At 41.2% G+C, this 144,179-nt stretch overlaps 2 protein-coding genes across 2 annotated transcripts; both read right to left on the bottom strand.

Annotated features, from left to right (window-relative positions):
* Window positions 1-27,547: 27,547 nt before the first annotated feature.
* Window positions 27,548-110,275, bottom strand: nectin3a (nectin cell adhesion molecule 3a). The gene is made up of 6 exons (XM_055225914.1): window positions 110,098-110,275; window positions 76,561-76,908; window positions 52,551-52,850; window positions 47,560-47,677; window positions 44,924-45,075; window positions 27,548-34,978 (listed from the first exon to the last, which is right to left on the bottom strand). Exons 1-6 carry the CDS (start codon window positions 110,180-110,182, stop codon window positions 34,350-34,352), a joined length of 1,632 nt encoding a protein of 543 aa, XP_055081889.1. The 5' UTR covers window positions 110,183-110,275; the 3' UTR covers window positions 27,548-34,349.
* An 18,106-nt stretch (window positions 110,276-128,381) lies between these two features.
* LOC117380336 (diablo IAP-binding mitochondrial protein-like) lies at window positions 128,382-136,803 on the bottom strand. Its single transcript, XM_033977128.2, has 6 exons — window positions 136,755-136,803; window positions 135,298-135,427; window positions 134,822-134,944; window positions 132,974-133,084; window positions 132,311-132,407; window positions 128,382-130,819 (listed from the first exon to the last, which is right to left on the bottom strand). Exons 1-6 carry the CDS (start codon window positions 136,796-136,798, stop codon window positions 130,626-130,628), a joined length of 699 nt encoding a protein of 232 aa, XP_033833019.2. The 5' UTR covers window positions 136,799-136,803; the 3' UTR covers window positions 128,382-130,625.
* Between the last annotated feature and the right edge of the window lie 7,376 nt (window positions 136,804-144,179).

Below are 144,179 nucleotides of genomic sequence, written 5' to 3'. Positions count from 1 at the left end.
GATATCTGCAAAGGGAAGTTTTGAGGTTTTACTGTGTAGCCTGTAGCCTGTGTTCTTAGTTTTTTAAAAAAAGGTACAAATCCCATCTGAGCCTGTGTCCAGAGGCTTAACCTGCAGATAGAGACACATACAAGGGTGTTTCATTCTCAGTATATGGACAGGCCTCATGAGAAATAACCTCCAGAATTCACTCACTGAGCTGCAGAGGCTGCACAAGCACTGATTCATGACTGGCTGCAGGTGGGTTTAGGCAGTGACTATTTAAAGAGTCTTTTTGTAGCCATCAAGATGAAGTATTGTGATTTTGGTGAGGTCACAAACTCTTCAGAATTTGTCTTGTTTGGCTCCGTCTGAAGCGTTTGATTGTGATAAGTCTGAGACTGGCCAATTACAGAGCAGCACTGTGGTTTGGGCAGAAGCCAGCGCCAAACAAACCAAAACAAACATGGCCACGCTGACAGATGTACTTGAGCCTGTTTTAGTAGAAACACAGACTGTTGTGTTTGTGAGAAATGTGGAGAGGAAGAAAAGCTTTGTGCATGTGGGGATAGGGAAAATATATGTGCTTTTCTCTCAACTGGATTTAACTAATGGTTGATTTTTCAGCTCTGTTTTTGTGATGCTTCAACCAAACTCTCTGATCACTGTTTCTGAAAGCTTTCAGTGAGGCCCATTCCAGACTGATGTAGAACTCTATTTAGAGGGCTGCACATATTAGTCTGGAGAGAGATTAGTCCTTTTAGGTGTAGGTAGTTTATGTAAAGTAGTTTATGTTTACAATGTTGATTTTCAAGCAAGTTATCCAATCAGAAAGCAGAATGAGCTCCTCACTTTGGGTTACCAGATGCAGATCTGACAAAAACCAGTTTGCAACATACTTGGCATAATGGCATCTCAGGTTCAGTAGATTGCATTGTAAACCACTGTAATAGATAGGAACGAGGAGTTACTGAGGACTGTGTACATGTATGCACATGTATAAGTATGTACATAAGTATATATATATATATATATATATAGAGAGAGAGAGAGAGAGAGAGAGAGAGACCCTATATATACCAGAGAGAGACAGAGAGAGACAGAGAGAGAGAGAGAGAGAAGGAGAAGGAGCAGGAGCAGGAGCCAGACAGACTCAGACTCTTATTGCAGGGAGGATTATATGGGGGCTGCATTGTTGACCAAAGGCTTGGGGGTCATGTGGCTTGTGAGGCGGGGGGAAACACACAGGTCAAAAAGGTTTGATTCAGCTGGACTGTGGACAGCAGGTGGTACTCATGCTGTAACAAAGATATTGGTTATATTTCTGACACAGCATAGTACATGTTATGAATGTAAAACCATCTATGGTTTACTCTATGGAAAAGTAGGTTGGCCATCACTATCTGTCAGAAGAGAACACTGTATGAATGTATTTATAAAATGTATTTATGAGGGAGTCAGACGACAGACACACTCAGTATCTCAGTTGTTTGTTGAAATTTTAATCCAAGATCTCTTGATTGTCACTGTCTGAACACTGTGCACACTAGAACTGAAATAGGGAAAAAAACCCACTTTGGTTATTTTGCTTCCCAAAAATGCAATGCATTTCAAGAACATGTAAAACTAGATAGGTTGGTGCCACAGCACTACTTTAATAATCTGGAGATAAACATTTATAATCACACCTGCTCCTGTGTTTAACGTTTTAAATGGACCTATGCAGTGTGTTTTGTTTTTGTTTGTATTGTTCTGTATTTAAAGTGCTCATGAAAAACAGTCTGGTCTCTCATTGGCCTCTCCCTGTGAAAATAAAGAGACATGAAAATGAAAAATACTGGGTTTGAAGTAACATTCAGGTCATTTGCTGTTTTTCACAAAAGACACTGAACTCTCTCAAACATATAGTATATAAACAACACACACACAAACATGTCCTAATACTCAAATACTATGAAAATAAGACAATAGCGTATCCATGGAGACCAGCAGGCCACACCAAGTTATGACTCAGGTCTGTGGAAATATGAAAACCTGAAGTAAGGATATGATGTGTTTCAATATGTTTTGTATAACATAATGACGTGTCAGAGATTATAACTATAGAGCAACACAAGCACAATAGGGCTGATTTGAAGGTTATTTATCTTGATGCATGTTTCCTGTTTTCCTTCCATTTCTTTAACTTTACAACACTGGAATTTACCTTTTGTGTGAAAAATTAAGCTTCTCTCATTTTTTTCACACAATCTATTAAAAAGATAGGTAATTGGTTGATTTGAACTTGTTCATTTCTATGGTAACAGTCCTCACTTTTAACCATAGGCTTTTAAAGAAATTGACTAAATGACGTCACCCACAGGGTTCAGCTCCAGTCAAATGAAACTCATCGAGGCTAGCAGTTATAGGCGCCAGTTCCCATATTTGGAATTCCGACCACGAGTATCATAGCAACCAAAGAGCCAATCCAGAGAAAGACTTTTGAAGATAATGCCCCTACCTTCCCACACTGTTGGTTTAGCATGGAGCGGGCGCTTAGCAATCAATTAAACCTGTTGCTAATGTTAGCAGGAGCAACCTCAAGGAAAGAAAGCGCCTGATTTGTCTGTTCCTAATGTTCATATCAGTATCATGTAGAGCGGGTTAATACAAAAATTTTAAGACCAAAATAATGAGTCTGACAGCAGCAGTTAGAGAGAGGGGCCACAGTTTTTCAATGTAAAATGAATTGGAGTCAGAGTCGATGCAGCCAAAACGCACCCAGGATCACTTCCTACTTGGAATGTGGCAGCTAGCAAGTTAGCTATGTCCATTAATGTATACAGTTTTCACTTTTATCCAATGGATAAATGTGTCGTAACGGCAGGTACAGGAGCGGACCAAGGAATGCAGACTTGGGGCAATTTTACAGTGTTTATTAACAGTTTTTGGAATAATAAGAGTCAATAGTTCATTAAACATACGGGAGGCAAACCAAGTGTGCGGAGTGGTGAGCAGGAACGGGGAAAACCAGGACCAGACGAGGACAGGATCAGGCACGGGAACAGAGCAAGCCAAGCGGGGGTAGTCCAGAGCAGACACGGAGACAGCCAGGGCCGGAGCGGGACAGGACCGGAGACGAGACCAGGGAGGGCTGAGCAGGAGTAATCAGGAGAGCGAGAGCCAGGGCAGGAGACGGGAAGCAGGCCGGAGACCAAGACAGGACAGGAGGCGAAGACGAGGGGTGGACTGTACCGGAGCTGGAGCGCAGGGTCAGGAGCAGGAACGAGCGAGGGAGCAGGAATCTGGGAAACAGCAAAATCCGGTAAGACACGAGTAGGCAGGTAACAGGATACAAACTTTAGCTGGAACATTCACGTTTACACGCGGACGGTCTGGCTCCGAGTGTCTTCTGCCGAGCCCTCATATACTCGACAGCAGGTGGTGATGATTGCGCTAATGCGCTCCAGGTGCGCACGGGAGGAGTAGGAACTCCGCCCAGCTCCGGATTCAGACAGGTAGGGGAGGGGGAGAGCACAAAGGGAGACAGAAAATGCAGGCATCATGACAAAAAGGCTAAAATAAAACTCAATTGTAAAGGCACGTGAGGACCAGGGTCAAAGGTCGCGGGATCATGTACCTCCATGTTGTTTTTTCTGACTGTCACCTCTCTGTCAAATCCCCGGCCCCTCAGGTCCTCACGTGTGATAGGTCACTGGGGGGTGACCTGACTTCATTACGTCCAATCAGAGCTGCTGTGCTTCAAAGTGTCTGACAGAACAACACTGGCTCAGTGAGAAAGTACAGTTTAGAATGCATAATGGAGTCTTATTAGGATTAACCAACATCTCTGAAGTTCACTGTGTGCTGCGTGTGTGGAGCTACAACATGGGCCCTAATGTCCCCCAGGGTCAAATGTTGTGTCCACATAAACAACAAACCGGTGGAATAAGTACATGACAATAACACTACTCTCACCAATAGTCCCTGGCATAGACCTGGATTAGTCCTGGTTTAGTGAGGTGAAACGTGAACATCTCCATGGAAACAGGTGAAGGAACCACCACCAGAAAAGTTACACTGTGCATCTTTAAACTGCTCACACCTTCAGCCATCGCTGGACTCATCTGATCATTTCAGTGTCTTCAGTACAAACATGTGTTTGTGTGCAGTCCACACTGTTGCCTCATTTACATGTTTAAATGGAAAGTGAAAAAGAGAAAAGAAGAAAACATCATTTTTTTGTCAGTCCGATCTTGTGTCCAGTGAAGCGGAGCATTTCCAAAACAGCTCCTGTGTGCCCCCCCCCCCTGCACCGCCCCTCCTCCCCCTGCACCCCTCCTGCCCTCACATGCCTCCCTCTCTGACCCTCGCACCAGGACCCACTCTAAGTCGCTATAATGAGGGCTTCAAACTGTGAGACTATAAAGACTGCTAAACAGCGCCCCCTACCCCCAGCCCCTTAACCTTAGCCCTATCTAACACTAACTAACCCCACCCACTAAACCAAAGCCCTGTCGCAAACCCTAGCCCTAAAACAAGCCCTAAGGCCTAAGCCTACACCTAAACCCTAACTAAGACTAACCCTAACCCTCTAACCTTAACTGGGCTGTATATGGTGGGTAGGTTTCTAACTGTACACTCGGCTGTATATGGTGAGTGGGTTTCGCGACATGTAGGGTGACTGCTACACTGAGATGAGTGTGTGTCAGGAGGCAGGGAGGAGATGGAGACAGAACAAAGTATCTACACTCACCTGAAGGATTATTAGGAACACCATACTAATATGGTGTTTGACCCCCTTTTGCCTTCAGAACTGCCTTAATTCTACGTGGCATTGATTCAACAAGGTGCTGAAAGCATTCTTTAGAAATGTTGGCCCATATTGATAGGATAGCATCTTGCAGTTAATGGAGATTTGTGGGATGCACATCCAAGGCTTCCGTTCCACCACATCCCAAAGATGCTCTATCGGGTTGAGATCTGGTGACTGTGGGGGCCATTGTAGTACAGTGAACTCATTGTCATGTTCAAGAAACCAATTTGAAATGATTCGAGCTTTATGACATGGTGCATTATCCTGCTGGAAGTAGCCATCAGAGGATGGGTACATGGTGGTCATGAAGGGATGGACATGGTCAGAAACAATGTTCAGGTAGCCCGTGGCATTTAAACGATGCCCAATTGGCACTAAGGGACCTGAAGTGTGCCAAGAAAACATCCCCCACACCATTACACCACCACCAGCCTGCACAGTGGTAACAAGGCATGATGGATCCGTGTTCTCATTCTGTTTATGCCAAATTCTGACTCTACCATTTGAATGTCTCAACAGAAATCGAGACTCATCAGACCAGGCAACATTTTTCCAGTCTTCAACTGTCCAATTTCGGTGAGCTTGTGCAAATTGTAGCCTCTTTTTCCTATTTGTAGTGGAGATGAGTGGTACCCGGTGGGGTCTTTTGCTGTTGTAGCCCATCCGCCTCAAGGTTGTGCGTGTTGTGGCTTCACAAATGCTTTGCTGCATTCCTCGGTTGTAATGAGTGGTTATTTCAATCAATGTTGCTCTTCTATCAGCTTGAATCACTCGGCCCATTCTCCTCTGACCTCTAGCATCAACAAGGCATTTTCACCCACAGGACTGCCGCATACTGGATGTTTTTCCCTTTTCACACCATTCTTTGTAAACCCTAGAAATGGTTGTGCATGAAAATCCCAGTAACTGAGCAGATTGTGAAATACTCAGACCGGCCGTCTCGCACCAACAACCATGCCACGCTCAAAATTGCTTTCTTTCCCATTCTGACATTCAGTTTGGAGTTCAGGAGATTGTCTTGACCAGGACCACACTCCTAAATGCATTGAAGCAACTGCCATGTGATTGGTTGATTAGATAATTGCATTAAGGAGAAACTGAACAGGTGTTCCTAATAATCCTTTAGGTGAGTGTATGTGTATCTATGTGTGTTGGTTTGGAGGAGAAGGGTGGATGGCTGGAGTTGTGTTTTGTTTCAGACACACGTTTAACACATATATTTAGGCTTCTTCTCTCAAACTGAAAACATTCTGTTCCACCTTATGATGTCATATGGTAATACACAGCTCTACTTTTTTTTAAACACAATACTCCTTCACTAGAAACATTTGGATGGTTTCAGCCCTGGAATTGCCCATCTCTAGTTACCTTTTACCCGAACTAAAGGTAAAAGGTAGATGTTAACTTAAAAACTACCACTTCATGACATCACACGCTGGAACAGAGCACTTTAACCTTTGGAGATGTAGACAGACTAATAATAAAGGGTTACTCAAACATGTGTAAATGAAACAAAGCACAGCTCAAGGTATATTTTTGAAGAATTAACAGCACTCTATGACTTAAAGCGCGTTTATGTAATAGAGGACCTTTAAAAAGGTTCATACCTGAGCTTGTGTCCAAAGCCTTAACCTGCAGATAGAGCCACATAGAGGTGTCTCATTCTCAGTATATGGACAGGCCTCATGTGAAAGAACCTCCAGAATTCACTCACTGAGCCTCAGAGGCTGCACTAGCACTGGTTCATGATTGGCTGCGGGTGTTGGGGTTTAGGTCAGATTAGAGAAAGATTCTTTTTGAATTCTTCTATATCAGACGTATGGTTTCTGCTCTTGTGTCTGCCATTCTAATGATACAGGTGGTCCAGTCCCGTTGCTGCTGTTTGATGGGGGGCTGTGAGGATAAGGGGAAAAGAGAGGGGAGAGAGGGGTGTGTGTGTGTGTGTTTGTGTGAGAAGGGGGGCTGAGGAGTGGGGGGTGAGGTGATGTATGATGAGTACTGGGCCAATGCTCACAACCAGGACACGTGCATTTGTGTTCTCTGTCAGAGTGTATCATCCTCTGACTTATGGTCTCGAGTCTCCACTGGACACACACACGGACACACACACACGTGACGCACGTACACCCACACACACCCTCACACATATTTGCTGCAGAGAGGGCAAGGAGCGATATTTAGTCTTCATCACGGTGATGTTTTCTTAAAGACTCCAAATACAGTGACTTTTAGAGTTTGAGTTTTAAACTCAAAATTTTCATGTGGAGCTGGAATTTTTGGAATCCCGACTGCAAGTATTATAGCAACCAAAGAGCCAATCCGGAGTGAGGCTATTGAGGGTAACGCTCTTTCCCTTAGCTTAGCGAAGTTGTTGTACAAACCAGTTATAAAAGCTAGCGGGCGCAACCTCAGTGAGGGCAGCTCATTTGTCTATTATTAATGTTTATATCTTGATTTACTGACAAAATAACTAAAAGAAATACAAGGACCATGTAGAGCGGGTTAATACACACATTTTAAGACCAAAATGATTAACCTGACAGCAGCAGAGAGAGGGGCCACAGTTTTTCAGTGTTAAGTGAATTGGAGCTTGAGTTGATGGAGCTGGAAGTGTGCCTATGAAGACTTCCTATTTGGAACGCAGCAGCTAGCGTGTTAGTTTTGTCCATTTATATATGCTACAACCACTACCACTACTACTACTACTACTACTACTACTACTGCTTGCTCTCTCTCTCCCACACACACTCCCTCATTCTTCTCTCTCTTTCTCTGGAGGTGGTCTTCAGTCACACTGTCTACTGCACTCACATGACGACCACACTCCCTCGTGCACACTTGCACACAAACACACACCCTCTCCTGCGCGCTCCCTTGTGCACGCTCCCCCAGCTGGTGCACTGACAGGAGCAGAGCGTGTGTGAGAGCAGCTGTTCACAGAGCTGCCAAAGTCCACAGGTCTCTGTCTGGAGTCTACTACTACAACTACTACTACTACTATCACTACTACTACTACTACTACTACTACTACTACTACTACCACTACTACTATTACTACAAATACTACTACTATTACAAATACTACTATTGTAAATACAAGTTCTAACATTAGTCCATCTGAATCTGAACTGTCCTGAATCCCCCCCTCCCCCCAGGCAGCTGCCATCCTGGTCATGTGATACAGGTCAGAGGTTAGAGATCAGATAGTGTGGAGCTGACACAAACACAACAGTGGCTCTAATAAAGTCTTTACCCTGGACATAAGGCCCCATAAGGCTGTGTCCCTGTGCACAGTGCTACTACTACTACTACTACTATTATTATTACTACATAGTAGTCTGAGTTCTGAGTGTATTCTGAGAGGAGCCTGTCCTCAGTGTGTATCTGTTTATTACTGAGTAATATTCAAAAAAGAAAGTGAATTATAAAAGTTAATAAATAAAAGCTCTGTTTCAGTTTCTGATCATATTTAAACTGTTAATCATTTTAAAATCTGAGGAATTACATTTGAAACATGACGCATCACAATGACCTGTTTGACTGTGTTTTATCCAAGATTGCTCCAGTTCCTGAACTACGTTTTCCATTCATTTTTCCCATAGACAAGAGTTCAAAGGCATCGTGTAGGCTAACCAGCTACGTGCTAACCAGCTACGTGCTAACCATCTATGTGCTAACTAGCTGATGTCCATAATGATGATGTCCATAGATTAAAGACTAGTCAAACATGAATCACTCCAAATACAACTTCAGAGGCTCAATGAGAATAACTAACTAAAAACTGCTTAAAAGATAAAAGTTAAAAGTCCAGTTTGTAGAATAGGTCTGATTTAAAGTAACAGTATTCCTACTTGAGTAATATTTGTATTGAAGTAACAGTACTCTTACTTGAGTAAAAGTTGTGGTTCCTCTTCCCACGATGTCTAAAGTCTAAAGTGACTTGAGCTTTATGTTGATAGTATGAAGTGATTGGGACATTTGTGTGTTTCTTGCAGCTCCTTCAGATATTAGTTTGATTTAGTTTGGCTCATTTTTGTGTCTCTTTGAAAATACCACATTTTGTGACTCATTTCATGTTTTGTCAGATTCACTAAAATTATAAATCAGATATTACATCCCGACAGGTCCTTGAAGTACTTTTTCCAAATATTTTTTACTCTTGAGTAATTTCTTCGACCACTACCTTGTACTTCTACTTAAGTACAAATAATATTATTTTTAAGTAATGTTACTTTTAGTTGAGTAAAGTTTTTAATAATAATGGCTTACACTTGTAATGCGCTTTTTCAAAGCCTCTCAAAGCGCTACACTATAGTCATTATTTATTCATTTCCACACTTTTTGACTACTCTACCACCTCCATCAAAACAGCGCATATAAACAGGAAACTGAAACTTTGGGATAGTGTTCACTTCCAAACAGTAAATCCAGCCCATTATTGTGGTTTGTCCTGACACCAGTCCCATATGTGGCGTACGTGTTCCTGTAGTAAAAGTCCACTTCCCTCCATTCTCTGGCTGTTTTCCTCCTTTCTGGGCCGTACTTTTCCCAGGCCTCAGCATTGTTTGGAGAGGATTACACTTCAACTCAGATTATGTGTGCTCCGGCTCTGAGCAGCAATGAGGGAGCATGTGTGAGCCAGGGCCACCCATACTGATCAGGGGGTCACCTGCCCAAGTGCAGGAGCAAGGAGCAGGGAGGAGGGAGGAGGGAGCAGGGAGAAGATAGGAGGGAGGAGGGAGGAGGGACAAGGGAGGATAGAGAAGCGATGAGGGAGCAGGGAGTAGAGAGGAGGGAAATAGAAGCAGGAAGCAGGGAGGAGGGAGCAGGGAACAGTGGCCATGTCTCAATTCGCCAAATGCACCTTTGAAGGGACCCTTCGAGGTACTCCTCAAAGTGTGGTTTCAAGCTTCCGGTCGAGAGTGTGTCCTCCTTAGTGTAGCCGCCATCTTGCTGAAGTGGGACAGGCCTAAACCAGGGACCACACTTCCACCGCTGTCTTTGAATGCACGATACGTACATTACGTGCGTTATTTTTAATGATTTATTATTTAATAGAAGAAAAGTCAGGATGTCGTCGTCACAGCCGTTTCTTTTTGTTTAAATTGAATATCAATAGGCAAATATAAGTTTCAAGGTGATTTTTTTTCCTCAATTGTAGCTACTTCATAACTTTAACAAAATATACCTTGTGAAAACATAACAGAGACAGAGGTAACAATATAATTTTTACATTCATTGTCTATAAACTAGAGAACACCGATTAGTTGTACATATAGTGGGATATTGCAGTTTAACATTCAGTATTTTGGCCAGTTGCTACACCACTTTAATAATAGTAGAGGGCACTGTTTCCCTTCTATGCCATGTCAGTTCTTTTCATATTATTATTGTAAAGTATTTTCTAGCAGTGCAGCGCTACATCAAACTAGTATCTTGACTTACTAACACTAAGGTAAATGACACGTGCCCACGAGGGGCGCAGACGTATGGAATGTACCGGAACACACGAAGATTTTGTGCACGTCTCAGGACTCTCTTCTATCCTTTCTGGAGAGTCCGTTGCTTCATTGTTCACCTGTGTGGAACTCATTAAACCTTCTGACTTTATGTTTCAGTCTCTTGGTCTTTGACGCTTACAATAGAAACGAACATTCTTACATTATTTTTATTGCAATAATAATTTCTAATGATAATAATGTCTTCTTATTGTCTAGCAATAACTGCACATTCCTTTATTCCATGTAACTCCCCTCCTTTTTAATCATCAAACACACGGCCTGTACTTGTCTTTATTCAGATTTAACAGTTTCATGTCACACTGTTGTAGATGAGGTAAACCAGTACGAACATTTGAATGTGTATTGCGCAGCGGACTCCATTTTCTTCTCTTTTTTGCGTAGTTGCGGTGCATGATGGGATATAGAAGTGCGTGAAGTGTGCACGGATGCACGCTTCGGCCACGTCCGATCTCCATGTAAATGGTGGAAAGGGGAGGGCAGGTTTGTGGGCGCATTCAGTAGGGTGGGTTGAAATGGGACAGCCCTTGTCGCGCCGGAAATTACGTAACTGCCCTTCAATGCACACTTCCAATCGTGATCCTAAGGCCAGTTTGGCAAATTGGGACATGGTCAGTGTGCAGGGACCAGGAAGCAGAGACCAAGGACCAGGGAGCAGAGACCAGAGACCAGGGACCAGGGACCAGGGACCAGAGACCAGAGACCAGAGACCAGAGACCAGAGACCAGAGACCAGAGACCAGAGACCAGAGACCTGAGACAAGGGAGCAGAGACCAGGGAGCAGAGACAGAGACCAGAGTCTAGGAACCAGGGACCAGAGAGCAAAGACCAGTGACAAGAGACCAGGGAGCAGAGACCAGGGATCAGAGACCAGAGGAGCCAAGGGGTAGTGGAGTAGGGCTGTGGAAGTCACCAGACTTGTACTACCTGAGTTACAGTATATATGTGACATTGTAACTATATTCTTACTAGAGTAATATATGGTACAGTGTAACAGTTTTGGTTACTCTTCCTCAGTATGCACCAGGCTGCCACCACTCTCCTCCAGAGCATGAACAGTCTCCCTGACCACAACGAGCCTCAACATCCAGTCTGCACATGACACACTATTACATCATCAACATGGGCAAAGCAAACGTGGAATTATGTTTTACCAAATGGAGCTCCACAGCCCCGCTCACTTCCAAGATTTCTCCGGTTACAGAAATACATTTTCCATTCTTTTTTTCCATAGACAAGAGTTCAAAGGCATTGTGTAGGCTAACCAGCTACGTGCTAACTGATATCCATTGCTTTAAATCCAAAAACCACATTTAAAACATAAGATTCTGTGAAATGTTTAAATAAGTTGATAGTTTATAAAGTTTCAGAAATAGATTTTAAATAAAAGTACAGGTCTTGTGCCATTATCTCCTCAGAGCTAATGAGCTTTCACACTTTAGATATACAGTACGTTTTACATAGAAAAGTCTATGGGAAAAATTTATGCAAAATGTACTTCTGTCACTGTTGAGCTCCACACAAAAACATGGACGAGATGACTGGCAGGGGACCAAAGATTCAGAACTTGGTTGAAAAATTTAACAATGTTTATTTACAGATAAAGTTGTGCAAATGAAGGTTGACGGAGCCGACAGTTGAGAGTGGGGTCGTGTGCAGCAGTCTTCAGTCAGAGAGGTTTGTACCGGTCGTGAAGAGCAGGTTTGGAGACAGAGGTGCGGTGCAGGTTCAGGGAGCCGGATCACTGAGGATACGCGGACGATCTGGCACTGAGTGTCAGGTCCTTGGTCCCTTTGTCCTCCCCAGCTGCAGCATGATTATGGATTAGTTGCAGGTGTGCATGGGAGGAGCCTGAATCTCCGCCCAGTTCTGGGCTCTGACTCAGAAGGGAGGGGGGAAAACAGCACAGAACACAGGACAGACTGGGATCTTAACACTCCTGACCAATCAGAGCACTCCCTTGAGAAAGATGTCTACAGCAGATCACACATTCTGAGACTCAAACATACACACAGCCCACAGCGCCATTACAGAGAGGGCAGATGGGTGAGTACTGGGTTTAAAGAGGAGGTATTAAGCAAATTTGATTTATTTTGAGCTTTCTCCCATGTTATAACATTGTTCCCTCATCAAAAACATGTCTCAAGAGGTTTTAGATGTCAATCATACATGTTTGAGTAATTTAACCATCTGTCCACGGCCCGAACTCGAACCCTCCTGACAGTTAGCAGTACAAGCCTGTAGGCTCTGCCCACAAGCCTAAGTCACCCATTCTCCCACATGACAATTCCCCATAAATATACAAAAACATGAAATAAAACTGTACACAGCAACTTGAGAAACCTGATATGATGTGTAGTAGTTTCATTAGTGGAATGAATCTAAACATGTTAATATGTTGTTTTGGGTAAATATAGCATTTTCAAAACAATAAAAGGCAACATGGTGACCTAAATATGTTACGTGTTATAGCGAATACCCCATAGAAGCAAAATACCTCCACTTTAATAACAAATGGAAGTAAAATACCCACTCTTTAATACCCCATAGAAGTAAAATACCCCCCTCTTTAAGTCAACAAATGAAAAAAAGCTTTATATTGACAATATGAAATGATTTGAACATTTGTGTTTCTTTCAGCTCCTTCAGATATGATTTGGCTCAGTTTTGTGTATTATTTATTTGAGTATTCGTCTTTCAGTGTATTCATTCACTACACTCATCCCCTCCCTCACTCCTTCCCTCTCTCCTGTGTCATGTTTATTCCAGCAGTTCTTGTCGTATCTGGTGTTTGATAATCTCACAGTGAATGTAAAACAGAGCAAAGGCCCATGGTCCATCAGCTCTGCATCACATGTGCTGCTTTCAGGGAAATGGACCTCTGGGGGCTGAGTCAGCAAAGGAGACAGGAGCATGCAGGAACAGACAGGAGCATGCTGGAGGAGACAGGAGCAGACAGCAGCAGGCAGGTGCAGACAGGAGGAGAAAGGAGGAGATAAGAGGGGACATGAGCAGGTAGGAGCAGGCAGGAGCAGACAGGAGCATGCAGGAGCAGGAGAGAGCACACAGAGGCAGACAAGAGCAGACAGGAGCAGGCAGGAAGAGACAGGAGCAGGCAGGAAGAGAGAGGAGCAAACAGGAGCAAGACCTGAAAAGAATCCAGTCACATCACAGTGGAAGACATCCAGGAAAGAGTCTCAGGTATGAAAAACTGGACTGCACCAGGCCCTGACATGATCCACGCCTACTGGCTAAAGAAGCTCACTGCTCTCCATGAGCGCCTGGCAGCACAAATGAACCAGTTGCTAAAGGATGAGACTCACCTTGAATGGCTAACCGAAGGGCATACAATCCTGATCCGGAAGCATACGGTACCATCCAACTATCAACCAATAACCTCTCTCCACAACATGGAAGCTCATGTTAGGCATCATCGCGGCTAAGATAAGTGTGCACATGGATTAATACATGAGCACAGCGAAGAAGGGCATCGGCAAAGATAACAGGGGAGCCAAACACCAGCTCCTGGTAAACTGAACAGTCGCCCCAAGACTGCAAAACCTGTAAGACCAACCTGTGCACTGCCTGGATTGACTACAAGAAAGCCTACCACTCAATGCTACACACATGGACCAGTGAATGCCTGGAGCTGTACAACATGAACAGGACTCTCAGAGCCTTCATTGCAAACTCGATGAGGTTCTGGAAAACCACCCTTAAGGCCAATGGCAAGCCACTTGCACAAGTGACCATCAAATGTGGCATATACCAAGGAGATGCACTGTCCCCACTGCTGTTCTGCATAGGTCTGAACCCTCTCAGCCAAATTATCAACAACACTGGCTATGTATACTGTCGTGGAAATAAGACTCCTTTTGCAGGCTCTGGTGAATGTTGAAGCATAGACAAGCATTTATTTCTTGCAAGAAATAGGTCCGACAGCATCTCCCCCTTATGTCAGACCCCGAATGCTGGAAAGCACCCAGTTTATATAGGTTGAGATGACCAGAGGACATACATTTCAAAGTAAGCATGTGACACTTCCATTGAGGGGTGGTCAGACCGACTCCTGGAGACATTCAGGAGCCGGTTCTCCTCAGGAGGTAACATTTGGAGTAGAGACAATACAAGGTGTGAAGTAGCATGTGGAGTAGAAACAATACTAGATGTGGAACACTTCAGGGGAGAGAGTGTGGTACTTCTGCTGAGGTGTGATCAGACTGGCTCCTGGACATATTCATGAGCTGGGTCCCCTCAGGGGGTCAATAGGGAGGGATTGAAGGCCGACTGTATGGTCTGGTTGCATCTACTTTCACTTGCATTACAACACATCTTAACAAGCCTAGCCACCAAGAGGGAACAAAAGGGTTGACATGAAAGGTTTTTCTAACACTGTCTTTGACGACCAAACCAAATTAGTTTTAGTTACGAGACCATGTGATTTCTAAAAGGTAAAATAATGACACAATATTTAAATTTCCATTACACATCCCTCCTTTTGATTATTCATTAATCATGTCACATGTTTACTTCAACATTACTGTATTGGGAACATAATCAACAAAAATACAAAAATTAATAATAATACCAAGACCTATAAGAATGCTAAACACAAAAATTAAAATAACGCAAAGATATTAACGCAAAAGATAAAAGTGAGCTAAAATGTATATAAAATCAAAGTAATTTTTGGATAAAACAGCTTGTTATCAAACACATCATTTCCGAATGGATTAACATGCATCATCATTGTTGTTTCACAGTGTTGCAAGTTCAGTCCGTACTACGACACACATGTGACTAGTTCAATACAAATAATTCATCATCTGAGTCAGAGTCCGTTTGATAGGCTTTTTGATTTTCGGTTTCCTCTGGGACTTGGGAAGATGCTTCCCATGCAACATTGTGTTCAGTGTCCTCTTGCAGGAAAGTTGGAGAGGTTGTCATGTTCTTGACCACGCCATTAACCATGCACTTCAGTATACATGGGGTTAGAGTGCATACAAGGAAAAATATCATTAGAATGGGCATGATCGTTGTTAAGATCCAAGACAGCCAGTCTTGGCTCCAGGACTGAAGCCACGAGAGCCATGAGTTGTCTGTCAGTCTGGGGGGCTGAATGGAGTCTTGCATGTGTTTAATAATGTCTGTGATATTGTTGAATTCATCTGGGATGTGGAAGCAGCAGCATCATTCCATGGGGAATAGGGCAAGATGACTGGGACTGCTGTATTGTTTGAGTTTGTAGCACTGACTTTGCTGTCAATGGCTCTGCTTGCCATCTGTTTGACAGTGCATGACAAATCCAACAGTTCCCATCACTCTGTAAATCCTGTTTGTTCAATAGTGCCAGAGCGCATGCAGTGTTTTGATTGCATTTAGTAAGAGCTTGTTTGGCATGATAGTTTCCCAGAAAACTCTCATCCATCTCTGTTGCACTCTCACGGCTGGCGGGTGTTTGTAGGTTTGACAGTGTTCGTGTATCCAAGGGCAAAGGTAAAATGACCAATATGATCCATACTGTGTTGTACAGCTGTGTGCCGGTTGAGACGTGAAGATGGGTAGATAGATCTGCATTTGCAGTAGATGTAGTCGTTAGATGGCTGTGCCTTGGGGAGCTGGTTCTGCGGCTGGTGCTTGGAGGTTCTCTGTAGATGTTGGGTCGTCTCTGGGATGTGGGACCTTCCTGCAGTGGCTGCTGTGTATCCACGTTGCTCTTTCAGCAATCTTGACGGCCGTGTGTGTTGTCAGGAGAACCTGGAAAGGACCTTGCCAGCGTCGGGAACACCAATGCTTCTTCCACAGGTCCTTTACCATCACCCAGTCACCAGGTTGGAAGTTGTGGAGGTGTTTGGATGCGGGAGTTGGAAGGGCTGTTTTCATCTGTTGAGAAATGAGAGAGTGGGAGATAAGTTTTTGCAATATTGTAACATATCATCTTCGCATAATCCAGTGGAGGGGAGCGGTCTAACACTAGGACCCAGTCCTAGAGATGGTGGTCTGCCAAATAGGATTTCAAAAGGGCTCATATTTACTCTAGACCTCTTTTGCCTTCTCATGTGAGTTAAAACAATAGGTAAGGCTTGTATCCATGATAGTCCTGTTTCTTCACAACATTTGGCTAATTTACTTTTTAGAGTGCCGTTTTCTCTTTCGATAGCCCCTCCACTGGCTGGATGATAAGCACAATGTTTTCTTAAATCAATGCCAAGGAAGTTGCTTATTTGTGTAATTGCTGTGTTAACAAAATGTTTTCCATTATCACTGATGATTTTGGTTGGTGTTCCCCATTGTGGAACAACTTCAGTTAATAAAGCTTTTGCTACTGCTTGACTGCTTGGATGTTTAGCTGGGAAGGCTTCAACCCACTTTGACCACATGTCTACCATTACTAAACAATATTTCTTACCTTGTGCCGGTGTCAACCCTCACTCAGTCCATCATTAGATGTTCAAATGGATGTTCTGGTGGAGGATGAGCAGCCTATGTCATTGAAATTGTCTTACCTACATTATGCGCAGCACAGATAATGCACGTTTGGCAGTATTTCTGCGCATATGTTGAGAAACCTTTAGTGAACCAATGTTCCACCGCCGCTATTACATCTAACATCCCTCCTTTTGACACATTTATATATATGTATATATACATGTGTCAGTTTTGGCGTAGTTATCTTCTGCTGCAAGAGAACACTTAAATTGCTGTTCTGAAAGGAACATTTTGTGAAGCCCAAAACTGTTATTAGTTAGTTGTTAGTGTTGTTAGTGTGTGATTATGTCATATGAACATGAAAAAGACACACAAAAAAAAGAAATTATGCAGCATCCACATCTCCTGTAACAAATAAAACACATTACATTGTTTCACTGTGATGATAGGCATGTCTAAAAGCACAGTGTTTAACGTAGCCATCGAGCGGTTGAGAGATGAGATGTTTTCTGTTCAAATAAAATCATTGATACAGCGTGGGGAAGAAGGAAGAGTTAAATCAGAATAACCAACACTGTCCCTAGATGCCATTATGGCTTTTTCAGCAGCAGCTACTGCTCTAAGGCATCTTGGCATGCCAGCAGCAGCAGGATCCAGTTTGGCTGAAAAGTAAGCAACAGGTTGCATTTTTCCCCCGTGATCCTGTAACAAAACAGATGTCATGCAAGCATTACGTTCATCAACCATTTGTGTGAATGTTCGGTTTGGGTCTGGTAACCCAAGAGTGGGAGTGGTTTGGAGAGCTATTTTCAATGTGGTAAATGAATGATCAGCATCAGGTGTCCATGTGAGTTTGTCATGCAATTGCAAATTTTTACCGTGAATTAGGGAGCTGAGCGGGGCTTCTAAAATTGCATAATTTGGAATGAATGAATGTGAAAGAGCACATTCCCAGGAAAGACATGATTTGTTTTTTTGTAATTGGTTTTGGAAGATTTTGAATGGCTTCAACGCGTTTTGGAGACAGACTTTTACCTTTTGATGTAATGATGTGACCCAGGAATGTGACTTTTTCTTGAACAAATTGTAATTTTGAAGGACTAGCTTTGTGGCCCTCTTCAGCAAGGTGTTGCAGGAGTTTGATTGTGTCCCTTTCACATTGTTGTTTAGTTGGAGTGCAAATCATTATGTCATCTACATACTGAAGTAGGACTGTCCCTGGAGTGAGGACTAGGGATTCAAGACTTTTCCTGAGCGCATCATTGTAAATGGTCGGGCTTTCACAATACCCTTGACACAAATGAGTAAATGTGTAAGCTCGGCCATTGAAGTTGAATGCAAACCAATATTGACTGTCAGGGTGAACTGGTACACTACAGAAGGCATTTGACAGGTCTACAACAGAAAAGTAATTTGAATCAGGAGGAACTTGGGACAGAATAGTGTACGGGTTAGGAACGTTCGGAGCTCAAGGCTGAACTGCAGCGTTTACTGCTTGTAAGTCTTGAATAAAACGCCATTCGGTAGGCTGTTCTTTTTCTCTAATCTTTTTAATTGGGAATAGAGGTGTTCGCACAGGGGAGTCATCGCACGGAACAATTACTCCTGATGCTTTTAGAGATTCAAAAATAGGTGTTATTCCCTCAATTGCTTCACGCTTGAGGGGATATTGTGGCTTACATGGTCTGAAGTCAGATTTTGGTGTGATCACAACAGGTTCACAATTTTTCATGAGGCCAACATCATATTTGCTGACAGCCCACAGAGTTTTAGGAACTTCTTGTAGGGCTGGAACAACTGCAGCTTGTTCTTCCGTTAGGAAACAGCTTGATTCATAAGCGCTTTCAGGTGCCAGCTGGACTGTTCTCAATGCATGCACAATAGCTTGTACTTTTTTACAAAAACATTGCAATGATGGAGAAAAAAAAATTAACAGATCAGACGTTTGTGTCCAATCAGTTGCTTGTTGACACCTTTTAACAAAAGGGCCCAAATCATACCAATTATCAGAGGTGCGTTTAGACATAGGAATATGTGGCACAGAGCTAGTAATAGAAAAGAAAGTGAGTTGGGTTGGTGTGAGAGATACAGACACAGCACATTTGTTTTGGTTCCAGTAGACATGATCAAGTGAAAGTGTGTCAGTCGTTTCTCTCCACCAACCTTTCTCATATGGCTCATCAGGTCTGGCTGATACATGGGAGATACATTGCAGGTTCTCCGGTGTTTGAAATTCTGTTGCCACTGGGCAAATTTTGTTTTGAATATCTTTAAAAGGTGTGGAAAAAAACTGTACATTTTGCATTTGCCAATAGTATGTATAGTTGAGGTTTTCAGTGGCACATTGTACAAAAGAGTTGGAGAATTTAGAAGCCAAATCAGACATTTTGCATACTTTAATGCCTTCATGTGTAGAGATTAAGCACAGATTTAATTTACACATGAGGTCTCTTCCCATGAGGTTGATGGGACATAGTTGTGAGAGTAAGAATGAGTGTGTGAATTTTGAATTTGGCCCATCCTCACATTGTAGCGGAATGGTGATGTTTTCTTTGATTGTTTGACCTGATGACCCAATTGAATACACATGTTTTCCACTTAATGGAGGTTTAGGATTAAATTGTATGGCTTTTAGGACAGAATGTGTTGCTCCTGAATCTACTAAAAACGATACAATTTGATCTGTGATTGTTAAACAGTATTGTGGGAATTTTTTAAAGTTTGGAGATGTATATTGAACATACATTTGACCACATGTCTACCATTACTAAACAATATTTCTTACCTTGTGCCGGTGTAAATCCTCACTCAGTCCATCATTAGATGTTCAAATGGATGTTCTGGTGGAGGATGAGCAGCCTGTGTCATTGAAATTGTCTTACCTACATTATGCGCAGCACAGATAATGCACGTTTGGCAGTATTTCTGCACATATGTTGAGAAACCTTTAGTGAACCAATGTTCCACCGCCGTTAGATTTTGTGCCAGTCAGTTGGTTTCATCCTCATGAGTAATACTCTTTTGAGTTCACTCATAGTGGGTTTAAAATCTTGACAAAATGTAAGAAGTTCTTTAGCAAAATTTTCACCAGAGTGGGTGAGGTTTGGCAAATGTTGTGAAGCAGCTGCAATTTCTGATGTGATCCAAGGGCGAAAAACTAGCGTTGGGCCTTCTGGTCCTGAGACCTCAACCATGGGCATGTTAAATGTTGTCTCTTCCTGTCGTTGGCGTAATCTGTGAGCAATGGGAGGTGACTCCTGCAGTGCAACAGCAAGGGGTGCATTTGGTGAGATTGTCCGTTGTGAGTGCACTTCATTTTGCTGAGGAAGGTCACTTCTGTTCGGTTGGGGTTGTAATTGTCCATTTGGCTGTGGTGTTGTGTACGGTGGAGGATCGGTGTGACAAGTCGGATGGGTACCGTCCAGATCAGGATCCAGCTTCAGTGCTGTCAACTGTGGAGACAAAGAAATCTTTTGCGAGTGGGGTGCAGTCACATCACACATTTGATTGTTGTCTTTTGAGAAAGGTAGTTGATTTTGCAAAGTTTTTCTGTTTCTATTCTCAGCTTCAGTTTTCCACATTTCTAAACATTCTCGGTAACTTTCAATTTTTTCAAATTTTTTCACAGACATTTTCCTCTTTTTCCTCATTTCAGACTCGGTGTCACGTAATTTGCTTTCAAATGCTTGCAGATTCTTTAACTTCAAAGTACCCCCTATGGGAAAACCATATTCTGCAGCCCATACATGCAAATATTTAACACTTTTATCCCCATATTTTGCTTTCATGATATCTATAATTGGACTTTCTGGAGGTGCACTCTCCTTTGACTTTGTGCTTCCCATTTTATAGATGTATTTCACAGGACGTCTGTGGCTGCCTTAATTCGTTCAGCTCCTGTTTTCTTGTCTCAGGACTTTCACCTGGATACTGCTAGCCCCCTTATTTATTTATTTATTTTTTTTTTTGTTTTTATGCTAGACAGTAGTATTGCTAGTCGCCGGCTTATATGGGACTCAAACCCACAAAGTTCCTTTCTTTATTTTTTGTCTTTTTTACTCTATTATGAGAAGCAAAAAGCCATGCAAGCCCAAATGCTAGATATTCACAATTTTAAAATTTTTCAATTTTTCAATTTTTTTTTTTTTTTTTTTTTTCAATTTTTTTTTTGTACCCCAAAAGATAATTATGTCAATGTTTCAAACTCACCAGGCCTTTGTCCAATTACAATTTGAGTTCGTTGTTCCAGCAACGATGATCTGGGACATTGGGTGCAGTCCTCCCGTCTCGAAATGTGAGGTTAGAGGATAGGAAAAAAAGGTAAAATATCATCCTAGGATGGCCAGTCCCTGTACCACTTTGTCCCAGACGACCGATTGAGGAAAGACACTTCTGACACCATTAAATTGTCGTGGAAATAAGACTCCTTTTGCAGGCTCTGGTGAATGTTGAAGCATAGACAAGCGTTTATTTCTTGCAAGAAATAGGTCCGACAGCATCTCCCCCTTATGTCAGACCCCGAATGCTGGAAAGCACCCAGTTTATATAGGTTGAGATGACCAGAGGACATACATTTCAAAGTAAGCATGTGACACTTCCATTGAGGGGTGGTCAGACCGACTCCTGGAGACATTCAGGAGCCGGTTCTCCTCAGGAGGTAACATTTGGAGTAGAGACAATACAAGGTGTGAAGTAGCATGTGGAGTAGAAACAATACTAGATGTGGAACACTTCAGGGGAGAGAGTGTGGTACTTCTGCTGAGGTGTGATCAGACTGGCTCCTGGACATATTCATGAGCTGGGTCCCCTCAGGGGGTCAATAGGGAGGGATTGAAGGCCGACTGTATGGTCTGGTTGCATCTACTTTCACTTGCATTACAACACATCTTAACAAGCCTAGCCACCAAGAGGGAACAAAAGGGTTGACATGAAAGGTTTTTCTAACACTGTCTTTGACGACCAAACCAAATTAGTTTTAGTTACGAGACCATGTGATTTCTAAAAGGTAAAATAATGACACAATATTTAAATTTCCATTACATATACCAACTCAGGAATGGGGCCATCTGCTCTACATGGATGACATCAAGCTGTACGCTAAGAATGAGCGAGACATCGACTCACTGATCCACACCACCAGGATCTACAGCACAGACTTTGGAATGTCATTTGGGCTTGAGAAGTGTAGCCAGATGGTGACAAAGAGAGGGAAGGTAGTCCACACAGAAGGGGTCTCCCTCCCAGAAGGAACAATAGCAGACATTGAGGACAGTTACAAGTACCTTGGTATCCCACAAGCAAATGGCAACCTTGAAGAGGAAACAAGGAAAACAGTCATGGCCAAATACCTCAGCCGAGTAAGGCAAGTCCTAAGGAGTCAGCTCAATGATGAGAACAAGACCCAGGCAATAAACAGCTACATCCTGCCAGTAGTCAGATACCCAGCAGGAATCATAAGCTGGCCAAAGGAGGAAATACAGACCACAGATGTTAAGACCTGAAAGCTCCTGACCATGCATGGCGGGTTCCATCACAAATCCAGTGCCCTGAGACTGTACGCAAGCCGTAAGGTTCCTACCTTATGGCTCGCGTACAGTCTCAGAGCCAAGGACTAGTAAGTGTGAGAGCCACAGTCCAGGATGAAACATCCAAGATCCATAAGTACATCAAGGACAAGGCCCCAACAGATGACGTGCTCAGCAAATGTCTCAGACAGTGGAGTGCAGAAAAAGAGGTGCTGGAGAAACCATTATGGAAGGACAAGCCCCTGCATGGTATGTACCACCAGAACATCACTGATGTGGCAGATATCAAGAAATCCTACCAATGGCTTGAGAAAACTGGACTGAAGGACAGCACAGAGGCACTCATCCTGAGTGCACAGGAGCAGGCTTTGAGCACCAGAGCCATAGAGGCCCAGATCTACCACACCAGAAAAGACCTGGGGTGTAGGCTGTGCAAAGAGGCCCCTGAGACAATCCAGCACATAACTGCAGGGTGTAAGATGCTGGCAGGGAAAGCATATATGGAGCAACATAACCATAGTATACAGAAACATCTGTGCAGAATACAGACTAGAAACCCCAAAATCAAGATGGGAAACACATCCAAAGGTAGTGGAGAATGATTGAACCAAGATCCGGTGGGACTTCCAGATACAGACTGACAGAATGGTGATGGCGAACCAACCTGACATTGTGGTGGTGGATAAACAACAGAGCAAAGTCGTTGTGGTGGACATCGCGGTACCGAGTGATGGGAGCATCAGGAAAAAAGAACATGAGAAACTAGACAAATACCAGGGGTTCAAAGAAGAGCTGGAGAAGGCCTGGAAGGTGAAGACATCAGTGGTGCGCATGGTCATCGGAGCACTTGGGGCAGTCACCCTCAAACTGGAGGAGTGGTTACAGCAGATCCCAGAAATAATAAAAGACATCTCAGTCCAGAAAAGCTCCCAGGCCTCCCAGGTCCCGAGAGTGGAAAAGGTGAGATGAGACCACCCGCGGAGAGTGAGGAGATTTATATACATACATACATATATATATATATATATATATATATATATATATATATATATATATATATATATATATATATATATATATATATATATATATATATATATATATATATATATGTGTGTATGTGGGGGGGCAGTCAGAGCCACTGGGAACAAAGCTGCTGCTCTTCAGATGATTCAACTCACAACTGTAACTTTTACTGGAATTCTTCTCAAAGGTTAGAGCTGGAAGCATGAGCCCACCTCCCATCAGCCTCCACAGAGGAGTCTGCTGAAAGAACCACTGCTCTCTTTATGAGCTAACACACACTAACAGAATGCTAACAAAACGATAATCACCCGCTAACAGAATGGTAACAATGTTAACAAATCACTAAGCAAACACACATATTTGCTGAGTGATTCATTATGTGTGAAGGAGTGATCTGCCGAAGCTTTGAGGGAGAGGAGCCCGAAGCCCACCAACAGTGAACAGGCCTGGGCACGAGAGGACCCTAAACCAGGACTGAACCAGGACTACACCAGGACTAAACCAGGACTATACCAAGACAAACCTAGTACAAAATCATTAATTAACCATGCACCAAGACTACACCACAGCTAAACCAGGTCTAAACCTAAACCAGGTCCTCATCTAATAGGCCTGAGGAGAGTGGACACAGGCATGTGCTTGGACTGTAGGATTTTCATTAATCATATAAACACACTTGAAAAATATTAGAGACAATACTAAACCAGGACTAAACCAGGACTAAACCAGGACTAAACTAGGACTAAACCAGAACTGGTTAAACTTTAGATCTGAAGTTTAATTAATTATTATCATTAACGTACTGTAATATTGTTCAGTCTTATTTTTCTGCACTACTGGAATTAGCATAGCGTATATGCTAGCTCACTGACTCAGACTCACTTTTGACCAGGTCACAAATGTGACCAACATCCTCTTCCTCCTTAATCTGGACCTGTTTAGACCTGTCTAACTGCATATTGAGCTAGCATCCTCACTTAGCTAAAACACCTACTCAAAATGTCCAGAATCCGGGTCAACACGCTGGATTAGCCGTAGCCACTTAGCACACACCTTTAAAAGACCTCCCCTTAAAAATAAATATCTCCCAGGATCAATTCTCACCATGACCATCCACAAACGGGTGCAGGTTTTGGGGCTAAGGTGACTGGAGGTGCAGGGGCTTGCCTGGAAAGGGGTGGGAAGGGAACAGGAGGGGTTGGGTGGCCTTAGGGTGCTGCAGGTGTGAGGGTGATGGAGTGGGTGCTGAGTGGACACTGAGATAAAAGGAGGGGAGGGGGATGGGTGTCCTGGGTCATTTAGAGATAGTCAAAAGTGAGGACAGAGAAGACAGAGATGGATGGGACAAACACAGAAGGTCAACCACCTCCTCTACTTAAAGAGGGGGTATTACAGAAACTAGCTTTCTCTCATGCTATAATGTGGGTCCCTCATCAAAAACACGCCTGAAGAGGTTTTAGATGTCATATGTTCATGTTTGAGTAATTTAGCAATTGCCCTATTCAAACTCTCCTGTGTAATTTATTTATTTATTTGGTTTATTTAACAGGGACAGTGCACATTAATCAACATTTCTGTAAGTGTACCAGATTTAGCCAGAAAGGCTAAGCCTATGTTACCCATGCCCCACATATACAAAAACATGTTACAAAACTGTACACAGCAACTTGACAGACCTGATGTGATGTGCAATAGCTTCATTAGTGGGACGCACGCTGATTGTGTTGTGATAGTGCTCTGAAGGGGGAATGACTTAGTGCGGAGAGCAAAGAGAAAGGAGACTGAGAAGTAAAACTTAATCATGTTAATACGTTGTTTTAGGGAAATATAGCTTTTTCAAAACAATCGAAAGGTAACATGGTGATCTAAATATGTTATGTGTTACCGTTGTGTGAAGTAAAATTCTCTCTGTTTAATACCCCATAGAAGTAAAATATATCCTCTGTAATACCTCATAGAAGTAAAATATCTCCTCTTAAAAGGTGTACCACACCCATCATGTCTGTGGAATATTCCAGGCAAAGAAATAACACCTCCATGGAGACAGGCAGGTGGCAGGGAAATAAATACGTTAACGTTAAGTTTTAATGTGACCTAATAAAGAACAAAGAACAGATCTTTACATTACATAAAGCATGTAATACCAAATATGCAATTTAAGAAAACATTTGTCTTGTTACAACACAGATATATTGTATAATCAGGAAGTACACATTAGCATGCTAGTTGTTATGAGCTTTATTGTCATGGCAAAACTCCACTCTGGTCTCTGAAAGTTGTGAAAAGTTCTTATAAACTCATCATGTTGAATAATTAGGATGGTCACAATGAATACGGTGAGGGATAACTTTGGACCATGGTAAACTGTTTAAAATGAATGAGTTCTGTTTTTCACGGCAGTAAAAATCCAGTACAGAGCGTGCGATAAAACAGAAAGTCCAGATTTGATCCGGAATGCTAACCACTCTGCCACAAAGCACACACCCACCTGTAATAAACATAATAAGGGAGAGAACAAAGCACGGCTGAGTTTCCCACCTCTGATAAAAATAGTAACTGTAGCCCCACACAAAGTGTTTAGTGTTTGATGTAGTTTAGGCTCATAAAGTCTTTTATAGCAGAGGCCTGGCTGTGCGTCTGCAGGAGTTTGACTACAGCTGTATACTGTCTTTACTTTAACATTTAACTGGAAACGCTCCTGTCATCATTACTGTGGATTCTCACCTGCCTCTGGTTTGACTGTTCCCTCCACCCCACACGAACAGCTCAAAACATTATCAAAGTACAACTGACAGAACAAACTATCGCCCTCATTTACCAAACGTCACGAACTACTTGCAATTGCAGAGACCACTTTGATTGAGGTGTTTTTGACCAGAAAGCTGAAAATTTACTTAAAAAAAAAATACATGTACTGTACACAGTTTTGTAACAGATAAAGTGAAATTAGTGTTAATCATCAGACCTGAGACCCGAAGTTAACAGATGCACTTTACATTAGTGGGTAATGAGTTTCACTGTTTTACTTATGTGTTAGCATTGGCAAAGAAACACACTTAGCATTAGCAAAGAAGCTTCATATTTTAGGGGTAAGGTCCACTTTGTCCTTGTAAAGAAATGAGTCCTCTGCATTTGACCCATTCTGGGGTCAGCCTCTCAGGAGCAGTGGGACCCATCTCTGGACCTCTTACCTGACTACTCCAGAATATCTCCAGATATCAGTCTGGTCCCCACTTCCTCCGTCGTGTCTCAAGCCAGAACCAAACGTCATCATCCAATCAGATTAGTTAATTTCAGTGACAAATGTGAAACGAAGGAGCTCATTGGTCACCTTCATTTACAAACATTACATTTATGTCACCTCAGATGAACAGTTTAGCTCTTCTCTCTTTGATTCTACAGAAGTCTACTATGTTTTTCAGTGCTGAGATATTTCTGTCCTTTCTTTTTGCCTCGTCGGCAGCCATATTTGTTTTGATACAGATGAAGCATGTGTGTCCGAGGGATCAGCTGTATTTGTTGGGTTCTAGTTTTTTTTTTGCTGGGTTATAGGGTTAATGTTCAGGTTAGGGCCTGGTTTTGAGCGTCTGCTTAAGGTTAGGACCATGGTGAGGGTGGGGTTTATAGATTTACTTTCAGAAATATATTTTAAATGTGAGAAAACAAGGCTGTGGGAACACGAGTACTCTCCGTCCTTGATTGGCCAATCCACCTGCCAGTCACACCCATCTGAACTCAGATTGATCAGTGACCAGACTCACATGTTCGTATTGGAGAAGTATGTGTTCTGTATCACAGGCAAACAGACCAGACTCGGTTTGGACTAACACCGACTGGACCTGAGTGTCCCCAAAGCTGCTTATTTTATGTTTATGAAATAAGCAACTACAACATGACTTCTGTTGTAGTTCAAATATAGAGGCTTCTTCTGATATCAACAGTTTTCAGAAAATATTAGTGTCTAAATGTTTTGGAAAAGGCTCTGATTTGATGGTGCAAAACTCTACAGAAAATAACACATTTCAAAAGAGAATGCACATTCAAAAGGCTTCTTTGTCACATTCGCTTGTGTCAAAATAAATACTCTTTCTTCATCACAAAACATACCACATGTGTGTTACTACATTAATTGAGTAATCCTGCATATTTGGTCTATCTTCTTCTCCAGTGTTCAAACTGCTCACCTCACTTCGCGATGTCATTAAGTGGTACTCCAGAATGTATCCTGTGTAAGTAAAAACTAATAAAATTAATTCCAGGAAACTTTTCATTATAATAATCATCTTTTTATTGCAAACCAGGAACAAAACCAACCTCACATTCAGTCAGAAACCCCAAACAGCACTCCTCAACAAACAAACCAAACAGCTACAAAAAATAAGATTCTTTTCCTCATAATAATAAAAAATGCCAGCATATGTACAGGGCCATCACGTATTTCCTCGTCTGGCTTTTCCTCTCTTCTAAGTGGTCGGTCTTCTGTAACTCGGGCGTTACGTGTCAAAGCGAAGGCCGTCCACTGGTCTAGTCCATGTTTGGAGAAAGATCATTTTAAATATGACAGTGGAAGACACATAGCAGATAGCCTCGTGTCCAGATTTTGAAAGTCTCTGTGTGCATTGTTGAGGCCGTATAAGGCACCAGCTCGTCAGAAGGCTTCACAAAGTCCACATACAAAATAATAAGATACAAACGTTCTATGTACAGACATATAAACAACTTATAACTTAATTTACACATGCATCAGCTAAACATTCCTCACTGTGACAGGGCCGGGGTCGTTTTCACAAGTCGCTATTAAAGCTGCACTGTGTGCTGTGGAGGTGTAATCATTTAACCTGGAGGAAAAGACTAAATTCTTTATACCGATACTAGTTTTAGTATCGATTAGTATCTGAGTTTCAATTCAATTGACAACCCTAACGACATTAAAGTTACATATGTCCATGGAGAGAAGCAGGTGAGAAGTGTTCCCATAGCAATGACTTAAGACAGCTTTAATGCCATATTGTGGAACATTCTAGGTAAATCAATAATATCTTCATCGAGACAAGCAGGAGGCAGACTCCAACAGAAAAGCTATACAGTGCAGTTTTAACTGTTTATCTGGTGCCATGATCTGTTTGTTATGCACTGCAAAAATGAATCTCTTCAATTGTGAAAATGTCTTAAATTCAGACATTTTTTTTACATCCACAACATTTTGTTTTGAAGTTTTGCAATAGAGATTAATTTAGTCAAGTAGGATTTTCCAGAGTTATTTTTAAATGTGAGAAAATTGCTCCTAATTACGATAATTTGACTTGAAAATATTGTTTAAAATGGGAAATATTTAGAATTCAAGTCATTCTGATAACATTTTTATTTTGTCTTTTCTGTGTCATCCCAAACCTGAGTCATTCCATGTCTGTTCTGAGATTGAATTTGTCTAAATATAAGTTCTGAAATTTGAGGGGAAAAAAAGGCTGCACATCCAAATTATAAACAGATTATTATTTTTTTCTTGACAAATATTTGTGACCACTGTAGACAAAGCAAAACTTTAGAATCTAGTTTTAGACTTGACTTGTAAATTGAAAACACACAGTTAGCATCTGCCTTGAATTTCACTGATTTGCTAAAGAACAAGCTAATACTGACTTTAGCGCTGTATTTTCATCATCAAGTAATTGGTCGATTTGTTTTTTTGGTGTTACGTTGGTGTTACTCGCCTGGACCTCGCTCTAAATGTGCCCAGCCTTATGTCGTCTAAACCCGGCAGGTTATTTATTCCAAATGACTCTTGTGGTTAAATTATGCCGGTGCAGCTGAGATGAGTCAGCAGTTCTTTAGGTGGACTGCAGTGTGTTTTGCCTGGATGGAGATGCACAGCCTTGAAAAGAATAGAAGCTCCTCCAAAGACAAAATGTGCAATAAGTGACCTTTAAGAGTACAGAGGCCGTTCAGTGACTTATAAACAGATGTGGGTAACTTTTTAAAGCATACTTTTACTCCTACTTGAGTAATATTTGTATTGAAGTAACAGGACTCTTATTTGAGTAAAAGTTGTGGTTCCTCTTCCCACTGTGAGTAAGTCTAAAGTGACTTGAACTTTATGTTGACAATATGAAATTATTTGAACATTTTTGTTTCTTGCAGGTCCTTCAGATATGATTTAGTTTAGTAGTTGGGGGGTACAGGGCGGAACACCAAAACCCCAAAAAGATGAAGGGCAGTGGGCATTCAGGCTCGTGGTGGGTCCACATTTTTCACAGCTGGAATAACAGCCAAAGATATTTCCAGTGACAAGTTTCAGTTTTGTGGAGCTGTTTTAAGTGAAGATTTGAATGTTGTTGTTTTGGGGTTTTTTTGTATTAATGTAACTGTTGTATGAGTTACAAACAAAATTAGTGTACTGTTTTATAGGATATTTAAATAAAAAATCCTGAATATACTGACATTTTATACTCAAAATGATAATTATTTTTAAATTTCATAATTCAGCTGAAGAGGATCACACAATTCACAACTGGTCCCAAAACAGGTCAGATGGAGCTGATTCAACATTAAAGACTAAATCCTAAAGGAACGCTATGGCTTTGGCTTTTCTGTTGGGGGATCCGTCCTCATAGAGATGTTATTAGTTTGAAATGTTCCACAGTGTTGAATTTTACTTATCAATGTGGCCTTCATTCCACTACAGGATTGTGCATTTTTTTACTGTGAATAGGCTCACCTCTTCACAGATCTGACCAATAACTTGGCCTGATGGCATCACCTGCTTCTCTCCATACTGCAGTGACATCACCCTGGAGACAAGCAGGCAGTACACACCACCAGAAAGGTTACATAGGGCACCTTTAAATGTTGTTTCCAATGGCAACAAGTCAACTTTTAAACTGCTCGTTCCTATTTTAATGAACAGAACTTTCTAGTGTCTTTGTCTGTCTGATCTCCTCTTTTAGTTTTCCTTTAGCGTTTCTTTCTAAAATGGGATTGTTCCAAAACTAGCGTTCCTGTTTTCCCTGTTGAACTTTGATCCATGCATCTTTCTGATCCTGAGGAGACGTGGCCTAAGAACACAGAAGATGATGTCATTGTGAAGTCACTGCTCTGTCTGAATGCGCTCTTGTCTGGATGTGCTGTTTGCTGTTCCTCCACTGGGAGCCTGTGATTTCTTTAAGTCTAGTATTATATTTCCTCTTTCCATGATCTGTGGAGGAACAGTGAAGCAGCCAAACCCAACCGTAGCATTAGCCTAGCCATTAGCCTAGCCTGTGATCTGAGGTGACGTCATCCCAACTTCACAAAATGGCAGCGAGATAAAGTGAAGGCCAAACATCTGCACTGCAAAATATTATGTGATGAATTCAAATGACTTAAAGATACAGTATGTAACTTCCTGCTTAATTCCATGCAAATAAAATGTTAAAAGTGTACTTTGGAACAGTCGCCATGGAGATAGATCACTTTTATGCCATACTGTGGAACGTTATAGCCAAAGGGACAACATTTCTATGGAAAGTCCTCCAGGCCAAATAAGAGTCAGGTTTGTAGAGATGCAAGCCTGCTCACAGTAAGGATGTTTTTCATTACAATAAATACAACCAAACTGAAAACCCTATTTGCTAAAAAATTGCATACTGTAGTTTTAACTTTACAGGGTTACTCTTAATTTAAGAATAACATTAACAAAAATAGGTTGAACATTAGATCAACCTATTTTAGTTTTTAAATTGTTATGAATCGCTTGAGTAGATATGTAATTTAAGAATGAACTCACTTAGGTCTGCTTGGGTGACATTTAAAGATTCTTGTTCTTTTTCTCACAAAGTTGGAATTTTGTATTTTTAGCCAGTTATAATTTAAATCACACATATAATCTCCGTGATTAAACCAGTTCAAATCCTCTTTCTCATTGGTGTCTGTAGGATCATTTTAAACATAAATCCACCAGTTATGTTCAACTCAATCTACTGAAAAATCATAACTATCTAAGCTTAATAAGGATTGTTTATCTTTTATTATTAATATTGGGGATATCATGAGATTTCACCAGATATCGGCCCGATATAGACAATTAAGCTGATATTTGGCACTGATATCTTTATCTGTCCCAGTCTTTGCGTGTGCTTGTGTCAGTCACCGTTTGTCCTCAGTAATGACTAAACTTCACTATAACTTCACATACATTTGGTCTGTACTATGGATTTTAAAGGCTCCATATTGTTATCAGCCACAACAGCAAACCAAATATCTGAGATCAGTGTGGGCTATTAGTTCACACAACTCAAATTAAAATATCAACAAAACATTTTGAATTCAAGAGCTTTAAACAAATCTACTTGTGCTATTTTGATATAGTTAAAGACAGGTCAAAAACCCAATGAGTAAATATTCAGAACTGAAGTCATTTAAGTAACTGTATTTTTTATTTGCTGCTGCTTAGCCAGGACTCCCTTGAAAAAGAGGTTTTTAATCTCAATGGGACCTTCCTGGTTAAATAAAGGTTAAATAAAATAAAAAAAAGTCCCTAGATTAGCTTTTTGGAGTGTACGTGTGAGACGAGGTGTGAGACTATTGACTTTGGAGGGCTGATCGGGAGCAGTGAAAATGGCAGCGGTTTATGGAGCCACAAGACAGCTGTGCTCCTCACATCTGGGATTAATAAGTATGTGCTTCAAATCACAAATAGAAGCACTGGGACGGGTGGGAGCCTGTTATCACGAGGGAGAGGAGACGACGCAGCACCCGGCTAGGAACTTTCATGTTCGGGTAACTGTCAAAACACCGTCCCTGTCCAAGAGCAGGCTGGAGGGGGGGAGGATAGAGCAGGAGGGAGCACGTTTAAAATGGAGTTTAGTTTGTGTGTATAGGACAGGGTGAGAATAAGTCATTTAGACGAGTCAACATTTGAGCTACTATGGCAACTAGGACTGCACTGCAAAACAGAACATTCAACATGAGTGCAGATAACGTCATATTTTTGATTAGTCTGGAAGAGTTTTGATGTGTTTATGTTGTAGGTGTAGTATTCATAACTGATTTCAATGCATTTTTAAATGATAATTATGATAGTATTTACTATACTACTACTCTATGATTGGTCCACCAGTCAGCCTCACTGCACCAGGACTGTTTGACACAAGACATAAAAACAAAATCAATCTGAATTAAGGCAAATATTTAAATATTCTGAGTTCAAGTTGTAACTCCGATATTCTTATTTTTGCAGTGTACAAACACACATGGAGTTTACAGGATTTTCTTCAGTTAAAGGTTGGAAAGTGTTTGTGGAGAAACATTTATTACAACATTTGAACCAGGTGAAGCTTAGTCTCTGCTACTACTTCAAAAACTACACATGTACTGAAGAATACTCTATGTTGTCGATAATAACCCAACGTAACAAATACTTTCACACAAAACTGCTCCAATGAGTGTATTTCAAGTTGTTCCAGCTCATGTGACTGCGAGGGCTTCCTTTCTCTATGTGACTGAGAACAACGAGACACTGTTTTAATATCTGCTCAAGTATACTCGAGATTTACTAAATATGATTTAAAGCAGCTCTGTCTTCTATAAAGTGTTGTTGAATGAATGCAGAAGGAGCCTGAGCGCCAAAAGGACTCACGCCAAATGCTCGGCTCTGAAACCCAAGTGAAATTAGGTGTTTTGGGAGATGATTTTATATATTATATTATAGATTATACACACACAGTTTTAGACTAGCTGTTCACTGTTCAGATGCAATGTGCTTCTTAAAGGGAGGCCAATAAGAAGTAGAATCAGAAATATTTTAAGGTCCTACATGTTTTAAGGTCCAAAATAGACTCTTGTGAGCTTTAAACCGTGTTATAATGTTACCTCCTCAAAAACATACCTGTAGGTGTGTTTTGGTTCATTCACACATGTTTGAGTGATATTTGTCTAGAACTCAAACAAACAAAATGTTCTGTGTAAAAGCTGCTAACCCCATAGTTTAGACTCTACAAACATGTTCTGAAATGGGGGATTCTTGGATTAGTTTAAAGTTCAGATTTCAGTCTTCATGGTTTTTGAATATGTAACACTGCAAATCCCAAATTTAACCACAAATGAAATAGAATTCTTTACTAGCTTACCTACTTCAGATAATTACTATCAAGGATCATTGCTCAATTTCACAACAGAGACTTGTCCAGACGTTTCATGCTCTATTCCTCAGGACACAGCAAACACAGTATATCACCATCTGCAGTCTTAGCCCTCTACTGTCAGTGGTGGAACTACTCCATTTTGTTACTTAAGTAAAAGTACAGATATTGGAGTAAAAAATACTCAAGTAAAAGTATCTCATGAAAAAAACTGACTTAAGTAAAAGTATTAAAGTACCCATTTAAAAATGTACTTAAAGAGGAAAAAGTAAAAAAAAAAAAGTAACTGTAAAAAGTATTTTGCACAGATTCTGAGACACATCTAGTTGGGCTTCAAATGTAGTAATTTTGATAAAGATTTGAGCTGAATTTTGTTGAACTGAATCAATCGTTTTTTTTTTTCTATCTTGTTTTTATTTGTATATTTTTGTTTGTTCAAATTATGAATGTGTTAAAAAAAAAAACAATTCAGCAGATCTCAGACAATAATAAAAAATACTTTTACTTTTCAGTCCTGTTCAAAAATGTAGTAGAGTAGAAAGTACAGATACCTGCTCTCAAATGTAGTGAAGTAAAAGTAAAAAGTATCCACTTTAAAATGTACTTAAGTAAAGTACGTTACTACTTTTACTTGATTACTTTCCACCACTGCCTACTGCCTATACCTCCAGTTGGCTCTTAACACGATTTGCAGCCCTGATAGTGATTTCAGCTGAGATTGGTAGTTTGCTTAAGTATTTACGAGAAGCGGGACAGACTTTGGGGGGGGGCACCAAGAAGGCTCTGGACAGGCCCCAAACAGCGACAGGTGCGAAGTGTCCAGTACAACAAAAACCTCTCTTACAAGCCCACATAGGCACTCCGCTCTTAGTCCAACCCCTTTAAGGTCCAGTGGTTACGATCAAGGCAGCACGTGTCAATGCTATTAGCGTTTTTGTCCTGTTTTTGTTTTATTTTCAGTTTAAACGTACCACTCTCGACGTGAAATCACAGAGCCATCCATGTGAGACACGTAGTCGCTGTCTGTGGCATTGTCATAGCAGTCCTCCGGCACGTAGGGGGAGCCGTTGTTCATGTTGCTGTGTACCGGGGGACCACACGGGTGCATGTTGAGGTTGTTGTAATGGTTGGGATAGTAGTTTGGATCTTTAAGGCTCCTCTGCTTAACGTCTCCTCTGTCCACCCACTCGTCTCGCTCTTTATATTCGGGGTAAATAATCTCTCCGCTCAGTTTCGGTTTCAAATCCTGGCTGCCTTTGCTAGTTTTGTCCCCGTAGACTTCCTGTAGCTCGTGGCGTTGGAGCACATCTAGTTGGGCTTCTTTTTGCATATCAGAGGGACCCAGGTACTGCTTGGTGTAGTAGTCGCCCCTAAATGTACGTCGTTGGCGCATGTAGCAGACCACGCCCAGAATGAGGAGGAGGACGAGGAGCAGAACTCCGCCCACGGCCCCACCCACGATAGTGCCCAGGGTGGAATTTGGGACAGGGGCCAAGGTTGGGGAGGAAAACTGGGCGCGTGGCTGGTCGGTGCCTGCTCTCGAGGTCAGGAGGGATGGGGTGGTGGGGGCGGCGGTGGTGGGAGGAGGGTCTGTCGAGATGAAACACAAAAAGAAATATTTAAGTACAGAACAGAAAGTTTTACAGGTCCAAAAGTGACAAAATGTCTCATTCAATTCAAAAGGACTCATCCAATTACAGAAATGGACACAAATTGGTATAATTAACCGCTGATGCTTCAATTAATTTTATATTTTGAGATTTAGTAACAATTTTATTTGACAATTTAGAAATTTGATTTAAATAATATCTGATAAATGAAATATACAATGAAAATGGGTTGAGGCATTCTAGGGATTTTCAAAAATGTTGAAGGACTATTATTTCATGGCAATAAATTAAAAAAAACATCAACGTGAGCATGCATCTACCACCTCAAAGCATACAAAAACATCTTGCTCACATTGAACTTTTTAAATTTATTTACAGGTCCTACAGTTGAGGTGGTCTTGACCAAGACCAGGTCAACATCTGGAGAGGGGTCCCACTGCTCCTGACAGGTTTAACCCAGAGACACTGAAGGATGGGTCAAATGCAGCTTTAAGATAGAGACACTGAAAGGTCGATCAAATGCAGGCTTAACCCACAGACACTGAAGGATGTGTAAAATGCAGGTTTAAAACAGAGACACTGAAAGGATGGGTCAAATGGTGAGGATGAATTTCCCTACGAGGAAGAAAGTAAAATACCTTAATCTTAACATCATTATGCTAGGATGACATAGCAAAATTAACACCAAGACGCCTAGTGACAGTTGGCTCCATTTTAAATAAGAAAACCAAAACAGTAAAAATCACAACGGCAGAATGAACTTGGGCTGTCAAAACTATCGAAAACCAGATACAAATCGATTATTGAAACTAGCTACTCATTTGAGCAGGTATCGATAGTAAAAAAGTCCCATTTACTGGACAGAAATGAACCTTTCCTCAATAGACCACTGAAGGATTACACAGATATAAGGTCACATGGGAATATAAAAGAAAGTACTACCATTTAATGTTGAAAATCATATTCTACTGTCTAATGGAGGAGGGTTTTTGTTATCATTGTGGTCAGTATTAAGTATTGAGTCTATTCCTCAGCATCCAAATAGAGTTTAAGATTTCAGTTTTGTGACGACACTACCTCCCACCCACGTTTTGTATCTTTAATAAAGTAAAAAGTCAAACGTCCGGGAGGAGGAAGCGTGTGCGTTCTATTCGACTGACAAAGTAAGCATGCATGGTTCTTCAATTGATTCAGTCAGACAGGCCTCTCCAGAGAGAGGGCTCAGGGAGCAGAAGAGGAAATGAGAGAGCCAGGAGGAGGTCAAATACAGACTGTGTGGAATGATCTGCCTCTTTCTCTCTACCTCTCTCATCTTTCTGTATGTATGCCACTGCCCTCTCTCTTTTTATCCTCCAGTTTCTTCAATTCTCTTTCAGTCTCCCTCTCTCTCCACTACTTCAATCTCTTTCTCTAACTTTCTCCCTCTCTCATCTTTCTGTTCTCTTTCCCCTCTCCCTTTTCTTCTGTTTCCCTCTGTCTCTCCCTTTCTCTCACTCCACTCCTTCTGTTCTGTCTTTGTCCCTGACTCCCTCCCTCTCTCCTATCTTTCTGTTCTCTCTCTCTTCTCCCTCCTCTTCTGCCTTCTCTTCTCTCTGTCTTCCTCTATGTGTCTCTCTCTCAGACCACTCCTCTGTCTTTCTGTCTCTCTCTCAATTTTCTGTGTGTGCCACTGTTCTCTCTCCCTCATAGCTTTCTCACTCTCACTTTCTTATCATCTCCCTTCCAATCTCTTTGTCACCCATTCTCTCCTACTATTACCTCTATCTCTCACTCTCTCCTCCAATCTCAACTTTGTCTCTCTCCCTGTCTCTCTATTTTATCCTTTAGTCCTGTCTCCCCCTTTTGCTCTCTCGGGTTTGTCTCATCAGGGGCAGAGAGCTGGAGCCAGGGGCAGAGGGTGGTGGGACCCGGGTGTCTGCTTCCTGACACCTGACCTGAGCAGCCTGACACAACACTCCCTCCAAATGGTGTGCCATTGATTAACCACCAGAATGGACTTGGTCGATATATAAAAAAATACTAGTAATGATCAGGTTGTGGAGTAAAGAGGTTTTTGCTGTGAGGGAGAACGAGGACTGCAACGATTCACTGAGTACTGAAAAAAATCATATAATTGTGAACTGTAAATTAAACAGATTCAAAATCAGCAGTCAAAACAGTTATTATCAGTTATTAAATTATGGAAAAGCAGATCCTAATCGATACTAAAACTAGTATCGAAACTAGATACTCATTTGAGCAGCGTCAACACTAAAAAAGTCCCATTGGCAGGACCTTTCCCGATTAGTGTATATTTATGGAGAATTGTCATATGGGAGAATGGGTGAGGTAAGGCTTGTGGGCGCAGCCTTGTACAATTCTTACAGCTAACCATAAAGACAGTTTGAATAGAGCTTGGGAGAGAACGCTAGATTATTCAAACATGTATGGATGACATCTAAAACCTTTTCAGTCATGTTTTTGATGAGGGAACAACATTATAACATGGGAGAAAGCAAAAAAAATACTTCCTCTTTGAAAAATCCTTAATTAATTATTAATCATAAATTGTAAATATTTTCTGTCAGTTTGTCTCCATTTGGCGTATTTTAGCTTTAATTGGTTACAGTTTATATTACCAAAAAAATCCAATTCACATTAGAAAAATAATGAGATGTGATAAATATAATAGTTAGCTACAGCCCTAGAGGACCTACAGATGAAGCACTAACAAACTCTAAACTCTTGTGTCTTGTGTTGGCTGATATGATTACTGCTAAACAAACTTTCATTAAGACTGGCTAGTCCCTTCACCCACACTGTAGCCCTGGTTTCACAGTGTCAGAGAGCACAGGTTATCTACATGGACTGATCCTGTAATCCCACAGTGATTTGTGACAGAAAACATGCCTCACAAGGACCACACAAGTTCCAATCCAGGTTTTTAAAGATTGCACTTTTGCTCTATTGATGAAGTATATTTTATTAAAGAGAGCTTAATAACAGTATACATAGAGTTTACACTGTAGCCTGATACTTTCTAAGGGTGCGTTTACACTTGCACACACACAACAACTAAACCTCTGGACTAAACAAGAAATAGAATAGGACCAATGGTGAAATATAGGAAGCACAAACATAAAAGTACTCCACTTAAGCATCTGTACTTAGGTAAATTTTACAGTAGGTACTTTTTACTTTTGCTTAACAAAATTTGAGAGCAGGTATCTGTACTTTCTACTCCACTACATTTTTGACCAGGGCTGAAAAGTAAAAAGTCCTTTTCTTAACGTTTGAGACCGCTCAGGGGTTATGTGATATTCTGCTTAAGAGGTTTGAGTTGAAGTCTGGGGCCCAACACAAAAACATCTTATAAAAATCACTATAAAATATAATGAAATCAATTGTGTGTAGGCAGCACGGTGGCTGAGTGGCAACACTCATGCCTCACAGCATGAAGGCTTGGTTCGATCCCCGGGTCACCCAGGCCTTTCTGTGCGGAGTTTTGCATGTTTCTCCCCGTGTCATGATGGGTTTCCTCCGGGTACTCCGGTTTCCCCCATCAACCAAAACATGAACGCCCTTCGAGACAACTGTTGTTGAGATTTTGGGCGTTACAAAAATAAAATGAATTGAATTGAAGAAAATTCTGCATAATTCTTTAACCAGATGCTGCAGGTCAAGAAGAAAACAGCTTAAATTTAGGGATATCAATTTGCAATGTCCTCTGCATTTTACTTTTAAAAATGTAAGAAAAAAGGTGCATTGTAAGTTTTTGATCATGTGATGTTTTGACATATAAATGCGGAAATTTACATAAAAACTGAGAGAATTTACCATTTTGGGAATCTCAAAAATATTTGCACCAGGTTCAAATGTCTTGCTTCATTTTTTTTGTCATGTTAGATACAAAAAGAATTACAGAGGGGGCTTTGGATCTTATTTCGTATTTGAATAAATTTAACTTCACTGAAAAACTGCTTAAAAATTTTAAGTTGAAACTTTTATAACCATCCTTTTGTACGTTGTTAAGTGTGTACTTTAAGAGCTGATCCTTCTGTCCCTATGGGGGATATGCACTGTCCCATAAAAATATGGAGACAGGTTGATATAATTAAATATTAATTATTAATGCATCTTTCAGTGCAGAGTGGACACTTTTGTTGTTGAAAGCTTGTATGACCTGACCAAACTGACCAAAAAAAAACAACAATGTTTTTGCCTGTAGTGTCTCCGCTTAACTAGTTCTCAAAATCTGTGTGAGAGACTAAGTTATAGTAGTAGTTTTTTACTCAGTAGTATGGGTACTGTAACGTGACACTTTTGTATCTGTACTTAAGTAAGAAAACTGAGCACTTCTTCCACCACTGCACAGGACTAAATCAAGTCTACTGGTCCACACTGGGCTCAAACCAGGACCAAACTAGGACATAGTTTCAACAAACCCTGTGACTGTATGAATTCTGTTTTACATTTGAAGGTTAAACTGGTTTTGTCATTCTTTAGTCTTTTATGTCATTCCTAATCTATTTATTACTAATAGCTGGTTTATGCTAATGATATTTTCTAACATAGAGTTACATAATCTCTGTTTTACATACAAAGTAATTATAACGGTTGAGATGAATTCCAGATGGGTCGGAAAGATGAAGGAGCCTTCTTGCAATTCCATCAGCTTTTATATTATTTATTTACCCCGGAGAGCTACAACTAAAATATGTGACGATACCAGACACAAATCAAAGTGGGGCCAACATAACTCTCCTGCCTGAGTCCCACCCTGAAGGCACTGTGTATGCTCTGTGTTTATGAGCAGAGTGGGGAGTAGTCAGTTACATTTACTACTTACTTTTTAAAGAAATTGTACTTTTCATTGTATTTTTCTAGCAGCATACTTTTACTCTTACTTTAATAATATTTGTATTGAAGTAACAGTGCTGTTACTTGAGTAAAAGTTGTGGTTCCTCTTCCCACTGTGAGTAAGTCTAAAGTTACTTGAGCTTTATGTTGACAATATAAAATAATTTGAATGTGTGTTTCTTCTCTTCAGCTCCTTCAGATATGATTTAGTTTAACTCATTTTTGTGACTCTTTGAAAATGCATCATTTTTTGAGTTAGGTCGTGTTTTGTCACATTCACCAAAATTATAAATCAGATGTTACATACAGTTATTCTTTAAGTTACTTTTACTTGTGTAGTATTTTTCCCAAAAATATTTTACTCTTACTTGAGTAATTTCTTGGACCACTACTTTGTACTTCTACTTGGGTAATGTTATTTTGTAGTAAAGTTATTCTTACTTGAGTAAACATTTTTGCTACTTAACCACCTACTTATGAGCATCTGTAATTAGAGCTGATTAAAAACATGGCGTGGTAAAAGCTCTTAAAATCTTTCAGTATCTCTGGTTTGATGTATCCGACCCAAACTGCACTCAAAATACTACAGCCGCACAGTACTAGCATCCAAAAACAACTATTTAAACAGAAAAGGAGAAGAAAACTGCGTATTTATGTAAAAAAGGCAGATTAAATTCATGATTCACTACCAGATCTTTAGCTCACTCACGTCTCCTTTCTGCTGTTGTGCAAATAAATCCTTATAATCTACACAAGCAGTCAACGTGTTTTTTTTCCTTTTTTTTCACTACTTTATACAAGAAAAAAGGTAAATAACAACTACTAACAACAATTTTTTCTTATATATATATATTTTATATTCACATCCACAGTGTATCCAACTTTTGCTTTGTCAAAAAATATTAAAAAGAGTTATTTTACCTTTTCCTTCACTACCTTCACTACATAATTCCAAATATCTTGCTCCATATATCTGATGTCTTCTGTCTGTATATAAAATGTAGAAAGTAGTAAAATTAAAGAAAAAACAAAAAACAACATTGAATGAGGAGGTGTGTCCAAACTTTACGTGAGTGCAGAGCTTTCAGACCAATAGCCCAGAGCCAGAAGCAGGCAGCAGCAGAGGAAACGTCACACAGCCCAGAGCGTGTAGCCAGGAGCAGGCAGCAACAGAGGGGAGGAGGAGGAGTGCGCTAGTCTCCACTCTGAAGCAAGGGTGGTATATATTATGCAAAATGGACTTTTATGAGTGTTTAACCATGTGATACTGTTTTCTAATCATCAACATACCAAGAGAAGCCTTGTGTTTCATTCACATGTGCAACTCATTCTGTTTGGTGAGGTCATCTCTGCAGAAACCCAGACGTGCACCTCCATGTTTTTTCCATGTCTCTTCTCACTCTTCACTCCCATTTCATGCTTAAAATATGACCTTAGTTTTATGTTTTAGTTGTGTAGCTACTGGTGGGCACTATACTTGCTTATCTTGATGCAGATGTTATTTCTTTGCCTGTGTTCTACGGTATGGCATTAAACTTATCTCTATGTATGGAGACGTGGTGGTACCACAAGGCCAACTTACATGTCAGATCCATGGAAAGTCAATCTCACTCACAGTAATGTTTTTAAAGGTACTTTTTAGCAATACGCACTTAAATCCATCCTTTTTAACAGACTAAAATAAAAGTTTTATTGCACTGAAAAAAAGAAAACCTGACACCTATTTTGCCTGGAGGAGGTCCTCCTCCAGGCGAAATGAGTGTCTGCTTTTCTCCATGGAAATGTTGTTCCTCTGGCTGTAACATTCCACACTATTTCCATGGGAAATGTTCCAGAGTGTGGTTTTAACTTTACGTTTCCATGGAATCATGCAGATGATGGTCCACTCCCAGAAAAATATGCAATCTTTCATTAATGGGTGATAGATACATACGTTCAAATGTACATACGTTTAATACCATACTGTGTAACATTCCAAGCAAAGCAATAACATTTCCATGGAGACAAGCAGGTGCATACCCTCCACCATCAATTCTGTACCTTTAACAAAAGTAGATGGATAGAAGCTGCACAGTGCGCCTTTAACACCAGTAGATAAAAGTTCTATAGTGCAACTTTAACATCAGTAAATAAAAGTTTCACAGTGCACCTTTAGCTACAGATAAATGGATTAATGGATAAAAGTTCCATTCTCTCGTGGACAGTCAGCTGTGTTCTGGTCTGAAGCGTGACTGTAAACCAGTGAGAGCCCTGACAGAAAGACCTGAGCCAAACCCACGAGGAGCCGAGCCAAACACAGCAGTGGACTCTGTTTGGAGAACCGAGAGACAAGAACCGAGAGAAACAGAGGAGATGCACAGCTCTCCGGATCCACACCCAGGCCAGGAGAGGCACACAGGAAGCACTGCAGACGAATGTGAGATCCAGTCCACTTTTATATTAGCGCTTATGCATAAATCCATCCAGACTAGGCAGGAGCAACACGCAGGCGTCTGAGCATTTCCATATTGTCTGTGTTGTTTTACACTTGTTGGAATGATACAGAGCGTTTCAAGAGCAGATGGTCACATAATACACCTGACTTTTGTGTGATAAAAAGTCTCCATAATAATCTATGGCCAGATGATTCAGAGTCATACAGATGTTGGTTCGGAAACATTAAGGATTTCTGTCAAGATTAATCTATTTCACAAATAACTGCAATTACTTGGTTTCTATTTTGCTATCTTAAAGGTGAACTATGAAACTTTTCTCATGGAGGGTCTGCCACCTTCTTGTCTCCATGGAGATGTTATTGCTTTGCCTGGAAAGTTCACTGAAATAGCATTAAACTTACACAGAGACAAGGAGTTGATCATCATCATGTCAAGTTAAAGGTCAGATCTGTGGAAAGGTGACCTCGCTCACAGTAAGAATGCATGCTTTAGAAAGTTTTTTAAAATGTATTTTGTGAAAGAGAATGAAAGAGATAAATATGTTTCAGGGAACATTCTATGCATGGCAATAACATCTACATGAATATAAGCAGATGTGTACTGGCTCCCATCAGAAAAGTTACATCATGTGTTTTTAAAATTAAGAATAACTTAAAAAATAACAGCACTACCTTTGTTGGTTCTCTCAAACAACAAACCAACCATCAGCATCTTTGACTGTTAAGGTCTATTTTCTCAAACTAAAATGGAAATTGCGACCCCAATAGTCACATTTATGTAGCATTTTTTCACATTCAAGGCTCAAAGCACTTTACATCAAGAAACCATTCACCCACTCACACACACACATATACACCAGTGTACGCAGAGACTGGGGGCGAAGCGGTTGTCTCGTTGTGCCCAAGAACACAACAGCAATATTCATCTATAGGAGGAGGAATCACACCACCGACGATATTTTTGCTGGGAGGGTCTGCATCTAATTATGAACATCTTTGAATGTTTTTGATGTGAAATGTTCTCTTAATTGCAGGTTGCCTTGTTACATCTGGCCTGGGGACAACCGATGAAAACTAGCTCTAGTCAGCTAACTCGGGCACATTTACATTTTTTTTTGTAATGTTGATTAATGTGCATTGTCCCTTTTTTAAAAAAAATAAAAAAAATATATACATAAAAAAAAAAGCACTTTATTGTCCGGTATTCAGGAAATACACGTTAGCATGCTAGTGGTGAATAATTAGGATGTTCTAAATGCATATGGTAAGTGAGGAATAATTATGGACCATTGCAAACTGTTTAAAATGAACTAGTTCTGTTTATCACGTTTTTAACGTGTATGCCTTTAAATGATTGAAATGACAGAGTAGTGAGTGTGGACTTTTGCTCATAAAGTGAAAGATGTAATAGAAGAATGTCCATTATAAGTGGTGTGGCATGTTTTGATTGTTATAACCTGTTCCTGTTTGAAACCCGAGCCTCTCTTTTAGCTGAGTGCCTAAAGCGGGTTATCGTTGGTGGAATCTAATGTTGCCAAAGCACCGGGCTGGAGCGGTCACTGGTGATCCTTTCTATGTGCTCTCAATGAGGAATGCGTAGAAGACACTCATAGTGCGGCTTAGCTCGGCCAGAACCGTGTGGTCGCTAGCTAAGAGGCTAAGCTCACCTCAAATAAACACTAGCCACGCAAGAATGTGGCGGGAATAGTCTACACAAACACAATAGAATGCTCACTTCTGGAAAGCTCACTACATTGTAATGGGACATGGCCTTCTCAGCGAATGAGGGGCAGGTAAAATAACTTTTTAAATATCTAAAATTAGTTTTAAAGGTTCACTATGTAGGTTTTAAACTAATCTCTTGCATTGATTTGATTTCAAGTGTTAAAAGTGACAAAAAATCCCTTGAGAAACATTCCAATCATAGAAAAAAACAGATAATTCATGGGTAATAATCCAGACAAAGGTTTCTTCCTGATTTGAAGGATGTGGCATCATACACATATAATTAGAAGACGCAGCATTCTATGCTAATGATATCATCCACTCTGCAACTTGGCTAGTCCAGAAAGAGTTTGGAACACCGGAGTCAGGCCATAACTGTTAGCATTAGCCGTCAAAAATAGTAAGTTATAAATAACCTAGCCTAATCTTAACTTTCAGTTAAGATTTTCAAAGTTGTGAGGATCTGGTAAACATCTAGTGACACTAAACCTCCTCTGTTTTGTCACTAGTAAAGCAGATGCCAGACCATACAACAAGAAAGTTACATAGTGCCCCTTTAATGTAGCAAGAGCCTAGTCTACGACATAATCGTCAGGCTCAAAGTTTATAGATTTTAATTTTGGATATTTGTCATTCCAATCCCAGCTGGGAGTATGACATCATCACATTCTCCTGTCTGAAAAGGTGAGGAGTCAAAGTTAGAAATTATTGCCCCTGTGAAGAAATTTGTTCTCTGCATTTCACCCACCTGTCAGGAACACCCGCTACGCGACACCTAGGGAGTCTAGTTTATGTTTGGGAGTACTAGCTAGCTGGAGAATTAGCCTACTGCTTTAGATTGATGATGGAGGAAAATAATAAAACCAGACATAGGCAGGCCACACACTTTGCTCCGGGAATCGAACTCTCACCCCTTCCCGAGCATACCTTGCACCCAGAGATTGACGTCTTTGCTTCGTAGGCCGATGTCGTTCATGACCTCACAGCGGTACACTCCAGAGTCATTACGGTCCAGCGCTCGGGTGAAGGCGAATGTGCTGTTGGAGATGTGCACTCCCTCTGGCATCTGCCCATCCAGTCTGAACACAGGGACAGAAGACAGGCATAGTATTAGATTAGATACACTTAAAGAGGGGATATTTTACTCCTATGGGGTATTAAAGGGGGTATTTTACTTCTATGGAGTATTAAAGGTGGTGGTATTTACTTCTATCGGGTATTAAAAAGAGAGTATTTTACTCCTATGGGGTATTAAGGAAAGGATATTACACATCTATGGGGTATTAACTGCTAGCACATAACATATTTAGATCACCATTACCTTTTATTGTTTTCAAAATGCTATATTCGTTGAAAACATATTGCCCTTTGCTCTCTGCGCTCCTCCTTCAGAGCATTACCACAGCACATCAATGTGCACACTGCTAATGAAACTACTGCACATCACATCAGGTTTGTGAAACTGTAGAGTATTGTTTTGTATCCTGTTTTGTATATTTATGGAGAATTGTCGTATGAGAGCATGGACAACGTAGGTTTGTGGGCGGAGCATTGTACAGCCCTGTACTGCTAACTGTAAGGAGGAGTCAAATAGTGTCCAGGAGAGATTGCATGAGGGAATGTTATAACACGGGAGAGAGCTCCAAAAACTCGATTTCGCTGAATACCCCCTCTTTAAGATTTGACAAAAAATTGTCCCTAGTTTTCTCAGGTTTTACAATTTTGGTGAAGTTCATTATTTTACTTCCTGGTTATACATAGATGTGACGTAGGCAGAGGGAATTGAAAAACTAACTGGGCAACCATACTGTAAACAAGGTACAAAGCTGGAATTTGGCATATTGATAACAAAGATAGAGGGATTTGAACTCAACTCTACTTCTGTAATTTGAATGTTTGCTTCTTTTTTTTTTTTTTTTTTTACAACTTTATTCATAAACTGCTGATGAAAAACTATGATAAATATTGACCACAGGTACTACCCACCAAACCAAGTAAAAATTAGAAAAAGCATGAGTGCTCCCAGGCAGCTATGTTCCATTATGTTTTGTAAGCTACGTGAGAACAAATAGCTGCCAATAGGCCTGGTGTTGATGTGATGTATGGCCCATTTGAGCTTCTGTATTTATAGCGTGAGCCCTCCCAGCGGGCGCAGCAGTGCTTTTGACAGCACTAGTGTCTAGGCTCCAAAACAGTGCTAGATTCATTTATAGATGCCCTATTGCATTTCATTTGACTCCATCTAAAATGGCATTAAAGGAGAGAGCACAGTTGTTTTGGACTTTTGCAGATGAGGAAACACATCAAAATGTACTGAGTTGAATGGAGCAATTTTGTTGAATCAGTAAAACATGTGGCTTTGGTTATGATGATTCAGATAATAAAATGGAAGTAATAACAGGTGTTTAGAATTGCACAGTCAACATGTTTATAGACAAACATTTCCAGATTATTTTGAAGTTGTTTTTGTTTTTGCTCTATCATAAAATAAAATTGCATAAATAATGAGTACATTTTAAAGTGGGACTAAACGGGGTTTGGAGGACCAAAGGGGAGAGTGAGGGGGGAGGAGGGGTGAGGTCTAGAGGACTAAAGGGGAGCATGAGGGTGGAGGAGTGGTGGGACCTGGAGGACCAAAGGGGAGAATGAGGAGGGAGAAGGGTTGGGGTCTGGAAGACTAAAGGGGAGAATGAGTGGGGTCTAACAGGTATCCACACTTCAAACCCTGCCCCTGCAGCCAAGTGTTTGTAATCAGGGCAGTGCTGCATGATGTCACCAAGAACTTAAAACTGCACAGCCCAAGGCAGCACACAGGAGGCAGCACAGAGTTTGACTACAGTCCAAATTTTGTATCACTTGGAACCAATCGACAGTCATTTAAAAGTGGACTGCGTAACTTTTCTGATTTCCATGTTGTTATTGTTGTGTCTGGAATCGTGTATATCGACATTACAGGTGCTCCCTTGGAAAACGTATTATTCAGAGTGGAGGTAGATATATTTAATACCATACTGTGGAACATTCCGGGACAAACAATAACATCTCCATGGAAACAAATACGTGACGGAAGGACCATCCACCAGAAAAGTTCCACAGTGCCCATTTAAGTACAACACATTATACAGTGTAGCTGCAGCCACCTTAGGGGACATGGTCAGATTATTGCTGCCAATTTCTGCTTATTACCTCTGTCACAACCAATAAACACTCAGGTTACAATGGAAACTGCCCGAAACAAATTATAAAGAAAATATCTGACTGGCAAAGCTCATGATGTAAAACTAACATATCGGAAATGTTACAGAAAGAAAAAGAAATATGTTCTTAGCAAGTGGTTTGGGTCATCTAATTATTTTTATCATCCGCGAATTAAGCAAGTAAGGCTGATTCACCGTTAGCATGCTATTTTTTGTCAGCAATTTTGTAATGAACATTGTGGAAAACCCTTACAGACTCATCATGGTGAGTAATTAGGATGTTCTGAATGCATTAGGAAAGTGAGGAACAAGTGGGGTACACTGCTTTGAACTGAACTAGTTTGTGAGTTTTTCAAAGCTATTGACCTGATCCAGGTGTAGTAGCGCGCTGGTGGGTTGGCTTTGGCCCCACAGTCAAACTTCACATTCTCCTGGCCCACGTACCAGTTCTGAGCTATGCCCTTGATCGATACCACTGGTGCAACTGCAAACAAGAAAAACATATAGAATTATCTCTACGTAAACACAAGAATAACATTCAAACACTGTCAAAACAGAACAATGTAAAGAGCTGCTTCTACTGCACTGTAAAAATATTTTCGTTTTACTAGTTTTGAAAAACATTTATTTTAGTGGAATTTTTGTGACTATATCCATTGGAAAAAAAAAAAAGCTTACTATAAAAGAAAATAAAAAGTATAATAGACTGAATAAACCAGTCAGTAAAAAGAATGCAGTGCTTCAAACTAAATAATTTTAAACTTAAACGGGCACTATGTAACTTTCTGCTTATCTCCATGACAATGTTATTGCTTGCCTGTTACTCAGTATGACATCTGTCTTGTATTAATAATTAGTATTTTCATTGCTCAAAAAAACGTTGAACAAGCATACATACTTAATGTGAGCAGGTTACCTCTCCACAAATTTGACCTGCAACTCCACCTAATGCCGTCACTTACTTGTTTCAATGGAGATGCAATAGATAAATTGAATGCTATAAAGTGGAATATTCCAGGAGAGACAAGCAAATTGCAGACCCTCAATCAAAAAAGTTACATAGTGCACCTTTAAATCAAGGTAAATATTGTAAATATAATTCTAATTCTAATTCCGTGCACAGCAGCGCCTGGCAACATCACTGTTCGCGCCAGTATTTGTCGTACTTGTTGTACTTAATTGTTTCTCCATGGGATTTTGTCAAGTCATACAACTCAAATAATTAAGTATTTAAACAACACCACAAACTGAAGTCATCTACATAAAACAATCAACTTCATTAAAATTGTATTTTTTATTTTATTTATTTTATATTTTACGCTTTTGACTAAAGTTAGGGTTATCTCACAGTGGGCTAGCTAGCATGCTGCTGTGTACAGAGCCTATTTTATCTTCTGTTGTGCAGTGTGATTGTGCACAAAGCAAACAAACAGAATGACTCTGGCCTGTGGTAAAACAACAGCCTAGCTGTGACATAAATGTTCTGCAGCTAATAATAAACTCCACTGACGAAGCATGACCCAAACAGAAAAGAACAAGATGAGAATGAAGTGCCCCTGTAATAAACCAGAGCTCACACTAAGTCAGTTTTGTCCATCTGAGTCCTTTGGAGGTCAGAAGGATCCCTCGTCCACACTGAAATGGTGCTTTTTTGACATGATTTATGGAGCCACATGCCTCCGCCTTTTGTGCATACTACTCATTTTACTAAAACACTTAAAATAATAGTACTTAAAATTTTACTTAAAATGTTCAGTTTCATCATTTTACTTCCTGGTTGGACAAGTGCAGCAGATATGACATACATAGAGATAATGCCAAAACTAGCAATCATGATGTAAAATAATCATGATGTAAATAATGGCCAGAACTTGTCTAAATTACATAATAATTCTGATTAGATTCAAATCAGAACATTTCTAGTAAAATGAAGATTTAAAGTGCCAGAAAAATGCCTTCCCTGTTTGTATATGATCTCTGTATTTGGAGTTTTGTGTTGGTGACATAGGCGCAGGGATTCTGTTCTTCCTGTATTTTTGTACTTTTCTTCTCAACTTTTTTGCCACTTAACTGATGTAAAACTGTGATAAACATTGATCACAGGGACTATCCACCAAACCAAGTCAAAAGAAGAATATGAAAACCTGTCACATGACCTTTAACATTTTAACCTTGGTTTGCGGCTCCTGTCTCTACTCTGTAGACCACACACCTTGTGTTGCTGCTAAAACCTGATCAATATTTCATAAAGCACCTTCATTAGCCCACAGTGTCCAAACAGACTTCCCCTGAACCACGAGCCAAGTGTTCATCCATTATGATTATTACAACAGAAGCTCAAATGAGTCTTTTATAGCTTCAGAGCATTTTAAAAAGACATTAGAAACTTATGTGATTTAGTTTGATAATCCTGTGCCTTCTGTTTGGTTCTGTGTAGCTTGGTTCCTTTGCCAGAGGCTATGTAGCAAGTAGTGATGAAGGAGGAAAAGGAGAAGGAGGAGGAACAGAAGAAGAAACAGAAGAAGAAGCAGAAGAAGAAGACGAAGACGACAAAGGTCGTTTTTACACTGCCTCTAGTCAGGTAAAAGGGCATTGACTCCAAGAGCAGTGCTTAGGCTGGGGTGAACCCAACAGTCTCACTCTGGACCACACTAAATGGCCTATCCCAGAGCACTTCGAACAGGAGGTCTCAGAGCAGCTCCACTCACACTCTGGAGCGGTACAAGTGTGGTGTGAATGCGGCCAAAATCGGTGTTACCTCCTGTGAATTAAAACTTTTTTCAAATTTTCTTCCTAAAGTGCTGCTTCACTGATTTAAAACTATCATAAATATTTTCCACAGGAAATATCCTGCCAAATCAAGCAATAATTACAAAAACATTGTGGTAACCGGTCAATGCACTTTGACCTTTTATCTGTTCTTGCCACTGGACTAATAATTCTAATCTTTTCACATAAATGCACTCTCTCGCACTTCTTTCTTCTAAGCACAGTTGCAACTCTCTTCAGCCCCATCTCCATCTCCACAGCAGCAGCAGAACATTCAGACTTTGCATCTCCTTCTCTTCACCATGAATGCAAAAGTAAAATCGAACATTTGATAAACCTCTGCTGTCATCTCTGTAATAATGCTGCACTCTGGAATATGCTCTGCTGCCAATGAGGCTGCTCCTGACTCAGCACACTGTGTAATTCTCACAAATGATGTAAATGTTAATTGGGTGATAAATAGTGAAATGAATAGGTGAACAGCTGCAGGCACAGTTCACTTGCTGTAGACCTTATGTGTTTGCTGTGTGTCAGTGTGCACATTTGTGTGTGTGTATGTGTGTGTGAGCATGCAAGTGTGCGTGTTTGTGTGCCTGTGGGTGTGTGTGTCTGTGCGTCTGCATGTGTGCGTGCGTGTGCTTGTGTATGTGCATTTGTGCCTGTGTGTGTTCAAACAGCTGGCTAACCTCTCACTTACATTTACTGCTGTGGCCCAACGAGGCAGGGATTTACATAGAACAGGAGCAATTAACAGAGTGGAGCATTTTTTTTGTTAAGGCAAATTGGCATCTATAGCAGATCTTACAAAAGTAGCTGCATCAATATTCAGGGCCATTTGGGACAGATAAATTCATGTCGCCCATGAATCATTCATGGGCGACAGTAGCTCAGTTGGTAGAGTTGGCAGTTCAGATCCCGCTCTCGACATAAAACATCATTGGTAGAGCGGTCGGATCCACTGATCCATAGGTTGGCGCTGTGATTCTAGCTCACACAGATGATGCTGCCGTTGTGTCCTTGGGCAAGACACTTAACCCACCTTGCCCTCAGTATCTGTGTACACTGGTGTATGAATGTGTGTGTGAATGGGTGAGTGGTTCCTTGTTGTAAAGCGCTTTGAGTGCCTTGAAGGTAGAAAAGCGCTATAGAAAAATGTGACCATTTACCATAATAATTTACCATCATAATGATGCAGTATTCACTTTCACTGAGATGCTTGTCAAAAAGCAAATATCGCAGACAAAATGGCCGCTGACAATTTGTATTCCAAACTTACTTCAAACTGTGACCCCTGACTGTTTAAGTAGCACACACACAAAACTTAAATAAACAGATTCATCACAAATGTGTCACAACATGTGTCATTTTGGCAGATTCAGTATCAAATATTGCATAGTTAGTTATAATTTGCAGACCACCAGAGTATTCCTATTGTATGAGGTTTTTTGCTGAGTCATGCTAAAATGACAGATCAAGTAGTGGACGGAGTTTGGGCGTCACTGACATCATCTTAAAGACTTTATAAATGAGGAGCATACTTCACCACAGGACACTTCTGTAGTTACAAAGGGATATGTTTGTGTCTTAAAGCAAAAACAAAAAACATCAAAGTAAACCTCATAATAAGTAAGATTACCCAGTTGATTTTATGTGTAGATTACATAGACTGTATATATAAATGGACATAGCTAATACTCTAGCCGCCGCATTCTGTCTCCATCGGCTCCAATTCACTTTACGTACACTGTGGCATCTGTCTCTGTAACTGCTACTGTCAGGCTCATCATTTTGGTCTTAAAAATGTTCCTCTCCACTCTACATGATCCTGGGATTTTTATTTCATTATTGTGTCCGTGAATCAATATATGAACATTAAAAGAGAACTCAGTTGCCTTCTTTCCCTGAGGTCGCTCCCGCTAGCATTAGCAACAGGTTTGATTGATAGCGTTGCTAAGCGTCCGCTCTCCGCTAAACCAGCGGTGCCGGTGGGAAGGGGTGTTACCTTCATCAGCCCTGCTCTGGATTGGCGCTTTGGTTGCCATGATACTCGTGGTTGAAATTCGAAATATGGAACTCTGCTCAAAATTTGCTCCCATGACTGCTAACCTCGATGAGCCTCTTTTGGCTGTAGCTGAACATCTATTATTATTATTGCGCTTGTGGCATTATTTTGTTATTTATTAGGCTCTGAAAGAAGCATTAAGATCAAGACAAAAAGGTCAACCTTTCTATTCAATTCAGTTTATTTTCGAAACACATAAATGTCCTCTGGTGGAGTTTTAATATGTTTAACATGTTGTCAGTGACACCCGCAGCTCCCTGTCCACTGTCTGTTGGGATTTTGTGATTTTAGCGCGACTCATCAAAAAGAGATTAAATTGGGGTGGAAATAGCCATGATGACCGTTCTTGTGACTGCATCTAGCTGTGTGCTGTTGTGCATAGATACACATAGCCTACACTAGTTCTTATATGAAAAAGAACAACGCAAACACAGCACAGAACCAGAACCTGCCCCAATCCAACCTGGAACAAGCTCCCTGATGAAAAGGGTTATATATGTTGAAGCTGTTAAAGCAGTCTACTCACAGTGCACATTGAGTGTGAAGGGGATGCGGAAGTCTGTCTGCAGGGCTGGGTGTTTGACCACACAGGTGAGCACGCGGCCCTGGGCGGAGCTCTGGGGATGCCACATATAGTGCACGTGTACAGACGTGGTGCTGTCTGCCTCGTCTTGGCTCTGGCTCTCACTACGCCCCTGCAGATCCGTCTCCCAGAAAGCCTCAGCAGCTGGACGGCCTCTCTCTGCGATGCACGTGGCCACCAGGGACTCATTGGCCCCGTCCATGAGTGCCGTGGGGCCCGCAGACACATACACCTTTGGCTCCACTGTAAAGAGAAAGAAAGAGAGAGTTAGGTTAGGGACAGGGCTGAGTAATACATTTTAATCAGATCATGTGTAATGGTCAGTAGGGTTATCAAAAGTATCAAAAATGAGATACAAACGAATACTCAAACCAGTATCGAAACTAGATTCTCATTTGAACAGGTATCGATACTAAAAAAGTCCCATTGACAGGACATAAATGAATGAAGAATGAAGTATAAGACCACAGACTTTACCATTTAATGTTGAAAATTGCATTCTATTGTCTAAAGAAAGAGCGTTTTTCATCATCGTGATATCGGTATCTGATCAACACTGGTGGTCTTTGATCAGTTTGGGTCTTTTTAATGGAGAGGTCTATAGCCAATCCTCTGTCAGTAAAAGCATGTGGTTTAGAGCAGCGTTCAGACGTTAGAGGAAGACATGGGATTATGTTTTGTGTTAAATGGCTCAAGTCTGATTAAAAGTCTTGTTTGTGTTCATGAAACCATTTTTATTTAGTTTTGGAAAATAAATAATTGAATTGAAATATTGCACCAGGGCAAAAACACATTGTAACTGATAATACTGACTGACTAACTGATAATAATATAATTGCTCCAATACAGATATATTGTATAAGCAGGCAAAATAAGTGAGTACTCTCTCTCTAATTATAAAATGCTTTAGTGTCCGAAAAATAGGAAGTGCTCGGTTAGCATGCTAGTTGATGTTAGCACTGTAGCTAAAAACTCCATTCTGGTTGGTCTCTGAAAGTTGTGAAAAGCTTTTATAAACTCATCGTGGTGAATACTTAGGATGTTCAGGATGCATAATGTGAGGAATAACATAAGTGAGGAATAACTTTGGACCACTGCAAATTGTTTACAATGAACTAGCTCTTTTTTCACATTTTAAAGACAAAAAACAGCTACAGTGTCTTTAAGTAAAATAACTAGATTTAACTTTTTTTTTTTCCATCTGCAGCAACAATATCTCTCTGAAATGTAGTTTATACATCAGAAATGATTAATCTATGTGAGTTACATTTTATAGAAAGTCACAAGGGTTTTAAAACTCGGTCACATTATAGCATAGTTATTTCAACATAACCTCATGAAATTGAAATGCTTTAGCACTTAACCGTAGATTTGACATCTCTGCACATAAATAACATATCTAGTTACATCCACCACATGTCAGAAAAGAGAAAAATTACAAAATGTCTATTGTTTCCATATGAATAAATAATGTCCTTCATAAGACGACATGGGGAAGTGGACTAAGAGCTGCTTTATGTATGAAACATACATGAGCTGTGACACTCATTGTACCAGCGGGTTTGCTCCTGTAATGTGACCCACTATCACTCATGTTCACCAGAAAACCAGTGTCACTACTTCAGCTAGAGTGACATGGTGCCAACATGCAAAAATATATATGCATATATGTAGACACTGTTTATAATTTTCATCACAGTAACTGGAAAATGTGTCTGTAAATGTGAATAAAAATTTTAACCTCTGTAATATGCAGAAGTAGACATGTCACAATGTCTCACAGGCATTTTTGATTACCTTACTGATTCACAAATTGTTTGCTTTTTGTAACATAAATGAAGGTCCTACACCCAAAAGGTAAAATTTGTCCTGCCCCACTACAGATATACTGTAAAAGCTCTTGAGGTGAAAATAAGTCTGCTGTGTATTGTCTGCATCTAATTATGAAGAGTTTTCTTGTTTAAGAATCAGGAAGTGTGTGATTAACATGCTAGTGTTTATCATCTTTACCTTGACAGCAAACTCCACTCTGAGAGCTGCAAAAAAATGCTTATAAACTCATCATGGTGAATAATTAAAATGCCTTGAATGCATAAGGTAAGTGAGGAATAACTTTGAACCATGGCAAACCGTTTAAAATGAACTAGTTCTGTTTTTCATGTTTTAAAATCAGGTACAGAGACTTTAATATATTGTTGTAACTGAACTTCTCACAATTATTCCCATGTGAGATCTAATTTCAGTTCAATCCTGAGATCCTGACAGGCTCAAGATCAACAAAAGAAGTGCAAAAGCTGAACCATGACATGACAACAGCAGATGACATTGGCCTGTGTGATGTGTATCTCTGTAGCCATTGCCCCTAGGAGTACACACACACATGCACACACACACTCTCACTGCTCACGGACACACACACTCACATACAGACACACACATGTGCACACACACACACACACTCTCACTACTCACACACAGACACACAAACACGCACACAGAGTTGGAGAATGCGAGGCCATGGGCTGTCAGCACGGTGCTTGTTGTGAGTCAGATAGTGTCACTGGCCCTGCTCAGAGCTGGATACAGTTACAGTGTTTCCTGAGAAAAACAGCAGGGCTGGACAAACACAAGAGGAGATACACACACTACCTGTGGTACTGTCAGTACTGAGGCCTCAATACAAACTCTCACACAAGCTTTAAGAAGAAGCTGTAAGGATTCACACTTGGGACTGGTATGAGACAGAGGACTTTACACTGAATGCAGAGGGGTCCACAGAGTCCCACTGTGGTCGCCTGTCCCACCAGTGTTTTGTCTGCATCTGCAGATAAACACAGAACAGCTCTGAAACTCGTAAGAGATGGTTTTAAACTACATGATTTTAAAAACATTTTTATCAAAGGAAAATCGCTCTGTTTGTGACACAAGCAGGGCAGAGGTAAAGCAGACTTGATTCATGCTGTATAATCCTTCAAATGAGTCTTAAATGTTCCAAAAAATGCTATTTTCACCTACCCCATATCCCTGCCCACACTGCTGTACTTATTTGTGATTACTCAAAACATTTAGCTACTTACAGTGAAATACCACAATGAAGAGGTGGGCCCTCTCTGTTCTGCAGTTTTGAAGCAGGAAGTCAATGGACCCTCTTCTATAATTATGGCATTTTAAAATCAATATCACAGTTCATCATGAACAATATGTAAAATAATGATTTAAGTTTATATTTTCATAAAAAAAACAACAACACACAATTTCTTCTCTAAAGCTCTTTTAAATTAAATCTAAACTAGACCAAGTTAATGTCTGAAGCATAACTACAAACCAGGGTTAAACTTGGTATAATTCAAGAAGAGATAAGCATCCCAGAAAACGTATCCTGAAGGAGTGCACTATATCACACTAAGGATGTATGCAACAATGAACGCTTAAGCCTGGGTGTGTCCTACAAAATCCCTTCTGCAAATAAAATAAACAAAGTGGCCCTTACAACACAAACACATTGGGCCATGTCAGCTTTACCCGGAGGCACACCGCAAATAAAAATCCAGTAGGCTCAAGTAGATCCATAAACCAGGTTCTTTATTCTGGCACAGGCATCATTCAAACTGATTCGACACAATCTCCTGATTTTACATCTCCAGGGGGGCTCTATATACTAGTAGCACACGTCACATTCTCTTATTAGCTTGGAATATACAGACATGTACATGTTATCTGGGTTCACTGAAGACAAAGTCAGCATGCTGATCTGGTCTTTCTTAAGAAACACATGTCTTGCACGTCTTGGTACAAAATGCACATAGCATAACACTTCCATGTCCATGTATATTCCAAGTACATTATGACATAATCGTGCCACACTGGCACCCACAAAAACATACAGGTCAAAGTATAATATATCATATATCAGGGGTGGCGAACAAGTTAGGTACAAAGAGCTAAAATTTTCAACCGTAAGACTCAAAGAGCCACACGACGCACTGACCTGACAAGACAGACACACACACACACACAATTACAACCATATTATTTCCCTTAAAACACTCCTCTCCTTACAAAACAACAGCAAGCATTGTACTTCTGTTCATTTCAAGATAAGTGTCCACCCTCAACACACACATCAAATGCAGCTTAGCCAGAGTTAACACAGCACCTACCCAGAGGTCAGATACCCCCCCACATACACACACAAACACACACACACACACAGGCATCTCTTCCTCTCTCTCTCTTTCTCTCACTCTGTCAAGCCTACACACACACACACACACACACACACACATTTGCTCTTTATCTTCATCTCTGTCTCTCTCTGACACACACAACTACTGAACACACTTCAGAAACACAGGGCCTGTATAATGTAAACTGATGGAATATTTTTAGTTTATTTTTTAAGTCTATTTTTTAAATTATTTTAAACTATTTACCTATTATCTTGTTTTATTGCATGTACCATTATCCTTCTGTTCTTTAACTGTGCGGTGCAATACTGGAATTTCCCCACTGTGGGACTAATAAAGGCTTATCTTATCTTATCTTATTAAAATATTAACACAAGCATAAGTCAGGTGTTATTTCCAAACTACAGCAAAGATTTTCTTACCTTGTTGGAGTGATGGGATGATAATCTCAGTGGGATTTTTTTATCTGGAGCCAAGGTTTCAATTACATCTACAAAACAGTTTTAAAAACTCTCCTTCGTTGTACTTTTTTTTTAGCACGGGCAATCTTCCACGCCACTTTATAGGATGCAAGTGTCACAGTTTCAGTTTCTCCACGCTTGTTCAGTTGCTGAAACATTTGAATCTTTTTATCGGGCTTTTCAAGGTGCTCAGTTTGTGCTTGCGTAGTTCAGAACCTTTGGGGAATTCCTTGTCCATATTACACTGGAGAGCGCTAAAATGACGCTGAAGATTTGAAGCATTGAAATGTGATATTGTAGTATTGCAGATTAAACAGTGATTTGCCATTCCGTTCAATAAAAAAGTAAGCATCTTCCCATTCTTCCAGAAATGATCTGTGTTCATCCTCATATTTTCGTTTAGTTTTGCATTTTGCCATTTTGACAACGAGGGTAACAGTCTGCACGCGCATGAAATGTTTACTTATTTTCCCAGCATTAGACGTAACCCGCGCAGATGACGAGCGGTCACGTGTCAGACGCAGCGTAAAAAAAAGCTGATAAATCAGTTTGTATATATTGTTTATTATTTGTTTTAATAAGCCCTGGTGGATTTGAATGTGTTTTAAAAGACAAAAAAATAAGTGAAACATGAGACAATGCAAAGAGCTGCAGTATATAGAAAATATTATACGAGGCAAAGAGCCGCATTCCTATTGGCAGAGAGCCACATGTGGCTCGAGAGCCGCGTGTTCGCCACCCCTGTCATATATATTAATCTCACAATTCCCCCTTTTGATCACATATCACATGTGATCACAAAACCAAAATTAAAAACAAAACACTACTTTCACATAATAATGCATTCAATTTAAAGTTCCCCTAATGAGTAAAATATTAGCTTTAGCTTTAATCACTGCATTATAACACATCCCAGCCCTTAGGCTAACATAAAACATAAATTAACACATGACTCTCGGACAGCAAATAAGAAACAAGGAGCACTTACTGGGACTCAGAATTTGGATTTTATATCTTTTAAAACAAATGATCAATCTACATAGTTTTGACCAAACTTAGTCAATTGGTTCGGGACATGAGAATTGAGACCTTATGAAGAATAATGAAATTTGTGACGAGAGAGCTTCTTCATTAGGGCAGTGGCCCTGCCCATGTCTTCGATCTCTACCAGCAATCTAAGACATGGCATGACGCAACATCCAATTATGACTAAGATAACAAACATTTTGTAGAGCCAATTTGACCAAGTGTTTTCAGATGCGCCAGAATTTTTAGCAAATTCCATGGACCAAGACTTAAGGTGGTTCAGAGCCTTAGTAATACTCCCATCAGGAGAGGTATTATTTAGTATATAAGTACAGCATTCTGCTTCAAACTTGATACATATTTATGATTCTTTGGCAAGTAACATATCTAGGGCAATCCTTTGGGTTTGGGTTTAGATTGATAAGACAATGACCTCTTAAATGCATGAATATTTCTTGAGTTAACTCTGTATGACAATTTAATTTGTTTTAAATTTAGTGAATTTGCTACACCTTATAGTGAATAGAATAATTAACATAATTATTGTACAAACACCTGACCATGTTTTTGAGAGTTTAAGTATACAAGTCAGGTCTTTTTCATTAGAATATGGTATTGATGTAGTATTTAATTGTAGTCTAGCTGCAGAACATACAATGCAATCTTCCGTAGTTAAGGTATGAGCAGTATACTGTACCCAGTTTAGCCAAGTATTTTTATTCATTTCATGTTTCAATTTTGTTTGTTTCAATTTGTTTAAATTTTTATTGCTTTGATAAAATCATTTTCTGGAGCAGGTTTATAGGTTTCAAAATTGTTGTTTAGATGTAGCCTTCAAAATGTAACTTTATTTTTCTATTGCAGGGTACAGTATCAATTTATGAACACTGGAATCCTATAGAATAGATTCCAGAGTCATTAAGTGTTGGATTTTTAATAGATAATACTAAAGGATTGCATCGTTGAGTAATTGATTTGCGCCCTCTACAATGTTTTAGGTTCGTTTGATAAGAAGCATAATTTTCCTATTTTTTGTTAAAGTAATTCTATGTTGTAAGTCAATTTCAAAAGTATCTTTCTCTTTATTATATTGTCCATTGGTGCTGGTTATAACTCTGGCGATCTCTATAGCTTTATCATCGTAAACATTATTTTTGGTCAGATATGTGTCCTTACAGACAATTTGTACATTTAATGCATGATCTATAGCAGGTACATCTCGCACACAGTCTAGCACTTCACATACTGTAGACTGAATAGTATGTTGCAAGTTCGTCCCTTATAACAATATTTTTCAAGTTTTGGTGTCCCTCTCTTTACTCTTTTCAGTGCCCATTGTCTCTTACCTGTATTATTGGTTTCCCAACTTGGTTTTATCGAGGCTTGTCGTTTTGATTGTTGGCTGTCCGAGGCCATTCTCAATACTTCCATGGATAAGGGGAATGTACCAACACACTAGAGCAACAGAAATTAGCATAATTAGCATAATCAAGAAAACACATGGAAAATTTTCAAAACATTTTTCAAAAAATATGGCCTATACTCTCCTTTTCCTTCGTCTTCTTCTCTTTTCCTTCGTCTTCTTCTCCCCCTTTTCTCCTCCTTCTCCGGAGCCCCAGTGGTAGCAGGTGGTCGGGGTTGCTCCTCAGGGTCACAGTGTCCAGCGATGTCCGGATTTGATCGACTTTCTTCATCCTTCACAAGTTTTCTCTTGACAGTGGCATTTATTCGTTCACAACTCCTTGACTTATGACTTGTGGAATCCCAAATTGTGGAAAAACATCAGCAGTTAGGTGTTTGACTGCTTTCTTCTTTAAGTTCAGTTTGGTATTTCTGCAATTGCAACTTCACAGTAGCTAGTCCCAACTTTTTTCCTGTTCTTCAGTCTCCTTCTTTGTGTGAGGTGGTGGTAATGTTTGTTTGGGCTCCTCACTGAAGCAAGGGAGAGGCAGCTCAATCTCCAGGTGGCCATTGCTGGTTTTCACATATCTCTGAGCCTCCTCGGACACTTGTTGCACAGTGCTGTGCACGGTCACATTGAACTGGTCGATGACGTAAATAAACATATCTACAACAGACTCAAAGACAGGGTTCAGCTGTTCCATATCCAGGGTGGACACTCGGTCTGCAAGGTCCTTCACAGTGGTCACCATTCATCTGTATGCTGCGTTCACATTGGCCAAAAGACCATCCAGATAGTCAGACTTGATGGAATCAACAAACTCTTGAGTTTTGTCTACAACTGCTTTCAGGGTCTTACTGATCTTGACCAGCATAGTATCCAGGCTCTCCATGTTGTTCACGGCGTCCACCATTGGTCAGAGATGCCTTTGTCAGTTATTTCGACATTGTCGATGATTTGACCAAAGGTCATCACATCTCTGATTGGCATGCGCAGCTCCACGGTGCTAAAGGTGTCCACAAAAGCATTGTAGTAGTACTCCATGCTGTCATAGACAACTTGGATGGTGGTGCGAAGAACATTAGCAATGCTGGTGGTCAGATCCTTCAGAACAACAGGCAGGGTGGTCATCTCCTCAGAGCCAGGAGGACGGAACTGGGTCTCCCTGAGCACTTTGATGGCAACATCCAGGAAAGCTTGGACATTTTTCCACTTCCACATTTTTCTTTGATTGTATTCAAGACGTAGAGTCTATGATTTTTATAGAATAAGTCACTATTTAATAAACAGTTTACTTAGATAGCGTGCGAAATCTATCTAGGAGCCAGCATTGCCTTATTATAGTTCTTAATTGAGATTATTTATTTTATTTGTTTTTGTTTTTTTTTAAATTAACAATCTTAATATTTTCTTAATTTTATTTATTCATTATTATTTATTTTATAAATTTAACAAGCTTAGTATTTTCTTAATAACAGTTTTATTTGACATTTATTAAGCAATTATCTATATCTTCTAATAATATCTAATGATATCAACTGTTTTCTAAATTCTTATTTATTTAGTAAATTTATTTATATGAATAACACTTTATAAGAACTATACCCCATCTGGCCACAACAAGATACAGTCACTAATAAATGCCATCCAATTTTATCCTAATTTAATCATTTCAACTGTCTTCTCTATTTTGTGTTTCAACATCCCAACTTGAGCTAGAAGCTGAAACAGGAGGATTTAAGGTCATGACCTTAGCGTTCCCTGTCAAATGCAAACACAACAATGTAACCATGACCAATACGGATCCTAAAGTTTAAAAGATAGCAATAAATGCAGCCAAAGTGTAAATAACACTTCCCTTCTTCTTTTAGATCTTTTAATATTTTTAGTGATATTTGCTAAATTTGACGGACACTGGTTTTTGCTTATATTTCTGGCTTTTTCAATAATTTCTTTCACCATTTCATTTTTTAGTTTTTTAATTATAGCCTCTAATCTTGTTTCTTGTGTGTATTTTGTTTCGGAAACTGCTCCAATAGTAAGCGTAACTTTTTCCATAAGAGTGCCAATTTTGTTTTTATATCAATTGGATATCAAACAGACTATTTTCACTAGTACTAATTCATGTCATACCGAGGTAAATAGGTTGCGGTTTAGTTAAATCTGTTAAGCCAATTCCATCTATTAATGCTTCTGTGTTACAGGGCTTGTATATAATGCCAATCTGAATTATTGACCCTTGATCAATTTTACAATGGCAAGATAATTCATGTCCATTCTGGGTGTAACTCTTTTGGACAGGTTCGTTTCCTTGAGATCTTATCATGTTGATAAAAATTGCTGCTAGCGTTACATATAGTTTTTTGGGTACCACATTTTATATTAAACTTGATTAAAAGTTTTGTTTTATTTTTAGTGTAAAGTACACTAAACACACAAAAGTACACTAAGTGTATTTTTTATAAAACTAGTTCTCTCTTCGTGCTAAGTCATAAACACGGAAATGATTAACTTTTTTTCTAATCACACTTTACCCGATCAAAGTCTAAACTTGCTACTTATTAATTCCAGTGCTTTTTTCTCTCTTCGTGCTAAGCCATAAACACGGAAATAATTACAAATTTTATATAGTATAAAATTAGAACGCAATTAATTTCACACAACGTCCCAAGAACACATCACATTAATTTAGCATTAAACCAATTGACAGAAATTCTAAGAAAAAGGCCTCTGTCGTACCGACTTTCTGGAGATCTCGTGTTCTTTTGCGATGTCTTTCTTTGGCGTTCTGCGGAGGAGATGATTCGCCTGTGCCTCCAGGATTCACAGTATCACGTCGAGGGTCACCAAACTGTCAGCTTTACCCGGAGGCACACCGCAAATAAAAATCCAGTAGGCTCAAGTAGATCCATAAACCAGGTTCTTTATTCTGGCACAGGCATCATTCAAACTGATTCGACACATCTCCTGATTTTACATCTCCAAAGTGTGCTCTATATACAAGTAGCACACGTCACATTCTCTTAATAATTAGCTTGGAATATATAGACATGTACATGTTATCTGGGTTCACTGAAGACAAAGTCAGCATGCTTGTCTTTCTTAAGAAACACACGTCTTGCACGTCTTGGTACAAAATGCACATAGCGTAACACTCCACGTCCATGTATGTTCCAAGTACATTATGACATAATCGTGCCACATTGGCACCCACAAAAACATACAGGTCATACATAAAGTATAATATATATATATTAATCTCACAGCCACCATTACTATACAATGTTTCCTTAATGACTTCAGCTTCCTATCAGTGTGTATGCAAACGTGTTCTTGTGTCCTAGAGCCCTCCACCTCCTCCACCCTAAAAGCAGCCCACTTAACTGCTCTAGTGACAGTTTTATGTCCCAGAGAGCACCAGACCAGCCCGTAACCCCAGGTCCTCTCCCACCTCTCTGCTCATTGGAGCTCTGGCACTGAAATTAAATGTCTTCTTGGCACAGAGGGTTTTCTATAAATACCCCGGGTTGGTGTCTCTTGTAGCCAGCGCAGGGGTGGGGCCGCTGGGTGCATTCTTCAGCGCTTTTGCCCCTCCTGTCCCGAGAACTATAAACAGTAGTTGGTCTATTTGAGGAGGAGGCAGAGGAGGCAGACTGGCTGGGTATCATGCATGGGTGGGTGGTAATGAGTTATATTTACTCAGTTACAATTATTTTGCTAAGTTTTTTGAGGGAAACTTCCAGGAAAAGTTTGTAGTTCCATATGGGTAACCAGAACTAGTACTACTCTCAGGTTGGTTACTTTTTGCAATTAGTGAACAAGACTATGAAGTACATTTTTATGTAGTATGTCCTATAATATTTATAATATTTCAGACTTAAAGCAAAGGTGAACGCTTGTGGATGAATTTAGATTTAAAAAAAAAAAAAAAAAATCTCATCACGACTGCAATAAATTGACCTTTCTTCCCCAAATCACCTTAAAATCTATTGTTTTCTTATGCAAGCACTAAAAATTGCCCCACTGTGTAACCTTTTAGCCAAAAAATAGGCTAAAATAAAAGCATTATTTACTGTGAGCGGGCTAGCATGTCCACAAACATGACTCTTAAATGGCCTTCTTTATTTTAACAGGACAATGTACAGTCACAAAATGGCAGAGATGCGTGTACCAGATTCTAGTTTAGGAAGGTCATCTCCATCTGCAATACTTTAAAAGGAAAGAGGGGAAAGGTGCACAGGACAGTATTTACAGTGCAATAATACTCAAACATCCATAACATTCATCTGTCTCATACAAACCACATGATCAGTGACGGATGTTCCTTTGCCTATAGTCTTCTGCAGTATGGCTTATATATCTCCAGTGTTCCAAAGTATGGTTTTAACTTTCTGTTTCCATGGTATCATAGGTGATGTGCCACCTCAGCCAGTAAGTCAAAGTAGTTTTTTATCATACACCATCATTTTTGCCTTTTCTTGGGTATTTGAATCCTTTTTAATTTGTACTTGTGTAACATTATTTAAAAGTACCATTACTCTTACAGTCTGCATCTACCCCACCCACGTCTGCTGAGTACACAGTAACTACGGCGATGTGTTGAGTTAGAGCTGCTGTCAGGAACAGGAGGAGGAGGGAGGGGCTGGAGGGCAGGGGGGGTAATGATTTTCCATCAACGAAGTGGCGGCCCTGGTCCTGCACCGCCCGCCTCTGACGTCAGCCTGGGGAACCCCAAAAACAGGGGCCTGGACAAGGCTGAGTGAGAGAGCAGAGCTAGAGCAATGCACCAGAGGAGAAAAGATATTTTTGCAATATACGACAACTTTGGTCTGGTAAAATTACAGGACTAGATGTACAATGTTGTTGGAACTGTTTATGCTCAGATTAGGGACAATCAGACACTAACCAATACTAACACTGGTATCAAAACTAGATACTCATTTGAGCAGATGCCAATGCTAAAAAAAACTCCCATTCACAGGACAGAAATGAACCTTTCCTGAATAGCTTTAGAATGATGTTGTATCAGAGCAAGTAGAAGACCAAATAGACTAGTATACACCCATGGACCACTATGGATCGGAATCGGTATTGAGTGTCAAATCTCTTCCTTAGTATAAAAATCGAGTTTTACATTTTAGTATGGTGAATAGTTCAAATGTCATTAGAAAAAAAAAATGTCAGTAGATGTGTAGTGCATTCCAGTCTGCACAGTACAATGGTATCAGAAAATGTTAATGATTACATGGAGCTATTGGTTTAACTTATCTGCTTGACCAAATATACATGATTAATCCAGTGCTTTGGTTCTCAGCAGTTCTAACGGTGGGAAACTTCATCTGACCATGTTCTAGTAATTTCCTAGATAACTGGCAAATCTATGGCTTTTTTGTTTCATCCTAGCACTGAAAGTGGGCAGTGTTTTCACCTTCACCAGATCATTCCAGTGCTTGAATTGCCTCATTACAGTATCTATCTCTAGCATTCTATTAGCGTTATTTTGAGAATAACAATGCTGCTAATTTGATCTTTCAAAATGCTTCACTACCCACTGTTGCCAGCAGAGGGCAACATTTAATTTTGCTATTGTGACTGTAAATCAAGATATGAACATTAGTAACATACAAATCAGACACCTTCTTTCCCCAAGGTCACTCCTGCTAGCGTTAGCAAAAGGTTTGATTGGCAGCGTTGCTAAGCACCCACTCCCTGCTAAATCAGTGGTTCAGGTGGGAAATGGCATAACCTTCAACAGCCTCGCTCTGGATTGGCTCTTTCGTTGCTATGTTAATCACGGACAGAATTCCAAATATGGAACTGGGCTCCAAATTCTCCCCTGTAACTGCTAGCCTTGATGAGCTTCATTTGACTGGAGCCGAACGCTATGGGTGACGCCACACTCCCTTAGTCCACTTCTTTATACAGGCTATGGTCCAATTATTTGACCGGTAGAGTATGTCATCATCACCACACAAGGAAAGCATTTTTCTGGCCACTGTGCTGTTATTTTTTCTGACCACACATCCAGGTGGAGGAGGAGTTAGAAAAACTGAGCTGATCCAAACCACTGCAGGGTTCTTAAAACAGCAGATGTCCTGAACTCAGACACACACCTGTCACTCAAAGTCAGCTCATGCACATCTCAAAGAGTTAAGGTCCAAAACAGTTGTCCTATAGGAGCTGACACCAAGGCCAGCACACACACACACACACACACACAAACACGTTCTATGGGCATTCTTCACTTGTCAACACACTCATGCATTTATGGGATTTTCCAACCACAGCCAACAGCATAGAAACATGAGTCACAATGGAGGTCAGTGCTGCATTTGAGTGAAAGAGGAAATGAACATTTGCTTACTGGAAACACCACACACTTAACATTGTTTTAAATGTTGGACCAAAATTATTGCAGTAAATTGGGTAGATAGAACAGCTTACGTTTGGTTTTGGCAGTGACATGCTTTTCACTGGCAAAAGATGATGTGGGTTTTAAATGGAAGTTTTGCTTTTTTTTTTTTTCTTTTTTTTATAAATTTTGACTACTTTATATTGATTTACTGTTTGGGAGTTTATTTCTAGAATTTTATAAAATGCACAAAACTTCTTAACTAACATCAGAGGAGGGAGATATTTGCCTGGGATCCAGAACACACACTTCTCCAGTATGACTTCATTAAGACGTGAGTCTGGTCACCCGTGGACCTCCCCCAGTTCAGATGGGTCTCATTGACAGGTGCAGGCGCATGGTCCCTCCGTATCAAACAAAAATGGCTGCTTACGAAGAAAAAAGAAAGAAAGAGGGGACTAAAAAACATGGAGGATTTCTGCAGAATCAATGAGCGAAGCCATGGTTCATTTTGTTCTACACTCACCTAAAGGATCATTAGGAACACCATACTAATACGGTGTTTGACCCCCTTTCGCCTTCAGAACTGCCTTAATTCTACGTGGCATTGATTCAACAAGGTGCTGAAAGCATTCTTTAGAAATGTTGGCCCATATTGATAGGATAGCATCTTGCAGTGGATGGAGATTTGTGGGATGCACATCCAGGGTACGAAGCTCCCGTTCCACCACATCCCAAAGATGCTCTATCGGGTTGAGATCTGGTGACTGTGGGGGCCATTGTAGTACAGTGAACTCATTGTCATGTTCAAGAAACCAATTTGAAATGATTCGAGCTTTATGACATGGTGCATTATCCTGCTGGAAGTAGCCAGAGGATGGGTACATGGTGGTCATGAAGGGATGGACATGGTCAGAAACAATGTTCAGGTAGCCCGTGGCATTTAAACGATGCCCAATTGGCACTAAGGGACCTAAAGTGTGCCAAGACAACATCCCCCACACCATTACACCACCACCAGCCTGCACAGTGGTAACAAGGCATGATGGATCCATGTTCTCATTCTGTTTACGCCAAATTCTGACTCTACCATTTGAATGTCTCAACAGAAATCGAGACTCATCAGACCAGGCAACATTTTTCCAGTCTTCAACTGTCCAATTTTGGTGAGCTCGTGCAAATTGTAGCCTCTTTTTCCTATTTGTAGTGGAGATGAGTGGTACCCGGTAGGGTCTCCTGCTGTTGTAGCCCATCCGCCTCAAGGTTGTGCGTGTTGTGGCTTCACAAATGCTTTGCTGCATTCCTCGGTTGTAACGAGTGGTTATTTCAGTCAACGTTTCTCTTCTATCAGCTTGAATCACTCGGCCCATTCTCCTCTGACCTCATTTTCGCCCACAGGACTGCCGCATAGTGGATGTTTTTCCCTTTTCACACCATTCTTTGTAAACCCTAGAAATGGTTGTGCGTGAAAATCCCAGTAACTGAGCAGATTGTGAACACAATACTCAGACCGGCCCGTCTGGCACCAACAACCATGCCACGCTCAAAATTGCTTAAATCACCTTTCTTTCCCATTCTGGCATTCAGTTTGGAGTTCAGGAGATTGTCTTGACCAGGGCCACACCCCTAAATGCATTGAAGCAACTGCCATGTGATTGGTTGATTAGATAATTGCATTAAGGAGTAACTGAACAGGTGTTCCTAATAATCCTTTAGGTGAGTGTATTTGCGTAATAGAATCACAAGCACATTTCTGAGCAATTACCATGTTTTCGTGTACAATATTGTCAGTAGATTTTCACGTTTGTCACTTTTGGTCACTTCAGGCAGACCTTTCCTCACGTAGTGATGTTTGTGTGTTGCTAACCCAAAGACAAATGTGAAGAGCCTGACCTGACTGATGGATTCCCTTTAATAGACGTATCAATAACATGGATGCTGTCACTAATTGGGTGAAGCCGTAGTGATTTTGAATAGAGTGGATTGTTTTTCAGTAGATTTCTTATTGACCTGTCAGCGCTTTCAAACAAAAGGTCATTGTAAGTGTTCCCAGCTCGAGCGATGCCTTCCTGACGGCTTCCTTCCTGCCGCTGCTGCCCTCTGCTCTACAGCCCCTGGAATAACACACTGGTCTACACCTAGATCTCACAAGGCACAAGGACATGTACAGTGGGGCAATAAAGTATTTAGTCAGCCACCAACTGTGCAAGTTCTCCCACTTAAAAAGATGAGAGAGTCCTGCTATTTTCTTCATAGGTACACTACAACTATGAGAGACAAAATGAGATTTAAAAATCCAGAAAATCATATCATCTGATTTTTAAAGAATTTAGGTCCCCCCATGTGTGTCTGGGATTTCTGCTCACCGTTCTTGTGACCATTTTGACCCCACGGAGTGACATCTTGCGTGGAGCCCCAGATCGAGGGAGATTATCAGTGCTCTTGTATGTCTTCCATTTTCTAATAATTGCTCCCACAGTTGATTTCTTCACACCAAGCTGCTTACCTATTGCAGATTCAGTCTTCCCGGCCTGGTGCAGGTCTACAATTTTGTATTTGGTGTCCTTTGACAGCTCTGGTCTTGGCCATAGTGGAGTTTGGAGACTGTTTGAGTTTGTGGACAGGTGTCTTTTATACTGATAACGAGTTCAAACAGGTGCCATTAATATAGGTAAAGAAAAAGTTACAAGTCTGTAAGAACCATAAATCTTGCTTGTTTGTAGGTGACCAAATACTTATTTTAATGAGGAATTTACCAATAAATTCATAATAAATCCTGCAATGTGATTTCCTGGATTCTTGCCTAGTAGTAGTAGCAGTAGTAGTAGTAGTAGTAGGAGAAGTAATAGTAGTAGTAATAGTAGTACGAGTAGTAGTAGTACGAGGAACAGTAGTAGTAGTAGTAGTAATAGAAAAAGGAGAATTAATAGTAGTAGTAGTAATAGTAGTAGTAGCGGTAGTGAGTTAAAATACCTATGAAATACTTAGATAACACAGCACTATGGTACAGGTGTTGTATTGGTAGTACAGAATGATCTATGCACAATGATTAGGCACATTTTGATTATAGCAGGGATTTATATTTTTGAGTCTTAGAGTTTTACTGTGCAAAAATGGAAAGATGCAAAAATACTGATCGATAAAATAGGTCTGTAGTCTTTATTGTTCAGTGAATTAATTTGGGCGATGATGTTCGTTTACCTCATTTTGGAGGAAGTTGGAGTTTTGTGAGTGACTGAACAGTTTCACCAAAACTTGGTTCCAAGTAGGAACTGACCAAAAAAAGGTTTGGTAAGTACTGGTACTGAAAAAAAAAACACTGTTTTTTGGTACCAGACAACTGGACAATTTTTTAAGCACAGAACCAAGAATTTAGTCAACCAAGAATTTCTTCAGTCGACTCCAGATTTAAGATATACATCATAGCTTTTCGTTTCCATTTATATTACTCCTTGTACCTCCATCTCTCTAACCCCACTACAGATAATATTCCATTGTCGTGCCTAAGATTTAAGTGTTTACTCCTTTACATTGTGTTTATTGAGCTGATTTCAAAGGACACAGAGTGGAGTTGACCTCTTTGGCAGACCTCAGGGTAAACATCAGCTCAGAGTGTAGTCTCCTGTATACGGGACATAGGAGTATTCTAGCTGTATATTGTTTCAGTGATGGCTTGTTTTGTCGCAGAGCCCTTTGTTTCTTTGTGTCTGCGCGCTTGTGTCTTGTGAAATATGTAGTTACAGCTCCGGGGTAGACATAAACAAGCCACTGTGCCTGGGAAACAGCATATAGTAGAATTACCCATAGGTATCACAATGGTGACGTTCCATCTGGCTGTAATACACCTCCAGGAATAACCAGAGGAACATTTACTCACATTTACTCAGCTACATTTACTTGAGTAACTCTGTAAAGAAATAGTAGAGTACTCTTCTAGCAACATACTTTTACTCCTACTTCAGTAGTATGTTTATTGAAGTAACAGTACTCTTACTTGAGTGAAAGTTGTGGTTCTTCTTCCCACTGTGTTTAAATGGTAAAAGGTCACATTTTTATGCAGTGTTTTTCCACCTTCAAGGCTCAAAGCACTGAACATTCATTCACACACACATTCATACACCAGTGTACACAGACACTGGGGACAAGGTGGGTTAAGTGTTTTTCTCAAGGACCGTTTATCTGTGCAAGCTGGAATCACACTGCCAACATGTCGGTCAGTGGATTTGTCTGCTTAACCCAGTGGTTCTCAAATAGTGGGGCAATGCCGGGGGGGTATGACTCCGCGTATGACACTGTAGATACTGTAGACAGCGCGTACGCAGCGCGCACACAGCAAAGAACAGGAGAGAGCGAACATTTGCTAAAGAGACACTATGGAAAACATTTTAACAGGGATGAAAAGAAAGGCGGAGAGAACGGAGGTGATGAGACGCACCCGAAAAGTAAGACGAGGAAGTCTGATAAAGTGTATCGAGCACTTGGCTTCACCGTGACTTCAGTGGGACACGAGGACAGACTGGTGTCTGCTGTGGCAGCGGACAGTATGAAGCCAAATAAGTTAAGACACCTCATTACACCTCAGTCACGCTGATAATACGCTGGAGTTTTTTCAGCGTAAACGTGCCAAATATTGCCAACAAGCATCCTGCTTTGAGAATGTCACTTAAACCAGCGAGCACTGTTAGCATCATAAGGTGGCGTACCAAATTGCTAAACTACTTGTTTTAATTTGATATTTTGGGGGGGGGGGGGGCGCGACATTTTTTCTTCTTTATAGGGGGGGCATGATAGAAAATAATTGAGAAGCACTGGCTTAACCAGTGATGTTTATGTTGATAGTGGGATTTGAACCACCAACCTTCGGATCTGTGGAGAAACACTCTACGCTACTGTCAGCCTGAGTAAGTCTAAAGTGACTTAACAATATGAAATGATTAGGAATATTTGTGTTTCCTGCTCCTTCAGATATGATTTATTTTGGCAAATTTTTGTGGCTCTTTGAAAATACCACATTTTATTATAAAATGATGATAATAATGCTATTGGCTAGTAAAAAGGCAATCACAAGAAGATAGCGAACAGATCTGCTTCCTAGGGTGGAAGAATGGGTAGATGTTATGCTTAACATCTATAATATGGAGAAAGTGACTGCATCGGTTAGGTTGGAAGTGGCTAAACAGTGGCTACAATACATTAGACAAAGCAGACCTTTGTGGACTTTGTGTAGGGCCGACAGAGGATGCCCATGCAGTCTTAAATTTTCTATTTATTTAAATTTTCAGTTCCTTACCTTGTATAAGTGTGCCCCAGTGAGAGACGAAATGACAGGATCTTTTACACCCTGGTTCATGCTACAATGTTATGTTATTGTTCACTAGTTTTGTTTTCTTAAAAAAAAAAAAAAAAAGTTATAATACCTTGTATAAACACAACTGCTGTATTGAAGATGGATATTCTGGAAACAGTGGTGTTATAAATGTTGTGATGTGTGGAGGTGTACTCTTTATAATTTGAATAAAGTACACATTTAAAAAAAGAAAATGCCACATTTTATGATTTATTTCATGTTTTGTCACATTCACCAAAAATCTAAATCAGATGTTACACCCCGACAGTTACTCTTTAAGCTACTCCTACTTGAGTAGTAGTTTTCCCAAACACTTTTTTACTCTTACTTGAGTCATTTCTTGAACCACTACTTTGTACTTCTACTTGAGTTATGTTATTCTGAAGAAACCACCTCTGAGAATAAGCAGGAGGTGGGATGTAGAGGGTGTACAAGGTAATGTTCAAATTAATTATTTTAGAGTTTTAAAATGTGAGCGACTCATTGATTTTAGTAACCATTCAAAAGGCTGCACAAGGTTGATAACAAAATAAAGGGATGTGGTTCATACTAGGGTTGGGCAATATGGCAAACATGCCCCATATTAATCTTTATTTGCAATCCTACTTTATTTCCTTATTAAAAACGAATAAAAATGGCTAAAATTTGACTTTTTTGTTTAGTCAGTGGATTTGAAGTAAAAACAAAAACTAATTTCTTCCTCCAAAGTCGTGTGTCTGCTCCAAACCACATACTTTTACTGACAGAGGACTGGCTGTAGACCTCCCCATTAAAAAGACCTAAACTGAGAATGTGAAACAATTGAATTTTTATTATTTGCACAGCCAAAGTTCATATTATAATTTGTTTTTAAAGGCTCTGTACCTGAACCTGTCTAAAACAATGTTATGCATTCTGGGCATCCTAATTATTCACCATGATGAGTTTATAAGCGCTTTTCATTTTCAGAGACCACAGCAGAGTTTTGCGGTTACGGTACGGTTGGTACGGTTACAACTAGCATGCGAACATGCACTTCCCTGACAATAAAATGCTTTATAATTAGATACAGACAGAATGCAGTGGGCTTAGTTTGACATACACAAACGCACACACACACACACACACACACACACATATATATGAATGCCACTCTCGACATAAACCATCAATGGTAGGTAGAGAGGTCAGATCCACTGACCCACGTGCGAATCCAGGTCCCACAAATGAATGCTGTTATTGTGTCTTTGGGCAAGACACTTAACCCACTTCGCCCCCAGTGTCTGTGAACACTGGTGTAAGAATGGGTGAATGGTTTCTTGATGTAAAGTGCTTTGAGCCTTGAAAGTGGAACAATACTATATCAAAATTTGACAATGACCATCTCCATATTTTTTTTCTATGCACAACTAAGAACAATTTTTCAGACAGAAAAGTACCAATAAAGCTTCTTCAGAAAACAAAAACCCATCTGAGATCCTTTAAATGAAAAACAAATTGATTACTTTTATTTTTGTCAATATTTCTCCACACTTTGCAGCATTTAAGGTAGTTCTCATTAGTTATAGGAGCCCCAGTGTGTCTTTGGGATCCTCAAACTCTACTGCATTCTGCTCTTCTCTCTCCAGTCCACCCACTTAGGGCTTCAGACACATGCTGACCAGTGCAGATCTTCAGATCCCCTGGGCTTTACTCTTCACTCCAGTTGCCAACATCGATCAAAATACAAGTTGTCTATGTAAATTTGTATTACTATTGCATCGTTTGATCAGGCTAAAGATTGTATTTATTATTTCTGGTGCTCCAAAACCCTGAGGAAGTGAGATATATTTCCATTAGTTTTGACTATATTTTAAAGAATGAAAAGCAGCAGTATGAAAAATGGAACCAGGCCATACAGAAGTGGACTGGGCTGGGTAGGACCAAAGCTAGACACAATCTCACGTCGACATTAAGACAGAAGACAAAGTTTCACTAGTGGGGGGAGGGGGTCTGTTAGGGGTCTGGAATTGGAATTCCTGTTCATTTATATTAGAGGCCCCCAAATTTCTGTCGGCAAGCTTGGCTGACAAACAAACAAAAACATCATTGTTTACCGTACTGTGCACTTAAATGAATGAGGCTTAGGTAGAAGTCAGACTCGGCTCCGAGCCGGGCTCCATTCAATCCTTGATGTCTGTCCTAATTTGTATGATCTATTTCCAGCTCATTTTCATTGGTCAGTACGGCACATGTTTAAATGCATAATGCTGTGAGACAATACAACACACACATTAGGGTTCTTCATTAGAACTCTGGAGGATCTGTTCAGACAGACAGGATCTATAAAAGCTCGTCCACCTGCTCTGTTGGGATTATGATGTTAGCTTCACAAGAAATATTTTTCTCCTCTGAAGATGAATGTAAAATATATGCTTTTTACAAGTCACCACAGTCTCCAAACCTAAAGCAATTCCATAGACTGTATACAGGAAGTGAGCATAGGCGCAATTTGATTCCATCAATTTTGTCTCCAATTCACTTTCTATTGAAAAAGCATGGCCCCTCTCTCTGTAACTGCTGCTGTTAGGATAATTATTTTGACCTTAAAATGTTTGTATTAACCCGCTCGACATGATCCTCGAGTTAGTAACAGGTTTGATTAGCAACCTTGCTAACCGTCTTTTCCGTGCCAAACCAGCTGTGTACACAAAGGACCTTCAACACCCCTGCTCCTGATTGGCCCTTCAGTTGCTATGATACAGCACACTCGGTCTACAGTCTATTCCAAATGTGGTACTCGGGCCCATAATTAGTTGCTATAGCTGCTAGCTTTGATTGGCCTCATTTGGTCTACAAGCAATTCCTGTACAGTATTCTCTAAACCAATAGAGCAAAGAGCAAACCATGACTGAACTAGTTTTCAATCCTGAGTACAACTGTAAGGCTGCACACTATTGTTTGAGAACCATAGTTCCATTACCAATGTTGGGAATTAGCTGAATACATAGGCCGGTCATGATAACGACTATATCGCCTTTGCACGAATGGGAAGTGTTTGGTTATTTTTCTGTATTACAATGAGATTTGAGCTGTAGAGGTTTGAATCATGAACTTCTATGACTCATTACAGATGCAAAATAATTCTACTTTATAGTTTGGTCTCAACTTCATATCACACTTCAAAACTTGTTATGGTGACAGGCCTATGAGTACATATACTTTAACTACATATTCAGAATATGTACTGTATGCTGGTACAGTTACTCTTTCATTCTCTTTCAAATTAAAAGGCATAAATGGCGTGACTTCATAATGCAATTTTGGCTTCAAACTGGACAGTATTGGAGAGACTAAAGAAAACACAGCTCTTGTGGTAAGGCATATGTGATTTGTCTTTCTTAAATTAGACATAAATGAATGCTGAACAAACCAAAAATATAGCTGTTTGTAATTATATCTCATGTTTTGACATAGACTGATTGGCCCATGTAACAATACTTTTTCAAATTTCAATACAGGGATTCAGTATTCTGTAACTAAATACATTTTCAAAGTTTTCTTCCCACCAATGTGACCTGTGACCAGGGATGAAAGTGACCTGAAGTTCATTCAGTCAGCTCAGGACACAAGCAGCTCTCCGGGGCCATGTCTAAATGATGTCTTGAATATAACCTCAATAAACATGATTAAAGGAAAGTGATAGAGCACATTTTCCACTGATTTTAACTGGGCTGACATAGCACACATCTCCTTAAAGTGTTTATGGCTTCAGTCCAGGTAGTCATTGGAAAGTCAGGTGCAAGGACATTTATTTACCCAGTGGTTACTCAAATTAAAACCTACTATTTTTCCCGTGTTGGAAAAACATACATTCTAAAAGCAGCGCGACGGCACACCCAAGTCAATATTATTCCAAAGACGCATTCGCTCGGGAGAACGATTTGGGAAAAATATCCAATTGCAATTTTTACGACAAGATTTGCGATTAATGTTTTAATAATAAGATCCTACTAAAAGTTCAAATTTTAAACACAGAAGAATTGACAAAAAGACTAAAACTTGAACTGACAAACTAATACAAGGAACCAATTTGGAACCAATACCAATATCCAAGAATTGTATTTGCTGATATAAAAAATGTTTTACTTCTGTAATAAAAAATATATTTATGTGGAATATAAATTCATATTTTTGCTCACTGATGCACTGAGGACTGACAGATGGGCAGAGAGACTTCAGAAATGCAGAAAAAATATCGTCAAAATTTTCAATATCAGACCAATACGATATCTGTGAAAAATCCTCACATATCACCAATATTGCCGTCCATCCCTAACAAGAGACACATTTCAGACCATGTTTGTACAGATCTAAACTACAGGGTTAGTGTTTTTATGCAGAATAAAACATTTTGGAGATTTTGTTGTTGTAAATTATGGGCTGTCTCAATGTACACACTATTCTCTAGTTAGAACACTGTTCCAGAGTCATGTCATTTTTAGTGCTGTCTGAATGGTGAAAAAGTAGTGCACTCAAAATTTTGCACAATGTACCTTGGAAAGTAAACTCATCAGTCACTAGACTGGTCCATATAGACCACGATGCATTGCGAGAGTCGGAAAAAACAATAGTAAACAAAGACAGGTCTTTAACTGGACACGACTGAATGAAGCAGATAGAAGTACTGGTTTATCGTACTGTTGATCCTGATTATGAATAAAACACTCTTAAATAAACTGCTACTGAGTAAAGTTGCTAGCATTAGCTGCTTACCTTAGCTTGAGCTGTTAAAATATAATAATAAAAGTAATCATTTCCACATGTCAGATAAAAAAAAAAAGTCTGTTTACTTGAGATCCACCTTGACAAAAACTTGTAGGGTTATTAGTAGTTCATAAATACTTGTACAGCAGTCAAATCTCATCATTATTTATGACAGAAATCAAGTTTAGAATTTAGCCTTTGAACTTTTTTCACCCAGAGGCCAGAGTCCTGAGACTCATTCAACTCATCTGTGTCCAAATCGCTCTGTGAATAAGACTCTATAGAGCCCACTAAAGAGTGCAGGACTATGTAGTGAATGAGGGGTTAGGGGCTAGGGTGGACATTTAGACACAGCCAGGGTAGTTCCAATAATAGCAGCCTTTATGATTTGCTAATTACACCCGTTCAAATTCCAAGTTTGATTGTGATTAATCTTGCAACCCCAGTGCTTACCCAATATATTCACATAGGTGGATGCTTGCGTGTTGCCCAGGGGGAAGGTGGCCACTTTGCACGTGTAAGAGCCGATGTCATCGAAGCCTACCCGCTCCAGGACGATGGTTGCGTCACGTACTGAGGGGGACACGAAGGACACGCGGCGCGAATACTCCGGTGACACTGATGTTCCGTACTCAGGGTTGAACACTGCCAGGGTGGCGGTGCCCGTGGGGAGCCGGCGTTCCCATGAGCTCTGGGTCAGACTCAGATTGGAGCCCACCTCAATCCGGCAGCTCAGAGTGATGTTCCTGCCCAGAACCGCGTTGATCTTCTCGGGGACAGTGACCTGGCTGCTGCCCACACCTGCACCAAAAAAAAAGAGGAAAAGTTGTATTATTGTAGATGTTAAAATATCTCATAACTTATAATAGCACATTAGACTTCGTGCTGCTTGTTTGGCACCTTTTTATGCTTTATGTTGTGTACTGATTGATATGTGTTTTTTTTGTTTTTTTTTTAATGGTGTAAATTAAGAGTGTAAGGTGTAGGCAGCACATTTGTTTTCTTACTTCTGCTAACTAACTAAAAACATTTTCCTAACCTTAACTTAAAAAAAATCCCTACTCCTAAACTTCATCACTTCAAATGACCAGTACCTCCTGACCTGACAGTTGAGCATATTATGTCATTTAAATGTACTACTACATTTTACCACTAACCCTTTAAGAGAGGAATGTAGATACATTCTGTGTAGTTCACCTCATACTTAAGTGTTCAAATAATGCTTTTCGTCAGCCAAGATGCCTTCTGCTGGAGATTTAAGGCCAACAGCCAATATGCTAAAAAGTGTACACCTGATATATGGGTCTATCTCCAGTACTGTCTCCTCTACTTTACCTTTGATAGCTTGGAGTCAGCTGCTCTGAAGTATTTTGAAACGCCAAATTAATAGCTGATGTGTTGCATGGCTATAGTTCATGGTGCACTTTCTGGTGAAGGGTCTGTTACTTGCTTGTCTCCACAGAGATGTTATTGCTTTACCTAGACTGTTCCACAGTATGGCATTAAACATATCTATCTCATTGAAGACAAGTCCATTTAAGGCCTGGAATTTGAGTCTGGGGAAGATGTAACACGCAGGAATATATCCTGGTGTCCTTTGGAAATAGGTGCATCAAATGGGATACTGCAGAGCCCAGGACTTCACAAACCTCTAAAAACACATCTACTTTAGGATGTTATATGATTTAGTTGTATTTTATGCAGTAAAGAATATGAAAAAGAGAAAAGGCAGGGGAATATGGTTAATTTATATAAATGTCATAATGAAGTCATAATGAAGAAAACAGAACAGATGAATCATTGGCTTCAAGGTAAGTCTGTCTGAAATGTATAGCAGGAGACACAGCTGGAATACAAATTGTAGTTTGGTACTATTAAAAAAAAATGTAATAAAAAACAACAGGGATGGGACAAGATCTCATGCCTCAAGATCTCGCGTCACAAAAAATCATAAGATAAAACTGCTACAAGATTGAGAATTTTTTCCACGTATTTACACATGGACATAAAAAGATTAAGTGCTGTTGCATCTCTTATAGTTGCAAAAAGAAGTACTATAATGGCAACAAAAATATAAAATAAAATAAATTTAAAACTATAAGGAAAAAAAGGAAATAGAAATGCGCAATTTGTAAGAATTATGCTAAAGCTCCTATATTATATAAAATTGACTCTTGTGAGCTTTAACCCATGTTATGCTGTTACCTCCTCAAAAACATACCTGGAGTTGTGTTTTGTTTCATTCACACATGTTTGAGTTACTCTTAGTAGTTTTCAAGTTAACACCTCCTTTTACCTTTAGTTCGATAGAGATTGGCAACTCCAGAACTCCAGTTCCATGGAGTTTAGTAGGGCACTTCCTGTATTACCACATGATATCACAAGGTGGAACATTGTTTTCCATTTGAGAGAAGAACTCTCTAAATATGTAGGGTTTGTGTATCAAATGTGTGAATGAAACAAAACAGAACTCCAGGCATGTTTTTGACGATTTTTTAAAATTTATTTATTGTTAGGCCAAAACTGAAGACTGAATTGCACAATTTATATACAAGGATTTTTATTTATTATTAAATCTCATCTTTTCTCGTTACCATGGACCCAATCTCGTATCTCATCCTATCCCTAAAAACACTATTGGCATTGATAAATAAATGTTTTGTTTTTTTAAAAAAACATAGCTAACACTTTCCAAAATAACTTCCTATTGCATTTGTAGTTGGCACACAGTTCACTGCTGCGTCTCATCCATCATCTGGCTCTAGTGCTTCACAGCGGCTGCATTAACCGCCATAATCGCTTCAGACCTGTTTTTTCCTGCCTTGTGAAATAGCTGCTTTCTTAATAGGCCCCATGCAGTCAGCACAGGACACTCAGGCTGGGGCACTGGGGCTCGTGCTAATTAGCGTAGCACCCTCTGCGCGGGCGGGCAGAGGAGCTGGAAGCAGATGAAACAAAAGCACCAGTGATGTTTGACTGGCTCTTTTTATAAGCCTCTTAATGTGACTGAAGCACAGCGGCAGGTCTCTGTCTGAGGAGCCTTTAGACCCCATGCAATGTGTTAACCAGAGTTTGAACTTTTAACTATTACAGCCATGGCAACCATTTGGTAAATGATTATTATAAGAGATGAGCTATCCTAGAATAGTACAGTATTTAACTTTTTAGCCAAAAATATACTAGAGTAAAAGCATGTTGTTGTTGTTGTTGTTGTTTTTTTCCATTTTGACTGTTTATTGCACTGAAATGCTTTGCATGGAAATATTGTTCCTTTGGCCTACTGTGGCAGAATGTACTGGAGTATGGCTTTAACTTTTTATGCACTCACACCTGCAATGTGCCACTTCTGTAAGGTTACATACTGTACCTTCTAACTAAATAACATCCTAATCCTAAAAGGTAAACAGAAGCATATATCGGCTCAGCACATTAAGACAAGATACAGAACAACGTGCACATCACAAGAGTTTTGAATTGCCGTGACATCATGCTGAGGGTGTTCTGCATGTATGTGTATGGTAGAATGTTTAGCAGTTATCATGGTGACACAATGATGCACAAATTAGCAAACATTGCCAAAAAGTTGTAAAATCGTCTGAAAACTTAAGAAAAAATGCATTTAAAGAGCACATTTTTTTAAGGAGCCTGTGATCAATCCGAGCATTCATGATCCTGCCGTAGTAGTTTGATTTTCAACAAAAGGTGAGACTGACCAACTGAAAAAAACTGCTGGCTAATGCTAGCTAGCTTGTGACTGTATTGTTATTTGAGAGGGATTTGTTTAACAGCACAAATTAGCTCAACTGTTGGAGTTCCAACTAAGTCAGCTCTTAATGGTCAGATTGTGTTAAAACAAAGCTCCATGCACGCTTGTATTGATTACAGGCTTCTGAAAATGTACTGCTTAAAGCCATTTTCCATTTTTTCGCGAGTGATCTAAAACTTTGCACATAGTAAAGTCTTAAAACTGTACTATGTGCAAAGTTACTTACTTCACAATAAAAGTATCTGAAAAAGGTCAATAGTCAAATACGGTGTTATTTAAAATGAGCATTGTTCTCTCTCTAGCAGATGTTTGGGCAGTTGAACTGAAAAGGCCATACACTACTTAGTTTAGACTTCTGAGACAAGTATGAAGTCTGCTTTAGGTCACTCTCATCCTTCAATCTGCAGATAAGTCTTAATTACAAGTATATAACCACATCTTCATGAGGAAAAAGTAGTAGCTAAACGGAAAGTGATACAATATGTCAGATTACCAACCAGGAATAAAGCCCTAATAACATGTTATACTTGGATCTGTCACACCAAAATGAGTCACTGAAACTGTCACACCAAAATGAGTCACTGAATCAGGCGGGGTCACGTTTAAACACTACATTTAAATTTACAACTCTGGTTAAGAATTAATTGCGAAGTGCGGTCGTTGATGCTCATGCCTGAAAGTCACAGTCCATATGCCAGGGTTTCATGTTCTTCTCATTCTGACTTGGCTTGGTGGATAGTACCTGTGGTCAATATTTATCAAAGTTTGACTTAAGCTAAGTAGCAGTTTGTGGAAAAAAGGTTGAGCAGAACAGCACAAAAATACAGGAAGTTGCGGTGAGTACTAAAACAGAATCCCTCTGCCTATGTTATCAACACAGAAAACTCCATCTAAAATAGAAACAAGGAAAACATTTTAAACATTAAAAAAGTAATGGTGTCGGCATCTATTTGCTTAGTCATAACTACTATGTCATTTAGAAAAGTTTTGACTCTGGTTTGCATTAGGGTTGCTAGGTAAAGATTATGGACTGACCTATACATGTGTCATATCTGCTGTCAGTCTCCAACCAGGAAGTAAAATAAAAAAAACTTCACCAAAATTAAAAAAACAAGACAAAAGTAGATAACATTTTTAGGAAAATGTTGCATATAATGATGTTAACTATGTTTTAGAGAAAAATACTCAAACATCCCATATGCAACTCAACTCTTTGAAGCTACAGTATCTGGAAGTGGCATGGCAGTTGCATGGAAATGGGAAGTTAAAACTATACATCAGAACATTCTCCATGGAGATAAAATACGTTTTATGCCGCATTGTGGAGGGTTATAGCCAGAGGAACAATATTTTCATGGAAAAAGGCCAAATAAGTGTCAGGTGTGTGGAAATGCAAGTCGGATTCAGAGTGTGTGTGTGCAAGTTCATTCATATTCAACATTTTGCTTTGGTTTCTGTTGTGCGGCAGCAGTTATTGCTATATTTGGGTGTCATAAACTTCCACTTTGTACCTCGTCGCGGGTGTACAGAGTGGGGCTTATAAAAGTGTGTCTCTGGCTGGTATTTTCAGCCTCTGGCATGGCAGTGATCGGTAGACCACAGCAATGCTCTCCAGGCCCAGTGAGGAGTGTACAGAGGGAGGCCCGGTCTCCGCTGGGTCCCCTGTAATTTGGGTGATTGCGCACATACACTCACACGCTTTCACTGTCCCAAAATAAGGCGGGTGTGTGACCATGTGTGCGAGTGCGAGACGGGGTTGTTGGGGAAGCGGGCATAAGTGCACGCTGGATTGTGTAGAGTAGTTTCATGCTGTGCAATAATATCCCGGGTTTTCCTGTTTCTCTCGCTCTTTGCACACAACACGACCAAATCTATGACTCGTTTTGTCGCATTGCTCTGGCTGTAAGATGATCTGGCTTTGTGTTACTCCTGGTGTGAATTCAAAACCATTGGAAGAAAAACAATGTGAAAGCTGCATGCTATTATAAGGAGCTAAATAAATAATAAAGATAAACATTACAATGTCATAAAATAACCAGTGTTTTTAAAATTCCCTTTGGCTTTGGGGAAATAAAACTGATATAGTCTATGCAATCTGTGCTGTTAGAGTTTTAAACAGGTACTATAAGGCACTACAGCCTAAACCTGCAGATAGAGACACATACAAGTGTGTCTCATTCTTAAGTGTTACCTCATGTCTGGGGACAGGTCACATTTATGAAATTGAAAATAAAAATTGTTGAACCCTACTAGTCCTACTTAAGGTTTCCACATGTTTTCTAATTATTCATGTACAACTTGGTGCCATTTGAGGGGTGGCAGAGGAAAGGTGACAACAAGCAGCTGTGGTTCCAGATCAGAAAGCAGCAGAGGGGAAAATCAGCCATTTGGCTCTAACCCTGGCTCTCCCCCACTGGGAAGAAGGCTGCTAGGCACAGCTTAAACAGTGCACTGCAAAGCCTGCTGCAATGAGAGCCTATGTTAGAACGACCATGAACTAATAAGGGCTTCCACTTCTGTTTTATTTAGCTTTGTTACTGCAAAGGGAAATGTAAATAGTCACTGAAAGGTCAGAGGTCAACCCATGTAAAGTCATCAGAGCATAGTACATGTGTTTGTGTATCAAATGTGAATAAAGCCTGTGTAACTCGTGTTTTTTCACACATAAGTCATGCACTGTTCTCGGAGTATCATGCACAAGACTCTTACTGAAAAAATATCTTATTGTTTATTATTGGTGCATTTATGTACTTGAGTAAAATGTGTTTTTGCTCAGTACAGATATAATGTTTGAACAGATCTTAAAGTCAAAATAAGATCGAAGATCAAAGATAAGTTTAAGATGCTGTCTGCTGTTATCTGGCTAGTTGTTGATAGCAGTGACGCCCAAAGTTGCAAAATAGGATGCTTGGAAACGATTAAGAGAGCAAGAAATAAGTTTGGACCGCCAAGTTGTTTTTGTTATAATTTGGTGTTTTATCCCATCAGAAAGCACATTGAGCCTCACATGAGTCTCTTCTTTGGGTTGCTAGTTCAGTGCTGCTGGTATAAGCCTAATATGCCTCTGTATGATCTGATTGATCACTACCTAAACCCCAGCACCTGCACCAATCATGACTCAGTGCTAGTGCAGCCTCTGCAGCTCAGTGAGTGAATTCTGGAGGTTCTTTCACATGAGGCCTGTCCATATACTGAGAATAAGACACACTTGTATGGGTCTCTATTTGTTCAGGCTCTGGACACAAACTGAGATGTGACTGTTGTAAGTTATACACTTACTTTAGTGGTTGCATTTAAAAAACTGCATAGGCAGAAAATAAGGATGATCTCACACATGGTTGTGCATGTGCAGTGAGCTCATGAGAGGTTTGAGTGTTTAGATTTGGCTTAGAAAAGGGGGTTAAATGCTGAGTTAAACATTTATAGTTCTACATGGTTGTTGTTTCAAAAAACAGTGCTGCTACACTGGGACATAGTTTAAAAGAAACTCTAAATGCAATTCAATAAAAAAACACAAAAGGAAAAAAATGTTTTTAGGTGAAAGACAAGTAAATGTCTCTTGCTGCCTTCTTTCAACAGCCTTACTATCCTGACAGTCCAGACCTGACCCAATGATACAACAGCATCAACCCAAACATACTTCATTAGTGGAGCGAGTGTAACAGGTGCCTACATGAACCTCTGGTCCAGCATGGCCCAGTTAAACCAACACGTCTGGCATGCGTGACACTGTTTTGATATATGCACACACGTGTCTGCAGCCTGCTGCTCGCTAGCATACTCCACATATCTGCGTTACCTGACGCGACACCGCAACTGCTCCCGTCCTCCGTTTGTCTATCTCAGTGTCTCAGCTATGGCCTTCTGTCAAAGCAGTGAGAGAAACTTTAGCCTGGCCGCAATGCGTTCTGTTTATTTTACAGTAAGCACGCAGGGACCAGGAGGAAGAGAGAAAAGGAGAGAGGGAGGGGAAGCTAAAGTGCACTCCACCCTAAGCATTATGGGAGGGAAGACAGATGGCCTCTGCATGGGATACCTACGCAGCCCCAAAAAAGGGAGGAGGAGAAAGAGGAAGGGAAACTTGGCTCTGAAAGAGAGAGAGCTAAGTGCACGAAGAACCAAAACTAGAGCAGCATGAAATGAGATGTAAAATAGTGCAGATGGATGGAGCAGAGGATGCAGTGTCTTAAACAAAGCTGTTAAGACGCTTCTATGGTCCAAACAGGTGTAGTGCTTAGGCGCAGGGCTGTCACTGCTCTTAAAGCTAGTTATCAATCTTCAAGCAGCAGTAAATGCCATATAGAGTGGGGGAATACGGAAGCAGCTACTTTTTATTTAGCACTCCGCAGGGTTTCTGGAGATCATTTTTCAAAGGTTTCCATGGATATTTATTAGTGACGGTCTATTTGCAGTGACAGCATGCAGGTGTAAGAAAGTGCAGCCAAAAATTAGATGAAATAAAGGTAATTTTAAAGAAAGTCATTTTAAAGAACAAATTTCACCAGGAATGAGGAATGAGTATTTGTATACTAATTGATCCTGAAACTAGTATTGAAACTTGATACTCATTTGAGCAGGCATCGATATTAAAAAAGTCCCATTCACCAGACAGAAATGAACCTTTCCTGAATAACTGTAGAACAGCTGTATCAGAACAAGTATAAGACCACATAAACTAGTATACACCCATGGACCACTATGGAACCTATCTGAATCAATAATGGTGCGTTCACACTGGGGGATCAGGGGCGTCCAGTTTACATTCAAAGTCTATGGTGGACGTGCATCTTGGGCATCCTGCGTTTTTGTGGCGCGTCTTCCAGCGTGAATCTGGCATTGATGAGTTGATGTGTCGGACGCTCAAGACGCGTGTTCAAAAGTTGAAAAAGTTGAACTTTTTGGTGTTCGACGCGCAGTGTCAACCAATCAGAGACCACGCTCCAGTGACAAAGCGACGTCATTATTCGGAAGACCGGGAGCCACAAACACAGAGAATGGAGGGCAGCCTTGTGATTGCCGTTTGCCAGTGCCCACAACTTTATTATGTGATGTTGGCAGATTATAAAGGCCGGGATAAATAGGACCTTACCTGGAGGACGATCAGTGAGGAGCTCGGTGTGTCTGGTAAGTTATCACAACTTTGGAGCAGTAAAATATTTGCCCGCCTATAGGCTAGAGTAATGAAGTTGCTGTTGACGCACGTCATTTGGATGCTCATCCAGAGTGTCAAATACACGTGTCGGAGGTGTCTGCCCTCAAATTCAAAGGCGTCCAACTAGAGGCGTCCAGCGCGTCCTTGATGCCCCGGTGTGATCGCACCATAAGGGATTACACAGATGTAAGGCCAGATGCGAATACAAAAGAAAGTACTACCATTTAATGTTGAAAATCACATTCTTTTTTTGTCTAAAGAAAGAGTGTTTTTTACCATTGTGGTATCAGAATCAGTATCAACTGTATTCCTTAATATCAAAATTCAGTTTGAAATTTTAGCACCGTGACAACAGTACTAATAGTAAATGGGCCTTATATTCCATCTTTGGCTTATATAGAGTTAACTTCGTAGATGACATCTGAACCCTGATCTTTGTTTCGTCAGCACTTAATTTCAAGTCTTTCTAGACCGATAAAAGCTCTACACTTCTGTTATCATTTACATTACATATGTTTATTAGGTTAAGGTTAGGTTTCACTTTATTTTACATGAGTGCTTAGCTATAATCCAGATTTTTTTGACATGTGTGGGAACCACCGATGTCCGCCTCTGCCCCAAACAAACCTTACTGCACTATTGCCTTGTTCCGACTTCCTTGAGAAATACGAGGAAAGAGTGAACTCATGGGATGACTATGCATGCCCTTTGAAACAAACGTAGTTGTTTCTCTCCCTGCTGACATCACTAATTGCGACAAGCTGCTCTGAGACCCGAGCCCAAATCAAAACCTTCCTCTCCGCTTGGCAACCAGCTCAAACATCCAACACACCGAGCCAAAAACCTCTCCACCTACGAAGGTCTAACCAAGCCTCCACAATGGCCTCCCAGGAGCTGTCAACCTCCCCATAGACAAGTTGAAAGCATGTAAGACAATAGCATACAAGGGCAGAAATGCAGCTAAATAAGTTGCGTGTCCATGAATAGTTGATCTGGTCGGCCTTGTGAGGGAAGTATCCGAAGACCTCACAGGAGAAAAATGTAGACACAGGATCTGTGTAGGGGAGAGTGTGATCCAGCCCAAAACCAAAGGGGGAACGTTTATACGAGCTTTAAGATGTCGGTACCAAGGCCGAAACGAAAGACGATGCCGGAGTCAAGTCTGATAAATGAGAAGAAGACTGGAACAATATGCAAACCCAAAATCTTACCTAGTTTTTCCTACTTCTTAAAAATTTGATGATGTTCATAATTTTACTTACTGGTTGGACAGGAGATACTACACGCCTAGAGGCAATTCCAAAAGTGTTCCCTAGCAACCATACTCTAAATGAGGGTAAAAACTTCTTTAAATATAATGATATGTTTTTTTTTGAGCCAATACCAATTTCCGATATTTGACCTGCTGTGCCCAATATTTGCCGACATGATACTATGTAATAGTAAAAAAACGTGGTATCGAATAGCAGTATCAACTAATGCGGATGACTCTGTATTGATATCAGCCAATAAAGATGACTCTGTGTCGATATTAGTCAATACAGATGACTCTGTATCAATACCAATACTGCAACTGATATATAAGCCTGTCACGATAATCACAATATCGACTTATCGTTCAAGACATGAATGCTGGAGCAATATATTTTTGGGTTCAATATTGATTGGGGGGAATTTTCTTTGCAATAATGGGCAGATTATGGGCAGTTTTTTTTTTTTTTTGTAATATGATTTGAACATTGATGAACATTTGAGTTGAAGAGGCTTGAATAAGTCACTTCTATTGCTTTATTCTGATACTTATTTTTAGCAGCTTATGTCTTTTTAAACTGTCTATTTTAAAATTGGTTTACTGGGATTGTCCTGCTATGTATCAGTGGCATAAAATCGTTTCAATATAATTATTTATCATAATATTTCTCTATATCGATATATTGTGCTTCAAAATGTGTTCTCGAGACAGGCCTACAGATATATCCCCCATCTCCAGTCTAAACTATACAAAAGTTATGATTAGACTAATTAAAAAGAATTATGACACCTTTATTTTGTTAAATAAAAGTTTAAACTGACAGAAAAATGTCTTCCTTGTTCATATACAGATAGTCTCATTGCTGATGACAAAGGTAAAGGTATTCAGTTTTAGAGCTCATCTTTACTTCTAAAAAAAAACCCAATATGAGATATGGGTACTCTGTACTCTATTATTGCAGTATTTTGCTCTTACACAAACAGGACTTTGGTTTTCAGTTTAACATTTTTAGTGATATCCTTATGTAGGCTGTGTATTAAAATTGCTGTGTGGTAAAAAGTCCTCTATTATAATTATTATAATTATTTCTTTTTACTGGGGAGAGTATGATCCAGAACAAAACCAAGGAGGAGGAAACTTTTAGACTTTGGTACCAAGTACACCGGAGTGTAGAGTGATACAGGAGACTAAGCCGGGAACAACATGCTCTGAAAATATATGCAGTCTCATGGCATTTACGAAGGACGCTGTTGGCCACACGATGGTTCACTCTCACAAAGACGTAATTATGAGCTCTCCCACTGACAATAAATATCAGGTGTACAAGACTGGAGTCAAAACAATGCTTGAAAATGCATCAGGGACTAGAGAGGGTTTCACAGACAGAAGAATGCGTGGTCAGAAGACATTCAGTTGGTTCCAATTTACAATTTGAAAACAGACAAAGCATCTTTAAATAAGTCTGTGTTTAAGTTTATGCTTGTTTTAGGGATGTCACAATACCACATTTGAGTGTTACCATTACTGCAAAACTTTTGGCTTTACTGCAAAAGCCAAACTTTAAATATGTCAACTGAACAAAAAAGTTGTAGGAGTGAAGATGTTTGCTCATCCAACCTGCTTCTTCAGTTCTGGTCAGATTGCTGGTGGACACTGCCTTATATCTATCTGAAGGGATAGATACTACACTGAAACTGGAAACAGCTGTTGTTTACAGTTTCTGTATGTAGGTTAGATCTATTGAGCTACACTAAGTGTGCACTGTGCCTGAGTCATGATTAGCACATTCATACAACTCTTAATGGGTGCTTACATACCTACTGGCAGCAGCTGTTTCCAGCTTTAGTGTAGTTAGCTCCTCCCTTCAGATCAATATAAGGTAGTGTCCACCAGCAATCTGATCATAACTGAAGAAGCGGCTTGGATGAGCAGTAAAACATCTTCACTCCTACAACTTTTTGTCCAGTTGACAGATTTAATTTTTGGCTTTTACTATGGATCAGACCTGGATGAGGGATTACACAGTTACTGTGAGAAGAAAGATCATTTTCAGATTATTATTATTATTATTTTATTTTATTTTTTTTTACAATTAACACCTGTCACCTGTCACTTTTCTTTCATCAGTGTTTACTAGCTCACCACTCTGTGTATGACTTTATTAGGGTTGCATTTGACTAAAGAAATTGTTATTCGAATTAAGACATGAGCAGGCCATCAATTGGTTGACTAAAAAGGGGGCGTGGCAAAAGCTCTTATCTATTTCTGTGTATCTGACCCAAACTGCACTCACCAGATTACACCTGCAGGGGCAGCTCATGCAAAACTACTTATGCAAAAAAAAAGTACAAAGGAACAATGTATTTATATATTAAGACAGATTAAACTTCAACTAAATCATGAGTTTAATCAGACTTTTTATAGATAAATACCTAAAAATACCAAATCTTCAGCTCACTCTCTCAATTTGCTTTTGTCCCATAGAAAGCCTTATCATCTAAATAAAACAACTGCAAATTTGGTGGACTAAGACTATTGACTGATTAATCAACTAAAGGACTAAAGGCCTAGACATTATGAAATCAAACTTTCTGAATGACATTAACAGCCAGAAAAAAGCACTTTACAAATAGGTTCAGGTTTTGCAGTATTTAATTGAAAATACTTATTACTGCTTCGAAAATCTGCCACAACTTTTTTTTTTATTTTTTTATTATTGCTATTTTTTTGTTTGATCAATAATCAAGGTTATCGAATAACCAAAAAATCTTGAAATCCTCTTTTTTGTTTTGCTCTGACTGCCATATTTACATGTTCACTGCAATAACAAGATGAAGGAAATCTGAACAACACAAAACAGGGCAGTGTCCAAATCTTTATAAAATACTGGCAACTGATGATACAACATACACAATATAATGTCTAGGGGGCAACAGTAGCTTAGTTGGTAGAGTGTGTCTGCTGATCCAAAGGTTGGAAGTTCAAAGTTCCTGCTCTCAACATAAACATCATTGGCAGAGCAAGTGTCTTGGACACTTGGGCTCCACTGTCTGGACACTGTACGCTGGTGAATGAATGTGTGAATGTTACCACTTATGTATTGAGATACTTGCATATCACAAAAAAGGTCTCAAAAGTTCACTAAGTAGTCAGCAGGTAGTTAGCTCAGCAAGTTACAAGCCATTAACATAATTTAAAAGAATCGCAATAAGCCTTCTGTATCGATGTGTATATCATGACCATATATACTGCCACATGCATATTTTTAGTACAGCTCTAATAATGATCAGTTGTAATAGCTAAAAGCTGCATTATGCTCTCTAGTTTAAACATTGCGATACAATCACAGCTATTCTTGAGATGTCGTGTGATAAACTGGGGACGCATTATACCAAATGGTTTTAGTTTTGGGATCTGGCAACCCAAAGTGAGAAGCTCATTCTGCTTTTTATCAGATAATCTGCTTGTGAATCAAAACACAATCACACACTATTTAAACATCTGGTCAAATGTTGTGGCTAAAGCTTAGACATTCCATTCACTTAAATGATGTTACAAATACTTCTCCTTAACTGTTGTAGTAAACAGTCTAAACAGGGTGTGCTCTGTTGGCGTGTTCAGCAGCCAAGCCAGTTTCATACTAAGCCCTGAATGTGATGGAGATAGTGTAATCATTATTGGATTAGGCTGAAATAGCAATACGTAAATTGTTCCTGCCCTTTACGAGGATAAACAGCACCACCAACGCAACATTAGTGGACAGATCTGCACAAATTAACACTAATAGTGTGGAATGTGCCACACAACCTGGGAACGCCAGTATTCCCAGTGGAGCTTACGCATCGCGAGAGTCCTGCCCTGAAACAATGCTGACTCCAAGAAGTCAATAGGCAATGTGGAGCCATTTGTGTTGGTATTGTTGTCATCTGAAGCAGTAGCCAGGGTGAAAACAGGCAGACAATGCATGAATGGGCCACACCAGCGCCTCTTGTTTCATGGCTTTGAGATCAGCCCTCAATCACTCACCACATTTACAGAAAACTCAGAGTGCGCTTAACAACCAAATTCAAATTGTCTTTGTTCCATAAACTGTAAGACCTCTCTGAATAGTTGCAAACAGTAGACCTGTCATAGTAATCACTATATCCACTTATTGTTCAACATATGAAAGCTGGAACTATATGTTTTTGAGGTCAATATTTATTGTGTTACCTCTTCTTTGCACAACTGGGAGACGTTGATGAGGTAATTTTTTGGGTATTTGATAAAATTTAAGATACAAACACATTTGGATTTTTTATTTATTTTTTTGTTATGTAAATGAAATAAATACATTTCAGTCTCTGTCCTGGTATCAGTTGATGTTGGGGATCGTCAGATACTTAAAGCCAAAGTATTGGTATCAGAACAGAAAAGCTCAGTCCGTGCATCTCTAATTGGGATCTTTGAGATTCAATCGACGACGCCTCAGTCACAGTTCTCGGGTTTACATGCATTTTGATAAATTGTTTTGAACTGGACTAGGCCAGTGATTGACAGACAGGGTGAACTGCCACTGGCACAGACAAGTCTTTATCTTGAGAAATATTTGTGAAGAAACATTAGCCCACGGAGGTCTAATCGGGCCCTTTCCTTCCTCTCATTGTGTTATGAGGGTGTGAGTGGGTTAATTCATGGCAAAGGCAAACACCCTCTAACAGCCTTTTAAAGGGGGAGGGGGGTAGGATCTTTAACATGTCACCGGGCTCTTCACAAATGTTTTCTTGGCCCCTGCATAGCTTCAGTGCAGGTGTCTGTCAAGAGGAGAAATATAGATAATTAGTCAAGGCTGATTATATGTGATGTTCTGTAGAGCTGTGGCTCTTTAGATGTTTAGTCAATGGTGTCTTAACCAGACCAAAATGTGTATTCATCAACTAATTATTTTATTTAGATGATGAGGATTTCTATGGAACACTGACAGAAAGGAGAAGTGAGAGAGTGAGCTGAAGATTTAGTATTTTTAGGTATTTATCTGAAAAGGTCAGATTAAACTCATGATTCACAAGTTTATTCTGTCTTTATATAAATACACTGTTTCCTAGTAGTCTTTGCATGAACTCCCCCTGCAGGTGAAGTCTTGTGAGTGCAGTTTAGGTCAGATACACAGAGATATGTAATAGTTTTGAGAGCTTCAACCAATCAGTAATATTTGGCTAATTTCTTTAGCCAAATACAGCCCTAAAGTTTTGGAGTTTTGTTAATTTATCAATTTTAATAGACGTGTGGTTTACTGGTTTGGTTAAAGAAGACAAATTGTGGGGTTTTTTTCAGTTATGTAGTTTTAAACTATACCATATGTAGGTCATAGTTCATCATAAAAACGAAACATTGATCTAAAAGAGTTAAATGATCAATGAAAAAAAACAGGATCAATGACTTCCTGTTGACAACTGTAGAGCTGATAAGCCACGCCTCTTCATAGGGGCATTCCACCATAAGGCCCATTAGATTTTCAATGCCTTTATTTTAAGCGTTGAAAAATGTGTAGGTGACATTTTTGAAACCTACATGTGTGACCAAGTGTGTGAATGTCATTACAGAGAAGTAGGCAGAGATAGAGGGTAGGTGAAAAAAGGATTTTTCTGAGTATTCAAGCCTTAAATGCAGGACAATATAGGATCAGTCAAACATGCAAGAATCAATCAAAATACAACTGAGAGTCCCCTTTCAACAATTTTTTGTTCCACTCTGAAAGCACCATGACAAAAGTAAAACCAGCAGAGGTCAATGTAAAGAGCACAGACAGGAGTGCAGTTGGAGGGCTCAAATGTGCTATAGCAGAGGGAAAGCCTGACTAGTTGAAGGGCTCAAATGTGCTATAGCAGGGGGATAGCCTCACTAAGCTGTGTGAATGCGGGCTCTGTCTTTTCATTCGTGTCACTTTTGATTAGATATTAGCTGTGGGGATAAAAGGATCAATAGTGCTGGCGTGCAAAGTGCCAAAGACGAGCTGCAACCTTTCAGAGCACGGGCTGCGCTGGTAGTGCAGGGCTGCAGAGGACAATGTGTGCCGCTGTGGGCCGAGGCAGTCAAACATTCCCGCAGTGTCCGGAGGAACTGTGTGGGACTTGTTGTTTGTTGTGGGGGTTTGAGGACGCTGAGGTGGCCAGCCCAGCCTTTTGTCTAACAAGAAAACAAAGATGTGGGAGGTAATGATGGCTGCACAAAGGACACTGTGTCACAGGGAGCAGGCCCAGATAACTCAAAGTGAAGGATAACTGGATTGTGTGGGCTTGCTCTTGGAGTGCTCGGGGCATTAGGCCTCTTGTCATTAGAGCCTAAGTGTTTCGCATTAGTAACAGGCTCTTGTTAATAGACTAGTGGTTTGACCACAAGCCCTCACAATGCAGTTTAAATCTCACTAAGGGAAAATATGTCAATCTGTATCAACAGGTCAATCACATCTTCATTAGAGGTGGATGCACATCTCTTTTGCTTTCTGTAAACCTGCATGTTCATTTAGGGAAAGTATAGAAAGCATAAGTTAATCTAGCAAAAGCAAGTTAGAAATGAATTAATTAGTAAAAAAGTTTGAGCGCATCAGTTGTTACTATAGAATCTTAATTCTGTTAATCTGCTACATGAGAGCAGACAGACTGTGGCTGCAGTGAGGTTGCGGAATGAAAGGGTTCTTTAAGTGCTGTGCAGCCTGTGAGATGGCCTGTGTGAGTCTAAATGAGCTACTGTACATTCATTAGGCTGGAAACATAGTTTCCCATACGCTGCTCTGACCCCACAGGGAATTACACTGTTTTTCTTTCAAATGATTCCCATCATTATCTAATTTTAGACTTTTGGTATGTATTTTAACAACATCTGTCGCCTCCAAACCCTAAGTGTGTATTTGACTGAACCTACGGTTTGGGTGTGGGTGGCTGATGCTGATAGCATGCTGCTTAAGAATATTTTTATTTCAGCGAGTCATCTACATACACAGATATACATAGACATCATCTTTACTACAGAAATAGGAAGTTCTATGTTGAATACAAGCAGCATTTAAAAAGCATTTCTTTTATATAAAGTTAACTGTTTACAGTCGGTTTTTCTTCCCCCTTCAGTGGTGTGACACTGCAGGAAGTGGTTCTCACTGTGTGTCCCTGTTTTAGCCGCAGTGACTCAGCCAGAGGTGCCACACTTTAGTGCTGTCCACTTCCACAGCAGAAGGAGCACATCTGATCAGCGCTCTGCAGCAAACAGAAAGACACCAATGTGACTGTGTTGCTGTGACGGTGGTGCTGTGACTGTGCTGCTGTGACTGTGGTGCTGTGACTGTACTGGAGCTCCTCCCAAACTGCCTGAGCTCCCACACCTCTTTCTCTCACTCGGCTCTCACAACATCATAGAGCAGCTCAGATTTTGTGTGCCACCCACTTTGAGCAGTGGGAACTAGAGCTGTTGGCATTTATGTAAATGCCATTACACTGTTCAGGAGTGGCCCCACACAGAGGTAATACAGTATTGCTGACACACCAAAAAGCTAAAACAACCACAAATCTTTCAATACGACTAAAGGAGCAGGACTCTCACAGGGTTTGAAGACAAATCATGACTTTTCTGTGTGCCCATTATTTTTGTATCAAATCAAAACACTCAGCGTCTCAGACAAGCAGAGTGCTTTCAGTTATGTAAATGTGTTTTGTACTGCAGACATCCTCAGAGCATTACACTGGTCCTGGAAACACTACATCCCTATGCAGTCCATAGTCTTTCATAAGCAGTGAATAATACATGATGCCCTGAACACTTCCTGTTCAGGCATCGACCTGTTGCCTCAGCGCAATCACTCAAACAAGAATACTGCCATCAGTTTACAAATCATTTCAGATTCAGTCATTTCTGCCATCATAGCCCAATTTTCCCTTTGTCATATTTCTAAGAAAATGTGACACAAACTCAACATTTGGTTTAAAAATCCCTACACCAAAAGGAAGCTGAGTGACAAACTAGGGCTGTCAAAATCATCAAAAATCAAATCCCGATTGATATTAAAAGTAGTATCAAAACTAAAAAAAGTCCCATTCACAGGACAGAAATTAACCTTTCCTGAATATATTTAGAATGGCATTGAGCTGTATCAGAGCAAGTATCAGACCACATAGACTAGTATATGCCCATGGACCACTATGGAACCTACCTGGACCACTGAGGGATTACACAGATATAAGGCCACATGGGAATAGAAAACAAAGTACTACAATTTAATGTGGAAAATAGCATTCTATTGTCTAAAGAGAGTGTTTTTATTATCATTGTGGTATCGGAATCAGTATCGAGTATTGGGTCTATTCCTTAGTATTGAAATTGAGTTTGAAACACTAGAAGACACCCAAAGGTAATATCATCATTATGAAAGAAGACGAGAACATGTCATAACTGTGGCTTATTTGAACCATGGTCCCATGTTACAAAAGCTTCTATCTAAAGCGCTACATGAAAACAACACTTGAATTCTGAGTGAAGTGAAAGTGATGAATCATGACATTTTAATAGAAACCAAGTCAAGTTTGTTTGCCATAGCAACCGTACTCTGAACCCGCATCTGTATCGTTACTGAGAGCCAAAGCTTTGGGGAAAATGTGGAATCCCTTCATCAGCAGTGGCACATGTTCTGATTGGCTGCAGTCCTTTTGCTCTGTGTTAATAATTTAGAGCTTGGGTGGCAGGCGGTGTGAGGGGGTGGGGAGAGGGGCTGTGTGTCCTCATCCCAAACATCAGAACCACTTGACAGCACCTCGATGCAAACAAATACACAGCCGTGGCCCCACCTGTATCCCATAATGCTGCTGTGCTCTCCCGGGGGTGGTAGTGCTGATGCTGCAGTTCTTTGTAATGCACTCAGAACCGCGTGACCCTCACCTCGGTCACCTACTGCCACCACAGCTCCGCTCTCTCTTCTCTCCTCTGTTCATTCACAGTGGGTAATTCACCGTGTATATCTGGAAGCCATTTTCCCAGCACTTTCCTATGACTCACTGAACAAAGACTAAAACATAAAAATACATTAAAGTCTCTACTAAACATTTGGCCTATTTATTTTATTTGATTTTTTTTTTATGTTGTTGAAGATTATAATTGTACTTCCTGGTTGGACACAAGCAGGATATGACATATGTAGAGGTAAGTCCATTACTGTTACGTACCAACCATAATGTTGACAGGGCAATCAAAAGTATTGAAAATCGAATGCTTATCGATACTAAAACTGGTATCAAAACAAGATACTCATTTGAGCAGGTATCGATACTAAATAAAAAACACAAAACGGACAAAATAAATTAAAATGATTATTAAAAAGATGGTATAATAAACCAATACAATTACTTTGTGTTGAAAAGTACAATATGGTCTATAAAAGAGCTTTTACAATGATCTCTTCTCTGCCTCTGTTCATTCACAGCGGGTAATTCACAGTGGAAATATCTGGAAGCCATTTTCACAGCACTTTTCCTATGACTCAGTGAATAAAGAGCTGAATCCTGTCTTTCCCAGATTTACTCCCAACATGAGGAATGCTAGACTCAATGCACAATAGTCCAAGTTATAGTGTTTTTAAAGAGGGGGTCTTCTACAAAAAAGATTTTTTGGAGCTTTCTCCCATGCTCTAATGCTGTTCCTTCATCAAAAATATGCCTGAAGAGGTTTTAGATGTCATCCATGCATGTTTGAGTAATCTAGAGATCTCTCCTGGGCCCTATTCAACCCCTCCTTATGGTTAGCATTAAGATTTGTCCAAGGCTCCGCCCAAAAATTTACATCTGTCATGCCCCCACATGACAATTCTCCATAAATATATAAAAAACATGATCCAAAATAATACATTACAACTTCACAAACTTGATGTGATGTGCCGTAGTTTCATTAGTGGGATGCACGCTGATTGTGTTGTAATCTGAAGGGGGAGTGTCTTAGTGCAAAGAGTAACGAGGAGCATCAAAAAGTAAAACTTATTAAACATGTTGATACATTGTTTTGGGCGAATATATCATTTTCAAAACAATAAAGGTAACATGGCAATCTAAAAATATACTGTGTTACAGTTAATACCCCCATAGAAGTAAAATACCCTCTCTTTAATACCCCATAGAAGTAAAATACCCTCTCTTTAATACCCCGTAGAAGTAAAATACTCTCTCTTTAATACCCCGTTGAAGTAAAATACCCTCCGTAATACCCCATAGAAGTAAAATAGCTCCTCTATAATACCTCAAAATACCTCCTCTTTAAAGATGAGGTATTTTGTACCAGATTTCGTGGCTAATTTGATCATAGTGCAGTGTGTGGAGGAAGTACTGGCTGATAAATGCTTTGGTTCAGTCAACAGTGATGGATCCATTATCAAAGGGACATATCCATCCATCCATCCATTTTCTTCCACTTATCCGGGGCCGGGTCGCGGGGGCAGCAGTCTAAGCAGGGACTCCCAGACTTCCCTCACCCCGGACACGTCCTCCAGCTCCTCCGGTGGGACCCCAAGGCGTTCCCAGGCCAGCCGAGAGACATAGTCCCTCCAGCGTGTCCTGGGTCTTCCCCGGGGCCTCCTCCCGGTGGGACATGCCCAGAACACCTCCCTAGGGAGGCGTCCAGGAGGCATCCTGAGCAGATGCCCGAGCCACCTCAGCTGGTTCCTCTCAACGTGTAGGAGCAGCGGCTCTACTCCGAGCTCCTCCCGTGTGACCGAGCTCCTCACCCTATCCCTAAGGGTGCGCCCGGCCACTCTGCGGAGGAAGCCCATTTCAGCCGCTTGTATCCGCGATCTTGTCCTTTCGGTCATTACCCAGAGCTCATGACCATAGGTGAGGGTAGGAACGTAGATTGACCGGTAAATCGAGAGCTTCGCCTTCCGGCTCAGCTCCTTCTTTACCACAACGGACCGATACAGCGACCGCATCACTGCAGACGCTGCACCGATCCGCCTGTCAATCTCCCGCTCCATCCTTCCCTCACTCGTGAACAAGACCCCGAGATACTTGAACTCCTCCACTTGGGGCAGAGACTCACCACCCACCCAAAGGGACATAAATATTTACAAAGCATTGTTTGTCGGAAACATTCAAGGAGCTGGTGATTTCAAAGAGAGCATCCTCGGCTCTTAGTGTCAATGAATGTTGAACTACTGCTTATTTCTGTGTAGGCCTGTCATCATAATCACTATATCAACTTATCCATTAATATATGAAAGATGGAGCTATACTGTGTATTCTGGGGCTCAACATTATTGCGTGTACATTTACTTTGCAAAAGTGTGGAGATTTTTGTTATTTTTGTTGTAATATGCAAAGATTTGAGCTGTAGAATGCTGAAAAAGTCACTTCTATGGCTATTATTGGTTCATTCTGCTATTTATTTTCTTTTAGTGAAACAGTTTACTTAAAGATCTTTCATTGGGATTATCTTGTTTTATTTTAACAGTATCAGAGGAATAAAGTAGTTTCCATATTATTGCAATACTTCCCTGTATCAATATATCATGCTTCAAAAAGGCTTATTAATACCAATATGAAGATGCTATGTTGGCTGGTACCAATGCTGGAACGATATATACTGGGCGATATATGGCCCATCCCCATAATAAAAGTGGCATTGCATGATTGTTGGGCAGCTAAACTGTTCAAAGTCGTTCACTAAATGATGGCATGGCACTGACAACAGAGTTCAAAAGGACTAAAAATCTCTGTGATCAGACCAGGCATCTAACCCAAACTGCACTCACAAGATCAAGAGCAATAAAGTACACAACAAGTCAAGTAGTACTAGTAAACAACTTTTTCAAAGTCCTGATTCACTGCCAAAGCTCCAGCTAACTCTCACTATGCCTGCGCTTTCTGCTGAGGTTTAAATCCTTAATAAAATAATTACTTAACTAGATGCTGAAGATTTTTTTACCATCTTAAAAATGTTCATTTTAAACTGTTTGCGGTGGTCCAGAGTTATTCCTCACTTATGCATTCTGAACCTTATGCATTCTGAACATCCTAATTATTCACCATGATGAGTTTATAAATGTATTTCACTACTTTCAGAGACCAGAGTCATGGTGAAGTTAACGGCAAGTAGTGATAACCACAGACTTTCTTATTATCAGACAATAAAACGCTTTCTAATCAGATGCACACAGTACACAGCGAACTTAGTTTAACCTCAAAGAAAAATTAAAGCCGCAAGCGGCGATGATAGCCCTCGCCCCCCGCGCAACCGCCCCCCCGCCCACGCAACCGCCCGGGTCTGGCCACTGGCCCCATGCACCATTCCTCCCGCCCAGCCACCCCCCGGCCGCTATCCACCCCCTTCACACCGTTTCAATAGCACAGTGTGGCCATCGCAATACAATGGCTGTCCACAGCATTGAACCGGCAACCTTGTGCATAATACAGGTATGGTGTAATGGACTTTTTTGCCCCTTTGAGTCCCACAATGATCTCACCAAGTTTCATGCCAATCGGACAAAGTTGTGTATTTTACCAATATTGTAGGGGGCGCTATAGTGTTCATTTAGATAACAATTAATAGTGCATTCTATTAATACCCTGATATCACATGTATGATGAGAATTTCAGCTGTCTAGACCAATGTATGTGTGAGTAAGAACTTTTTTAATGATTTCTTTTGAGTGTTTGCGCCAGTGGTGGCCAACCGTGGAAAATGACTCATGGCCATAATGTAATTTTTTGTTTCTTCTGATGCCAATGATTTATTCCCCGAATTTCGTAGGAATCCGATGATGTTGGCGTTTCACCCCTATGGTAGGGGGCGCTATAGTGTTCATTTTTATTACAATTAATAATCAATTTTATTAATACCCTCATATCACACGTGTGATGTGAATTTGAGCTGTGTAGACCAATGCATGTGCGTGTCAGACATTTTTCAATGATTTTATTTGGAGTCTTTGCGCCCCTGGTGGCCAAGTGTGAAAAATGACCTATGCCCGTAATATTATTTTTTGGTCCACGTCATGCCCCCAATTTATTCCCCAAATTTCGTAGGAATCCGATAATGTTGGCGTTTCACCCCTATGGTAGGGGGCGCTATAGTGTTCATTTTGATTAAAATTAATATTGCATTCCATTCATGCCCCAATCACACATATGTGATGTGAATGTGAGCTCTGTAGGGCAATGCCTGTGGTCGTGAGAAGACATCGAAAAAACAGGAAACGAAGGCGTTTTTCGGCGGCGGCGTACGGGCGAACCGTGTGGAATTCGGAGAAAACGTGGATGTTTTATGAAAACCTATGTGTCTAGATGTGGCATGTGAAATCTGAGCTCATTTGGACCAAAAACCTGAGACTAGTAGCGTTTTGAAAACACGCTGCGAATGAAGCGGCGAATTTTTGATCCAAAATGGCCGACTTCCTGTCTGTCATAGGGCAGCGCTATAATTATATTTTTTGCTTCTCACTATGAGTTCTATCACTGGTACGAATTTCGTCAAAATCTGAGTCAGGCCTCCCTATTAAATTGAAAATCTCAAAATTTCTAGGTGGCGCTGTCGAGCCGGTGTGCTTCGGACATTGTCGCGATGCCAATTTTGTGAAATTTTTCGCCGAGCCGGTCGATCCTATACCTATATGTGGGACTTTTCGTCGACGTTCAGGGGGTGAAAACTGCTATCCTTTTGGCGGAAAAAAAAGAAGAAGAAGAAACCCAGGCAGAACAATGCCCCTCGCCATCACTTCATGAGTGGCGAGGGCCAATAAGAAGAAAAAAACGAGGAAGAACAATGCCCCTCGCCATCACTTCGTGAGTGGTGAGGGCCAAAAATCTGGTACAGGGTCTTTAAAGAGGAGGTATTTTACTTCTACGGGGTATTAAAGAGAAGGTATTTTACTTCTATGGGGTATTAAAGAGGGAGTGTTTTACTTCTATGGGGTATTAACTGTAACACATAACAGATTTAGATTACCATGTTTCTCGTTTTGAAAATGCTATATTCACTTAAAACAGCACATTAACATGTTTAATAAGATGACACCAGATGGGTCTTCATTCTAAGAGAGTTAGCACATTTATTAGCTCTCATTTGGTTTCAGAGAGATACATACGTTCAGTTTTTTTTGCAGTCCTACTGAACGAATGATTCTGGGTCTAGACCTTTGAAACTGAGGGAGAGCTGGTAAATGTGCAAATGTAATTAAACCCAATCGGCCACAAGTGAGTTTGGCTGCAGTCCATTCATCTCTAGCCCTGCCCTGCCCTCTGTGTCACGAACTGCTGTCTCTTTGCACGTCGCTGTTAGCTCGCGGTCTGCGCACATGCTAAAAGTGGCAGCTGTCTAATCCCCAGAGACTTCAACAGGAGCCGGGGACACATGACTGCTCCCTGAACCCCACACATGCTGCACCTACCCCCAAAATAAAGACTTGTACCACGCATTTAGTGTCATTTATTTAAAAGGCATAAGACAGGTTACATTTGTTTAACCTAATTTGACCTAATTAGATTTAAAGAGGGGTATTTTACATCTATGGGGTATTAAAATTGCTGTGTACAGTTTTTGTATATTTATGGAGAATTGTCATGTGGGAGCATAGGCTTGTGGGCGGAGGCTTGTACAGAATCTTACAGCTAACCATAAGGAGGGTTCAAATAGGGCCTTGGAGAGATCACAACAGTGCTACTTCCTGTATTTTTGTACTTTTCCTCTCAGTTTTTCACAAACTGCCACGTAACTGAGGTAAAACTATGATAAATATTAACCACAGTTACTAACCCACCAAACCAAGTCAGAATTAGAGCATGAAAACGTGCCAGATGCACTTTAACAGAAGCTGAGGACCACATGTCAACTCCCTTAACCCCACAGCTCCACCCTCTACCACCCCCACAATAAAGACACTCACGCTGCATGCATTTAATGTCATTAGGCCTCTTTCAGTGCAAGATTTAGGAGCCAATCAAACGGGAGAAAGAGCAGCAGTTGGGAGCCGCAGATGCACAGCAAAGATCTGAACAGGACTTAAAAGCCCCTCGTTGAGTATAATTCTTTCGGCAAACAACCACCGAATAATTGTTCGCAGACAACAGCCACACTCTGACATGGAGAAGATATATGTTCAAGTCAGAGGCTCACAAGTCACTCTAAATTAAGTTAGCGGGCTGGCCCAAACGACAAGACGGGGTTCAGACAACAGGCTCCGGGACTCAAAACAGACTTAGCAACAACTGCAGCAGAGGGTACGCTGATAATGGAATGGTAAATGATCACATTTTTATATAGCACTTTACATCAAGGAACCAGTCACCCACACACACATTCACACGTCAGTATACACACATACACACACACTGGGGGGTGAGGAGGGTTAAGTGTCTTGACCAAGGACATCACAACAGCATTCATCTGTGGCAGCTGGAACTGCACCACCTGTGGGTCAGTGGATATGACCACTCAACCAATGATGTTTATGTCAAGAGTTGTCAATTCAAACCGCTAACCTTCAGATCAGTGGACAAGCGCTCTACCAACTGTGCTACTGTCTGCAGTGAAGCTGGAACCCTAACCCTAACAGTGACAGTCCACTCTGGCTCCGCAAGTAAATTTTACATTAATTTTTCCCATAGACTTTTGCAACAATACAAATGTTAATAGTTCAAAGGCATTGCTATGTGCTAACCCCCTATGTGCTAACCCGCTACATGCACTCTAGTATCTATAACACAGTTGTTTTAAGTTCAATGCAAGATTCTGTGAAATGTTTTAATGACTTTGCAGTTTTGTAAAATTTCAAAAACAGATTCTAAATACAACAATAGATCTTATGGTCATTAGTTCCATGTAGCTTATTGTCCCAGAGTAAGCTTTCCAACTTTTGATATACATTTTTTTTTTTTTCAGAAAGTCTATGACAAAAATGAATGTGAAGTTTAGCTGCAGAGCAACAGGGTGGGCGGTCACTGTAAGGCTCCATTCTGACTGAAAAAGATTACCAATACTTGTTAATCATGGTAAGGTTTTTTTTTTTTTTTTTCTGTTGAATTACTATTTGCTAATGATGAGTTGACATGGTGCATGGTCATTTAGCAAGTTTCTACACCAGATGCTCGTCCAGTCAAAACAAGCCACGTCTGTTATGATGAGAGAGAACTGTCTCTGGAACAAAACAACATATGATTGTGCGGGTTTGAACAAGCTACCCTCCCGTTGTTGGGCACACCTAAACCACTACAACACCACTCCCTCTCCATCTGTTAAATATCTTTAATACCTAAAAACAGGCTAAACTATTAAAGGTACAGTATGTAACTTTCTCAGAGCATCGTCACCTGCAGAATTCCATGGAAATATAAAGTTAAAACAATACTTCATAACATTTTCCAATGAGATAGATTATCACCAAAGGAACAACATTTCTTTGGAGATAAATAAGCCATATAAGAGTCAGGTTTGTGGAGATGCAAGCCCACACACAGAACAAACATGTCAATAGTTTGGCTAAAAAGTTACATACTATGGCTTTAAAATGTTCAGTCTGCCTTTGTAAACGTCAAAACTGAGACTAAACCCATATCTAAACCTGGACTGGACAAGGACCAAATCAGGACAGGAACAAACACAAACCAAGTCTACTTCAGGACTAAACTGGTCATAAACAAGACTGCTGTTTTCAGACAATCTGACCAAGCCCTTGTCATAAGTGTATGAAGATTAGATAAACAGTTACCAGGAAGCACTGACACTCAACCCTGTGATTTGTCAGCTCAAAGTTTTGTCTCATATTCTGTCAATATAAAGGCCCTCATGCATTTGAGCTAAATTAGTGTTGCCCCAGTACAGATATATTGTATAAGCAGCTCTTGAGATCAAAATAAGTTTGCTAAATGTCATCTGCATCTGATTAGAAAGTATTTTAGCATACCTTTCACTAGCTTTACTGTCGTAGCAAAACTTCCTGAAATGTGCTTATTGGTGTTACTATGATACTACAAGTAACTGACTCAATGCTCGATACCGATTACAATACCAAAATGCTTTTTCATACACAACATAAGACTTTACGTTACCATGAGATCTTATATTTGTTCTGATAAAGCTCAAAATGACACTAAAACTCTTCAGGAAAGCTCAAATTCCGTCTTGCTAATGTGATTTTTGTGGTTTTAATACCTGCTCGAATGAGCATCTAGTTTTTTGCTCATTTTACTATCAATTATTATCTAATTTTCGATACTTTTGACAACCCTATAATAAACTCATTACAGCAAGGTAAGTAAGGAATAACTTTGGACCACTGCATTTAAAATTAACTAGTTGTTTTTCATATTTTTGAAACAATGCACCTTTAATGAGCTGTACATTAACCATGTGAGACTGCATTTACACAGCCAGTGTTCTGCTCTTGCACTTTCAATCCATCTTTATATAGAGCCTGTAATTTGGGTGGCTCCATTACTACATTATTTATTTAGATTGTGAATCATGTGGCCCCAGAGAAAGAACCACACAGCTTTGCTCTTCAATTACAGAGCTGCGAGCTCAAACTGGTCCCCTCCTCATACAGCCTCCACGGGACAAACCAGGAGATGAAAACTGGGACGTCCTGGAAAGACCACAAAAGATCTCAACTTTTTCCTTCTCAGACAAAACTGAAAGAAACAGGGTAAAGCTCCAATACCCAGGTCTATCATGAGAATCACTATATCGACAACAGTACGGACACAGACTTTGTGTTTTGTTTCATTCACACATGTTTAACACACAAATTCTGCATATTTAGGCTGACTTCTTTTCTCAAACAGAAAGCACTGTTCTACTTTGTGATGTAATGTGGTAATACAGGAAGTGCTCCCTTATGTTTTTAAACTCCATACACCTTCACTAAAATAATTTGGATGATTCTACTTGCCAATTGCCAATCTCTACTGAACTAAAGGTAAAAGAAGCTGTTAACTTAGGAACTACTCCTTCATGACATCACAAGGTGGAACAGAGCATTTTGATCTTTGGACATGTAGACAGACTAATAATAAAGGGTTACTCAAACATGTGTGAATGAAACAAAACACAACTCCAGGTATGTTTTTCAGATAACAAGATTCTGACACAGCAAAAGTCAGTGTAATATAGGACCTTTAATGTAATATTTCACTGTTTTGAAGTGCCCCGATCACTTTAAAATCCCAGTCTGACAGAGACATTTTTACATTTTTGTCTACTGGTGATTTTAAACAAATAGTGTGCCACAACAAAGGATTCAAAAGTTTCAAACATTCACAACCCAGTACAAGCTCACCGAGTGGCTATGTGTCTCTTTAAGCTCCTTTGACCTGCAGGACATATCAAGAGCACACAAAGCTTCAGTGTGGATTGGCGTCAGATGAGCTGACAATAACACATTGTGCATCAGCTCTCCTGTGGGTTGATTTACAGAGCTGCGGTTTGAGGTTGCAGACAAAAAAAGCCTGGTATGAAGAAGAGGACACTCCAACCATGTTTACGAGTCAAACGTTAGCACAAAACAAACAGTGAGACATCTGAGACATGTCAAAACCACTTTGTATCCATTTTGTATTTTTTCTTGAGTTTTCAGACCATCTTGAAACATTTTTGACAGTGTTTGCTAACTTGCACATTGTGTCTCCATGGTAACTGCTGAACATTCCACCATAGAAATACACGTAGAACACCCTGAGCATGATGTCCCTGCAATGTATCAATACTAGAGGTTAAATTTGCAGTGTTTTGGGGTATTGTGAAGTACTTGTACTTGCAGTGAGTAACAATTGTGTTTTTAGAAGAATAAATGAAGTCACATACATTAGGCTGCCAATGTGTAAATGTGAAACACTGCTTATAAATACAACTGATGCTGTGTTGGTGGTTGCCGGGAAACCAAAACATTACTCAGTTCTGTGTTGAATCAAAGCCACTCACTGATTGGATGGTCTCTAGTTCTGTCAATACAAGTTCACTTTAAAGGATCCACGCTTTATTCACAATTTATATACTTTTTGAGCATGTTTGTTTCACATTATGGTAAAACACAAAATGAACAGCTAATTAAAGTAACTGATGAACTTCGAGCAGTAGGAATGATCAGAACATAGCTAGCTTATTTAACTAGGAACTCAACACAGGTCAAGCAAGCATCAAGTTAATTCCTATCAATGTTCTTTAAAGGTGCAGAACTTTTCTGGTGGAGGTCCATAACTTGCTTGTCTTCATGGAGATGTGGTTGTTTTGTTGCCTGTAATGTTCCAGTTTGGCATTTGACACTTATCTCTTTCAATTATTATTTTTTCAGTTATTGTTATTGCAAAAAAATGTGGGAACGTTCCAGGCAAACTCATAACATCTCCCTGGCAACAAGTATGTTAAAGACCCTGTGCCCGATTTTTTCCCATGTATGTATGAGCAAAATGTGTCTTGCCCCAGTACAGATATAGTTAAGCAGCTCTTAAAACTCCAATCATCAGGAAGTTCACTGTAAACTCACTAGTTGTTGTTAGTTTTACCGTTTTACAGTGAGGACACAACTCAGCTCTGATTATGGTGAATAATTGTGATGCTCTGAATGCATAAGGTAAGGTGATAGCAAGAGTTGACATGACTTGACAAATTGCATTTGATACTTAGCAGTGACATCACACTGGGGGTGTTCTACATGTATCTCTATGGTGGAATTTTCAGCAGTGACCATGGAGACATGCACACATTAGCAAACAGTCTGATAAGTTTTTAGGCAGTCTGAAAACTCAAGGAAAAATACAGAATGGATTTAAAGAGCGCATGTCCAGGAGCCTGTGATCAATCGAGCGTTCACGGTCCTGTTTTGGAGCTTGATTTTCAACAAAAAAATGAAAGTGACTAACTGAAAAACTGTTGGCTAATGCTAGCTAGTTTGTGACTGTAATGTTATATGTGAGAGACCTGTTTAACAGCGCAAATCAGCTCCCCTGTAGTAGTTTCAAATAAGTCAGCTCTTTCTGGTCCAATTGGGTTAGAATAAAGCTCGGACTAAAGTTTAATAAAGCTTCAGTCAGAGTAGTGCCTCCAGTTAGCATCACACCCCCAGGGAATGTTGATGACATCAGCTGCACAGTATCAATAGAACAATATAAGTTGCATAGGAAATTGAATGAGGCTGTTGTACATGTATATGATGGTAATAAAGCCACACTGCTTACACACTTTGAATTAAGGGACAAAACGAATGTGACCTTCCTGCACTGCATTCGTTTCAGTCCCCAGCAGCACTAATGTTTGTCATAACAACGCTGTCCTGAAATGTAATCTTGGCTCCGGTCAGGGACACATGCACACACGACCTGGGGAAAAGGGATGGGGAAACAGGATGGGATGGGATGGGATGCGGGAGAAAGGACGGGTGAGACAGGATGGGGTAGTTGGGATGGGGGAGACGGGATGGAGGAGACCGAAAGGGATGGGGGAGATGGGATCGGATAAGGGAGATGGGATGGGGGGCGAGATTGGTAGGGGGAGAAGAGATGGACAGATGGGATGGGATGGGATGGGGAAGTGGGGAAGGGATGGGGGAGACGGGATGGGACGGGGGAGACGGATAGGTGCTCGGGGGGCTGGCACAGGGCCCAGCTGTGGGTCAATACTTCCACAGGCCCAGTGACTGCAGAGCCTCTCCTCCTAATGTAGAATGTATAATATATCTTCATTCCCCCTGCCACTCTCACACCCACAGCCGAAGAGGAGGCTGCTGCTGCCCCTCACTCATTCAAGAAGTCTGTACAAGCACCTAACAAACTACTTACAAAGTGTTTTTAGCACACATCTATTAAAGCTCTTATATTATACAAAACTGACTCTTGTGAGCTTTAATCCATGTTATAACACTGTTACCTCATCAAAAACATACCTGGAGTTGAGTTTTGTTTGATTCACACATGTTTGAGTAAACCTTTATTATTAGTCTGTCTATATCTACAAAGCTCAAAATGCTCTGTTCCATCTTGTAATGTCACAAAGTGGTAGTTTTCAAGTTAACAGCCCCTTTTACCTTTAGTTCAGTAGAGATTGGCAATTCCAGGACTGAAACCATCCAAATGATTCTAGTGAAAGTGTATGGAGTTTAAAAACACAATTGTGCTCTTCCAGTATTACTACATGACATCACAAGGTGGAACAGAGTGTTTTCTGTTTGTGAGAAGAACTTAGCCTAAATATGCAGGGTTTGTATGTTAAAACATGTGTGAATGAAACAAACACAACTCCAGGTATGTTTGTGATGAGGAAGCTGCATTATCACAGATCAGAGAATAGTGTAATATGGGCTCTTTAAAGGAGCTGTATGTAGCCTGAGCTCTTTTTAAACAAGTTCTACAGTCACAGTTACAGAGTCTGTGTGACCAGAGCCTTAACTTACAGATAGAGACACATGCAAGTATGTCTCATTCTCAGTATATGCACAGGCCTCATGTGAAAGAACCTCCAGAAGTCACTCACTGAGCTGCAGCGTAGGGCTGTATGGCTGTATTTGACTAAAGAAACTCTTATAGGACTAAAGACATGTGCTGCCGATCATTTGGTCGATTAAAAGGGGGCGTGACAAAAGCTGTCAATGTATATATCGCTATGTGTCTAACCCAAACTGCACTCAAAAGATTACAGCAGCAGGGGGAGTTCATGCAAAGCTACTATTTATGCAGAAAAAGTACTAGGAAACGATATAAAACAGATAAACCTGTGAATCATGACTTTAATCTGATTTTTACAGATAAAAACCTCAAAATACCAAATCTTTAGCTAACTCTCACTCCTCCCGTCTGCTGCTGTACATGTAAATAAAATGATTAGTTGATGAATATACATTTTGGTTTGGTTAAGACTCCACTGACTAAATGATTAAGCTGAGAGTGCTTATCTCAGCTGTCAGTCTTGTAGTTCAAATATTAGAGATAAAGGCACATTTTTCTCACAGTGTGGTGGTGCCATGTTAATAAACCCATAGAAAGATTTCCAGCAGTTTCAGTGTGACAAAAAAATGCATAGACTTAACCTTTCAAAACACAATCGATCTTTTGACTAGCGAAACGTCCACAAAATGTCGCCAATAAACAGGAAGTTGAACCCCTATGAATAAACGTTATTGTGACTGGGGAGAGGCTGCTGACAATAAAATGCATTTTGTTTTCAGTATGTATTCAGTATATGATTAAAACCACAGTATGTAACTTTTTTTAAAATCAAAAACAGACTAAAATATAAAGCATGTTTATTTGTTCTTTTGGTTGTTTTTTATTGCATTGAAAAACAGAAAAAAACATGCATCCTTACTGTGAGCGGGTTTGCATCTCCACAAACCTGATTCTAATTTGGCCTGGAGGAGAGCCTATTCCTTGTTTCTATGGAAATGTTGTTCCTTTGACTAAGGTCTTCCACAGTATGATTTTAACTTTCTATTTCTATGGAATCATGGAGGTGTCACACCCCCAGAATGTTACATACTGTAGCTTTAAACAAAACCTGATTTACAAAGCAAGTAACTGAACTTTCCCCAATACTATCCTGCATTGAACAATTTAACATCTACAAATTCAATAAAAGACAATTTCTTTGGGCAAATCGCATAGTTTTAATGGTTCATGCAGTGTTGTCTCAGTACCCACTTGGCATAAAAAACTGTTTATGATACCACATCCTTTTCTCTATTGTTTTTCTTCCTATTGGCCACAGCAATCTTTCAAACATCCAAACAACTGATGAGCGATATATAAGGCACCAGAACTGAAGAAGCGGCTTGGATGAGCAGCCAAACATCTCTCCAAACTTTTTGTCCAGTGACAGATCTGAATTTTACTTTATTATGGATCATATCTGGACAGCTGAGGGATTATCCTGGCAAAGATGAACAACAAAAACTACATAGATAGAGATAAAACTACACACATTTTGAACTACTCTGAAAAGGGGGAATCATGGTTTAGGCATTGACCTGCGTTTTTGCCATGTTGCTGCAACAAAACAAAGAATGTGTGTTCAGGAACGTGCCATTCACTTCTACCTAAACTGCTACATCACTGCATCACCAGCTAGTTAGGACTACACTAATAATTCACCAAAGGAATCCAAAGCCAGTCCCCAATCCATTAATAAAAGTCTATTGTGGATTCTGCTGAGTCAAGTCCTCCTGCTCTGAAACACGTTTGACACACGCAAGAAAGCATCTCTGAAGTTGACGGGATGCCAGAAAATGTATGCAACTCTATCTCATAATCAGAACGATTAAGCTTAGATGGATGACAGCCAACATTCTACCATAAATGCATCTAAATAATTCCAACTCCAGTCATAAGTGACCCATACACGGGAATTACTCGTCCCTCTATGCACCAGCCCACTTGCTCTGTGAAAGCCGCCCCAGAGCTCCTTTTTTACCGCATGAATTAACGCCAGTGACCGCTAAGTCGTGTGTGACAGACTCCGGAGCTCCGAGCAAAGCCCTGGCCGACACTAGGAGCACAATCCCCGCTTCTATTCACGGAATCCCCCGCTGCTGCTGCTGTTTTCCCGAAGTTCCACGTTGCTTCGGTAATTTGAGATCAAACTAGCTAGAATGGGGCTTTAGCTTGTCTTCGCTGCGCTGTAGTAGAACAAGTTAACGTGGTTGAGGTATACTGGTAACCTTTACGGAACAAAAGGAAGCTAAAAAGAGTTGTTAAGCTAAGAATAGCATAGAAGTTTTGAAATAAGCCCGCGTTTAAATAGCGTTAACTTCAAATCACTGTTGTTTAGAAGTAACGGTCCCACCACGCAACCTCTCCCATGTCCCAAGCGTAAAAACTAGGATGGATCGAGGTCACTTACGTGTAAATAAGTAAAAAAGTGATGCAAAAAGTCCAGGTAGACTTATTTTGGTATTTCCAGTGCGCGTGGACCGTCGTTGAGCCATTGTTCGCGTCACTTTCCCCCGGGACTGCTTGCTCCGTTCAGTCCGCTCCTCGGTGCTCCTACTGCAGCGTGTGCTCCGGTCTGTTCTCGGTCTCTGTGTGCTGCTCCAGTCCTCGCGCTCTCTGCTTCGGGGGCTCGTGCTCGGGTCTGTGTGCGCGCGTGCTCTCTGCGGTGTGGAGAGTGCGTGCCCGGCGTGCGTGCGTGCCCGGCGTGCGTGCGTGCGTGCCCGGCGTGCGTGGGCTTCAACAGGAGGACACAGCGGTGAAGGAGGGATACGGCACGCCAGTAGTCCCAAACACGGCGCTTACGTATGGGGCAGGAGGACCATGGAGGACACGGGACTGCCCCGAACCATATGTGAGGGGAGGGGATAGCAGAGGACGTTAGGTTAGACTAGGTAGGAAGAGAAAAGGACGCTATTTCGGACTTTTGATTTATCGGCAATACCAGATGTTGATAGTCCGAGGGGAATAGGCTCACACAGACGAGCCACGTGCGCAGTTAGTTTTGGTAATTGCATTAGTGGTAAGCTGTTGAGATAAATGAATGACACGGACGCTATATATTTAAAAAGGATGGATAAAAGACACAAGTTAGAAAAGGTCTTACCTTGCATAGACATAGGCCTATGAAATTGTTGAAAATGTGAAAATGTGTTATTATTGCATTAATGCCAGTGGTGGAAGGTAACGAAGTGCAAGTAGTCAAGTGCTGTACTTAGTAGAATTTTTAGGTGCCTGTACTTTACTTGACTTAAATTTTACAGTAGATACTTTTTAGGTACTTTTACTTCAGCACATTTGAGAGCAGATAACTGTACTTTTTACTCTACTACATTTTTGAACAGGACTGAAAAGTAAAAAGTACTTTTCATATGAAGTTTTTAAGTTCAAGCTTTGGCTTTGAGCAAACAAAAATAAATACACAAAATTCATAAGGAAAAATAAGAAATTGATTAATATTGTTCCTGTTGACCCAAATATATATAAATTTTCAATCTATATCACTACATTTAACACTTTAACAAATCAACAATACTTGTGGGAAATACTTTTACTTTTTACTATTAAAGTGCATTTTTAAACGGGTACTTTAATACTTTTACTCAAGTTAATTTTTCATGTTGAAAAGTACTAACCCGCTTCAGTACTATCCCTTAGTAGTTTCCAAAATATGATGAGATCAGGCATTCTCAACGATAAGTTATTTAATTTAAATGTGATGATTTTGCATTTAATTTGTGTAACTCTTTGTATTAATCTTTCCCTTTTTGTTTTAGCTAACTAGCGCCACCATCAGTTAAAGTCCATTTTTGACTTTGTCCTACAGGTAAAGCATGTCACACCTCACATTCAAACAGGAGCCCAGTCAAACAAGTTTGTCATCAAAGAGGAAGTGAAAATCTGTCTTATCTGTTGCACTACTGTTAGCACATCCTGTCTATCTAGTATCCATTCAAATGCTTCCTAATGACTCCTCTGTGTGTATCTCCCATGGGTGCTGAGCCAGAGCAGGCTTCATTTACATCCAATCCCTCCCAGCTGTAGGCTATTTTTAACCCTGTCCCTATCTAATTACATGCTAATATCATGTTTACAGAGGTGCCATTTTAATACACTGGGTGGTTACATGGCATAACATTTGAATGAATGTTGAGTCAACTTTTTTTGTTTCAGCCACTTTGAGAAAATGTCAGATTTTTCACTTTTCGACTACTGTTACTACTGAAAACAAGAACACCGACAACTTTTGCTCAGGTATTGTCATACTGTCAACTGGGCCATATTACTCAAGTAGGAGTAAAACTGTTTGAAAACTACTCTGAGAAGTACAGTTTATGACAGAACACATATTGTGCTTGTGTCTCTCTATAGTTATAATCTCTGACACATGTGGATCATTATGTTATAAATTTTAAATCACAATATTCATTTAAAATGGCTTAATAAAAGAAACAAGTCAGCTGATTTCCACTTTAGAAAACAGCGTTAACCAATGGGAGCTGAAAGTGCCATAAACGTTATCACAACAAAGCACTGCATGCTGTTGGCGCCTTGTCGGGCGTGCTGTCGGCGCCCCCTTTAGATCGCTGCACATCACACAAGTGAGCAGCCCTTTTTTTTTACCGAAACGACTACGCAATGCTGCCGAATCAATGATTAAGTATCAATGATTAAGAAAAAAAAAAACTGGAGAAGGAAGTGTGTACGTCACAGTGAGCGTGTACCAGTGGAGGCGAAAACCAGGGTAGATCGGCAAAATAGCTTCTTGAAAATAAGAGATTAAAGATTACTCAAACATGAATCACTCCAAATACAACTTCAGAGGGTCAATAAGAAGAAACGACAAGAACATGGTTAAAGCTCTGAAAAGTCAAGCTTGCAGAATAGGTTTGATTTAAAAAGTTACTCAAGTGAAGATACTTGTGTAGAGCTGCATTATTCATGTGTAAGTTTTGTTACCTGTGAATTATTATTTGATATTTTGTTAATTTAGAATTTAAATATTGATGTAATAGAAGCACGTCCACTGGTACGTCACTGTTCTGCTGCCAGACCACGGCCTAAGGATAGCGACTGCTCATGGTGGCAAGCAATGGATTTTAGTTAAAATTTGTGCCAAAATGACTGAATCCAATGTGTATACCCATTTAAGAAAGAAGCATGAGTGTTGCAGAGCAGTGGGCTTGTCTGAGGGGTAGGGGAAAATGACATTTATCACTGCCAGATTAATCACAATCTAATCAAAATCGCAATTTCAATAGATGCAATTAGCAAATCACAAAGGCTGCACATTAAAACTTTTGAAGTACCATGAAACAAAACCTGTTATATTCTGCACACAATCTGCTAAGCCTGTAGTTTAGATCTTAACAAACATGTTCTGAAATGTCCCTGTATGTCGATGACCTCCTTGTGTCTCCATGGGGCCTTATTCTACATAAAAACGTCTAACCCTGTAGTTTAGATCTGTGCAAACATGTTCTGAAATGTGATTTTTGTATTAGTTTGTCAGTTCAGATTTCAGTCTTTTTGTCAATTCTTCTGGACATGCTTAAAATGTGAACTCTGAACAGATGTCATTATTAAAACATAAATCACAAATCAAATTACAATCACAATGTTTGTCAGAAAAATCACACTTAGATATTTTTGCCAAATTGTTCAACCCTAGTGGGAATTTTATGGCAGCAATGGCTTGAAGACAGGAGAATGAAGATTACTCTAACATGCATGAACCACTCCAAACACAACTCCCCCTTCAGAGTGCTATCACAACACAACCAGCATGCATCCCACTAATGAAACTACTGCACATCACATCGGGTTTGTCAAGTTGTTGTTTACAGTTTTGTATCATATTTTTGTATATTTATGGAGAATTGTGTTGTGGGAGCATGGGTGTCTGAGGCTTGGGGGCAGAGCCTTGTACAGAATCTTACAAACCATAAGGAGGGTATAGCTTCGGTATAGCTTATGATCAGGTTACTTAGTGAGGGAGTTAGGGACATTAAAACCCGGGATAAGATAGGCTGCAGTAGGAGATAACTAGCTGGGGGAAGTATAGCAACCTGAGCACTATCCTCTGCTTTGTCCTATTTTCTCATCAGCAATGCTATTCACATAATAATAATAATAATAATAAATTTTATTTATATAGCGCTTTTCAGGACACTCAAAGTCGCTTCACAGTGGAAAAATTTACAACATAAAATCAAGCATTAAAAGCGATTTTGAACAGGTGAGTTTTGAGTTCTTTCTTGAAGGTGGGGAGGTCAGAGCAGTCAGGGAGGGGTTTAGGTAGTGAGTTCCAGAGGGTGGGGGCAGCGATGGAGAAGGCTCTGTCCCCCCAGGTTCGGAGCTTGGTCCTACAGGGCAGGGATAGGAGGTTGGAGCTGGAGGAGCGGAGGGAGCGAGATGGAGTGTGGTGGTGGAGCAGGTCTGTGAGGTAAGGAGGGGCCAGGTTGTGGAGCGCTTTGAATGTGATAAGAAGGATTTTGAAGTGGATGCGCTGAGGGACGGGGAGCCAGTGGAGCTTATGGAGGACAGGAGTGATGTGTTCATGTGAGCGGGTGTAGGTGAGGAGGCGGGCAGCGGAGTTCTGAATGTACTGTAGTCTGTTGAGGGTTTTGGATGGTGTACCATAGAGGATGCTATTGCAGTAGTCGATTCTGGATGTAATGAATGCGTGGATGAGAGTTTCAGCGGCAGAGAAGGTGAGTGATGGGCGGAGACGAGCTATGTTTTTGAGGTGAAAGAATGCAGTCCGGGTTATGTGCTTAACGTGGGGTTCAAATGAAAGAGTGGGGTCGAGGAGCACACCGAGGTTACGGATGAGTGAGGATGGAGAGAGTGTGGTGCTGTCAAAGTGGAGGGTGAAGTGTTGTGAGGATTTGGCGATGTTGTGTGGACCGATGATGATGAAGTCTGTTTTGTCGCTGTTAAGTTTGAGGAAGTTGTGATTCATCCAATTTTTGATGTCTGTTAGGCAGTGGGTGAGAGTGGAGTGGATTGTGGGGTTGATGGATGTTGTGGAGATGTAAAGTTGGTTGTCGTCAGCGTAGCAGTGAAAACGGAGACCGTGACGACGAATGATGTTGCCGAGGGGGAGGATGTAGAGAATGAAGAGGAGAGGACCAAGCACCGAACCTTGGGGGACTCCCTGCTGCAGGGGGGCTATGGAAGAGGAGCAATGGTTGAAGTGGATGAACTGTTGCCGGTTTGTGAGGTAGGACTGGAGCCAGAGGAGAGCAGAGCCGGTGATGCTGAGTGAGTTTTTGAGGCGGGACAGGAGGATGGAGTGGCTGATTGTGTCGAAGGCTGCAGTGAGGTCCAAGAGGATGAGGATGGAGAGGTGGCCGGAGTCGGAGGAGAGGAGGAGATCATTTGTAACTTTGAGCAGAGCTGTTTCGGTGCTGTGTTTGGGACGGAAGCCGGACTGGAAGGGTTCATAGAGACTGTTTGAGGTGAGGTGGGTTTGAAGTTGGGCGGCGACGACACGTTCCAGGATTTTAGACAGAAAGGGAAGGTTGGATATGGGACGGAAATTTGCACAGTTATCAGGGTCGAGGTTGGGTTTTTTTGAGGATGGGGGCTTGAGAGACTGTGGGACAGAACCGGAGGAGAGGGAGGAGTTTATGATTTGGGTGATCAGTGGAGAGAGTACAGGAAGACAGGCTTTGATGAGAGGAGAGGGAATGGGGTCCAGGGAGCATATAGAATGTTTAATGCCGGAAAAAAGTTGTCCCCTGTCCCACTCCCCCTGTGGAGTGTAACTCTTTCAGATGCCCCGATGACAGCTGGACCCTCTCCTCCTCCCCGCCTGGCCCTCCTCCACCCGCCTCCCTCTCCTCCTCGCCCGGCTCTCCTCCTCCTCGCTCGGCTCTCCTCCTCCTCGCCTGGTCTTCCTCCTCCTCGCCTGGCCCTCCTCCGCCCCCCCTCCCTCCTCCTGGCCGATTTTTCTTGTTTTGTCTGATTTTTCCTGTTGTTTTGTTTTTGTGTGTAGGCAGCACGGTGTCTGAGTGGCAACACTCGTGCCTCACAGCAAGAAGGTTTGGTTCGATCCCCGGGTCACCCAGGCCTTTCTGTGTGGAGTTTTGCATGTTTCTCCCCGTGTCTGGATGGGTTTCCTCCGGGTACTCCGGTTTCCCCCATCAACCAAAACATGAACGCCCTTCGAGACAACTGTTGTTGTGATTTTGGGCGTTACAAAAATAAAATGAATTGAATTGAATTGAGGGCTTACATAGGGCCCGGGAGAGATTGCTAGATTACTCAAACGTACATGGATGACATCTAAAACCTATTCAGGCATGTTTTTGATGAGGGAACAACATTATAACATCAATTTTGTCTTTAACTTGACTCAGGCCAATAGCTTCAGATAATTTGTGTAATAATTGCGCTCTGATTTCCCTAAAGGCCCATCACGCTGACAGACCTCCCCTTTAAGCTGATGGAGGCGGTGCACTGTGGCCTGGTGTTTCCCTGCTGACATTTCTTCACTTTATTTAGAAACTCTTGTGGACTCAGCAGCAGTGTAAAAAAAGGAAAACTTGTGCATGTCCTGCTCAGTTGGATCCAAGTCAAAAGCGCTGAGTCACTCTTTCTACTGCCAATAAGTAACTTTAACAATAACCCTGTTCTCTAAAGTGAGCAGCACTTCTCAAACTGTGGAGCCTCTCTTCTCTTTGCGATCCTGGTTTAGATCAGGTTTAGCCCGACTACAGTCCTGGTCTATTGTACTGGAGTAGTCCTAGTGTAAGTGGCACATTAGCAAAGCAGACATGTCACACCAGGTACTTTCTTGGTAGGGTTAGGCAGACTGTTAAAATCTAGTTTGAAAGAGTTCAGTAATCAGGAACTGTACATTAGCATATTGCTCTGGTGTCTGAGAGCTGTGAAAAGTGCTTATAAACTCTCTGTGTGTCATGATGCCTGCATTGTCTGCCTCCCTGTGTGCTCTCCCCCTCCCCTACCTGTCTGAATTCGGAGCTGGGCGGAGTTCCTACTCCTCCCGTGCGCACCTGGAGCGCATTAGCACAATCATCACCACCTGCTGTCGAGTATATGAGGGCTCGGCAGATGACACTCGGAGCCAAACCGTCCGCGTGTAAACGTGAATGTTCCAGCTCAAGTTTGTATCCCATTACCTGCCTACTCATGTCTTACTGGATTTTGCTGTTTCCCAGATTCCTGCTCCCTCGCTCACTCCTGCTCCTGCGCTCCAGCTCCGGTACAGTCCACCCCTCGTCTTCGCCTCCTGTCCTGTCCTGGTCTCCGGCCTGCTTCTCGTCTCCTGCCCTGGTCCTCGCTCTCTGGATTACTCCTGCCCGGTTCCCCCTGGTCTCGTCTCCGGCCCTGCCTCGCTCCGGCCCTGCCTCGCTCCGGCCCTGCCTCGCTCCGGCCCTGCCTTGCTCCGGCCCTGGCTGTCTCCATGTCTGCTCTGGACTACCCCCGCCTGGCTTGCTCTGTTCCTGAGTCCGATCCTGTCCTCGTCTGGTCCTGGTGTTCCCCGTTTCTGCTCAACACTCCGCACGCCTGGTTCGCCTCCCGTGTGTTTAATGAACGATTGACACAAACTGTTAATTAACACTGTAAAATTGCCCCGAGTCTGCATTCCTTGGTCCGCTCCTGTACCTGCCGTTACGACAGAACGGTCTGGCCTAAACATGGACCAAGCGGACTCAGGCCCAGACCAGTCACTACGACAAGCGTGTTCCCACCAGGGTGTGATTATTGGACAACATGAACAATCCATCCGGTCCTTGTTGGATTTTAATCAGACTTTAACTCAACAAGTGGCCCAGCTTACCAATCAAGTTGCCGTGCTGCTCGCTGCCCCATCTGCTGCGTCCGGAGCACTGCCGCGCCCTCCGGAGTCGAGAGGCACGGACTCGGAGCCATATCCAGGTCAGCCCAGCCTCTGCCGGGGTTTTTTGTTCCAATGCATGTTCCTGTTCCAGCAGTGCCCCACTCGTTTTAATTCAGAGGCCTCCAAGATCCGTTACTATTGCGGATTACTCCGGGTAAGGGCTCTCCAGTGGGCAGAGGCATGATTGGCAAACACACCGATAGACAATATAAACTTTAATGACTTTATTTCTGCCTTCAAACTGGTTTTTGTTCACCCGTACTATCAGGCCAATGCTGCGTCCCGGCTGCTGAGCCTTGACCAGGGATCCCGGACGGTGGCAGACTACACCATCGAGTTCTGGACGCACGCTGCGGAAGTGGACGGGACGGATAGTGCGCTTTGTGCCACCTTTTTACGGGGGCTTAACGAGCACCTGAAGGACGAATTGGTGTCTCGCGACGAACCCCCTGACTTATGCGCCCTTATCACTCTGACCCACCGGATTGACAACCGGCTGTGGGCGCGCCAGAGAGAGAGAGTCCGGCCACCGACCCGACTGGAGCCGCGCACCACCCCGCCTCTCCCCAAAGAGCCTATGCAAGTGGACCGGACGCTCCTATCGGCCGAGGAACGTCAACGGAGGCGCCGCTTGGCTGGAGCGTGCCTCTATTGCGGCGAGCACGGACATTTCGTGGCCACCTGCCCTGCTTGGCCAAAAGGGGGCACCCACCAGTAGCACTGGGAGTACTGGTGGGTGAGGCTGGCATCCCAGAGAACAATAATAGACTGAGGCTCAACGCCAACCGGTGTGTTCATTCAGAGACTTTACCTGTTTTAGCGCTCGTGGATTCCAGAGAAGAAATGGATTTTATCGATGCCCAATTAGCGGAGCAGCTCGGCGTCAAACTGGAGTCCTTGGAACGCCCCCTTAGTGCCCAGGCTCTTAATGGACGTTTCCTGGCCCATGTTACGCACATTACGGATCCGGTCACGGTGGTCTTGTCCGGCAACCACTGTGAAACCCGATGTTTCCATGTACTTTCCTCCTCTGCCTCCCCTTTGGTTTTGGGCTACCCCTGGCTACACACGCATAACCCCTTCTTTGATTGGGACCGGGGTAGAGTTTCTGGATGGAGCCCCCCGCCCAGTGTCTTCGGTCCGCCATGTCCCCCGCGGGAAGGGCCGGTTCCACCTCCGGTTCCTCTTTGGACGTCCCGAACCTGTCTGCAGTCCCGGCTGAGTATCATGACCTCGGGGACAGAGCACTTTCCCTACCCCCGCACCGCCCTTATGACTGCGCTATCGACCTCCTGCCGGGTGCTCCCTTACCCTCCAGTCGTTTGTATAACCTGTCCAAGCCCGAGCGAGAGTCTATGGAAGACTACAGCCGTGATTCCCTGGCTGCCAGCATCATCCGCCCGTCTTCGTCTCCGGTGGGTGCGGGGTTCTTTTTCTTAGCCAAGAAAGAAAAGTCCTTGCGCCCTTGCATTGATTACCGGGGCCTGAACAACATCATGGTAAAGAACAAATACCCGTTACCTCTACTTGACTCCGCCTTCACTCCTCTCCATGGGGCCACCATTTTCTCTAAGCTTGACCTACGGAATGCTTACCACTTGGTGCACATAAGGGAGGGGGACGAGTGGAAGACGGCTTTTAAGACCCCCCTTGGCCACTTTGAATACTTGGTCATGCCCTTTGGCCTTACCAACGCCCCGGCAGTATTCCAGGCTCTTATAAATGATGTCCTGCGTGACTTTCTAAACCACTTTGTCTTGTGTATTAAGATGACATCTTGATCTTTTCTCGGTCCCTCCAGGAACACCGCCTCCATGTACGCCAGGTTCTCCAGCGCCTCCTGGAGAGCAAGCTGTTCTCTAAGGCTGAAAAGTGCGAATTCCACGCTGAGGAGGTCAGTTTTCTGGGGTTCATAGTGGGGCGGGGTCAGGTGAAGGCAGACCCGGAGAAGGTCCAGGCAGTCGCGGAGTGACCAGTTCCTGCCAATCGCAAACAGCTCCAGAGATTCATCGGCTTCGCCAACTTCTACAGACAGTTCATACGGGATTTTAGCCGGGTAATATCACCACTCACTAAACTGACCACTCTCCTTCTCTCCAGTTCTCCTGGTCACCTGAGGCGCACTCAGCCTTCAACTGGCTTAAGAAGATGTTTACGTCCGCCCCCATCCTTCGCCAGCCCGACCCTTTGTGCCAATTCGTGGTGGAGGTAGACGCGTCTGACAAGGGAGTGGGGGCCGTGCTGTCCCAAAGATTTGACCCCCATAACCGCCTCTGCCCCTGCGCCTTCTTCTCACGTCGGTTGTCCCCGGCCGAGGCCAACTATGATGTGGGGACCGGGAACTCCTCGCCGTGAAGCTCGCCCTGGAGGAGTGGCGCCACTGGCTAGAGGGGGCGGAACAACCGTTTGTGGTGTGGACGGACCACAAAAATTTGGAAATATAAACAGTCCGCCAAGCGGCTCAACTCACGTCAGGCACGCTGGTCCCTGTTTTTCAGCCGTTTCAACTTCATTCTCACCTACCGTCCCGGATCATGGAATGTCAAGCCTGACGCCCTCTCCCGCCAGTTCACCCTGGAGGACGGCCCCTCTCCAACCGAAACCATCATCTCTCCTTCCTGTGTGGTGGTGGCGGTGCATTGGGAGATTGAGGACATGGTCCGGAAGGCCCAGGCTCACCATCCAGACCCAGGTAACGGCCCACCCGGTAAACGTTTTGTCCGTTCCAAGGTGCTTGAGTGGGTCCATAAGTCCAAGTTTGCCTGCCATCCCGGTATGAGTCGAACTCTCTCCTTGCTGAAGCGACACTTCTGGTGGCCTACTATGGACACAGACACCCGGGCCTACGTATTGGCCTGCCAGGTATGTGCGCGGGCTAAATCCTCCCACTCACCGCCCTCTGGGCTCTTGTCTCCCCTCGCTGTCCCCAGGCAGCCTTGGTCCCACATAGCGGTGGACTTCGTGACTGGACTCCCGTTTTCTCAAGGAAACACGGTGATCCTTTTCCAAGGCCGCCCACTTTATTGCCCTGCCTAAACTCCCGATGGCCAAGGAGACTGCTGACCAGCTTACTGCTCAGGTTTTCTGTCTCCATGGCATCCCGGTGGACATCGTGTCTGATAGGGGGACCCAGTTCACCTCCCAAGTGTGGCGCGCCTTTTGTGAGGGGTTGGGCGCTACGGTCAGTCTCACGTTCAGCTTCCAACGGGCAGACGGAGCGGGCCAACCAGGACCTTGAATTGGCTCTCCGATGTGTGGTCTCCGCTAATCCTGCAGCCTGGAGCTCTTACCTGCCCTGGATAGAGTATTCCCACAACTCCCTAGTGAGCTCGGCCACCGGCATGTCTCCCTTTCAAGCCTCCCTTGGATACCAGCCCCCACTCTTCCCCACAGAGGAAGAGGACCTCGCGGTTCCGTCAGTCCAGCACCACCTCCAGCGCTGCCGCAGGGTCTGGAGGAAGACCAGGGCTGCCCTCCTTCGGGCGGGGGCGCGCACCAAAGTGGCAGCGGATCGCCACCGTACCCCGGCCCTGGCCCCGGCATACCTACCCGGCCAGGAAGTGTGGCTGTCATCAAAGACCATCCCGTTAAAGACCGACTCCCGCAAGTTGTCTCCCCATTTCCTTGGGCCTTTTAAAATTAAGAAGGTCATAAACCCGGCCGCGGTGCAGCTCCAATTACCCCCGTCTCTCCGGATCCACCCGACATTCCACGTTTCCCAAGTTAAGCCTGTCCGGAACCAGTGACAAGTTTGTATCCCGTTACCTGCCCACTCGTGTCTTACTGGATTTTCTGTTTCCCAGATTCCTGCTCCCTCGCTCGCTCTTGCTCCTGACCCTGCGCTCCAGCTCCAGTACAGTCCACCCCTCGTCTTCGCCTCCTGTCCTGTCCTGGTCTCCGGCCTGCTTCTCGTCTCCTGCCCTGGTCCTCACTCTCTGGATTACTCCTGCCCGGTTCCCCCTGGTCTCGTCTCCAGTCCTGTCTCGCTCCGGCCCTGGCTGTCTCTGTGTCTGCTCCGGACTACCCCCGCCTGGCTTGCTCTGTTCGTGAGTCCGATCCTGTCCTCGTCTGGTCCTGGTGTTCCCCGTTTCTGCTCGCCTGGTTCACCTCCCGTGTGTTTAATGAACGATTGACTCATATTATTTCACAAACTGTTAATAAACGCTGTAAAATTGCCCCGAGTCTGCATTCCTTGGTCCGCTCCTGTACCTGCCGTTACGACATTGTGTTGAATAGTTAGGATGCTCTGAATACATAAGGTAAGTGGAGAATAACTTTGGACCATTGTAAACTGTTTAAAATGAATAGTTCATTAGCAGACTGTCAGAGCTGTTCAGTCTAAACTATAGCCCCCTCCTTAAATCAGTCACAGATAGCCTCCAACATTGGCTGAATCTTCCGTTATCCCTCTTTGGCTGAATAGCAACCGTTAAAATCTCAGTTCTCCCTAAAATAAACTCCTCTACATGATCCCAACCCCTCTAACCTCAAACTGGTTCCAATCCCTCAGCTATAATATCAAAATTCTACTGGCAAAATAAACCTCCCAGAATAAAACTATATGTATTTTTTCAAATGGACTCACCCTCACCCAGCAGACACTTGGTCTGATATTGAACAGGTGATTTGTGGCCACATCCCAATATCTGACCTCCCATTCCAAAGCCATACAATCAAACATCACCCATGCTTTACATTTTTAACAATATCTTCATGTCTGACAGCCTGGTGGAAATTTCATAAAATTACTCCACCGTAGCATCATCCAACTTCACACCTATATGGAACAATACAGATCTCCTACAAGACAAGAAACCCATATACTTTTGCTCATGGGAAGAGAAAGGAATTACACACCTACAGCATATATCCAAGACAACACATAAAACCGTAAATGCCCGATATGTCTACAAACCATGTTATGTCTTGTATGTTTTGTCACCACTTGTCACTGCTTTATATGACTGGTCACTATGTTTGTCTGTCTCTCATTAAATAAATAAATAAATAAATTAGTTTTGTTAAGACAGTATGTCATTATGCCTGCATTTCCTGTCCACCTGTGTTCTCTCCCCCTCCCCTACCTGTCTGCCTGGAGCTGGGCGGAGTTCCTGACTCCTCCCGCGTGCACCTGGAGCGCATCAGCGCAATTACCTCCACCTGCTGCCGAGTATATGAGGGCTCGGCAGAAGACACTGGGAGCCAGACCGTCCGCGTGTCAACATTCCTGCTCTCACTCGTCCCTGCTCCTGTCTCTGCGCTCCAGCTCCGGTACAGTCCTCCTCACTGCCTTTCCTCCTGTCCCGTCTTGGCCTCCGGCTTGCTTCCCATCTCCGGCCCTGTCTCCTGCTCTCTGGACTATCCCTGCTGGGTCTTCCCTGGCCCTGTTCCTGGTCCCGTCGTGCTCTGGCCCTGGCTGTCTTCGTGCCCGCTCTGGACATCTCTGCCTGGCTTGCTCTGGTCTCATCCTGATCCTGTCCTCGTCTCGGTCCTGGTTTCCCGTCCCTGCTCGACACCACTCCCGTCTGGTTCGCCTCCCGCTCCCTGCTCCCTGTGTATGTGTGACATGAACTATTAAGACTGAACTTTCACTACCTGTAAATAAAACACTGTAAACCTGTCCCGAGTCCTGCATGTCTTTGGTACGCTACACCCACCGTTACGACACAGTAACAGCCTTTAAGTACCCTAACCTATTGGTTTGCTCCTGATTTAAACCTGGTCTAGCCCAACCTTCTTTAGTGCTGGTGGTTTGTGCTACTGTATTCTGGTTAAGTCCAAAGTGAGCCCATTTTCGTTTCTTGAACTGAACAAGGAAGTGCATTGTAGTTAATATAAAACCTGGTGAAGGACAAAGCTGTCACGTACCCAGAACACGGCAGCGTACCGGCGCCTCTCTCTGTATAAGACAATGTGATAATTAGGTGCGCTTGGAGATAATGGCAGCTGTGGGTGCGTCTCAGCCGGGTGGGACAGAGCATGTTATTATGGTGCACTGGAGATTCAGGGGATAAAGCTGCTCCCTCAGCACTTTGGAGCGGGACATCAGAGCAATACTCTGGAGATAAGCACAAAAATGTTATGTCCGAAAAGCAAGGAGCAGGAATTCAACTTTAAGTAGTTACAGGTTGCTAGTTTGATTCCCGCAATCAGCATTGCATACAGTTATGTCCTTGGGCAAATACATTTACAGAAAATACTATGCGGACCAAACCAAATCTGAATGAGAATCAGGACTATAATAAAACTAACAATGTCTGAATAAGAGCTAGGAAAACATGACTGACTTTTTTGAGCTTTCAACTATGTTACACTATAGTCCCCTGTCTGGATTTGCATTTTTGCTTCATTCACACTTAACTTAATTAATCCAAAGTCGTCTTCTCTGAGCCTCAAAAATACTAGACCAGGACCATAGGTGAGGGTAGGAACGTAGATTGACAAATAAATCAAAAGTTTTGCTCCCAGAGTCAGCTTCTTCTTCACCACAACAGCCTGATGCAGATGCTGCACCAGGCTCACTACTTTCTACTTGAGTCATATTATTTTGACGTACCATTACTCCTACTCGGATACAATGTTTGGCCACTCTATAATCTGGAGTGACTTTGTGGTGGTTGTAATTCTGTCCCATGTCAGCCAGTGATGTGGTTGGTAAATACATAGTGATAATGGACCTTGTCTGAAACATAAATTTCATATGAGCACACTTTAGGATCTAAGGCCTTACTGCTGGAAGGGTGAACAGACTCAAACTATTACATTTAAGTGAGTGTGGTCAAATGGACATCAGTCATGTACCTGCCCATTATAGGCTCACCTTCTATTAGGAAACCCATGTAAAGTCATGGGTGGGGCTATTACTGTTAAATCTAAGTGCTGCCTTTGACTCCGTCGATAATGGAATTCTTTTACAGAGACTAGAGGACTGGGTGGGCATCTCTGGTACGGTACTAAACTTGTTCAAGTCTTATCTAGAAAACAGGGAGTACTTTGTTGAAATTAGAAAATGTGTCTCAGATAAAAATGACCCTGGCCTGTGAGGTGCCCCAGGGGTTAATCCTGGGACCCCTGTTGTTCAATCTCTACATGCTGCCGTTATGCCTGTTAATACACAGCAATAATGTGTCCTACCAGACCTATGTAGATGACACTCAAGTCTCAGTGGCAGCAGGTGAATATGGGCCAGTGGATTCACTGTGCCACTGCATCCAACAGATCAGTGTGGGGATGCAAAACAACTTTCTCCAGCTAAACTCAGACAAGACTGAAGTCATAGTGTTTTACCCACAGAAACATAGAGAAAGTGTTAGCAGTCACCTCCAGTCTCTCTCTCTAAAACCTTCAAATCAGGCTAGAAATCTAGGAGTAATAATGGACTCAGACTTGAACTTTAAACTTGCCTTGCCTTGCTTACTGTAACCTATGTTTGAATGGTATGATGCATTCACTACAGCATCAGACATCAGAAAATTATGTTTTAAAGATACACTAACTTTTCTATGTTCTAAAGAAATTGAACTGTGGTGCTGTATGGAGGACTCTCACTGCCAGCTCATTCCTTGCTATCTTGGCCTACATCACCAGAGGTATAATACTCCCTACAATGGGACTGGACCAGGCTGTGACCACACGGACTGGACACTATCACAATGTGGTGAGGGTTCATGTCTCCAGTTTTATTTTATTTTATGAGGTTATTGTGCTGGGATGTTGGGACGGCGGTTACCTCTGTGAGCCTAACCCCACTTCACACATTTGTCGTTATTATTACTGCTGCTGTGGGGGAAGGGGGGGGGGGGGGGTGACTCTGGCTCTCCCTTCACCCATGGAGGTCCCGGGACGTTAGCTTTTACAGTCTGAGAAAACATGCTTTGTTCCACACAGCATTCCTCACCAGTCACACCGGAGCGCACCAAAACCGGAGCGGACTGACCCATGTGGGGGGAGGAGAGGGCTGCTTTGTCGATGACAGTGACGAGATTCTGAGCGGTAAATATGACCAATAGGTTAGAGAACTGTTGAATTTTTAAGGGTATGCAGCTTTCCTGGTGGAGGGTCCACTCTGCACTTGCAAAAAAAAAATCAGTTGGAATGTTGAGGGGCATTTTGATACATTTCAGAGGATGTCGTCAACATTCCCTGGGGCTGTGATGCTAACCGGAGGCACCGCTCTCTCTGAAGCTGTTACTAAAGTTAGACTTTAATCTGAGTTTTGTTTTAACACAATCTGATCATAAAGAACAGACTTAGCTGAACTACAACAGGTGAGCTAGTATGTGCTTTTAAACAAGTCCCTCTCACATAGCCTTACAGTCACAAGCTAGCTAGAATTAGCCAACAGTTTTTCACTTAGTCACTTGCACCTTTTTGTTGAAAATCAGCCTCCTAAACAGGACCATGAACGATTGATCACAGGCTCCTGAACATGTGCTCTTTAAATCACTTGAATTTTCAGACTTATCTAAAAGCTGTTTTGATTGTGTTTACTGATGTGTGCATTGTGTCACAATAATTGCTGAACATTCCACCATAGACATACATGTAGAACAGCCCCAGAGTGATGTCACTGCATGTGCATGTTTTTTCTGTAATGACAGCCGTTGAACATTTATCTTTAATAACTTTGCTTCTTCTTACTTGACTTAATGGCGCCATCTATTGAAAATTCAACCACACAAACACCACCCGAATAATAAAACATAAGTATTACAATTTTACATCTAGTCACAACTAATGTGATGTTTAAAAGTCAGAGAGAAAAAACCCACTGTTACAACATGTCTGGCTCCCATGTCTGGACTTAAAGTGCACATGGCAGATTTTGATCATTTTATAATTTATACTTGGATAAAACCTGAAGCCGTTTGAAGAAAAGTCGAAAAACAGAGTCCCACACTTAACTTTCTGAACAATAGTTTGCCATAATTTACACAAGAAATACATTTTTTGATACTTTAAAAATGATTTTAACAAAATAAAGGTTTTCTTATTTTTTTTATCAGTCAAATAATGATCTCTGTGTCATTAGAGGAGTTTTTGTATAACATGGTTTCTCAATGACAGTTATTGACTTCAAACCAGGAAGTAAAATTTTAAAATTAAAAAGACTTTTTTTTTATTTTCTTCTTTTTTTTTTTATCTTAAATATATTGATCTTAAGTGTGTTTTAGTAAAGTGAGTAAAGTGAGTAACCCAAGTTGTCAGCTGCTGTTTTGGTTGAAAGCTGGTGTTGAGCCAGTGTTGAGCCTGTGATGAGCCTGTGCAGACAGAGGCCTAGGGGTAAATGAGCTGCAGACAGAGCAGCCTCAGATCTGCTCCAGGAGGTTTCATGGACTATTACAGGTGAAAGTGGAGTCGTGGACAGAGGACAGGACAATGCAGACAGCTGAGGACTGTGATGAAAAAAGGATCCATGGAGGTCTGAGAGACGTGCACACTCAGAGGAGGCCAGGATCTATGGAGCTCCAAGAGGTGAGCAGACGGAGTGGAGGGTGGTACAAACAGCACTGCATCATCTCAGAAACTCATCTGAATGTTTAATTTATATAAAATACTGACAAAAATCAGTTCAAAAGTAATTGGTAACTAGTACAGCTTTGGCAGCAGTACTTATAGTTACAGTATTTGCATTTGTACTTATACTTGTGTAAAATTTGAGCCATGTAACTGTTTCCACCACTGTACAAAATTAAAGTCCCAAACTGAAGGCAACATGAAGGCCATTTGGTAATTAAGTGCAAAATGTAGTGTCTGTACTTTACTTTAACCCTTGTGTTGTCTTGGGATTATTTCTGACCCGAAAACAACTTCAGCAGAACTCTGTCATTTCTTCATGAAATGGGTCAAAAACTGGGACAGTTGTTCATTTTGATCATTTTTATCAATAATGAAAATCTGAAATATTTTGATTACCTAATAAGGATTGTATGGAAAAAATGTACACTGAAGTTTCTTTGAGGTCAATTTGACTAAGCCATAAAATCACATATTTTTATAATTTTGGGCTCTATTTTTAGCTTTCAGCCTAATGCACCGATACCACATTTATTTTAATTTATTGAATTAAAAAAATGTGCATTTTTTATCTTAAAAATGTCATGTAACTTGACAAATACTATTTGGTAATGTTAGGTTAACCAACTGGATTTCAGAATTGAAACTGGAAACCCAAATGAGAGTTATGCAATCTCATTCTGTTTTCTGATTTTATAACCAAAACACTGAATTATAACACAAACAACTTGTGCATTATGTCCAGTATTTTTGTACTTCAGAATAACTCAGTGTTGACCTTGTATCTGGGAACCCAGTAGGTCATGTTTATGGACTTTAATAACAAAATCTTGCATGTGGTTTCTTCAAACTGTCAAATTTGTCAGGAATTTTACCACACAAAAAACACAAAAATATTTTCAGTTCACTTTTATTCCACAGTTAATTTGTGGATTGAGTACAAAATCACATGCAGGTAAATCTCATCTAACCCGACAGGAGCACAAGCTCTTCAGGCTCAACTCATCTATCACTGAATAACAACACTGCACAAATTCAGATCATTAAAAGTAGAACAGAAAACAGAAAAATTGCCTCATTTAGCACATATATTACATAACAGGTTGTGTTTCTGTTCTAGAAGAGGTTGTGTAAAAATCAGCCAAGCAAATCAAATGTAAAGACAGAAACAATTTTGAAAAGCCAATTTTAAAGAGGTCTAACCCAGCTCTAAAGCGAGCTCCACAGACTTTAGTGGATTTGGCATGTTTTTGTAATTCTGACTTTTGTTAGGTGTGTTCTATCAAAATGACGACTGGATTCGATCAGTTCAAATCTCAAAAGTTTATTCCCCTGACAGTTACAATCTAATACAGTACCCGGGGTCAAAATGATCTATCCCTCGTTTGTGCAGCAGGCAGTCTGTCTGCTTTTCCCTGGCCCCAAAGGATAAAATGTAACATGTAACATGAATATGCAAATATTGTGATGAGTAGGTTGACGTCTTGGTTCCTCCTTCCAGCCTCGTTCACTTCTCCGAGCAGCACTGGTTTGTTTTTCGGCCTTGGGTCTCGTCCGGCTGCCTTATCTCTGTGAAAGGAGTTTCTACAAAGAACCGGCTGCCCCCCATAACTCACATCTTACAATGCCTCCTTTAATATTGGAATATTATACTGAGTGAATAATTTTGGTGTTAGTGCATATTGTTCAAACTTTAGCATGAACATGGTGCCCATTAGATGACCTTCAAAAGAGTACAATATTCAAAGGATACATGAATTTAGTATACAAATAGTGGTTACATGACAATATTCAAAACTTCTATGATTTCAGTGTCAAAAGATATATATGTAGATGTGATGCACCTAAGAAACTTTATTCAATCAATATGCATTCAATAATTTTGATATATGTATTTGTAATGCAACTCAGAAGCTTTATTATTTGTCATACCCTTCACTTTGTTTGGTGAAATAGTTCCAGTGGTCAATATTTATCATAGATTTACATCAGTTAAGTGTCATTTTTTGGAGAAAAAACTTAAAACAAAATACTCTGATGTCATCAACACAAAAAAATTCCATCCACAATACCTTCATTACACAAAAGTCTGACACTTTGTCTTTGTCACACTGTGACCTCTATAATGGTCATATTTTTACATAGCGTTTTTCCACCTTCAAGGCTAAAACCTCTGATCCATTCACACACACACATTCACGCACCAGTGTACACAGACAAGAGGGGCAATGTGGGTTAAGTGTCTTGCCCAAGAACACAACAGCATTAATCTGTGGAAACTGGAATCATGCCACTAAACCGTGGGTCAGCGGATTCGACCGACGAGAGCAGGATTCAAACCATTAACCTTTGAATCTACCAACTGAGCTACTGCCGCTCCTATGGCACATCTACTGACAGTGTCCAACCTGGAAATAAACTGATAAATTTTACCAAAATAATCAATTTTAGGCAAAATGTTTAATAAAATCTTCAACATAATTATTTCATAATTATGTTAGCTATGGGTCACCTGCACTTTTAGAGTATATTGTCTCACCTTTAGAAAGAAAAAAAGTTGATTAAAAATAAACTAAAAACTTATAAGTATAAATAGTATAAAGGCACAGCTCACTTTTTTTCATGTTTCAGTACATTCACATTTGGACAAAACTCAAACCTCAACCAAGACTGTTACAGTTACAGACAGGACTCAGCACATTTTAATGGAATGGCAAAAATATAATCTGATTATATTGGGATTATCCCACAGTTGTGACATAATATACATTTGGGATTTTCATTGCCAAAAAAGCCCATCCCAAACTGAAATGGAAAACGGAATTAAACAGTGTTCACGTTCAAGAGTTTATCTATAGCTTTTAGAATGATGAAAAATTACAGAGGCCGTGTTTCAGATGACATCACAACTTTAAAATGAATAATGTTCAAATGCAGATTTGCATTGTAAAAATTTGCATTGTTGCGTTGCTTTTCAAGACACTTTACATAGAAGAACAATTTCCAAAAGATCTTGGCTCTAGTCTCTAATAGAAATGATCAGGTTCAATATTTGTGAATTTATCTTTTGGGTATTTCATGTAAAGTACAAAGTAAATAAAGAAAACTGGCATTTACCCCCATCTGAGACACATCATCAGTTTCTAGGATCTGAAAACCACCAAAATGTATCTTTTGATACATTTTGAAAGGTAATCAAAATAGCACATATAAACAGGAAGCTTAACCCCATGAATATATGGGAGATTCACTGTTTTTGAAAGAAAGATCGAAATTTATGATCCACAAATGTCAAACCTTATTTGATTGGGATCAGCTCCACAAACAAAAAATAACACAGAAAATAATGACACATAATGGAAAAGTATTGTGTACCCCTTTGAAATGCACCCTCTGCCCAGAAGTGACATCATCACACAACAACTATTGGAATTCTATATTGTGATGTCATGTGAACACAACCTATTGGCTCTGCTAATAAAGATATGACATGATTATGACATGCAGCAGAGCATGGGGATGTGGCTGTCCTATTCACATTTATGCCGTATGTTCTAATCTTCTCTGAGGTAGGCTTCGGGCACCTCCTCCTCCTCGGGGCCTTGTGTTGAGGCCAGGCGCTCCACCTCAAGCACTTTGGTTTGAATTAACAGTTTGTCAGCCTCTGTGGAGAGCTTCCGAGCCTCCTCCACCTGACCGTGGGCCAGATCCAGGTGGGTTCTAATGGTGACGCACGCATGCTCCGCCCCTACAACACACAAGACATTACAAATGTTCAGTCACAGACCCTGGATGTTTCACCTATGTATTTAAGCAAAATAGCAGTTAACCTCCTAGGACCTGGCGTCCACATATGTGGATAACACATTTTGGGTTGTCTAGGCCACAATGCAAATTTTTAGAAGAGGAACAGCATGCAAGAACTGCAGCAATGCAAAAATGTTCAATTTAGAATATTTTTTAAAAGTTTAAAATGTTCAGAATATTAAAATGTATTTATTTATTTTATTTGTTTTGTAAAGGCATATGTCTTTCTGCTCCTGTCAGCAGCACTTCACCTGAGACACATTGTTCCAAGAGGCACAATTATTGTTTCTCAATTTGTTTTTACATTTGGGACAAATGTTGCTGTGTTCAAGCTCTTTATAGTTTTTGCAAATCTTTATTCAAATGTTTTATCAAAATGATTAATATATCAACATATGAGGACATTTGTTTTACATCACTTTTCTCAGAAACTACATAAAGATAATTCTTTATTTTTACACTCATCAGGTCCCAATCAACCTAAATAACAAAGAGAAATTAATAAAGCATGTCATGCAAGAGCTCGGGTCTTAGGAGGTTACATGAATTTCCTCCGCAGAGTGACTGGGCGCGCCCTCAGATAGGGTGAGGAGCTCAGGCACACGGCAGGAGATCAGCTGGCTCCTCTACGTGGAGAGGAGGTGTTCATGTACCACCAGGAGGAGACACCAAGGAAGACTCAGGACACGCTCAAGAGACTAGGTCTCTCAGCTAGCCTGGAAAACCCTCAGGGTCCCCCAACAGAGCTGGAGGAAGTGTGTATGTGTGTGTGGAAAGGGAAGACTGGGAGCCCCTGCTCAGACTGCTGCCTCCTCGACCCAGCCCCAGATAAAGTGGAAGAAAATGGATGCATGTCTTTGTGCTGCACTGATGCTTGAAAATGCGCAGCAGAAACACAGCATGTCCTTGACACTGCATGTAAAGTTGACGCCCCTGAAGCTGCAGTCTGAACGCAGCCTAATAAATTATTATTGTTTTATTAGCCTTACTGTGGCTGCAAAACTCTGCTCTGGTCTCGGAGTTGTGAAATATGCTTATAAACTCATCACGGTAATTAATTAGGATACTCAGAATGCATAAGGTAAGTGAGGAATAACTTTGGACCACTGCAAACTAGTTCTGTTTTTTTTTTTTTTTTTTTTTACATTTTTAAGGCGGTAAAATCAGATACAGCACTTTTAAGAAGCAAAGTGAGTGAGTAATCTAACAAGCATGTGTTTCTTTTGTGGATGTTTACTTCAGTCAAACATGAACCATTTAAACTGCAACAATAACAAATAAAGTCTTTTCTATGTGATCCTCCTGGTGCATCATCAGGGTCATTAGCAGCACCTCCTGTCTGTCATCCCCATTCACAGAGCTGTGCCGAGTGAGCATTACCGAGGCGACCTGCTTGGACCACCAGGGACAGAGGGGTAAATGAGCAACCCACCTGAGGAGAAGGCGGCTTCAGCGGCCACTTCACATAGCCGCACTGCACTGGCCCAGGTCGTGTTCAAACGCACACAGTACTCCCTCCTCTCATTTATCTGCAGAGGGGGCAAGACAACGGTAAAGATATGAATCACAAAAAATAAACAATTATGACATTTCAGAAGTATGACAGAAGTTTATTTGGTGAAAGGTTTACGTCAGATTCCCTTCTAGACAGCCCTTTGCCTGCTAAACAAACGGTGCGTGCGGGAAGTGGCGTTACCTTCAACAGCCTTGCTCCAGATTGGCTCTTTGGTTGATATGATACTCGCGGTCGGAGTTCCAAATATAGAACTTGGCAACAAATTTGCCCCTATAACGTGTATATAATGTGTCCTTAGGCAAGACACTTCACCCACATTACCTAGTATGAATGTGTAAGTGAGTGTTGGTGGTGGTCGGAGGGGCTGATGGTGCAGATTGGCAGCCTCAGTTCCGTCAGTTTGCCCCAGGGAAGCTCTGGCTAAAACAGCAGTTTACCACCCTCGAGTGTGGAGAATGAATAATAAACATAATTGTAAAGTGACTTTGGGCATCTGGAAAATACCTATACAAGGCTAGGCATTATTAATTTTTATTAAAATCATGAGTACTTCAGCCGCATAGATTAGCCTGCCCTTACCTCTGCTCTCTGCCTGATAATGACATGCCACACGGCATCCTCGTCAGCTGGGCTCAGCTTCCCCACAGAATCCAAGTATCTCCTCTGAAGGGCTACGAGTGTGTGCACCGCCTACACAAGACACATGCATTAGTATGGTGGTGTCCTAGGGCAAAATACTTAAACAGAGTGTAGCCTAGGGAGATATGAAAATGCTATCAAAATGTTAAAGCATTTATTGTTTGTCGATAGGTTTGTGGATTTCATTGATGATAGAGTCCAAGTCCACTTTTTCCAAGATCAGTGTTTGAGTGGATAAAATCAGCATTTGAAATGGGGTTGAAATATTTGCATAAAGAGATATATGGCACACTGAGACAACAGGACTTTTCTGATTAAGGGTTCGACACTTTCTTGTCTCTAAGGAGATGTTGATGCCTTTAGAAGGTTCCACAGAATGGAAGTAAACTTTTATCTATCTCTACTGTATAGAGACAAACAGGCATCCTGTGACTGAATAAATGCAAAAAAGCTAAGCTCATAGTTTGCCATAGTAAAGCAAGGACATGTTTATGGAGATGAGAGGGTGGTGAACCCTCCTCCATATAAGATACATGTACCAATAGAATTTATTCAGTACAAGAATGTGGTTAAGTGCATTTACAACAAATGTAACACATGCCCATGCATTTGAACATGAAACTATTAACCACCAAACACTATGGATAAAGATTAAACATTTGCTTAAACCATTTATTTATTTTTTTAAATCAGCAGAGTGGTGCCATTTTACAAGAGGCAGGACCTGTCTGACCAACAGACAGACAAGCACAACCAGCAGTCCATCTACTACCAGTTAAACATGGAGATAATTTACAGAGAGGTGAACACAACTAATGTTATACCCTCAGCCTCTGCACAGAGCTAACACCACGCAGACCAACGGAGAGACTAGAGCTGCGGCAGTACCATACTAGTATCAGATATTAGCGCCGATACTGAAAAATGTACTATATCAGACCGGTTCAGTCAATGTCCTGAAACTGATATAATAAGACTTTACACTGGTGTTTGAGGTTTTATTTATACATAGCTGTTCTGTCATTACTTGAGCGATAAATGACAGCTGCATCAGTTTGGATCGATTGTCTTTTTAAATTTTATTTTTGTTTAAATGAAACAAATGCTGTTTTCTGTCTCTGCTCTGGTATCAGTTGATATTGGGTATCATCAGATACTTAAAGCTGTAGGATCAAGGAAAAAGCTGAAGTGGTGCATCCCTATTACAGACTTCTAACTGTATTCTAGTACAGGTATTGGTACAGTTCCTCTTTCATTTAGTGGTATTCGGAATACAGTTACTTTTCTAAATTCACATTGCAGTATTTGATCACACAATTCAGGCTCAAACAGCAAAGAATCTGAGAGAAAAATATAAAACTCTGCTCTAAGAAGAACTTCCCCAGTAAGTGATAAACTTGTAACAAACAGTGAAAGAAACATAAAGCTGTTTATAATCCCATCTTAATTTAAATGCAGCTCTATATAAAGAACACAGAACACAATACTCTGATAGGCCCATGTAGCAGAATACCTTATAAAATACATTTTAATGCAGTATTCAGTTATACATATTAATAATAATAATAATAATAATAATAATAATAATAATAATAATAATAATAATAAATTGTATTTATATAGCGCTTTTCAGGACACTCAAAGTCGCTTCACAGTGGATACAATAATAAAATATCACAAAAATTTACAACATATTTATGTATAGTACAGCTAATCACTATACTTTACATAAGTATAGTAATTAGCTGTGAAATCTTTTGTTCTACCTGTCACCTGGGAACCACATACCTTTGAATAGAGTGTGATGGCCTCTATTAGTGCGAGTGTGGTTTGAGAGAGGAGAGTGCTGGAGCTGTCTGTGACTAAAGACGCTGCTCTTCTGATCAGGGAGTCATGACAGAGGTCCTCCACCTGCCAATATACAGTGTACTGTTTAAAAATATCACCAGTAATGAGCTCACGAAAATCCATTTCGTGCAATATAGGACCTTTAACAAAAAAAAAAACAAGACCCCAGATTTCCAGATAGGAAAACTGCAGGGCCTGATAGTCTAATGAGGTTCATCTGGTCTTCTGTTAATTGTGAGGCCTAATGACGTATTAGAAGCAGATCCCCACCTGCCCCTTCAAGGTACGTCATCGTAAATAACATCACAACAACGGCCCCTTATATGAATAGCCACAGATCATGCTGTCTCTTAGTAACACTGTCAATCAAGCCTGTTGCTAATGCGTATCTGATATGAGACAAAGCCAAGTCTTACCTGTTTGAATGGCACTGCACACAGCGTGGTGCCCACTGTTAAAGAGGCTACACTGGTGAAGAAAGCCGCTCGCATCCCTACTCTCTGGGCTACTGGCTTCACATCAGTCAGGATGACACGACAGTTACTCCTGGAAACACACACTTGAGTAATAGCACAGATCTTTATAACAAGTATATTTCAAATACTTCAAACTTCAAGTGCACAATTAGTGGTGAAAAGAAGAACAACATGTTGGTCTGGTCTCAGATGGAGCAGAGGACCATAAAAAACACAGGTAGATTTTTGAAAGAAATACCCAAGATTAGAGCATAAGTTAGACTGCTCATTTCACTCAAACATAGTTAATGCCATAGCTCTATGGCTTTAACTTTTATGTAAGTGATATGTGTGATATGTGGCCAGTGAGCTCCTTTGTGTCACATGTGTCACTGAAATAAACTAATCTGATTGGACGATCATATTTGGTTCTGGCTCGAGATGTGATAGAGGGGGAACCAGACTGATATCGCTCTGTATAAAAAGTACAGAGAGATATCAGTCTGCAGTTGCAAGGCAGCTGTAATGAACGAAACTGTAGGCCAGAGGTGCCCAAACCTTTTTTTTTACCGAGGGTCACATCTCAAAACATATTCGAAGCAGAAGGCCACAGACCAGCGATCAGTGCAGTGCAGTTCTTTATACATAGCTTTGACAGAGCCGCTGTGTATTAATAAGGCTTAAAACATATTAATTTTAGGTCTGTATCACAATGCAACGTGATGTTTGCGATTATAGTGGTATAAATAGTTTAATTTGCTGTTAAAAGTACTGCTTATGATTAATTGGGCCAGTTCAGCAGGAGGTCTGAGGGCCAATAAAAACTGTTCTGAAGGCCGCATTTGGCACCCGAGCCATAGTTTGGACAACCCTGCTGTAGGCAAAAGTAAAGTGGAACATAATGTGATTTCAATTAAATAAATGGGATTAGCCTCAGAGTATAATGAAATGTGAAATATTCAGATAGTTTAGGCTTCTTGATTGGTGTAAAACTATAATTCATATTTAAAACAGGTATTATCCCAAACAGCGACTCTCTCACAATCTGAGGTTATGACGTCATCAAGAAGGTGAACTTTGACCAGGACTTTGACATTTATGATATGGGTCTATTATTTCCTGATCTCTAATATCATCAGATTAACGATCTATTTGAATAAATCCGCCAGTCCTCCTGTTCGACTTTTCTGTTAGCCTTGCGTTGTGTTAGACCGTAAAACTTAGAAAGGAGAAGTTAGTGTTGTTGTTCAAATGCACTCGCCTCTAGACAGACAATGACACAATCCCACAACTTCCACTATATTGCAATATTAATTTAATGAAACACTGATGACTGCTGATGGTGAAGGTGATGGCATGTTTCACTGATAGAGAGCAGAACCAGACAATAATAGTAAGAGAAAACAGTAAAAGTCTACCTGAGAACAGAAAGGTACATCTTCCATCTCCCCAGCGCCGCCATGTTGGTGCTCCAACATAAAGCGTCCGGGTGGGTGTATGTGTTCCAAGAAATCCGATCCCCCTTATTCCCCTCCATTATTTTTTATATAATCTTTTCTAACAAAGTGATGGTTTTACGTTAATTTGATGAATAAAAGGCGCTAGCGATTTGGAGTCTGAGCATTATGAAGAGGTTTTAAACATTGAAAATTAGCATGAGAACACAGTGAATAGGGGCTTGTAAAACCCCTAAGTGATTTTAATATTTTAAATTAACTTTAAGCACATATTCTGTGTTGTAAATGGTAAATAGCATGAACATATGTAAAGTGTTTAAATTGTGTTTATATAATTTTTCATGTAATACACATGGTAGCTTTTGTTGAGAAATTTAGCCTTTTCCTCTCGTGTTCGTTAGTTTCTGCTAAGACAATGAATAGGCCTTAAACAGAGATGAAGTTCAGAAAAGCATTTTACTCAATCAGCCAGTAAAGGGTACATTGCACACGTGGGCCGTGTCTCAGGTCGTGTCTCAATTCGCCAAACTGGCCTAAGGCCGTGTCTCAATTCGCCAAATGCACCTTTTGAAGGGTCTCTTCGAAGTACTCTTCAAAGTGTACAGATTCTTGACCGGAACCTTCAAACTACACTTTGAAGAGTACTTCGAAGGGACCCTTCAAAAGGTGCATTTGGCGAATTGAGACACAGCCTTAGAATCACCATTGGAAGTGTGCATTGAAGGGCAGTTACGTAATTTCCGGCGCAACAAAGGCTGTCCCATTTCAATGCACCCGACTGAATGCGTCGGACAAATGTGCCCTGCGTTTCCAGCGTTTCCATGGAGATCAGCCATAACTGAAGCGTGCATCCATGCACACTTCATGCACTGCTATATCCCATCATGCACCGCGACTACGCAAAAAAGAGAAGAAAATGAGTCCGCTGCGCAATACACATTTAAATGTTCGTACTGGTTTACCTCATCTACAACAGTGCGACATGAAACTGTTAAATCTGAATAAAGATATGTACAGTGTGTTTGATGATTAAAAAGGAGGGGAGTTACATGGAATAAAAGAATGTGCAGTTATTGCTACACAATAAGAAGACATTATTATCATTAGAAATTATTACTGCAATAAGAATAATGTAAGAATGTTCGTTTCTATTGTAAGTGTCAAAGACCAAGAGACTGAAACATAAAGTCAGAAGAGTTTAATGAGTTCCACACAGGTAATGTGAACAATGAAGCAACGGACTCTCAGGAAAGGATAGAATAGAGTCCTGAGACGTGCACAAAATCTTCATGAGTTCTCGTACATTCCATAGGTCTGCACCCCCTGGTGGCACGTGTCATTTGTCTTCGTGTTAGTAAATCAAGATACTAGTTTGATGTAGCGCTGCACTGCTAGAAAATACTTTACCATAATAATATGAAAAGAACTGGCACAGCATAGAAGGGAAACAGTGCTGGCCAAAATACAGAATCGTTAAACTGCAATATCCCACTTTATGTACAACTAATCAGTGTTCTCTGGTTTATAGACTCTGAATGTAAAAATTATATTGTTACCTCTGTCTCTGTTATTACATTTTCACAAGGTATATTTTGTTAAAGTTATGAAGTAGCTACAGTTGAGAAAAAAATCATCTTGAACGTTATATTTGCCTATTGATATTCAATCTAAACAGAAAGAAACGGCTGCGACGACGACATTTTGACTTTTCTTCTATTAAATAATAAATAATTAAAGATAACATACGTAATGTACGCTCAAAGACATCGGTGGAAGTGCGGTCCGTGGTGTAGGCCTGTCCCACTTCAGCAAGATGAGTACACTGAGGAGTACCCATTCTCGTCCAGAACCTTCAAACTATACTTTGAGGAGTACTTCAAAGGGTTCCTTCAAAAGGTGCATTTGGCGAATTGAGACAAGGTCTCAGTCTCTGGCCGTGTCTCAATTCGCCAAATGCACCTTTTGAAGGTGATTTTTTTCTCAATTGTAGCTACTTCATAACTTTAACAAAATATACCTTGTGAAAACGTAATAACAGAGACAGAGGTAACAATATCATTTTTACATTCATAGTCTTCACATCGGGGCGTCAAGGACGCACTGGACGTCTCTATTTGGACGCCTGTACATTATGAGGGCAGACGCCTTGGACGCGCGTATAAAGAGCGCATCTAGAGCGTCGAGTGTTTTCCTGCTCTGTTTGTGCACAATGGCAGACTATGTTGAAAGAATAGCTTTGGTGTATTTACTGCACAAAATTCATCAACGGAGGCGATCGGCTCGGCGGCGGTGTGTCTGGGTTCACGACATAATTCAGAGGCGTTCGGAGTTTGGCGAGTTCCATCACTCGCTCCAGGAGCTCCGTCTGGATGATCAGCACTTCTAGCGGTATTTCCGTGTGACCCAGGCCCAGTTCGATGACCTGCTGTCCCGCATTGGTGCGCGGATAACGTACGAGGACACTAACTACAGGCGCTCGATTCCAGCTGCAGAGCGCATGTCCATCTGTCTTTGGTTAGCACATATAAATATTAATAATTCTAAGTGCAATAATAATAATTTATTTAATATCCATGTATTAGCAATTAAAAGTAGCTTAGAAATGTGTTTAAGCATTTTGAGTTCTCTTGCAAATAGGTCTACTGTGGTATTTGTGTGAAACCAGCATTATATAATATTCATATAAAATAGGCCTCATTTGTAAAGCGTTCATGTTTTCAGTTTAGACTGCAGTACATTTTAGTACAGGTACATTACATGTACTATTTTTGTTGCTTAGGTTTCTTGCCACTGGGGACTCCTACAGGACAATTGGGAGCAGCTTCAGGGTCGGTGTGTCCACAGACTCCACCATCATCCCAGATGTGGCAACAGCCATCTGGGAGTCCCTTGTGGGGGAGTTTATGGCTGTGCCCACAGCAGAAGAGTGGAGGTCCATAAAAGAGGAGTTTGAGGAGCTGTGGGTGAGGGCACCCTTCAGCTACCCCCTGACCAACAGCTGCCTGGAGCTGACCGTAGGGGACCCCAGCCCCATGTCTTTGTAGCGGATGAGGCCAGGGTGGGGAATAAGGAGTCAGGGTTGAGCGGGGGAGGCAGGTGTAAGGGTGAGTCAGGGTGGGAGATGAAGTTGCAAGATAGGGGGATGTAAAAGCAAGGGAGGTGGAAGCAGGTGCACAGATGGGGGAGATAGGGACGGGTAGAGGCAAAAATAATAGTGAGGGAGTCAGAGTGACAGGATGCCGGAGTAAGAGTGGGGGAAGCAGGAGCAAAAGCGTGAAAGAGGGGGAGTGGTGGAGTCAGGAGTCAGAGATGGGTAGGAAGGAGTCAGGGTGCCATACTGGGAAGGTAGGAGAAAAAGTGGAGGAGGCACAAGCCAGAGTAGGGTAGGGCGCAACAAGGGTGGGGGAGGTACGAGCGAGATTAGGGGAGGCAAGAGTCAGCATAGGGGTGGCAATAGCAAGGGAGATGGGAGCAGGCGCACAAATGGGGAATTGTGAGGTGATGCAGGAGTAAGGGTAGGGGAAGCAGGGGCAAAATTGTGTGGGGAGGGGGGGACAAGAGTCAGAGATGGGGAGGAAGGAGTCAGGGTGGGGGAGGTAGGAGAAAAAGTGGGGGAGGCACAGGCCAGAGTGGGGGAGGGTGCAACAAGGGTAGGGAGGTACAAGGGAGAGTAGGGGAAGCAAGAACAAGAGCGGTAAAGGGAAAAAAGTGGAAGCAGGTGCACATACGGGGAAGTAGGGAGCAGTAGAAAGAAAAATAGCGGGGGGGAGGCACGAGCCATTGGGGGGCTTAGGGAGAGTGGGTAAGGCAGGGTGAGGGAATGCAAGAGTAAGGGTAGGGGAAGCAGGGGCAAAAGCGTGGGAGGCGCGAGACGGGGGGAGTGGGGGAGGCACAAGCCAGAGATGGGGTTGCAGGAGTCAGGGTGGGGGAAACTAACAAAAGCGTGGGAGGCAAAAGCATGTGGGAGGGGAGTGGGGGAGGAAGGAGTAAGGGTGGGGGAGGCAGGGGCAAAAGCGTGGGAGGAAAAAGTGAGGGTGGGGCAGGAAGGAGCAAGAGGGGGTGGTGTCATAGCAAGGGAGGCTGAAGCAGGTGCACAGATGGGGAGGCAGGGAGCGGTAGAGGCAAAAATATTAATGGGGGAGGCACGGGCAAGTGGAGGGGGAGTGGACGTGAGTAAGGCATGGTGGGGGAATGCAGGAGAAAGGGTGGGGGAAGCAGGGGCAAAAGCGTATGAGGCGCGGGGGTTACGACTGTGAGATCGGGAGGAAGAAGTCAGGGTGGGGGAAATGGGCAAAAGCAGGGCCAAGAGCGTGGGAGGTGCAAGCGTGGGGAGGCAGGAGTCAGAGATGAGTAGGAAGGAGTCAGGGTGGGGGAGGAAGGAGCAAGGGTGGGGGAGGCAAGTGCAGCAAAGTGGGTAAGGGTGCAACAAGAGTGAGGGAGGCACGAGCAAGTGGTGGGAGTGGCAGAGTTAGGGTGGGTAGATGCAGGAGTAAGGCTTGGGGAAGCAGAGGTAAGAGTGTGGGAGGCATGAGCGGGAGTGGGGGTGGCAGAGGAAGGTGTCAGGGTGGGGGAAACGGGCAAAAACATGGGAGTCAGGGTGGGTAAGGTGGGGTCAGGGGATGCAAGAGTAAAGGTGGGGGAAGCGGAGGCAAAAGCGTGGGAGGCGCGAGCAGCTGGGGGGTGGGGGAGGTAGGAGTTAGAGATGGTGAGGAAGGAGTCAGGGTGGGGGACGAAGGAGCAAGGTGCAGTGGGGGGGATACAGGAGTAAGTGTGGGGGCAAAAGCATGCGGAGGGGGAGAGGCAGGAGTCAGAGTGGGGGGGCAGGAGTCAGAGTGGGGGAGGAAGGAGTCTGGGTGGAGGAGGGACAAGCAAGGGTGGGGGAGGCACAGGCGAGAGTAGGGGAGGCAGTAGCCAAAGTGGGGGAGGAAGGAGCAAGGGTGGGGGAGGTAGAATGATCAGACTAAATTTTGCCCTCTTTGCAAAAAGTCTAGACACTCCTGAACTAAGTCTACTGACCTTGCCGGTGTCCCCAGGACCAAACAGATGACCAAGGTCCTAAGGGTGCCCAGGAGGAGGGGCACGGGGTAATGAAACAACACCAGCACCGAAGTCATCCCGACAAAACCAAACACAGTACACGTTTACAAAAGTTACATTTGATCCTTTCTTAGTTTTAGGCCCAATTTAAAGTGGGACTAAATGCCTAAACTATGCCCACTATAGAGCAGGAAAATATAGTAGCAAAGATCCAAGATACCAAAAAATTCAAAGTGAGAAATTCGATGACATTTAAAATTCAAAATGAGCTGTTCAATTCCGGGTGTGTATGAAAACTAGAAAGGCAAAGGCTCTTAACGGTTTTAATCTTTTCCTGACTCTGAGCTAGGTAAAACCTTGCTGACCTTATTGATTTGATGTGATTCTAAGTTTTAGTTATTTATTTTTATTTTAGACAGAGACTGAAGTCGACACCTTATTAACAAATACTGTGAGAATTCTATAGTAATAAAATGAAAACATAGCTGCACATGCATCCCTTGTTATATAACAGGCTATTGTCATGCTGTAACTGCTGTACAGTTCTGTGAACTGACAGATTACATATAATCTAATTTTCATAAACACCTGCATTTTGTATTCACTTTACCAATAGAAGGGTTTTTGGACACAATGCAGCAAAATTAATTATACTAAATTTTGTGTGATTGTTTAGCATTACTACATTATTCTCATTTTATGAAATACTACTTCGTAAACATTCCAATTTAGAACAGGCGCCATTTTGTTTCTCCAAACTGCCACTTCAAACTTATGAAATTGGACTCCGGTAAAATAATTAACCAAGCTTTCCCACATATTCACCCATAACTTGTTAGTTTGCACTGCTACCTACAAAGTTGTGCCGTTTGAACAATTTTTTACGACTAAAATTTATGAAATCGTCGAGTGAAATTTCTACCACCATTTTGATTAGGACAGACAATTCAGAGGAACCACTGGACTACATGGAACCAATTGGAGTCCATCAACTTGTGAAAGATCTTGTTATCACTATGTAATAGGCCTATTGCCATCATTTACATCTAAAATTATCACCAAGTTATTAGGTAATAATTCAGTTACCTCCACCAAGCAGCATAGTGCAGTGTAGTTGTCTTTCTGGATGTGTTTCACAAATATGTCGTAAGTGGAAGGAAAGTGTTTCTTTGATTGGCAGATGATTGTAGAATCTCTTAAAGCGACTCTGATGAACAACTAATAACTTTTAAGTTCAATGTCCCGCACCAGTGTTCAAGTTAGAAGTGAGGAGTTCTGCGTGCGGCCGTGTTTATATAGCATACTGCGCGTTCCCATGGCAATGACGCACTTGCGTAAATATGGGTTTGAGCCTGCAATAAACCTTTAGGGACCATTATATTAACCGACCATATTTTGGATGCGTTATTCACACTTTTTTGGTCTTGGTTTGAGCGTAGTTTAGTCCTGATGTAGGTTGGTCCTGTTATAGTCCTTGTTTAGCCTACTTCTGGACTTCCCGGTTCAGCCCAAATTTTTAACTTGTGTGTGTGTGTGTTGCCTTTAAACAACGTGACTATCCTCAGATTATCCCACTGCTAATGATAAAAATGATTTCTACGCCCCTTTTCTGAGTAATAATGATTAAAAGGAGAACATAAATGACTTAATTAAAAAAATTGCGTTCATATGCAAATTAGCCAGGTGCTTACGTAGAGCAATATTACGTGCTTTGTGTACAGTATTATGATTTTAATGTCTTCCTTATACTGTAAAGCACTTGAATTAGTTTGTGTATGAATTGTGTTATACAAATAAACTTGCCTTGCCTATGCTAGTGAACCTTTTCCCCAGAGGGAGAGGTTATGTAACGGGACGCTAAAGACCCATTATCCACTGATTGGGAGTTGATTTCACATCGCCCAAAATCAATATGAAAAAAACTCATCCCTTATCAAAACGGTCCTCAAAAGTCTGAAACTGCATTGTCTGGTTTTATCTTCAGAATTTAAATCTCCCTCACTTTGAAACAATCATAAGTCTACATTAAAGCATATATCTAATCTAAATCTATATCTATATATCTATCTATATATAATCTAAAGCATACATCTATCCTGAGTACCTCAAGTCTCTGGATGTTGTGGGGCTGTCTTGGCTGACACGTCTCTGCAACATCGCGTGGCGGTCGGGGACAGTACCTGTGGAATGGCAGACCGGGGTGGTGGTCCCTCTGTATAAGAAGGGGGACCGGAGGGTGTGTTCCAATTACAGGGGAATCACACTCCTCAGCCTTCCCGGTAAGGTCTATTCCAGGGTACTGGAGAGGAGAATCCGACCGATAGTCGAACCTCGGATTCAGGAGGAGCA

Source organism: Periophthalmus magnuspinnatus, chromosome 13 (assembly GCF_009829125.3).
Source record: "Periophthalmus magnuspinnatus isolate fPerMag1 chromosome 13, fPerMag1.2.pri, whole genome shotgun sequence".
Lineage (NCBI taxonomy): Eukaryota > Metazoa > Chordata > Actinopteri > Gobiiformes > Gobiidae > Periophthalmus > Periophthalmus magnuspinnatus.
Note: the sequence above shows the minus strand (reverse complement) of the source record. Positions and strands in the feature narration are given on the sequence as shown.

Bases quoted from the DNA above. Each gene is read 5' to 3' on its own strand.
- nectin3a (XM_055225914.1), bottom strand. From the start codon at position 110,182: ATGGCTCAACGACGGTCCACGCGCACTGGAAATACCAAAATAAGTCTA. The intron at 45,076-47,559 runs GTCAATAGCTTT...CCCTGTGTTCAG, and splicing joins CGCTACTACACCTGGATCAG to ACTGGATGGGCAGATGCCAG. The intron at 34,979-44,923 runs GTATGCTCGGGA...TCATCTCGACAG, and splicing joins CGTCAATCTCTGGGTGCAAG to ACCCTCCTCCCACCACCGCC.
- LOC117380336 (XM_033977128.2), bottom strand. From the start codon at position 136,798: ATGGCGGCGCTGGGGAGATGGAAGATGTACCTTTCTGTTCTCAG. The intron at 133,085-134,821 runs GTATGTGGTTCC...TGTCTTGTGTAG, and splicing joins CCATCACACTCTATTCAAAG to GCGGTGCACACACTCGTAGC. The intron at 132,408-132,973 runs GTAAGGGCAGGC...CCCCCTCTGCAG, and splicing joins TTATCAGGCAGAGAGCAGAG to ATAAATGAGAGGAGGGAGTA.